General features: G+C 47.4%; 9 protein-coding genes, 1 long non-coding RNA gene, 1 other non-coding gene and 4 pseudogenes across 22 annotated transcripts; 5 read left to right on the plus strand and 10 right to left on the minus strand.

Moving 5' to 3' along the window:
• Positions 1–21,075: 21,075 nt before the first annotated feature.
• Positions 21,076–24,820, plus strand: LOC136474355 (uncharacterized). Of its 6 annotated transcripts, XM_066471952.1 has the most exons (14): positions 21,076–21,233; positions 21,678–21,730; positions 21,947–22,222; positions 22,324–22,398; positions 22,491–22,549; positions 22,631–22,653; positions 22,729–22,766; positions 22,913–23,009; positions 23,103–23,169; positions 23,328–23,426; positions 23,562–23,651; positions 23,818–23,972; positions 24,112–24,213; positions 24,385–24,820. In XM_066471952.1, the coding sequence occupies exons 3-14, from the start codon at positions 21,964–21,966 to the stop codon at positions 24,515–24,517; spliced, it is 1,197 nt and encodes a 398-aa protein (XP_066328049.1). In that variant the 5' UTR covers positions 21,076–21,233; positions 21,678–21,730; positions 21,947–21,963; the 3' UTR covers positions 24,518–24,820. The 6 variants fall into 6 exon arrangements, with proteins under 6 accessions (XP_066328049.1, XP_066328046.1, XP_066328045.1 ...); XM_066471949.1 differs by having other exon boundaries at positions 21,618–21,730; positions 22,631–22,766; XM_066471948.1 differs by having other exon boundaries at positions 21,629–21,730; positions 22,631–22,766.
• A 544-nt stretch (positions 24,821–25,364) lies between these two features.
• Positions 25,365–49,478, minus strand: LOC136474357 (alcohol dehydrogenase-like 6; annotated as a pseudogene).
• A 9,691-nt stretch (positions 49,479–59,169) lies between these two features.
• On the minus strand, positions 59,170–59,559 carry LOC136474358 (uncharacterized). Its single transcript, XR_010762906.1, has 3 exons — positions 59,533–59,559; positions 59,295–59,461; positions 59,170–59,205 (listed from the first exon to the last, which is right to left on the minus strand). It is a non-coding gene; the product is annotated as an uncharacterized lncRNA (long non-coding RNA).
• A 4,821-nt stretch (positions 59,560–64,380) lies between these two features.
• LOC136470378 (uncharacterized) lies at positions 64,381–65,260 on the plus strand. Its single transcript, XM_066468244.1, has 4 exons — positions 64,381–64,463; positions 64,558–64,625; positions 64,718–65,071; positions 65,157–65,260. Exons 1-4 carry the CDS (start codon positions 64,381–64,383, stop codon positions 65,258–65,260), a joined length of 609 nt encoding a protein of 202 aa, XP_066324341.1.
• Positions 65,261–66,319: 1,059 nt separating this feature from the next.
• On the minus strand, positions 66,320–72,431 carry LOC136477794 (uncharacterized; annotated as a pseudogene).
• An 828-nt stretch (positions 72,432–73,259) lies between these two features.
• Positions 73,260–78,792, plus strand: LOC136477795 (uncharacterized). Of its 4 annotated transcripts, none has more exons than XM_066476047.1 (6): positions 73,260–73,463; positions 76,113–76,780; positions 76,851–76,982; positions 77,294–77,397; positions 77,471–77,533; positions 77,651–78,792. In XM_066476047.1, exons 2-6 carry the CDS (start codon positions 76,114–76,116, stop codon positions 77,987–77,989), a joined length of 1,305 nt encoding a protein of 434 aa, XP_066332144.1. In that variant the 5' UTR covers positions 73,260–73,463; position 76,113; the 3' UTR covers positions 77,990–78,792. The 4 variants fall into 4 exon arrangements, with proteins under 4 accessions (XP_066332144.1, XP_066332145.1, XP_066332146.1 ...); XM_066476048.1 differs by having other exon boundaries at positions 73,261–73,463; positions 76,878–76,982; XM_066476049.1 differs by having other exon boundaries at positions 73,261–73,463; positions 77,688–77,994.
• Positions 78,793–79,131: 339 nt separating this feature from the next.
• On the plus strand, positions 79,132–81,621 carry LOC136477796 (uncharacterized). 2 transcript variants are annotated; one of them, XM_066476051.1, is made up of 6 exons: positions 79,132–79,319; positions 79,410–79,480; positions 80,432–80,480; positions 80,571–80,677; positions 80,879–80,958; positions 81,086–81,621. In XM_066476051.1, exons 1-6 carry the CDS (start codon positions 79,271–79,273, stop codon positions 81,375–81,377), a joined length of 648 nt encoding a protein of 215 aa, XP_066332148.1. In that variant the 5' UTR covers positions 79,132–79,270; the 3' UTR covers positions 81,378–81,621. The 2 variants fall into 2 exon arrangements, with proteins under 2 accessions (XP_066332148.1, XP_066332149.1); XM_066476052.1 differs by having other exon boundaries at positions 79,250–79,319; positions 80,395–80,480.
• Positions 81,622–83,517: 1,896 nt separating this feature from the next.
• On the minus strand, positions 83,518–85,073 carry LOC136474359 (uncharacterized). 2 transcript variants are annotated; one of them, XR_010762907.1, is made up of 3 exons: positions 84,904–85,073; positions 84,625–84,765; positions 83,518–84,300 (listed from the first exon to the last, which is right to left on the minus strand). XR_010762907.1 is itself a non-coding variant. In XM_066471953.1 (2 exons), exons 1-2 carry the CDS (start codon positions 84,783–84,785, stop codon positions 83,712–83,714), a joined length of 750 nt encoding a protein of 249 aa, XP_066328050.1. In that variant the 5' UTR covers positions 84,786–84,893; the 3' UTR covers positions 83,518–83,711. The 2 variants fall into 2 exon arrangements, 1 of the variants encoding a protein (XP_066328050.1); XM_066471953.1 differs by lacking the exon at positions 84,904–85,073 and having other exon boundaries at positions 84,625–84,893.
• An 845-nt stretch (positions 85,074–85,918) lies between these two features.
• Positions 85,919–85,992, minus strand: TRNAT-AGU (transfer RNA threonine (anticodon AGU)). The gene has a single exon. It is a non-coding gene; the product is annotated as a tRNA-Thr (tRNA).
• A 491-nt stretch (positions 85,993–86,483) lies between these two features.
• Positions 86,484–89,585, minus strand: LOC136474361 (uncharacterized protein At1g65710-like). The gene is made up of 2 exons (XM_066471954.1): positions 87,749–89,585; positions 86,484–87,661 (listed from the first exon to the last, which is right to left on the minus strand). The coding sequence occupies exons 1-2, from the start codon at positions 88,721–88,723 to the stop codon at positions 86,762–86,764; spliced, it is 1,875 nt and encodes a 624-aa protein (XP_066328051.1). The 5' UTR covers positions 88,724–89,585; the 3' UTR covers positions 86,484–86,761.
• Positions 89,586–91,287: 1,702 nt separating this feature from the next.
• On the minus strand, positions 91,288–96,250 carry LOC136474362 (uncharacterized). 2 transcript variants are annotated; one of them, XM_066471956.1, is made up of 4 exons: positions 94,299–96,250; positions 93,607–93,853; positions 92,765–92,942; positions 91,288–91,797 (listed from the first exon to the last, which is right to left on the minus strand). In XM_066471956.1, the coding sequence occupies exons 1-4, from the start codon at positions 94,573–94,575 to the stop codon at positions 91,399–91,401; spliced, it is 1,101 nt and encodes a 366-aa protein (XP_066328053.1). In that variant the 5' UTR covers positions 94,576–96,250; the 3' UTR covers positions 91,288–91,398. The 2 variants fall into 2 exon arrangements, with proteins under 2 accessions (XP_066328053.1, XP_066328052.1); XM_066471955.1 differs by having other exon boundaries at positions 93,607–93,862.
• Positions 96,251–96,900: 650 nt separating this feature from the next.
• LOC136474363 (ferredoxin-thioredoxin reductase, variable chain) lies at positions 96,901–97,810 on the minus strand. The gene has a single exon (XM_066471957.1). The coding sequence runs from the start codon at positions 97,637–97,639 to the stop codon at positions 97,172–97,174; it is 468 nt and encodes a 155-aa protein (XP_066328054.1). The 5' UTR covers positions 97,640–97,810; the 3' UTR covers positions 96,901–97,171.
• A 4,051-nt stretch (positions 97,811–101,861) lies between these two features.
• On the minus strand, positions 101,862–105,681 carry LOC136477799 (vacuolar-sorting protein BRO1-like; annotated as a pseudogene).
• A 167-nt stretch (positions 105,682–105,848) lies between these two features.
• Positions 105,849–108,160, minus strand: LOC136477797 (ethylene-responsive transcription factor ERF054-like). The gene has a single exon (XM_066476053.1). The coding sequence runs from the start codon at positions 107,883–107,885 to the stop codon at positions 106,479–106,481; it is 1,407 nt and encodes a 468-aa protein (XP_066332150.1). The 5' UTR covers positions 107,886–108,160; the 3' UTR covers positions 105,849–106,478.
• Positions 108,161–123,195: 15,035 nt separating this feature from the next.
• LOC136477800 (uncharacterized) lies at positions 123,196–128,634 on the plus strand (annotated as a pseudogene).
• The last annotated feature ends 12,335 nt before the right edge of the window (positions 128,635–140,969 follow it).

The following is a 140,969-nucleotide window of genomic DNA, read 5'->3' on the forward strand; positions in this document are numbered from 1 at the left end:
GGAAGTCATTGGGTTATTGATAGTGGTTGCACTCAACATATGACCGGTGATCCTCGTATGTTCACCTCACTAGATGAAGAGGTAGATGGACAAGAGAAAATAACATTTGGAGATAATTCAAAGGGCAAGGTTAAAGGATTGGGCAAAGTGGCAATATCAAATGATCATTCCATCTCCAATGTGCTCTATGTTGCTTCATTGAGCTTCAACTTGCTATCCGTTGGGCAATTGTGTGATCTTGGCTTTCAATGCTTATTCACCGAGAAGGAGGTAGTTGTATCCAAGGTAGATGACAATCAAGTGATATTCAATGGATTTAGATACAACAACTTATATCTTGTTGACTTCACCTCCGAAGATGCAAACTTGAAGACTTGTCTATTCACCAAAACAACACTTGGGTGGCTATGGCATAGAAGACTTGCTCATGTTGGGATGAGCTCACTCAAGAAGCTTATGAAGAATGATTTGGTGAGAGGGTTGAAGGATGTGAAGTTTGAAAAGGACAAGCTTTGTAGTGCATGTCAAGCCGGCAAGCAAGTTGCAAACACTCATCCAACCAAAGCTTTCATGTCAACCACAAGAGTGCTAGAACTCCTACACATGGATTTATTTGGACCAACAACATACAAGAGTTTGGGAGGAAATCTCTATTGTCTTGTAATTGTGGATGACTATTCAAGATATACATGGGTGTTCTTCCTTCATGACAAATCCGAAGTTGCATCTTGTTTCAAGAAGTTTGCCAAGAGAGCTCAAAATGAATTTGAAGTGAAGCTCAAGAAGATAAGAAGTGACAATGGCAAAGAGTTTGACAACACAAATATAGAAGCTTATTGTGATGAAGTTGGAATCAAACATGAAGTCTCCGCAACCTATACTCCTCAACAAAATGGTGTAGTTGAGAGGAAGAACTGGACTTTGATCACTCTTGCAAGGACAATGCTAGATGAGTACAACACCCCCGAAGCTCTATGGGCGGAAGCAATCAACACCTCATGTTATGCATCCAACCGCCTATTTCTTCAAAAGTTCCTTGTCAAGACTCCATATGAGTTGCTTAATGGGAAGAAGCCGGACGTCTCCTTCTTTAGGGTGTTTGGTTGCAAGTGCTACATCTACAAGAAGCGGCAACACCTAGGGAAGTTTCAAAGGCGTTGTGATATAGGTTTTCTTGTTGGTTACTCATTGAAGTCCAAAGCATATAGAGTATTTAATCATGCCACCGGCTTGGTTGAAGAAACATATGATGTGGAATTTGATGAATCGAACGGCTCCCAAGGAGCACATGAGAATCTTGATGATGTAGGTGATGAACCATTGAGGGAGGCTATGAAGAATATTCCGGTGGGAGACATTAAGCCAAAAGATGATGAAGATGATATACAAGTCATTAATCAACCCTCTTCATCAAATGTACCACAAGATGGTGAAAAAGTTGGGAGAGTAGAAAATGAAGATACTCATATCTCCCATGAGCAAATGGTGGTACAAGCACAAAATGTTGATGCTCCACAACCTCCTCCTCAAGTGGTCAATAGAAGAAATACACCTCTCCTACAAGATCATCCACAAGATCTCATCATAGGGAGTCCAACAAAGAGGGTGATGACTCGATCTCAAAAGCTTACTTCATTTATTGCTCATCACTCTTTTGTCTCTTGCTATGAGCCTACAAAGGTAGAAGATGCTCTTAAAGATCCGGATTGGATCAATGCCATGCATGAAGAGTTGAACAACTTCACTCACAATGAAGTTTGGAATCTTGAAGAGCGACCAAAAGATGCAAGAGTCATTGGAACAAAGTGGGTGTTCCGCAACAAGCAAGATGATCAAGGTGTTGTTGTGAGGAACAAGGCAAGACTAGTGGCAAAGGGGTTCTCTCAAGTTGAAGGTTTAGATTTTGGAGAAACCTTTGCACCGGTTGCAAGATTAGAAGCCATCCGTATCCTTCTTGCATATGCATCACATCATGAAATGAAACTATATCAAATGGATGTGAAAAGTGCATTCTTAAATGGCTTTATTAATGAACTAGTCTATGTTGATCAACCTCCCGGGTTTGAAGACCCTAGATATCCTAATCATGTTTATAGGTTGTCCAAGGCACTATATGGGCTTAAGCAAGCCCCAAGAGCTTGGTATGAGCGCCTTCGGGACTTCCTTATTGAGAAGGGCTTCACCATTGGGAAGGTCGACACCACACTATTCACCAAGAAACTTGATGGGCATATCTTCATTTGTCAAGTATATGTTGATGATATCATCTTTGGATCATCAAATGAAGACTCATGCAAAGAATTTGGTGAATTGATGTCTAAGGAGTTCGAGATGTCAATGATTGGTGAGCTTTCATTCTTTCTTGGTTTTCAAGTCAAGCAAATGAAAGAAGGCATATTCATCTCTCAAGAGAAATACACAAAAGATCTTCTCAAGAGATTCAAGATGGATGAATGTAAGCCAATCAAGACCCCAATGCCTACCAATGGACATCTCGACCTAGATGAGGGAGGTAACTCGGTTGATCAAACTCTCTACCGTTCTATGATTGGTAGCTTGTTATATTTAACCGCATCTAGGCCCGACATCATGTTTAGTGTATGTATGTGTGCTAGATTTCAAGCTAGTCCTAAGGAAACACATTTAATTGCCGTAAAAAGGATCCTTAGGTATCTTAAGCACACACCAAGCATTGGCCTTTGGTATCCCAAAGGAGCTTTATTTGAATTAATTGGCTATTCCGATTCGGACTACGCCGGATGCAAAGTTGATAGAAAGAGCACATCCGAAGGGTGCCATTTGCTTGGTAGATCACTTGTGTCTTGGTCCTCCAAGAAACAAAATAGTGTGGCTTTGTCCACCGCCGAAGCGGAATACATTGCCGCGGGTGCTTGTTGTGCATAAATATTATACATGAAACAAACTTTACTAGACTATGGAGTAGCTCTAGAGAAAGTACCTCTTTTGTGCGACAATGAAAGTGCGGTAAAACTTGCAAATAATCCGGTTCAACACTCTCGCACCAAGCATATAGATATCCGCCATCACTTTCTAAGAGATCATGTAGCCAAAAATAATATATCACTAGAGGGTGTAAGATCCGAAGATCAATTAGCGGATATCTTTACTAAACCGTTAAATGAAGCTACATTTTGTAGATTGCGGAATGAGCTCAATGTACTTGATTTTAGTAACTTCACTAAAAATTGAGCTTGTGTTGTCCCTTGCATTCATTGTAATATACAACATGTTTAATTTGTAGCAATGCATATAGGGCTTGTCTAACATGGTTAAGATAACCGCCGAAAAGCGTGTGAAGAAGCTTAACCTTGGATCAAACTTGACAAGCAACTAGATTTACTTACAAGCATTACATATGCATGAATGTTGCTTTGTCGTTTTGTTCTATTTGCCCTCTTGTTGCCTATTTTCTTAAAAAGAATTATAGCCTAAGGCAAAATACTTTGAAAAATATGAGGGTTTGAGAGAGGTCACTCACATCAGTCCCAATTGGTGTTTATTTGGATCTTATTCAAGTTGGGACTTGATTGGGAACAGGCAGTGCGAAGGAAGGATGAAGGATTGCTGGAAAAGGTGCACCGGACGCTGCACCGGACGCTGCTGTTCAGCGTCCGGTCAGTTCACAGGAGGTGAACTGCTGTTGAAGGAGTGACCGGACGCTGCGTCTGTGCGTCCGGTCAGAAAGGGCTCAGCGTCCGGTCGATCGGAGGATGACAAAGTTAAACTGACCGGACCCTGCCTGCGTCCGGTCATGGACCACCGGACGCGTCCGGTCGCGATTTCAGAGGATTCGGACCTCTCTGGAATCGACCAGACGCTGGGTGGTAGCGTCCGGTCGCTACCACCGGAGCGTCCGGTCAGTGGATCTCGCGCGTCAAGGACTCTTTTCCCTTTCCTTTTCTGTCGCGTTTTGGGGGTTATTTATCCGAACCTTCGTTCTTCTTCCTTGACCTAACCCGAGCCACCGTGAGCCCGCAGCCAAGCCGCCACCTCTTGCCTAGCCGCGCCGCCGCAGCCGCCAGCCCAAGCGCTGGGTCGCCGCCGTCCCTCGCGCCGACCCTCGCGCCGCGTGTCTCCGTGCCCCTGCCCCGCGCCACCGCCGGCTAGTCGCAGCCACACGTCGCCGTCTCGCAAGCCACCGCCTGCTCAGCTCCTCGCCGGCCTTCTCGCACCCAAGCTCGTTGTTCCATCGGTGCCAAGGCTGAAAATCCTCACCAAGTGATCTTGCCCTATCTTCCCATTGTTTGGTAAGGCAAATCTTGTGGTTCAATCTTGATCTCCAACTGTGACCTAGATCAAATTCTAATTACATTGATTCCCCATTGCATTCAGGGCGTTTGACCTAACCCTAACCGGTTCCGAGATCCCCCACGTGACGTCTTATCTATTCTCGGTTCGCTGATCGTCAGGTAGAAAGCCATTCGATTCAATTTCGCATCTACATTGCTTTCTCTGCTAGGTTTTCGCATCTATTAGACATATGGTATTTATTTGTATATCCATCTATTCTATCGTGCAGTGAGTCGGTTCCGTTGTGGTTCAATTGGCAGTTGGCAGTAAACTCGGAGCCAAGCTCGCGAGTAAGGATCGAGGCCAAGCCTCGAAAGCAGCAGTTTGACAGTCGATCTTCATCAGCGACAGTTCACCATCTTGTCAGTTCAGATGGCTCGCACCAAGAATGTTGGTGGTGGCCCAGGTGAAGATGATCGGAGGCCCCCGCCTCGTCAGCCAGCCGGATCCAAGGGAAAATCAACCAAGCAAGTAACATCCAAGAAGCGGAAGTACCCCGACGCAGAGATAGCCAGAGCAGCAGCTGTTGCAGAGGCCGCAGAGCGTGCCAAGAGAGGTGGCACCCACAGCGGAGTTGTCATTGCAGATCAGCCAGTTTCACCCGCAGTCAGAGCTGCGATTGAGGAGGTTGAGCGTCGTCATGGTAGTCCAGTAGGGACTGCCACGTTTGCAGGACGACGGGTTGCCATTGAGGAGGGTCCGTCAGCACAGCAGTAGCCTCCACCAGTAGAGCCTCAGCTAGCCCAGGAGACTCAGGAGAGTCAGGAGACCGAGCCGGCACCTCAGCTACGCCGCTCGAGTCATACCAGTGCTACAGTTCCACCGAGGCCAGCTACATGGCGCAGGGGTTCACGCCCTCCGCCCAGACCACAGGGTCCGCCTCCAGTGGTTCACCTCGACTTGAGGGCCGCTACAGCTAGGTAGGTTTAGCAGCTGCGGTTTGTTGAGTTTGAGGTTTGGTTCCCTCCGAGGAGGGATGAGAGAGCAGCTGAGGGGTTCTACACGCCACTGCAGGAGGATTTCTACAATGCATATCTAAACAGTGGGGCAGTGTTCAGATCACAGAGGGTCTGTCCGATAGAGTCCATTGTGGCAGCAGCCGGAGAGGGCATTCGGCAATACTTGTCATATTTGCCAGGACTGTCAGATCTGATTGGACAGACAGGGATATATGTACCTTCTTGGGTTCGTCACTTTTATGCCTCGCTCTACATTGATCCTCATCACAGATTCATTCACTTTGCCTTCAACGGCAAAGACTATAGAGTGATGAGTAGCAGGGCCAGAGAGATACTGAGACTACAGGAGTAGCCTGTAAGGATGCATGAGGTTTGCTATGGACATCAGGAGCCTCCCAGGCGTCCTCATGGAGGGTTGGTGCCCCCTACAGACTTAGTGCGCCATTGCTTCAAGGAGCCATTTGGTGAAGGGTCGAGCAGGAACCCCAGTGACTTGACTCCTACAGCGAGGATACTAGAGGCCATCATCAGGAGGACACTGCTTCCCAGGTTGGGATACAGGGAGGGCCTGACTCGCTTACAGCTCTGGCTTCTCAATGCCATCATGCAGATGATAGTGTTTGACATCTGGGACCTCCTTCTTTCAGAGATGGAGGATACTATTGCTGAGGGATTCAAGGGTCGCAGGCAGCTTCCCTATGCTCACTGGATCACGTTCCTCATCCGCAGAGTTGTGATTGATAAGCCCCCTGGCATGATGGATGAGTATACAGGTGCCACTACAGAGTTCCCAGCTTACAACCTGTCACAGATGATCAGACACGCCACTCCTCAGGCACCCAGTCAGCCTAGCCGTCGCCCCGATGTGCCAGAGTCTGCAGCTCAGCAGGACGAGATCATCAGAGGGATTGCAGCCACTGAGGAGGCGGAGCTAGAGGCACAGCAGGAGGTGAGTGAGTACAGTGACAGCTCCGACGACGACTACCAGCCTATACCTCAGATGCCTCCACGCAGACACGATGCAGAGGCAGGTAGCTCCAGTTCTGCTCCACTAGCTCCACAGACAGACCCCGCTCTCATTGCTATTCTTGAGCGGATGCAGTAGGATCAGACACGACAGGCACAGGAGATAGCTACAAACTTCGCTCAGTTTTAGGCTCGTCAGGACGAGTTTTAGCGGCAGCAGCAGCTCCTTCAGCACCAGCAGTTACTTATGCAGCAGCAGCTCATGGGATTCATGCAGCATGTAGTGACAGCCATTGGAATTCCACTGCCATAGACTTCGCCCCAGCTTGCACAGCCTCCTACCACTTCGATGACTCCAGCAGTACAGCCCATCGGGCTTCAGAGTCAGGGACAGCCTCCAGCTCAGTTTACTTCACCTCCTGTACAGGTGTCCCAGTGGTTAGCTTCACCTGGTGTAGCCCCGCAGTTCACTCCTTATCACACGGGTTTCTCACCAGAGCAGACTTCCTCGCTATTCGTGCCTGAGTCGTCAGTCTCCAGGAGTCTTGGAGCATCATTCAGCGAGTTGACCGGCATGCCTACTCTGCCTCACATGCATACTGTCGGTCCGTCTACAGCAGCTCCAGCTATCATGACTACTCAGAGGCTCCCCTCGTCTGTCGCCTCGTCAGATCCTACGACAGACATACTTGCAGCTTCACAGGCAGCACCAGCCCCAGCTCACACCCAGACTGCTTCAGCGACACTCCCTGTTTCAGAGGGTTAGTCAGTTCAGAGCTCAGGGTCAGATGATGATGGCGCCCAGTTCCACCTTGCTCCACGTACTTCAGCGCCTGACTCGTCCGCTGCAGCCCCGCCGACCGACCCTTAGGTTTTGGTGTTTGACGCCAAAGGGGGAGAGGGTTTGAGTATGTAGACTTAGGGGGAGCGAGTTTTAGGGGGAGCTAGTTATCTAGTATTAGCTTATTATATACATTTGGAGTTTTATTTGTGTGATACACTATTACTTATGCATTCGTGTGTTTTCTTTCATGCATACTATTATATATTCATGTGATAGTGCTATCTACATGAGTGTGATAGTTGACATATGTGATCTCTACTTTGCTTTATCTATATGTCATATCACTTGTGGAATGCTCATTTGCTTTTGCTTCCGCGTTTTTTACTTCGAAGCAAATGAGCTTTGTTATTTGTACTCATGCTTAATTCATATCCTTTGAGTACATTGTGTTGGCTTGGGTCATATAAGCTTGACTAACTCTTTTGTTCTTATTGACAAAAGCTTATATGAACCAAGCCCGTCAAAAACCTCACTCCATAACATACTCGAGGTGGTATTGTCATCAATCACCAAAAAGGGGGAGATTGAAAGCATCTAGGCCCCTAGTTGGATTTCGGTGATTAATGTCAATACAAAGATTACTATGACTAACATGTGTTTTGCAGAGGCAATTAAGTTAGGTCATGGTAATGGAGATCGATTGGGCAATCGAGGTTGTCATGCCCCTACGATGGAAATCATTTCGGTTTTCAAAGGATGGACGACAAGGTTAAGGATGACTAGTTCTAAGTGTCGATTGGAGTTGGAGAGACACTTAGAGTAGTTTAGGACTTTGTTTTTCCTTTGGCCGTACTATGAAGGGGGGTATGAACGGGTAGCTTGACCTTTGAGTCTAGTGAGTTAGGTGTGGTGCACACTTGTTAAAACTAGCTCTAGGTTGCTCCTATGAATGCCTAAGATCCTTTGGAGCAAACTTCATTCACATATGTTCGGAAGTTGGAAGTGAATGGAGGGTCAAATACTGACCGGACGCTGGCTCCGGTGCGACCGGACGCTGGCCGCAGGGTCCGGTCAGTTCATTTGACCGAGAAGTTCAAGTCTGGTGTGACCGGACGCTGGGAAGTCATGTGACCGGACGCTGAGGGCCAGCGTCCGGTCAACTCCAGTAAGGGTCCAGACTTGGAAAAGTGTGACCGGACGCGTCCGGTCAGTGTGACCGGACCCTGAGTATCCAGCGTCCGGTCGTTTACAGTAAGCATCCAAGAGCGACCAGACGCGTCCGGTCGATACTGACCGGACCCTGACAGCGTCCGATCATCACTTGAATACTGGTTCGCGGGTTGAACTGACCGGAGCGTTCGGTCATCACGACCGGAGCGTCCGGTCACCCCGCAGAAGCTCATAACGGTTAGTTTTTCAGGCTGGCTTATAAATAGAAGCTCCACTCGTGAGTGGAGCATCTTTTGCTCATTCCAACAGCTGAGAAACATGTTTGTGAGTGCCAAGAAGAGCAAGATCCTAGTGAGGTGTTTGTGATTTGAGAATCCAAGAGAGTAGCCTCACTAGCAAATCAAGAGTAGCAAAGTGTGCATCCATCTTCTCATTAGGCTTCGCGTGGTCAAGTGAGAGTTCGTGCTTGTTACTCTTGGTGATCGCCATCACCTAGACGGCTTGGTGGTGATTTGGAGTTTGGTGTTCACCCGGCGGAGCTTGTGGGTGACCCAACTCAAGTTGTGAGCGGCTTTGGGTGATTCGCCGCGACGGAGTGTCGAAGAATCAACCCGTAGAGAGCACTTGATCCTTGCGCGGATCAAGGGGGAGCTACACCCTTGCGTGGGTGCTCCAACGAGGACTAGTGGGGAGTGGCGACTCTCCGATACCTCAGCAAAACATCGCCGCGTTCCTTTCTCTCTCTACTTACTTTGATCACTTACTTTGAGTATTTACTTTGAGCAATTCAATACTTGTTTTACATCCATAGAATTGCTTGCTAGAGTAAGTTTGGAACAAGGTAGATAGGTTGTTGTGCATTGTTTTGATTTAAACACTTTTCTAGGCACAAGGAGTTAATTGGGCTATCCGTAGGATTTGATTATTGCAAGTGAATTTAGAATTAGCCCAATTCACCCCCCCTCTTGGGCATCTTGATCCTTTCATCTGTATTGATTATTTGTTTCTGGTCATGGTATATAGCTGATATGTGTCCATATCTTCTACAGAGAGAGTCATATAGATTATAGCTAACTCCCACTATTTTGGGGAGTGCAGCAGTACCACATCTGCCGTGCGGCAGTGCTGGGCTAGGCATGTGGCAATGCCGCACTTTGAATCTCAATTGAGATTCAGCCTAAATAGTTTTACTATGTGGCCCATTTATTCTTTCTCTTATCCTCAGGTACATAGTAACTTCTTTCCCTCTCTCTTCCCCCCAATGCCGATGCCCCGCGCCTCTCTCTCTCTCCCCTTGCGCCCGCATCATCGCCATCGCTTGGCCATGCGTTGTCGATCTCTAGTAGTGCAATGATAGCTGCCAGCACTCCCTCAATGTCGCCGATGGTTGCTACTGAAGTAGTTTCTTCCCTCTCCTCTTCAATCCTCATTTGAGAAGATGGAGCATGGAGATTATGACCAAAAGGGGGAAAGGAAGATGAATGAGCAAAGAGACAAGGATCCACCTTGCCGTGGTCGAGGGAAGTCAATAGCTGCAGGCAGTAGTGCAACTTCAAGGGGACTTGGTGATAGAGAGAGGCACGAGCAATACATTGAAGATGACGAGAGGCTAGAGATGATAGGTCATACCACTGATGTCATTCCTGACACCCCACATCATCTCTCTGAGTTTGATGGCAGATACATGAGAGATTTTGAGGGTGAGATCATCATGAGACCTCCAGATGACTCCCGCTAGCATGTAGTTGTCAACTATTCCAAGAGTTGAAAATTGGTGGAAGAGGCAAGGGAGATCATTCCCTATATAGTGCGCAAAGATTTTGGCATTGATTACAGATTCTGGAATGAGTTTTATTCAAACTTTTATGCCACTACCATTCTTGCATCCAAGAAAACCAAGATCATCAAGATATAGTATATTGATTGGGATAAGATGCAGGAGAAGGAGAAGCCTGAGTTTGATAAGGTAATTAAAATTTGTGACAGGTTCCAGCTTTCAGACATCATGGGTTTCTAGTATAACTAGAATGAGGAGGTCCTTGCATAGTTTCATGCCACATATTTCTATGATCAGACCTCTAATGAGATTCACTGGATGACTGATGGTCAGCACTACCGATTCGACTTTGTCACTTTCAGCCAGATTCTTGGCTTTGGGGAAGAGCACAGAGGTTACACTTACATTCATGATGAGCCTCAAGCTTAGATCTGTGACATCAGTTATATGTGGAGAGATAGAAGGATTGCAGATGGCAAGAGGAGTGGTCTACACAACTTCTATTACATCCTCAATGACCACATCAGGAACACCATCAACCTAAAGGATGGAGCAGCCTCAGATATTAATGGCTATGCGAGAAATACGTTGGCTAGATTTGCTCCAGGTGGGGATAGGTTCAATGTCCCTAGATTCATGTGGACTGAGTTGAGATTTGCAGTTGAGGATGGGAGGAGGGGTCTACCCTATGCCCCTTACCTCATGTTCATGATTGAGAGGGTCACTAGATTTTATTTTTCGAAGGATGTGATGCATACCGTCTACAAAGTTGAGAAGACCCAGCTAGCTGTAGCTACTCAGGGAGTGGGGAGCTCTTATGCTCATGTAGATATCCCTAAGTCTTTTTGCTCTAGGTCTCACAGAGGATGCAAGATGAAAAAGTTTAGCAAGTGGTTGAAGGCAATCTTCGGCAAGTGCACCTATGTAGCTGATAGAGCGTATGAGACACAGCTTGAGCAGCGTCAGCAGCGTGGACAGGACCTTCCACCACGTCCTCCTATTCCACCTCCTCCACCATATGACCTTCTAAGTCTCTCCAACACAAATTCATATGATGAGGATGATGAAGATGAGGAGGAGCAGCAGGGACGAGCAACAGATTGGGATGAGACCCTGGAAGGATACCGTCAGAGACAGGAGCCGAGGCGTTTCACTTGTTCCACTCGCTACACCACCACTACTCACTGTTAGGGCCTACACGTATTGACTCTAATGATGATGATTGTGTTGGTGGTGCCGGGACAGCTGCAGGAGGTGATGATATTGATTGGACGAACATCCAGGGAGATGACGAGTAGGTGTTGATCTTTCTTCTTTTCTTCTCTTTTTGGTGCTTTATGCCAAAGGGGAGAAAATTAGAGGGGTCAACAACTAGAGGGGTCAACAACTTTTTGCAGCTGCTATGCTTTATGTCCTATTTGATGAGTGTTAGTCTTCGCTAGGTGAAAAGTTTGAGAGTTGCTCAAAACTTTAAATTGTGAAATAATGCTACTATTTGACTCTTTGTGTATCAGATATGGACATGTATCGTTATGTGGATTAGAAGTCATCTTATTGTGCTAGGTTGCATATCTTTTTATCTAAACTAGCTGTGTGGAGGGGTCAACAACTTTTCGCAGCTGCTGCGCTTCATGTCCTATTTGATGAGTGTTAGTCTTCGCTAGGTGGAAAGTTTGAGAGTCGCTCAAAACTCTAAATTGTGAAATAATGCTACTATTTGACTCTTTGTGTATCGGATATGGACATGTATCATTATGTGGATTAGAAGTCATCTTATTATGCTAGGTTGCATATCTTTTTATCTGAACTAGTTGTGTGGTACTTGACTCTGTCTTGCTCGTACAGTCAGGTGCGGCACTGCCGCATAAACTATCATTTGCATCACATTTTATATACCTGACACAGTATGCAAAACCCCATAGGAGCATGGATGTAGGAGGAGCCCCATCACTTTCACTAAAATGCGAATCTTGGCTTCTTATGCCAATTTGAGAATTTAATTCTCTATTCACATACTTAGGGGGAGGCTCTACACCCATGGCTTGAAAATCTCAGTATTTATTTTATATCTTTTGTAAGATCTAATTGGGTTATCATCAATAACCAAAAAGGGAGAGATTGAAAGTGCAATCAAGGCCTAATTGGTGGTTTTTGTGATAATGACAACACAATTAGAGAACTAATGAGATTTATCGAGATGGCAAGCAAGGAATTTATATTCGAGGATGCTACACAAAATGGAGGAGCCTCCAATTACAAATATAGATGGCTTCAAACTCAAAAGAGGTTTAAGATTCTTTTATATCTTGAATTTGAGTATAGAAAAAGCCGTACTATAAAGGGGGACACAATGCTTAAGCTAATATGTGGTACCAAGTGCTCAAACAACCACAAGCATCCTCAAATTCACAGCCAAGACAGTCTACACTTCACTATTACCTTTGTTGTCTTGCGGGGTGTGAGCTCCGACTCACCCGACCCCTTGGGTGTGAGCTCCGACTCACCCAACCCCTTGGGTGCGAGCTCTGACTCGCACAACCCCTTAGGCGCGGACTCCGGTTCACCTGACCCTTTGGTCGTGGGCTCCATCTCGCCCGACCCTAAGGTCATGAGCTCCGGCTCGCCCGACCCTTTTGTCACGGGCTCCGGTTTGCCCGACCCTTTGGTCACGAGCTCCGTCTTGCCTGACCCTTTGGTCATGGTCTCTAGCTCGCCTGAGCCTTTGGTCATTGACTCTGGCTCACCCGAGCCTTTGGTCGTGGCTGAAAGCTCTAGTTTGGTTTTGGTGAATTGATAAAACCCTAAGTGCTAACCTAGTTTATCAAGTGATCATGACATAGGTAGCACATTCCAAGTGGTGAAGCAAATGAAGATCATGACATGATGATGGTGATGCCATGGTGATGATCAAGTGCTTGGACTTGAAAAGAAGAAAGAGAAAAACAAAAGGCTCAAGGCAAAGGTATAAATGGTAGGCGTTATTTTGTTTTAGTGATCAAGACACTTAGAGAGTGTGATCACATTTAGGTTTGATAGCCGTACTATTAAGAGGGGTGAAACTCGTATCGAAATGCGGTTATCAAAGTGCCACTAGATGCTCTAACTCATTGCATATGCATTTAGGATCTAGTGGAGTGCTAACACCCTTAAAAATATTTGTGAAAATATGCTAACACATGTGTACAAGGTGATACACTTGGTGGTTGGCACATTTGAGCAAGGGTTAGTAACTTCACCGGTGGAGTGTCCACCCGTAGAGTGCAGACAGTCCGACGGTGCCATCGGCGCCCTAGACAGAAAAGATGGGGGTCACTGTAAGTGGCCGAACGCCGGTCTCTGTAGGACCAGCGTGTTCGGTTAGTAGCAGCTGAAGAAGCACAGCATCGGTCATCCACTAGACGCTGGCGCTGAAATGACCAGACACTGGCTGGCTACGTCCGGTCACACTAACATGGTCATGCACAGAGAAGTCACCGAGTGACCAGATGCTGGGTGTGTCTGGTCGAGCATGATCGGACGCGTCCGGTCAAAGAAATTTGTTTCTAGAACCTTACTAGAAACAACCGGACGCTGGAGGCTCATCGTTCGGTCACTTATGCCGCAGTGTCCGGTTGACTGTTGACCATTGAGATCAGGCAAACAATATTCAAAGAGAGGGGACACGTGGCTTGTATCACGTGATCGAACGCTGAGGGCCAGCGTCCGATCGATCCGACCGGAGCGTCTGGTCACCCCGAGTTGTGCCTAGTTGAAAGGTCCTTGTTTGGTTTTGGTAATTGAGTGACAACCTAGGTGGACTAATTGTGTTTATGTGAGATACACAGGTGATTAGTCCACAGGTACATGTGTGTGAGCAACATATGCCATGAAGGTGAAAATGGCTTGGAGATGTTGCAAAGCTCACACATGTGATAATGAAGGAGCTTATTGCACATGAGACATGACATTGAGTCATGTGATCAAGGTGGAGAAGATCAAGACAAGACTTGGCTTGATGGACCGGTTGCAAGCGTGAAGGGCAAGTCGAAGGTTTTGGAGTGATGGACCGCGTGGCGGTAAAGCTTGAGCAAGACTTGGCGCCGATGGACGATGGCAATGGTGAAGAGCAAGTAGAGTCAAGATCGATGAACCAATATGATCATGTGATGATATGAAGTGGATCATATCATTGTTGATCATGTTGGTGCATGTGTTGCATCGACATTGAAGGAGATGGAATAGAATGCGCAAGGCAAAGGTATAACCTAGGGCATTTCATTTCACCGGTCATAGGTGTGTAGAGAAGTTTATGACCGGGTTTAGGATAGATGGCTGTACTATCAAGAGGAGCAAACTTGTTTGCATATCGGTCATCTAGTGCCACTCGAGTGATCTAACTTTGCATTGTCGCTAGGATCGAGTGGCGTGGTAAGTTGAGTGGCTAACATCCTTTGGGAAATGATTGTGAAATGCTAACACACATACACATGGTGGTGTACACTTGGTGGTGTTGGCACATTTACAAAGGAGGTGGTGTTTGCAGGGTTGAGATGGGTTTGGGTCCCTCTCGGCGGGATTCGGCGCTTTCAGGAAAATGGAATGCCTATTTTCTATTGAGCCGGATGCAAATTCTTGGTGGTTAGCTCATTGGAGCAAGGGTGAAGAAGTTAGAAGTGAAAACGAGTTGATCGCGAAGATGCTGGCGTCGGTCAACTGATCGGACGCTGGATCTGAATGCACCGAACGCTGGCAGGCTGCGTCCGGTCAGGCTGACGTACGATGACACAGAAGCTAGAGTGTGACTGGACGCTGGCTGCGTCCGATCAAGTGTGACCGGACGCATCCGGTCGAGGTCGGTACCTTACTAGAAACGACCGGACGCTGGGGGTTCAGCGTCTAGTCAGTTGAAAGCTGCTGCGTCCGGTCAAGTCAAGTGACCGTTGGAACCGGGACACGTGGTCGTCTGCGAGCGACCAGACGCTGAGGTCCAGCGTCCGGTCAACACGATCGGAGCGTCCGGTCGGCCCGACCGTTGCCCAGTGAAGGGGTAACGGCTAGTTTAGCCCTTGGGGCTATAAATAGAAGTGGCCTTTGGCCATGGCTGGTGCTGAGCACCTCAAGGGACTTAGTGTCCATGCTTGTGAGTGCTTGGGAGCCCTCCATCACACATATACTTGATAGTGATCATTCGATTGTGTGAGTGAGCGATTCTAGTGCGATTGCATCGTGAGGTTGCATCGAGTAGCACTAGGTGATTGAGTTGCAAGCCGGTGGTGCTTGTTACTCTTGGAGGTTGCCACCTCCTAGACGGCTTGGTGGTGGTCTCCGTCGAAGCGCGTAAGAAGCTTGTGCGGCGCTCCGGAGAAGTGCTTGTGAGGGGCATTGTGCTCGCCCCGCGGGAGCCGCGAAGAGCAACTCTAGTAAAGTGTGTCATTTAGCTACCCTCACTCAAGGGGTAGGTTCTTGCGGCGCCCGACGTGCGGGCTTAGCGGGTGATGCTAATTAGCCGCCGAACCACCAAGTGAGCGGTCAACACAACGGGGACTAGCGTGTTGGCAAACACATGAACCTCGGGAGAAAAATCATCGTGTCAACCTTGTTCTTCCCGTTGGTTTGCATCCCCATTACACAAGCTTGCAATTACTTTTATACATATTAAGCTTGTGTAGTTGCTCTTGTAATTAGACAGCTTGCGTAGCTTGCTAATTACCTTCTTGCTTGTGTAGCATAGAAGTAGCTCCCTTGCGTGGCTAATTTGGTTTTAGTAACCTTGTTAGTCACATTACTTAGTTTGTGTAGCTAAGTATTTGCGCTCTCTAATTAGGCATTGGTTGCCTTGTTATTGAGCATTGCTAGTGAGCTTAGTTAGCTTTGTGCTTTTGCTTACTAGCATGTGTAGGAGCTCCCTTGTCGCTTAAAGTACTAGTGGCATAGGTTTGTGTAACCTTGCTCCTAGAATTGTTTAGGAGAGCTCTAGCTAGCCCGGCACCTTTGTTGCATAATTGTTATCTTTGCAAGGTGCTAGTGAACATATATAGTGGGGTGTAGTCTTGGCTAGACCGTTAGTTTAAATTCCGCATTTGTATCGGTTAGCCGACGCGATTAAGTTTTAGAAAAGACTATTCACCCTCCCCCCCTCTAGTCGCCATCTCGACCTTTCACCAGTGAAGGGGTATAATGGCTCTATTTCATGGGAGCTTCTATTTAAGCCCCATAGCCGACTCAAGCTCAGTCTCTTGGCCATTTGCATTGACATAGCAACCTTGTGAGCTTATCCAAAGCCCTCCCACTCATCTTCATCATTGATTCATCATCTTTGTGAGATTGGGAGAGAATACAAGTGCATTGCTTGAGTGTTTGCATCTAGAGGCACTTGGTGTTCGTGTTTCGCTGCGGGATTCATTTATTACGCTTGGTGGTTGCTGCCACCTAGATGGCTTGGAGTAGTAAGGATCATCGAGCGGAGGTTGATGACTGTCTCCAGCTCTGATCGTGGTGATTGTGAGGGGTTCTTGACCTTTCCCCGGTGGAGAGCCAAAAGATACTCTAGTGGATTGCTCGTGGCTTATGTGATCCTTATCTTGTGTTGGTTGTGCGGCACTCTATTGAGGGTTTGGCGTGTGATGCCAATTAGTGCGTGAACCTCCATTGAGTGAATCGCCACAACGAAGAGTAGCTTGCCGGCAAGCAAGTGAACCTCGGTAAAAAATCATTGTGTTCATCATTTGATTCCGAGGTGATTGGTCTTCATTGTTATTCATTCTTGTGATTGATTGACTCCTTCCTCGACACGACGGTATAACCTTCTCACTCACTCTCTTTACATTATCACAAACTAGTTGTCAAGCTTTTTAGTGTACCTAGTTTTGAGAGCTTGTTAGTTTGGTTAGTGTGGCTCTTTAGTTAGCTTTTGAGAGCACACTAACTTAGTATAGTGTCATAGCTATTGTGTGGATAGTAACTATATAAACTAGAATTGTGGTAGGTGGCTTGCTATTTTAGTAGGCTAGCGCAACACTTGCTTTGCCTCATAATTGTCTAACCAGTTTGTTAAGTGTTGTTGTAGAAATTTTTAAATAGGCTATTCACCCCCCCTCTAGCCATTAGGACCTTTTAGCGGCCTCGTCTCGCCCGACCTCTTGGGTGCAGTGTCCGTTGAGGGCAGAGGGCTATATATATCTTTCCCCTTCCTTTCCAACGGTAACCAACTTGCTCTCTTCTTCCTCACTTCAGCACGCTCAAAACAGAGCAGGAGCTCTCTCTCTCTCTCTCACTCTATTGTTGACCTAAAGCCCCCAAGTAAATCCATTGATTTTCCTATCAATCCTTAAGGAAAAAGGGTCCACAACTTGATTAGAGAGCAACTCTATTGATTCCTAAATTTTAAAGAGCACTTGGTTTACATTTTAGCCAGCGGTTATGTTTGTTACTCTTGGAGCTTGGCACCTAGCCGGCTAGAGCATCACCCGGTGAGCTTGCCAACTTATGTGGCAGCCCTGGGAGGTTTGTAACTACCTCTTGCTGCAAGTAAAATCACCCCTCATCTCAAGAGTTCACTCTCTTGATTTGAGAACGAGGTAGGGTGCAAATCCCTAAGCCTTAGTGGTATACCTCAACAACATGGACATAGGTAAGCCTTGATGGCGAGCTAAACCACGGGATAAATCCTTGTGTCATCTTGTGCTTGTGTTGCTTCATTTGTGTTCTTGTTGTTGTTAAGGTGATTTCTAGAGTTTGAGGCCGATCTACTTGTGTGTGGTGTTCCCACCACTTTTAGCTGTCAATCTGTGATCTACTACCCTGCAGAAAGTTAAGAAATCTATCCAATCTAAATTTCATTGGGTAGATTTTGGACTGTGAACTAATCTCTCCTGCAGGTGCGGTAGTGCCGCACTCATAGAGCGGCAGTGCCACGGGTGAATTTGACTTTGGTTTGAGTTGAATTTCTATAGGCCTATTCACCCCCCTCTAGGCGTACTAGTGATCCTACATATCCTCTCATCGCCTCTAACCATAGCTTGTTGTCTCCATCCTCCAGAAGGCTATCCATCGCAACGCTGCAACCGTGCTCCACCATGCCGCCTGAACATTCTCCATGATGACCTTGGGCCTGCCAGCTAGCATCTCCACCACACCCGAGCGTGGCCGCCTGCCTTCCTCCATCTCAATCGCGCCTTCTGCCAGTTGTGGCCTTCTCCAACGAGTGGACCGCCTTCTCCACCGGAGCGATGATAGCTCACGCCAAATCCGCCATGGACTTCTCCACCGGAGCGGCCTTCTACATCGGACCTACCGTGACCTTCTCCACCGGAGCGGTGAGCTCTACGCTACTGGCGAGCTCTACACTGGTGAACTCCACACGCTGACGAGCTTCCATTCTCTCAAGCAACAAGGAGATGTTACGCTGAAAGCGCATGTTGTAAACATATATTTCAAGTGTTTCAGATATTTTAGGGGTATATTGCAAGTGTTTCATATGGATGTTGCAAAAGTAGATCAGGATGTTGCACATGTTGCAATGGCTATACACATATGTTGCAAGAGTTTATTAAAAAAATTATGTATTTCAGACATATATTGCAAGTGTTTTATCTGGATGTTGCAAAAATAGATCTGGATGTTGCATATACTTGCATTTTTTAGGCATATGTTTTGAACGTTTCAAGTGTTTCATACGTATGTTGCAAATATTTCATCTGGATGTTACATATGTTTACAATGGCTACACACGTGTTTTCAACTTTTTCTGGTGTTTTGCAACTTGCAAGTGTTTCAAACGCATGTTGCAAGTGTTTTAGCGGTTTTGGATGTATGTTACAAGTGTTTCATCTAGATGCTACAAAAGTAGATCTGGTGTTTCATATTTTGTAATGGGACCCCACCTGCCGCAGCCGCCTCAGCAGCTGGGGCGCCGCGCCGTGGGTCACTGTGCGGGCGCCTGAGGCATGCAGACACATCCGCGACGCGCATCCACAAGCAGGGCAGGTGACTAGGACCCACATGACATTCCTGCATGCAGGCGCGGGCGCACGACGGTCAGGCGAAGCAAAGCGAGCGTGATGGTAGGGTAGGAAGCAGCGTCGGGTCCATGCGGTGGGGCGCGTGAAAAAGACAGCGTGGGCTGCACTTCCTACGGGCGCGGCACTGTCTGACACTAGCGTCCAGGAACGGACGTCCATGCAGTAGCAAGTCCAAAATTATAAGGCCAAACTCATTGGGAGTTTCATAAAGTTTTATGAACATTAAATACACTGACATGGCACTATATTGATAAAGAGATGATACAAGTTTTATGGGAGTAGAGAGAGTTTTATGGGGATGAAACTCTTCTGCACTGGTTTTCAAAATATGAGTGTGTTGAAAACTGAGCCATAAAACCCTTAATGAGATTGGCCTAATGGAACTAGGGAGAGTAAGAGATTGCCCTATCAGATAACACCAACTTGACTAGCGAGACACCGATGCAATGTGTTGGAATATAAGTGAATTGCCCACCTCTCCCCATCAGCTTAAGCTTTTGGGTTAAGCTGGTCGGTGCATGCAACTTAATATGGTATCAAAGCCAGAGATCTCGAGTTTGAATCCTAGTTAGCGCAATTAAATAAAAATAATTGTTGCTCGCTCCTATTCTACGTCTGATGCCTGAGGGAGCCTCCACGTGAGGGATAGTGTTGGAATATAAGTGAATTGTCCACCTCTCCCCATCAACTTAAGCTTTTGAGTTCAATGGTCGGTGCATGCAACTTACCTCTCTCCATCAGCTTAAGCTTTTGGGTTATATTGATCGGTGCATACAACTTAATATGGTACCAGAGCCAGAGGTCTCGAGTTCGAATCCTGATTAACGTAATTAAATAAAATAATTATTGCTCGCTCCTATTTTACGTTTGAGGTGGAGAGGGGTGTTAGAATATAAGTGAATTGTCTACCTCTTCCCGGCTTATCATCAGTATGATTTCAAAATTTCATCCACGTGACGTGTAATCATGTCGCCGGTGTCACCCACGTGCCGTTGAATAGGTAATGTACGTACGTGTACTTCCTTAGCGATCGTTTTCCGGACGGATGATAACTAGTGGTATTGGTACGTCCGTTACATGTCTCAATTGTTCATTAGTTTATGCAAGGCAACGTTTTCTTCACACACGTATGCATAAAACGTTGGCCTAATAAGCACATTCATGTGTTTAATTTAAGCTCGAACACCATACAACATGCATGGATCCACTTCAAATGAGTATCGACTACTCACTAGCTTCCAAAATCCTGCCCCAAAGTCAGCAGCAGCCAACACCAGCTAGTAAAGTATTTTTTTGGTTATTTCTTGCCACGCGACAAAGTACACATGTCACTCTGCAAAACAAAACTAGTAGCACTAATACCAATGGGCAGTCAAGGTGAATGCACAGAAGCAGCTTCCTCAGTATCTTATTAGTTTCAGCCTACAGTGTTTTTTCTTACAGCAAATCAGAATTAATTGGACTTATCAGCCAGAAATCAACGACCTCCTCGGTGCACTCAGGCAAATCTGATACTGAATTTTGCCGACCGTATTGATTAGCGGACTAGCACTAGCGCCCAGTCACATGATTGATTCTGCCGTCGTGACTCGTGACTCGTGACTCGTGAGAGCGTTACGCGGTGCGGTAGATGTGCTGCTGCTGCTTTCGGTTTTCTTGGACCATCCGCCCATCAAACTCCCAACGGAGTCGGGTGGCGTCGGTATCAATGCCTCTTTCTGCCGGAAGCAGCATGGCAGGCATGCTTCTTTTCTTCTTCTTTTACCCCGTTTTCGAACCAACAAGCATGAGACAGTATAATCTGTTAATTTCGCGTCTTACTATTCCAACATTGAAGACCGAAAGGTGCACGATGTATATATATATGGTGTTTGAAAAACAATTACATGTACGACTTTCGGTTATTATTAACCAGTTTTTTTTTCTATATAAATATCTAGGATTCTAGTAGGGAGTATTTATTCAGTTCTAGTGTTCTACAGCGTCGTCGTGTGCCTCTGTTAGTCTTTGTCGTTCCTGGAAGTTCCATCGCGACACACGGACCTTTAAATAGACACGTCACGGCTAACAAGGCCCCACCAATCTCTCTCTCTCTCTCTCGCTCTCTCTCTCTCTCTCGCTCGCTCGCTCGAGACCTCCAGTCGTCCATTCCATCGAGTTCTACTTCCCCAGATCCGAATTCCCAGTTTCCCACCGTCAAATTTGTTATCTGTTTTCTAGAACGGCTCATCAGCATCAAATCAGATACATACCTTGGCAAAGACGAGGTAAGCTATTAATGTAATCTTTCTCTGAATTTTTATGTTCCTCGAGCAAGTATTCGTCGAAGCCTTCCATTGCTTCTAGATTGATTGAACTAGTAAACGAGACGCAAACATCAGCGAGTTATGCTTACTTACCAGATGATGATGCACCATTTTTTTCTAAGTAGTACAAGCACATGCTTTTTAAATTTCATGGTAACCTCAACTTGCCAAAGACTGATTTGTTTTTCCCCACGGAGGAACTGCCAAATTGGCCTTAAATTTGGTCAAGTTGCACCCTCCTTTTGATGTTCGTTGGTCTGTCATATATAGGATAAACATTCTTTCCTTATTCCGTCCCTCCGCTCCACCATTTGATTGCATATATGAATTTAAAAAGCGCGGCAGTTGGTTTACAGAGAACGAGCACAGCTCAAGGTTTGGCTTTTGATCTTGATATTTTGCTAGTGGCTCAACAAGACCCCAAAAGTTCACCATAAAGGACAAGCACTCGGCATAAAGTAAGATTCTTTGTTTTAGCCTTTGTGTTCTTCTTTTGCAGTGACTTGCTATACCTTGGGGAAACTGCACTTCTTGGTTATGACTTGCACACTGAATTTTGTTCAAAAAAAAAACTTGCACACTGAATTTGTGATTCGCTTCACGTGTTCGTTCGTTGCCATGAACTTCTTGCTAGATATCCAACTGCTGATGCTTCCAACATGGTTGTCTTACAGATATATAATCTGCATCCATGGGCTGTGGAGCGTCAAAATGGAGTGATCCCGGTGTCGTACGCCAGAGAGGACTGTCAAGTGTCGGCGAGGTGGTTGTCTTCCTCCCAGGTCTCCGGGTACCAAGAACCATAGACTTGTCTCAGCAACTAGGTGATGATGACCTGAACAAGAGCGCAGTGGAGAGGCTGACAGCTCTGAGGGCTAGGGTTGTGGCAATGGCGACGCAGGAATCGTCGGCGGCTCTGAAGCCAAGGCGAAGGGCTGCAGCGCGGCATGGTGAGTCGGGCCGTTGTTGCAGCATATGAATCCTGCCCTGATTGTTCATGCTGAAGGTGAATACCAGAATTCTTGCTTTGATTGTAGTATTTGATCTGCAGGAGGGTCTAGCACTGCTAATCTCCTCCAGTCTCTGGAAGAGTACTTGCCAGCTCTGCTAGGATTGGCGGAAGAAGGTGATTATAACGTACACCAAATATCCCTATCACTGTTTGTTTATGTTAAATTGCTTTCCTGATTTATCATGATTCGGGCATCAATGTTGCAGGCAGTGAGATGAGAAACAAAGTGCAGTTTGTATGGGCTAACCAAGAAGATGTGACTGAGGTTAGAATTGAGCTCCCTTCTATATGCACCTATGCAAGCTCTTCTGAATGTGTTTCAGAGTGCTGCATGACTGGACTGCAGGAGACATCCATGGCTGATCCTTGGTATGAGGTGCTGTCCGTGCTGCATTTGATGGCCATGGTGTGCTTCTTGCAGGCTAACACCCTGCTTCTTCCTAGGTCCTATGGTGATGGTCACGGACCGAGAGTGTCAGAAGGTTGGTGCAGTTCAGTATAAACATAGACCTGGTGGTCTCAGCTTAATATCTATGCTTATTTTGGATTAATAAGACTATTGTCAATCTTGATATATGTTGTGCCCTGTGACGACTGTTGACAACATAAAACACGTGGTCGGGCGCAGAGAGCAGGCAAGCCACTGTTGATCTTTTCTTGAAGGCAGCTGGGTATTTGGATTGTGCAGTTCATCATGTACTCATACATATACCACCTGAAAGAAGGTTTAATGCTTGAGGATCTAATAATGTGAATATCTGAGAGACGAAATTCGCAATACACCCACTGAATTATCCTGTTTGTTGTTTTAATTTCAGAAGAGAACTTCCAGTAGATTTAGCACAGGGAAATCTTAAAGCTCTTAGCTTGCAAGGTCTTGGTCAGGTACTGCATTATAACTCTTCTCGTCTATATACTATTTATGCAGATATTCTAACATAGCTAGAATGTTTGTCCTTAATACTTTATTTCCACAAATACTTTGATTGAAAGTAAACAATCAGGGTTCAATTGGAGCCACTAATTGTCTTAATATCCTCCAGGGGGTTGATATGCAGCTTGGACTAGCAATTGAGAACCCAAAGGCAACATTAGCAGTAAAACGACGCTTAGCTTGCGAGATGATCAAATGCTGGAAACAGGTGTCAGTTCTCAGTCCTATCATCAGACCTTAGCAATGCATAAATCTATTATTTCATACCACAATTTCCATTTCATTGTGCATTCAACTACGAAACAATCTTGTTCACTTATATATCTGAGCTATTGTTCAACAGGTTAAGGATAGCATCCCAGAGCTTCCTTTGTCAGCTGGATGGGGGAGAAAACATGCTCTATTTGTAAAATGGAAATACGTTGAAGCGAAGGTGTGCACACAATCTTACTCTGTTTCTTTAATCATTTTCGTTTCTAAATTGCATTTGCAATCATTGGTAAGCCACTTAAATTAATTTCCGGGCAGAGCACAAATATTTTCTCCAGTGTGTAAGTATCCTTGTCATTTTGTTTTTGTTTTTGTTTTCCCCTTGCCAGGCTGCAGCATACTATTTCCACGGATTGATTCTTGATGAGGGGGAGACTGAAAAATCACAAGAGACGGCCATGGCTGCTCTGCAATCATCAGAAGAGTTTATCAATGAGAGCAAAAGGGCTTCTAAGGCCTTCCACACAGCTCCACCAACATCAAGGTGATTTGGCACCTCAAAGTCTATTCATCCCCTATGTTTGACCATCTAAATTTACCTGCCTCTAAGTCTAATACTGTGCCCTCTACATCCGCCACATGTTTAACAAAGATATAAACTCGATCGTCTTTTTACTCTGCAGAAGTCCATCTGCTTTTGGAACCACCAAATATCTCTTGGACATGATACCAAAAGATGCAAAGAGCAAGTTCCAGAGCTACCAAGACCTGAACACACAAAAAGGGTAAGAATCAGAATCAAAGAAAGACGTGAAGAATGACACCATATATGCCAATTCTTCTTTTTTGTTGCAAAAATTCAGAGCATCGATAAGAATTAGATTCAAAGAAAGAGGTGAAGAAATAGCTGACACCATATATGCTAATTCTGTTTTTTTTTGGTTGCGTAAATTCAGAGCGTTGAACATAGGAGTCAGCAAGATCACTGCAACACCTCCTCCATTGCCAGATTTTCCATTTGCTCTAAACCCCGAAGATTATGAGCTTCCTCATTCGGATCCATTGCAGAAGGGAGCTAACCATGGATAAAGTTCATTGCCAACCTCAAGCCTCTTCTGGAAACTCAAGATCAGCTGATGAAGAATAAACATTAGTAAGCGTCGCATAAGACTAATATTAAAAAAAAGGTGATTTTGGAAAGAGGGAATGATCTTGTTACTGGTGACCAAGTAGCAAGACCCTGTTGTAACCTGAAGAGCATGTAAAGATAGAAGATCTTGCTAAAGATACCACTTTTTTGAGAAGATCTCTTAGGCTAAATTTTCGAATAACTGGTTGCACTTCTATATTGAGAACCTGATATATCCTTCATTCTGTGCTTAATCAAATAACAAGCTGGATTTCATTTGCACCTTCTGTACCCAGTGCAGAGAGCTCCCGCTCTGTGCGGGATTTGGGGAAGGATGTCAGTAGCGAGCCTTACCCTCGCCTGTGCAATGCGAGGAGACCGCGACTCGAACCCAGGACCTTCCGGTCACAGGCGATAAGACTCTACCGCTTGCACCAGACACGCCCTTCCATTTGCACCTTCTGTAATATTTAATTTTCAGCCAAAAAAAATGACTGGATAAAGATCCATAGCTTGTTCAGTCTGAAAATATGACAAAAACCAGTAAATTCCCTATACATGTACAAGACACAGAGACTTTAATGACAGTCACTATGGGGTCCTTCAATAATACGAAATGTGAGTGTTAAAAAAAGAATTTAATCCCTCATATCAGAGAATATTTTCACTTCAATTTTGTTATCATTCAGCCCTACACAATGTTACAGATTCAAGAATCCTTCTAATCTCAATTCATCAAATCAAGGTTAAACAGAAGAACAATATTGGCTTGATGCCTTATACATGGAACAGTAAGGCAACTCCTGAAGAAAAAGTAAGAAGATACAAACAATTCTGGACTTGGATAGCTGGATTTACAACAAGTTTACCAGGACACTTTTCATCAAAAAAAAGTTTACCAGGACACCAGAAAAGGGCAAAAAAAAAAAAAAAAGTTGAGCTCCGATGTGCTGATGAGTACTTGAGCGGTTGAGCCACAAAGGAGATCAAGGGGGAAAGAGTAGATATGTAACATATGGTAGAAATCATGTGCAGCTGTTTGACCCAGTTACTGTGGCATGTGAATCACACATCTCAAGCACTTGTTTTCTAGCATCAGCTCAAGCGCTTTGTTGATTTCACTGAATGGTATATCATGCGTGACTAGGCCATCAACTTGGATTTCCTGATAAGTGACAATAATACAAGATATAATAGTCAATGTGAGTTTATGCTTTCTAAGTCATTTTTCAGCTTAAAGCATTCAACCAATATGTCAAAGAGATCAGAACGTTTCGTTTTTGTTAGTGTCATAGTAATCAGTAGTTTTCTGACATTAATTTTAGTACACAGTCACCATCCAATATGTCAACATGCATATTTAAGATCATCTTGCCTCTCCACCTCACATAACACAAAAAGGGGGAAATATATTACTATCGCTGATCTGATTTTATTTTCAAATATTTGTTTCTGCAAAAAAAATCAGAAATACCTTGTCTGCATATTTATCCACCAATGAAGGTAGATCAGATTTAGGTCTCCATCCTCCAAACAAAGATCCCTTCAGTGTTCTTCCGGATAGAAGAAATGCATAATGAGCAGACACTTCTGGCTTTGTTTTTGGTACACCAAGAGTTACAGTTACTCCCCAGCCCTAGCAAGTGGGAAAATGCAAATGAATAGAAGGGAACGGGATATGTGAAATATGTCTGTATGAAAAGGAAAGGCAAGACAAGAAATTACATCAGAACAAGATTGAAGTGCAGTGGATACTACTCCAGTATCACCCACACATTCAAAAGAGTAATCCACCCATCCATCAGTAATCCTTTTGATTACCTGCAAGCATGAAAAAAATTCTACTTACATGCACTTAGTCCGAACGATAATGCACTGTCTTTTGTTTATTTCCCCGACTAAGTTGTCAGCTCATACTGTCGGGCATCGATATTAGGGATACCCAAAGCAAGAAAGTTAGCGCCCACGCTGACTTCCTTGGACATAGCAAGACGTATTAACATGTCTCGCCCGACCCCTTGGGTCCGGGCTCCGTCTCGTCCGACCCCAAGGACGCAATTTTCGTCTCGCCCAACCCCGAGGCTACGGGGGTCTCGCCCAAGACTGCAGGCTCCGTCTCGTCCGACCCCAAGGACGCAGTTTCCATCTCGCCCGACCCCGAGGCCGCGGGGGTCTCGCCCATGAAAGCTCTAGTTTGGTTTTGGTGACCTAATGAAACCCTAAGTGCTAACCTAGTTCATCTAAGTGATCATGGGATAGGAAGCATTATTCCAAGTGGTGAAGCAACGGTGAAGATCATAATGATGGTGATGCCATGATGATGATCAAGTGCTTGGACTTTGAAAAGGAGAAAGAGAAAAACAAAAAGCTCAAGGCAAAGGTGAAATTGATATGAGCTTTTCGGTTTAGTGATCGAGACACTTAGCGAGTGTGATCACATTTAGGATCGATAGCCGTACTATTAAGAGGGATGAAACTCGTATTGAAATGCGGTTATCAAAGTGCCACTAGTTATTCTAACTCATTGCATATGCATTTAGGATCTAGTGGAGTGCTAACACTCTTGAAAACATTTATGAAAATATGCTAACACATGTGCACAAGGTGATACACTTGGTGGTTGACACATTTGAATAAGGGTAAAGAAGATAGAGTTGAAAAGGAGTTGAATGTGCTGGTCACGGGGTGACCAGATGCATCCGACATGCGTACCGGACGTGTCCGGTACTGTCTCAGGCGGCAGTGTTCCTGACGTGACAGGACGCGTCCGATATCGATACCGGACATTCTAGCCAGGCGCGGGCAGAGTTGCCGAGGTGACCAGACTCTGGCTCAGTGAAGTGACCGGACGCTGACGAGTTACTGTTTAGCGTCAGGTCAAAGTGATATAGCCTAAAGCAGGATTGCCGAGAGCGACCGGACGCGTCCGATCGCCCGGTGTGAACCAGCAACTCTTGGGTTTTCAGCGAATAATTGATCGGACGCTGGGAGCGTCTGGTCCGGTGTGATCGGACGCATCCGGTCGACCTAGAGCGGCTCTGGGAGCTCTCTGGACTCGACCGGACGCTGCGTCTCCCGCGTCCGGTCGTTTTCTAACAGCGCGTCTGATCACGTAGTATTATTGTGCGCAGAGATAGCCGTTGGACGCGAATGGCTAAACAATTTGAAAGGGACATGTGGCGGTCAGGCTATGACTGGACGCATCCGGTCACCACACCGGGCGCGTCTGGTGCACACGACCTGCGCGTCCGGTTGTCCCGCAGTCAGCCCAATAATTAAGCCAACGGCTCTATTGTTTGGGGGTGTCAATAAATATCTTTTGGCCGGCTCAAGCTCACTCTCTGGGCCATTTACATTGACATAGTAACCTTGTGAGCTTAGCCAAAGACCTCCCACTCATCTCCATCATTGACTCATCATCTTTATGAGATTGGGAGAGAATCCAAGTGCATTGTTTGAGTGATTGCATCTAGAGGCACTTGGTGTTCGTGTTTTGCTGTGGGATTCGCTTGTTACTCTTGGTGGTTGCCACCACCTAGACGGCTTGGAGTAGCAAGGATCGTCGAGTAGAGATTGGTGATTATCTCCGGCTCTAATCGTGGTGATTATGAGGGGTTCTTGACCTTTTCCCGGCGGAGAGCCAAAAGGTACTCTAGTAAATTGCTCGTGGCTTGTGTGATCCTCATCTTTTGTTGGTTGTGCGGCACCCTATTGAGGGTTTGGCGTGTGATGCCAATTAACGCGTGAACCTCCAAGTCAGTGAATCGCCACAACGAGGACTAGCTTGCCGGTAAGCAAGTAAACCCCGATAAAACATCATTATGTTATCATTTGATTCTGAGGTGATTAGTCTTCATTGGTCTTCATTCTTGTGATTGATTATTTCATTCCTTGACTCGGTGGTATAACCATCTTGCTCTCTCTCTTTACATTACCGTAAACTAGTTGTCAAGCTCTTTAGTGCAACTAGTCGTGAGAGCTTGTTAGTTTGGTTAGTGTGGCTCTTTAGTTAGCCTTTGAAAGCACAATAACTTAGTGTAGTGACATAGCCATTGTGTGGATAGAGACTATAGAAACTAGAATTGTGGTAGGTGGCCTGCAATTTTAGTAGGCTAGCACAACACTTGCTTCGTTCCATAATTGTCTAACCGGTTTGCTAAGAGTTGTTGTAGAAATTTTTAATAGGCTATTCACCCCCCCTCTAGTCATTAGGATCTTTTAGCCTAAGGCCGCGGGCTCCATCTTGCCCAACCCCAAGGATGCAGTTTCCATCTCGCCCGACCCCGAGGCCACGGGGGTTAGGCCCGAGGTCGCGGGCTCCGTCTCGCCCGACCCTTGGGTGTGTGCTCCGCCTTGTCCGACCCCAAGGGTCGTGGGCTCCGTATCGCCTGACCCTGAAGGGTCACGGGCACTGTCTCGCCCGACGGGGACCCATATCGCCGCCAACCACTCTAGGTCCAGGCGCTTGGGCCTGGGTCAAAACTCTAACACCAGGGAAAAGATGGGCATGACTCGATGTAATCCGAGGCCAGGACGGGCCATACCTAAGGATTCACATCAAGAACAACATCGGACGTACCGGTGCTATTATGTCTAACCCTCGTACAAACGCTGATAGGCGCATCAGTTCACCACGACATCCATCGGGATGGGATGGAACGCCATGACCAGTAGATAACGCTTGCGCATGGCGCTAGTGACGGATAGGGCCACGATGTGGAGCCATCCCTGTTGACATTTATAGGATCGGTGGGACCCGCATAAAGGAGAAGAAGGACCCGGCGATCCTAGAAGCCTTTCTCTCTCTGGTTCTTCTCCATTTCCTCTGTTGTAATCCATGCTTTCCCTTGGCCTATAAAAGGGAAAGTAGGGCTCCCCATGAAGGGGATCGAGCCAGATCTGCACAAAAGCACGACATGAGCAAACGACTGAGCAGCGATCGAGCTCTCAGCACCCGTTCACTCCTTTCACCAGAGACTTGGGATCCTTTCCCTATCTCGCCTGTTTATAACCCATACTACAAATTTGAGTGCTAGTAACACGAGCAGCAGCGACGAACTGGATGTAGGGACTTTCTGCCCAAACTAATATAAACCTTGTGTCCTCTAAGCACACCATCCGAGCCAGACGCACAAATACAAATTTACTCATCGGTGGTCTGAAAACATCGATAGTTGGCGTGCTAGGTAGGGGCTTTTTGCACGTCTCGACGTCCACATTAGGCCTTGGATGGCTAGTGACGGCTTCAGCTGGGTCCCAGGTGCGCACATGCGCTTCAGAAACCTAGACTTCATCATCATGACAGAGGGAGAGTTGATGCAGGCTCCCATCACTGTCCAACCTCTCCACTCTGTCGACCTCGATGCGATCGCTGAGGCGCTCGAGGAGCTACGGCTGCATGCACCGGAGGCCCACGCCCCCAGGAGCGACCAGCTCCTCGGCTTCGATTACGGGAGGCTAGAGCACTAGCTCGGTGCCTTCCTAGGACCTCGACTGTCCAGGGAGGACCTGGGCCACCTCACCTTCTCCTTCACCAACATCATAACATAGCTAGCCAAGGGAGAGCCACTCTCTCTGGAATACCTCATCCGGAGCGCCCCGACAGCGTTCCCATCCAGTCTCCGCAACACCGCAGAGACCGTTGGCCATCTTGTGGCGCAACGCATGCCTCCATCCCCCACGAACGACGAGTTCGCGGGGATGACCAAATATGTCATGGAATTTTTCCATGACCTCCTCGTGGGAGAATCAGGGTCGCCCTCTGACTCTGACTCCAGCAGGGGGAGCCATCACCCTTCTCGTGAATGTTTCATGGTAGGTAGCCCCGAGGGATACGTCAAAAGCATCCATGAGGGAGAGGCTATCCCAATGAACAACCTCAACGATGAGGTCGAGGGGGATGCAGAGGCCCCACCTCGCCTGCGGGTAGAGCAGCTGAAGGCCTAGCACTAAGAGATCGAGGAAGCACGGCTCCAGCTCGAGGAGGAATGCACGGAGCTTGAGCAAGAGATTGAGCGCCACGGAGATGATGGGCGTGCGCGCACCGTGTCCTTCGACATGGACCGAAGGATCATCGAGGACGACAAAGCCCTCCCACACTTCACCTAGGCAAGCCAGAACATCGCTGTTGTGGTGGCCTTGCTCCGGGGGCTTCTGAGACCTATGACGTATGAGGATCGTCGGGCCCATCATGAGATTTGCACACTACTCGAGCATGCAGTGGTGCAGTAGGACAAGAGCTCACTATCCCGATGATGCGAGCTTGATGCCAGCCAGCACGCGCCATCAGACCGACCCGACAAGGACGTGTTGGTCCACTAGGTGCAGCAAGGCGGTAGGCCACGCACTGCGGTCCCAGTGCATGAACGTCTCGGCCTCCACCATGATGCACGTGGCACCCTCGACGCCCGCAGGCATACCCATGGAGATGAGAGGGAGGAGGCTAGCCGCAGCTACCACCCTCATCGTGGCGGATGCTACGACAGTGGCGAGGACCGAAGCCGGAGCCCCGACTTGCCGAGACCTCAGGCCTTTGGCCGACACATCCTCAACACCGTCTTCCCACTGCGTTACCGACCACCGACCAACATCCTGAAATACGTTGAGAAAACGAACCCCGGACTATGGCTCGAGGATTATCGGCTTGCTGGCCAAGCCGGTGGAGCGGATAATGACGATTTCATTATCCGCAACCTTTCATTGTTCCTGGCCAATTCGACGCGAACGTGGTTGGAACATATTCCGCCCAAACGAATCCAAAGTTGGGTGAACCTAAAAGAGATCTTCGTGGGAAAGTTTCAGGGCACTTATGCGTGTCCTGTGAACCCATGGGATCTCAAAAACTGCCGACAAAAAACTAGGGAAACTCTTCGTGGTTACATCCGACGCTTCTCCCGACAGTGCAACAAGCTGCCCAACGTCGTCGACGTCGACGTCATAGGAGCTTTCCTATCTGGGACCACCTACGAGTCTTTGGTTCACAAGCTGGTACATAAGGGCCCATGAACCACCAAGGAGCTCCTCGACATCGCCACCAGCCACGCCTTGGGAGAGGAGGCGATCGGGGTAATTTTCGACCGCCTTAAAGGCAAGGCTAAGCAGGACAAGGACGCCAGCGAAGGCGCCTCCAACCGTCCCAACAAGAAGAAGAACAAGCAGTGGCACGAGGGCTCACTCATGGCCGCCGCCGAATGTAAGGGGTGTTGAAAGCCCGCCAAGGGTACCCCAGTCCACTTCGAGAAGCTGCTCGAAGGGCCATGCCCAAACCATGCCTTTCCCACCAAGCACCTATACAAGGATTGCGTCCTCATGAAGCGGTTCTTGTCTAGAGTATCCAACAAGGGGGAGCATAGGAAGGAGCCCAAGTCGACCTTGGACAACGCCGAGGGGAAGGACAGCGGCTTTCCAACGCTGTATGGCTGCCTCATGATCTTCGTAGGGTTGGCGGCCTATGACTCCAAGTGCCGTCAGAAGCTTGCACGCAGTGAGGTCTATACGGCCGAGTCGGCCACGCCTACTTTCCTCCGATGGTCGGAGTCCACCATAACCTTTGATCGGACCGGCCACCCGAAAAGCATCCCACAGTCGGGAAGATATCCGCTCATGGTTGACCCAATCATCAGCACAAAGAGGCTCACCAAGGTGTTGATGGATGGAGGCAGCAGCCTCAACATCATGTATGCTGAGACGCTCGATGCCATGGGCATCGATCGAGTGCGCATTTGGCTGACCGGGGCGCCTTTCCATGGCATCGTGCTAGGAAAGCAGGTCATGTCACTTGGGCAGATCGATCTGCCCTTCACCTTCGGAGATCCGACCAATTATAGGATAGAGACCCTTACCTTTGAGGTGGTCAGGTTCCACGGAACCTACCACGCCATCGTGGGACGTCCATGCTACGCAAAGTTTATGGCCATCCCCAACTACACCTATCTGAAGTTGAAGATGCCAGGTCCGTGCGGGGTCATCATGGCTGGCACCTCCTTCTAGCGCACCTACGAGTGTGAGGTCGAGTACTGCGAACATGCCATGGCAATTGTTGCCTCCAAAGAGCTTGCGACCATCAGGGAGAAGATCATCGAAAAAGCACCCGACCCCAAGTGGTCAACCAAGTCTTTCGAGTCTATAGAGGGCACCAAGGAGGTCCTCATAGACCCCAGTGGCTCCAAAGTCAAAGTGGTACGCATTGGCGCCACACTTTCCTCTAGATAGGAAAGCGCGCTTGTCGACTTCCTCTACGCCAAAAGAGACATCTTTGCGTGGAGACCCTCAGAAATGCTAGGTATTCCGAGAGAAGTCGTCGAGCATGCCTTGAAGATTAGGCTAGGCTCCAAGCCGATGAAGCAGCACCTACGTCGCTTTGATGAGGAGAAACGTAGGGCCATCGGCGAGGAGATTGCAAAGCTTTTGGCGGTCAGGTTCATCAAAGAAGTATACCACCCCGAGTAGTTAGCCAATCCTATTCTTGTATGAAAAAAATGGGAAATGAAGAATGTGTGTTGACTACACGGGTCTCAACAAAGTGTGTCCAAAGGATCTGTTTCCTTTGTCATGCATAGACCAAGTAGTTGACTCGACCTTAGGGTGCGAAACCCTTTGCTTCCTTGATGCATACTCCGGGTACCATCAAATTGTGATGAAAGAGTCCGACCAGCTCATGACGTCTTTCATCACCTCATTTGGATCATTCTGCTACATCACAATGCCGTTTGGCCAGAAGAACGCGGGAGGTATGTACCAACGCTGTATGCCCAAGTGTTTCAGGGATCTCATCGGGTGGACCGTTGAGGCCTACGTGGATGACATTGTGGTCAAATCCAAACAGGCTGACTAGGTCGTAGTCGACCTAGAGCAGACCTTCATGAAACTCTGAGCAAACAGCATTCAGCTCAACCCCAAGAAGTGCGTTTCCAGAGTCCCAAGGAGTATGTTGTTAGGTTTTATCATCTCCAAGCGTGGCATCGAGGCCAACCTAGATAAGATCTCGGCCATCATGAGGATGGGCATGATTTAGAACATAAAGGGGTACAATGAGTTACAGGGTGCCTCGCCGCACTTAGCCGCTTTATCTCGTGCCTCGGCGAATGAGGTCACCCCCTCTATCGACTTCTGAAGAAGGCCGATCATTTCGAATGGACACCCGAGGTCCAGGAGGCGCTTGACAAGGTCAAGCAGCTCCTGACAAAGGCCCCGATCTTGGTCTCCCGACCAATGGGGAACCGCTTCTACTCTATATTGCGACCACCACGCAAGTGTTCAGTGATGCCCTAGTGGTAGAGTGAGAAGAAGAGGGACATGTCCTCAAAGTGCAGTGTCCTGTGTACTTCATTAGCGAGGTCTTGTCTGATTCCAAGACCCACTACCCCAAAATTCAGAAGCTCCTGTACGCCGTCCTCATCACCAAGAGGAAGTTGCGTCACTACTTCGAGTCACATCCAGTGATGGTCGTGACGTCCTTCCCTCTCGGCGAGGTCATCCAAAACAGGGATGCCACAGGAAGAATCACCAAGTGGACAATTGAGCTGATGGGTCAAGGCATTTCATATGCCCCCCGGACGACTATCAAGTCCCAAGTGCTGGCTGATTTCATTGCAGAATGAACCGAGATCCAAATGTCGTCAGTAGTCGTCGACCAAGAGTACTGGATGATGTACTTTGATGGATCGCTGATGAAGAAAGGCACCGGTGTGGGGCTGGTCTTTGTTTTGCCCCTTGGGGTACGCATGAGGTACATGGTTCACATCCATTTCCCCTCCTCCAATAATGTGGCCGAATATGAGGCACTCATCAATGGCCTACGCATCGCCATCAAGTTGGGTATCCGATGGCATGACGTCCAGGGTGACTCCTAGCTGGTCATCGACCAAGTCATGAAGGAATCAAACTACCACAATGCCAAGATGGCCGCATACTGCCAAGAAGTCTGCCAGCTGGAGGACAAGTTTGACGGTCTCGAGCTTAATCACATCTTGAGGCATCTCAACGAGACGAGCAATGCGCTAGCAAAAATGGTGTCCAGCCGAGAGCCAGTGTCGATGGGTGTCTTCACCAGTGATTAGTACAAGCCCTCGGTCCACTACGAGGAGCCAGAACAGACCGGTGATAGCCCCCCTGCCCTAGGCTCGGGGGCTGACCAGCCATCGACTCCATCCAACCCCAAAGTCATGGAGCTTGACGAGGATCTGGTGATAGAGCCTGACCCTCTGACCAACTGGAGGACGCCTTACCTCGACTACCTTTTCCATGAGGCACTGCCGATGGACAGAACAGAGGCTCAGTGGCTCGCGCGTCGCGCCAAGTCATTTGTCCTTATTGAGGGTGAGCTCTACAAGCAAAGCCACACCAGGATCCTACAGCGTTGCATCCCCATCGAACAAGGGAAGCAGTTGTTGAGTGATTAACACAATGGGGTCTATGGGCACCATACCACGCCTAGTACCCTGGTCGGAAATGCATTCTGACAAGGCTTCTACTAGCTGACCACAGTAGCTGACGCTGAATAGATTATGCGCACCTGTGAAGGGTGTCAATACTACGCTCGTTAGACCCACCTACCGGCCCAAGCGCTCTAGACCATCTCCATCACGTGGTCGTTCGTGGTCTAGGGGCTCGATCTGGTCGAACCTTTCAAGAGGGCACTCGGGGACTATACACACTTGCTTGTCACCATAGACAAGTTTACAAAGTGGATAGAGGCTCGACCGATCTCTGCGATCAAGTCCGAGCAAGCCATGCTGTTCTTTCTTGACATCGTCCATCGCTTTGGAGTCCCGAACTCCATTATCATGGATAATGGCACACAGTTCACCAGAGAGAAGTTCCTCTGATTCTACGATGAATACCACATCTGCGTCGATTGGGCCGCCGTGGCGCACTCCTGCATGAATGGGCAGGTTGAGCGCATGAACGGCATGGTCCTACAAGGCCTCAAGCCTAGGATCTTCAATCGGTTGAACAAGTTTGGTGGACGATGGGCCGCAGAACTTCCTACGGTGCTCTAGAGTCTAAGGACGACCCCTAGCCGAGCCACCGGCTACATGGCATTCTTCATGGTCTATGGTTCCGAGGCTATCCTCTCGACCGACCTCAACTATGGAGCGTCGAGGGTTAAGGCGTACAACAAATAGGGAGCCAAGGCATCCCTTGAGGATGCCATGGACCAACTAGATGAAGCGCGTGACGTCGCCCTCCTCCACTCGGCCAAGTACCAGCAAGCGTTGCATCGGTACCATAGCCGTCGAGTATGGGGTCGGGTCTTCAACATCGGGGACCTAGTGCTCCACCTCGTCTAGAGCAACAAGAACCGCCACAAGCTCTCTCTGCCATGGGAGGGATCATACGTCATCGCGGAGGTGCTCCTACCAGGCACCTACAAGCTCAAGACCATCGACAGCAAAGTCTTCGTCAATGCTTGGAACATCGAACAGCTAAGTCGCTTTTACTGTTAATTCACGCACGCTTTCTCTTATCAGTTTCGCTATCAATTCCTCAATCTTTAGTGACATCCGACCCTAGCAACGGTAGGGGGTCGGGCCTCACTCAGGGGCTGATAAGAGCATATCTATCTAGTAGATATTCTCTATGTCCAACACTTTCTTACGTTAAGACCTAGAAGCGAGGGTTGCGGAAACAAACGCTGAGTAAAACTAATCAGACTGCAAGAAATCTATGCCCCAGCGGCTACGGCATTTTTGCTCACCAGCGTGATCAGAGTTTTTCCGCACCCTGAGCTTTTTAGCATTAACTACAAAAAGAGTTGGTACACATTTAAGAGTATATCCACCTAGCGAGCATTCTTTGTGCCTGACCCTCTCACGTTAAGATCTAGAAGTAAGGGTTGCGGAAACGAACATTGAGTAAAACTGGTCAGACTGCAAGAAACCTACGCCCCAGCGGCTATGGCGTTTTTGCTCATCAGCGTGATCAGAGTTTGTTCACCCACACCCCGAGTTTTATAGCCTTAACAATGGAAAGGGTCAGAATGCATTAACATTTTTATACAAAAAGGGAAGGGCTAAAAATCTGTTTGGCCATAATGAAATTTAAGAGCTTGTCCATTTATTACAAGTTCGCCGCCTGGCTTATCTGCCTAACTAATTTCTTGGGTGGGATGATCTCATCCTCTATCTTTGTAGGTAAGTCCTGTGCCAGCGGGTCACCCAAGTCGATCGGATGGCTCAGCCCACTGCCAAGAGATGGGTAAGGAGCAGTAGGATGCCCCATGCGGGTTATGCCCACTCCGTCATGAACGACAGACCCGGATAACTCAGACATATCCGGTAAGAGCTCCCTGAATCTGTCACTCAAACCATCAAGGTAAGTCCTATGCCAGCGGGTCACCCAAGTCGATCGGATGGCTCGGGCTGCTGCCGATAGATGGGTCACCCTTAATTTACGCATGTTTTCTCTTATTAGTTTCACTATCGACTCCATGATCTTTAAGTGACGCCCGATCCCAGCAACGATATGGGGTCAGGACTCACTCGGAGGCTGGTAAGAGTATGTCTATTCGGTAGACATTTGCTATGCCTGACCCTTTATCACATTAAAAAACATAAAGGCAAGGTTTGCAGAAATAAACGCTGAGTAAAACTGGTCGGACCGCAAAAAACCTATGCCCCAGCGGCTATGGCGTTTTTGCTCACCAGCATCACCAGAGGTTTTTTGCCCGCACCCCAAGCTTTAGCCTCTACCTTCCTAGAAAGGGTTTGGAGGGGCCCACTGGCAGAATCTCCATCGAGAGGCCAACGGGTCACCCAAGTCGATCGGATGGCTCAGGCCGTTGCCAAGAGATGGGTAAGGAGCAGTATAATGCCCCATGCGGGTTATGCTGACTCTGTCATGAACGACGGGCCCAAATTCCACTCGAACATAGCCAGTCAGAGCTCCCCGAACTTTACTAACCCCCACTTTATTTTTCTAGTACATGAGCATTCATTCACCCATTCTTAGACATCCAAGCATCGCATATGCAATTATTGCATCACGACGCTTCGTGTCGTGACACGAACCAACAGTCGTCTCATTCAACATGAGCGATAATAGACCGAGGTTCGAAGGCTGGCCCACGAAGGGCTCGAGGCTGCCTCGCATTAATATGAGCGACAACCGACCGGGGTTCGAAGGCCAGCCCACGAAGGGCTCGAGGCTGCCTCACGTCAAACAAAGCCAGGGGAGAAAACATAGATGAGCCCCAGCGGCCTTCGCCCGACCTGATCAAAAGTGAACAAGGTTATCTCGACCTTCTTGTTCGATCCTAACCTCGAGCCATGCCCACAGAATCTTCATCAAGGAGAGGCTAGCCGACCACCTGAATCGGTCTCCGAAATGACTTAGGCATCTACCGGTAGGCGGGTTAAGGAGTAGTGGAATGCCACATGAGGGCTATGCCAACCCTGTTACGAATGACGGATCCGAATTCCACTCGGACATGCCCGTTAGCGAGCTCACCGAGTATGACACTCGAGCCATCGAGGCAAGCGACGTTAGCTCAACCCCTCCGGTTGCAGAAACCACAGACGGGGTGACGATCACAAAGATGAGCCGACCCTCGACCGAACCCCCGCTACGCGTGGGGGCTCGAGGAAAGTTAGACTCGTAGGGAGACCGAATGCACGGTCGTAGAATGATGGCTCAGATCCTAGGGAGGGGGTACGTACAAAAACTAAGAATAACGTTTCTAAAACAAGAGACGCTTTCTCCTACTAGTTTTCGCTATCGTCCACTCGATCTTTAGTGAAACCCAACCCCAGCAATGGTAAGGGGTCAGATCTCACTAAGGGGCTGATAAGGATATATATACCCTTTCTGAAATAGTCATCGTGCCCGACCCCTTTCTAACGTTAAAAACCTAGAGGCAAGGATTACGGAAACGAACGACTGAGTAAGGCTGGTCGGACTGCAAGAAACCTATGCCCCAATGGCTACGACACTCTTACCAGCGTGACCAGAGTTTCTTGCCCACACCTCGAGCTCTATGGCCTTAACAACAATAAGGGTCGAAACGCATTAACCCTTTTTTACACATAAAAAAGAGAAAGAATAGACTTGTTCAACCAAAACGAAAGAACAAACTTGTTCAAACGAAACAAACGGGATGAAACTTGTCCGCTTATTACAAAAACAACCGCCCGACCTATTTAATTAACTAGCCCTTCTGGAGAACTATGCTCTCTATCATGTCCATCAGGTCCTGCAAAAGGGGAGCCACCGCTGTTTCCATCTCCTCCAGCTTGTGGACTTCATAACCGGGTGTGTAGCCATGGCTCATCTCCTCCAGATCGATGTTGTCCCCATAATGAGAACGAGCAATCACGAATGACTGATTGACCCCAGCGCGAAGGGCATTCCCCTTAAGCTAGCGCACCTGAGCCGTGATCTCGACGGCATGAGCCACGACCGAGCCGGTCTCCTCCGACCGCACCACCTCAAGGTCATCGCAAACCACTCCGAGGGCGGTGCTCAGGATACCGAGCTCGTCACTCTCCGCCTGAAGATTTCTCCTCACCTCGGCGAGATCAATAGCTAGCTCGGCAGAAATGCTCTCGGCCTCCAGTTTTTGGGTCGTCTCCCTTTCGAGCTCGGCCTAGAGGGAGCCGACCTTCTGTTGCACGTCATCGTGCTCTCAGAAGGCCTGGTCATGCTCTCGAAAAGCCTGGTCGCGCTCCTCGTGAGCCGCACTGTGTTTTGAGCAGAGCCTCTACGCGGTTTGGATCAGCTCATCCCACTCCTTGCGCACCCGAGCGACCATCGCGGCATCCAGGCTTGCCCTTTTCTCCAAGCCCACGAGCTTCTTGGCTCCTAGCTTCAGATCTCTTTCGTTCTCAACCTTGCCCAGAAGCTCAAGGATCCGTTGGCTGGTTTCGGCGTCCTTCTGGAGCAACTCATCCTGCTCCTTCCTGACCCTAGCGGCTTCTTCGTCATCCTTCCGCGACCTCGCCGACAAGGCCTCGAACACCTTCTCGGACTCATCAGCATCCCGATGGGCATCGGCCACCCAAGATCGAAGATTGGCTGCCTCCTCGACAAGGGAAGTCAGCTTGACCACCCTCTACTGGGCGGCAACAAGCTAAGCTATCACCTCCCCATGTAGCCATGCCTCATCAACGAGGCATCCCAAGCTTCCTTCTGTTCACGAAGGAACCAAGATTTCCCCAGGCTGCGAGGTATAAGCGACTGTAGGGAGAGAATTTTTTTTAATTTTAACACTTTTTGAAAACTAATTTTAAATCTAACATTATCGGGTTTTTTTAAAATAACACTTTTGGATGCGCCTATTGCCCTAGCGCGGCCAAATGCCTGTGCCGCGCAATGCATGGTGGCGCGACAGCGGGCTGACGTGACGACGACCAAATCGCTGACTGCTGACGTGGCAGGGCCTGTCGTGCCACCGATCTTGGCACGGTAGTGCCACGCCCTGATCCATGGCGCAGCAGCGACGCGCCCTGGTCGCCTGGCCTTGGCCTACCCGTGTGGGGCTCGGCATGGGCGCCGCGGCTGTGTGTCGCGCGCGCACCCGCATGAACCACGCTGTCGTGCCTGGTTGGCCCTGCTACCCTATCGCCGTTTGACCTCTAGGACACACCGAATATTTCAATCCTTTCCTCGTCTCCCAAAAGTATTGATGTTGTAGCCTCCTACTCTACCCAATCAGACATCAATCATCCATGTCCTATCACTTTTCGAATAGAAAAATGAAAAACAAGTCTAGCGTTGGATGATGGTGGAGCTGTGTAGGAGCGTTGGAACGGTGGCCATGCACGGAAGTAGAGCAATGAATGCGTGCGTCATTCCAAATTTTCAGCAGATGTGATGGTTGCTTTGCAAGGGCCCCAAGCGTGCTTCTGCTCTCCAACGCCACTTCTGCTTATTTGCGCTTTACTACTCTACTACACATAAATCCTAGAGCTGTGTTGTAGAGTAGTAAATGAAATAGTGCTTCTGCTCATTTGCGCTTTACCTAAATCCTAGAGCTGCGTAGTAGAGTAGTAAATATAACGCCAGCAATGTATGTATGCACTTCTACTCATTTGCGCTGGAGCTGTGTAGTAGAGTAGTAAATGCTACTCGCTACTAGGAGTACTATTTCATTTGGAAACACGCGCAAATGGAGTACTACGTATATCGGACAACGACATACTCCTTCTAGACTAGTACTTCCAGGAACTTTCCTCATTTCGGCATGTTTGGAACGAAGGAATCCAAAATGCAGGAATAGGAAAAAATGCAGGAATAAGGTACGATGAAAAGTGAAAAACTACGGGATTTCAAAACACAAGAACAGAAAATTTAGGCTGTTTGAAACATAGGAATTTATAACATAGGAATGGTAACATATTAGGAAAATATGGCTACTAATTACTATATCTAGGGCCTGTTTAGAATAAAGGAATAAAAAACATAGAAATAGGAATAAGCTCGCATTGCATTTTGTCTTGGCTAATCACTCGTTCTCCAACTGTGTTAGCGGCAGCGTGCCTCAGACTTCCGTGAAACGGAGAAAACCAGCGTATGGAGTGGATGTTTCCATTCCTGTGAAATTGTGAAGAGGCTACAGGATTCCATAGGAAAGGAAGGGGTGCTTTCCTATGTTCCAAACAACAATATTCGTTTCCTTTCCTTTGTTTTGGTTTCCTTCAAATTTTCTAAGGAAATCCCGTGATCCAAACAGGCCCTTCGTGTGCTAGTGGGGAAATCCCGAAGATACGTTGCGGCGGCTGTAACTTCATGGCGACTTTCTTTGCCGCTAGGAGGTATATAGCCTGGCCTATAAAATGGAAGAGGGGACTACTGGAACTTCAAAAACGCACGCGAGGCAGGCACGTTAATATTTATAGAAAAAGAACATAAATATTCATGACACCGAATAAATAACAATCTAATAATACTTACTCCGTATTTGGTATCATATAAATATTGTAGTTTTTTTTTATAAATTTGCTTAAACTTGAAATGGTTTGACTTAGGACAAATATAAAACACCACTGATTTTGGGGTGGAGGGAGTAGTAAGTATCTGCTCCTTGCCAGAAATATAATGGGTCCGAGTTTATTCTAGGTTAAACTATAGTCTTATTTTAACTAAGTTTAAAGAAAAAAGTTTACACATCAAAGTTTATAATTCATATCTTTAATGAGGCATTTGTTAATGCTTTTCTAATGGAGTAGAAAAAGCATTAATCGTTTTGCTATTACATGTACTGTTGGCCCCTCCAACCTATAAGCTGCGACATGCGCCTCTGTGCCTTGTTTACTTGTTATAAGTTACCGTGGTTTAGCAATTCCCATACTATTTAATGCTCACAATGGTTGGGATCAGGATTCAGTGACTTTGCTTCATAAAGTCATGGTGTAACTTTCCTTCAATCTCCCACCTCCATTAAGATCCAACGTCGTCCAAGCTGGCAGCTAATCAGTTCAGACAACTCAGCTGGTTCGACAGGATTTAGGTAAAAGCTTGGGGAGCAAAAGCACTATTTCATTTACTACTCTACAACACAGCTCTAGGATTTATGTGTAGTAGAGTAGTAAAGCGCAAATGAGCAAAAGTGGCATTGGGGAGCAGAAGCACGCTTGGGGCCCCTACAAAGCAACTATCACATCTGCTGAAAATTTGGAATGACGTGCGCATTCATTGCTCTGCTTCCATGCCTGGCCACCGCTCCAGCGCTCCTACACAGCTCCACCATCATCCAACGCTAGACTTGTTTTTCATTTTTCTATTCGAAAAGTGATAGGACATGAATGATTGATGTCTGATTGGGTAGAGTAGGAGGCTACAACGTCAATACTTTTGGGAGACGAGGAAAGGATTGAAACATTCAGCGCGTCCCAGAGGTCAGACGGCGATAGGGTAGTAGGGCCCACCGGGCACGGCAGCGTGGTTCATGCGGGTGCGCGCGCGCGACACGCAGCCGCGGCGCCCGTGTTGAGCCCCGTGCGAGCAGGCCAGGGCCAGGTGACCAGGGCGCGTCGCTGCCACGCCACGGATTAGGGCGCGGCAGGCCGTGCCACGTCAGTAGTCAATGAATCCGATCGTCGCCACGTCATCCCACTGTCGCGCCACCATATATGGCGCGACACAGGCATTTGGCCGCGCCAGGGCAACAGACGCGGCTAAAAGTGTTAGTTTTAAAAAAAATCGACAGTGTTAGATTTAAAATTAGTTTTCAAAAAGTGTTAAAATTAAAAAAAAACTCCAGGGAGACGATGGTCATGATACAAAAAGTATATAGAGTAAGAAAAAGGTAAGAAGGAGGACCAAGCAATACCCGACTGGAGGGAACAACAACGTCACGCCATGCACCCGTGGCGTGGTCCATGGCCTTGAGCACGGACGCGATCCCTACGTCAAGGCTCTCCCGCTCCATGCTCTCTGCGGCGGCATCAAGGGTAAAAAGCGTCGACACCGAATCCTACGAATCCGTCCACTGGAGCATGGGCTCGCCCCAGGTGGACGAGCCGCTGCCCACCGACGTCAGGGTCAGGGATGACTCCACGCCGGCCCGAAACGCTGTCGACCCCTTCCGCCATGATGTCCCCGCCTGGATGCCCCCTCCGACGACGGAAGGGGTCAGCGGTGTGGACGCGAACCTCTCTCCCAGCACCACGACTCCCGGAGAAACCTCGGCCGCATCCCCCTCCGTCCAGCCCACGCTAGGCATCGTCGCTTGGGCCACCGATGGCACGGGTCGCGCTGGTGCCTCAGGCGACGCAGCGGTTGCGCCCGGCTGTGACACATCTTTCATGGCCTCCGCCACCTCCACCTGCGTCGGCGGGGTCACGACCAGCTACGTCGCGCCCGCTATGGTCGGCGCCACAAGCGCGGTCGGCAGCCCCGTCCGCCCCACCGTCGGCAGCGGTATCGTCGCCATCACCGGCTGCTCCGCGACCTCTGAACGCCCATGTCCTCCCATCCCGCCGAGGCCACAGGCGCCACCATGGGCGGCGCGTGATCGGCCGGCAACGTGGTCACACTAGCGCCGCTCCTGTCCAAAACAGGCGTGACACCAGCCGATGATCGCCGCCCCGATTGGAGGGCGATGCCCTTCTTCGACGCCAGCGCCAAAGGATTCCGCCGCCTACCAACGCTACAAGGGACAAAAAATATAAGTCACGATGAAATCCAACTAAAACAGGAAAAAACAAAGGAATTGATAACTCACCTCCGCGTCGTCGGGTGGTAAATGCATTTGGGGGACGAACCCCCCGACCCTTGCTCTGGCACGTCGGAATGAGGCCGTTTTGAGCCCGCCCCTGCTCTTGGGCAGAGGGGCTCGCCCCTGGCAGCTCCTGGGGCACATTGGCGGAACAGTCCGTTCTCCTTGGCTCTTGGGGCACGACGGCGGAGCCGCCCGCCTCCGCTGGCACCTCAGGCGCGACAGCAGAGCCGCCCGCCTCTGTTGACTCCTAGGGTAGGCCAACGGTATGTCCTGCCTCCATCGGTTCCTAGGGGGCGTCGTTGGAACGGCCCGCCTCCGCTGGCTCCCTAAATGTACCCTCCCCTCCATGGAACGAGAAGGGTCCCAACGCCTGCAAGGACGAATTGGTGCCTGCCAGCACATCCTCATTCTCTAGGTTGTCCCACTCGATATCGTTGGCTATCATTTCTTCTTCCTCCATCACCTCATCATCATCACCATCGTCATCATCATCGTTGCCAGTGTCCTCCCCTCGTTTCCACACCCGCAACCTCCGCTGCTTCTTCCTCTTTTTGTCCTCCTTTGCCTTCCTCAGCTACTTGCCCTCGGTGCGATTCATTGCCCTCACAGCCGAATCCCTCGGCAACGGTGCCGGGTGATCCATGAGGATGAGGTCCCTCGGCTGATCTCCCCCTTCTCAAAGTTAGTCTCATGGAGTCGGGAAATCAATTGAAGAGAAGGCAAGAGAAAGGGAAACTTATGAAGATAGCGTGGCCTGCCTCCGGCCACATCGAAGGATGCGTCGGCACTGGGTAGACAAAGTCGAGGGCGGCACCCGCGTCATCCAGCAAAGGCTCCATCGCCTACTTGATGCGTTGCGTGATCTCGGAGTTGGGTAGTGTTCCTTCGACGAGCGTCGTTTCGTCGAATGACGCCTCGGGCGCCATCGCGTATAGCGGGAGCGCGCGCGTCATCAATGGCGCCACCCTCCTTGCGTGGTAAGCCCCGATGATGCCCGACCCTTTTAGGTCATTCTTCTTCAGGATGTGGATGGCGGCAATGTGGTCTTGGATCTTCTTCTTGTCCTTCTCCGGGACACCCCACTTCCTCCACTGCTCTGGAGCCTCTTCGATCAGGCGACCGGTGAACTCCGACAAAGGGGCAGCGGCGTCATTCATGAGGTAAAACCACTGCGAGTGCCACCCCTTGTTGGACGTCGAGAGCCACATGGACGAGTACTCGCCGACCCGATTTTTCTAAAGTTGGATGTCGACGCACCCCATCGCATGTGCAGCTCCTACCCTGCCGCCCTTCTCCCTCTTCTTCTAGAGGTTGACGGTGAAGAAATACCTCCACAAGCCGAAGTGGGGGCTGATCCCTAGGAATCCTTCGCACAGCGTGATGAACATCGCCATATGCTAGATTCTGTTGAGATTGAGATGTTGCAGCTCAATCTTCTAGAAGTGTAGCAGCCCCCGAAGGAATTTGTGGGCGGGGGTCGCAAGCTCACGCTCGTGGAAGTGGACGAACGACACCACATAGCCGTAGGGCAGCGATGGCGAATCCTCATTGTCGGGCAGCAACCACTCCTCGACCGAGGACCGTGTGCGGAGAAGACCATGACGAACGAGGCCCTCTATGCGCTGGAAGGTGATGTCGAAATGGCACCACGGATCCATTGGAGGTGGGGGCGGATGGATGCGAGCTCAATGGCGGCGGAGATGTGGAGGCAGGAAACCTAAACATTGGCGGCGGCGGCGTGGCTACGGAGGTAAGGATGCAGGCGTGCGCATGAAACACGGAGGGCTAACCCTTTGGTTTTATAGGGGTGATGGGTGTGAGGAAACCAACCGCCCGCCTAGATCTCCGTGCCTGCCACGACCTGTCACCACGTCTCGTCACCGAGAGTGTGCATGCAACCTATGACCGTCCCCTTAGAAAACGTGCTAGACGTTTCGCCTCCCTGAACGGGCCACGACCCGTCACAGCTAAGAGGGATACGGAGCTGAAAACGCTCCTACCCGTTTAGGCTTAGGAGTTCGAAGGTTGGCCCATCGACAGGTTCGACAACCGCTCCGGGCACCTTTAGCATGAGGGGTGGAAAGGGATGGGCCTGCTAGCGACTAGTACCCGGGAGCAAGAGCGTCACGGGCATCCCGGCCCACGTTCGAGTCTCAGCCGGATACGATCCATGATTTTTCCTCGAAAAAAGGTAGAGAGCCCTCGGGATAGGTCGAACGGACCCGAGAACTATATGGATTGGCCACTAAGAATTTGGAGTCGATCACCAGCTGAACCAAGTCAGACCCCCGCGAATGGGATGTCGGGGACCCACTCGGACTAGCCCGTTAATAGGTCACTGAGCACCATAATTCGTCCATAGAGGAAAATCATGGCACGGCTTAGCCCCTCCGTTTTTATCGGAAAAAACGCTTGAGAGAAGACGATCACAAAGACGAGCCGACCCTCGATCGGACCCCTGCTATGGGCGAGGGCTTGAGGAAAGTTGGACTCACAAGGAGACCAAACGTGTCGTCGCAGAACAATAGACCCCCGTAGGGGTCAAAATCAGGAAAGACCTTTTCTGACCCACCAAATCTCACGACTATACCCCCGAGGGGTCCAATCACGACGAAAGGGAACCGCCGTCCTACCAGGACACACTGCGGGCTATAAAAAGAAGGCCAAGGCCCTCAGAGTCCTCTTGTCCGAAAAAGCCTCCAAAATACTCCTCTGAAGGCTCGGGGGCTACTGTCGGGTATCGATATTAGGGATACTTAAAGAAAGGGAGTTAGCACCCACGCTGACTTCCTTGGACAGAGCAAGACATATTAACATGTCTCGCTCGACCCCTTAGGTCCGAGCTCCGTCTCGCCCGACCCTAAGGACACAGTTTCTGTCTCGCCCGACCCCGAAGCTGCGGGGGTCTCGCCCAAGGCCGCGGGCTCCATCTCGCTCAACTCCAAGGACGCAGTTTCTGTCTCACCCGACCCCGACGCAGTAGGGGTCTCGCCTGACCGCGAGGCCACGGGCTCCGTCTCGTCCGACCCCAAGGACGTAGTTTTCGTCTCGCCCGACCTTGAGGCCGCGGGGGTCTCACCCAAGGCCACGGGCTCCGTCTCGCCCGACCCCGAGGTCGCAGGCTCCGTCTCGCCCGACCCTTGGGTGCGTGCTCCGTCTCGTCCGACCCCCAAGGGTCGTGGGCTCCGTCTCACCCAACAGGGACCCATATCGCCGCCAACCACTCTAGGTCCAGGCGTATGGGCCTGGGTTAAAACTCTGACACCAGGGAAGAGACGGGCACGACTCGATGTAACCTAAGGCCATGACGGACCATACCTGAAGATTTACATCAAGAACAGCGTCGGGCGTACCGGTGCTGTTCTGCCTAACCCTCGTACGAACGCTGATAGACGCGTCAGTTCACCACGAGATCCACCGGGACAATGGAACGCCATGAACAGCAGATGACGCCTGCGCATGGCGCCAGTGATAGACAGGGCCGCGACGAGACCCGCATGAAGGAGAAGAAGGACCCAACGATCCTGGAAGCCTTTCTCTCTGGTTCTTCTCCTTTTCCTCTGCCGTAACCCGCGCTTTCCCTGGACCTATAAAAGGGAAAGTAGGGCGCCCCATGAAGAGGATCGAGCCAGATCCGCACAAGAGCATGACACGAGCGCACGACTGAGCAGCGATCAAGCTCTCAGCACTCGTTCACTCCTTTCACCAGAGACTTGGGATCATTTCTCTCTCTCGCCTGTTTGTAACCCCTACTACAAACTTTCAGTGCTAGTAACACGAGCAACAGTGACGAACTGGACGTAGGAACTTTCTGTCTAAACCAGTATAAACCTCGTGTCCTCTAAGCACACCATCCGAGCCAGACGCGCAAATACAAATTTACTCGTTGGTGGTCCGAAAACACCGACAACATACATAGTGTGATTATAATTCAACGGTTTATTAGTTTAGCAGTCAAGCAGAATTGCATGATACCAAACGAGAGTGATGAGCAGGTGACCAATTATGTGCTGTAAAATACCTGTTGAACAGGTTCACTCAATTCATCTGGGTTAATAAAATCCGTTACACCAAATGATTTCCCTGTACCAGGAACAAAATAATTAACACGAAAGGGATCATAGCAGATTGTACAACTTGACAGTGTAGCAGGTAGCATGCCCTTTTCTTGCTTCTCAGAATTAGTATCAACTCCTATAATCTTTGACGCCCCCGAAGCTTAGCACCTTGAGCGACCTAACTCAGCAGACATAAGGTCTCGTAACTACAGTTCTTGCAGTGACAACAACAAGAAAGCCTTTGAGTCACAAACAAGTTGAGAGAGGCCAGAGTTGAAACCCAGCAGAAGTAATCTAAGGTTCAGACACGTGAATAACTGTTTTCCAAACACGCCTATCTAAGGCTAAGTCTTTGGGTATATTCCATCATTTCAAGTCTTGATGTGTAATAATTAACTTATAATGGAACCTTATGTAGATACTCACAGAAAGTCCTACGGTCCCAAGACCAAATATAGCTACACTCAGCCCTGATACATTAGCTACGTTTCAGACTGCACCGAGTCCTAAAGATGGAACCATGAACAAAGAGGTATGATCAGATACCATAAAAATGCACAACCATGCAAGGTAACTAAGGCACTGGTTCCTACACACAGACAAGCTGACACAGCTACTCTCAGATATCTGAAGCTCTGAACCTCAGGATTTACCTGCAGACACACCGCAGCTCAGCAGGCACACCCTGTCCATTGGCACGGTCAGGCCAACCTTCACCGCACATCCGGAATGGACAACCGTGTACTCGCTGAAGCTTGACACTGCACAGTAATGGTACGCAGGTTTCCCCTTGACAGAGAAGCGGGTCTTCTGATCACTGTGCATGCCTCTCCAAACCGAGCTTCTGGCACATGTTGCTCTTCCCCGAGACGCAATGCTTGCAGCTCTTGCATTCCCCAATGAAGACAGTGAGAACGTGGTCTCCGACTTGGAACTCGGTCACACCTTCACCGACACTCTCTACTACTCTACAGATCGAAGGTGTTCAGATCATCAGATGTTATTATTACAAGCAATTTGCAAAAGCTCAGCACTTAGCAGCATTAAGGGAGATAAGAGAGCGCACCCGGATGCCTCGTGGCCGAAGACTCTGGGGAACAGATCAGGTTGCGCCTGCATGTCGGAATTGGAACAGAAAACAGATAGGCAAATTCGTTCATAGAGATCGTTCGTCTCAGGCTCTCAGCTAAGGAAAAACTTTTCTGATTTGACAGGAACTCTCAAACAAAAATGGGGACAATAAACATCACTACGCTACGCAGGAGGCTACCCATAGCAAACGCAACAGAAGCTGCAGCCGTGGTGCCGTAGTGCATACCTTGGATTGCCAGGCAGTGACGTCGCTGCGGCAGACGGAGGTGGAGACGACCTTGACGCGGATCTCCATGGGCCCCGGCGGGGCGACCTCCACCTCCTCCATCACCAGCGGCTGGCCCGGCCCCCACGCCACCCAGTGCTCCGTCGTGCTATGCGGCCGTACAAGCGAGAAGCATACCGGGCGCCGCGAGTGAGGGCAGCCGGTAGGCCATCAAATAGGCCGTCCAAGCCTGTGGGTGCCCTTGCCGGTGACGGTGGCCTAGGTACAGCCTGTGAAAGCTCTTCCAGATCGATTTGATTCTTGATCTACGGTTCCAGCTCCATCACGGCTCCAACCTGCTTCCAGACGTCATTGAGCTGATTGGAGTACAGGTCGAGGGGAGCATCATCGCGGCTGACCTCCTCTTTCTCATCTTATTTAGTAGGATCAGTAGTGGGTTAGTAGCCTTCTATATGCTCCAATGGTCTAAAGCACTTTCATGTCTGTTGTTTCTGACGTGCAGGCAATCTTCAAGCCACCAAATGCGATGCGAGGTGGCGTGTAGGTGTGTTTTCCACATGTGCTGCAGCATGATCCATTCTTGTCACGTTTGCTATTGGATCATACTTCGATGGTGTAATTTTAATTTTAATTTTAATTTTTTCCACGGTGTACAAATTTATGTATAGGCTGACTGATTGTGAGGGTCTTGCGGTTAAATTTCTGTGGGACTTCTAATAGCTGTAAAATTTCATGCAGCCTCGATACTCTCTGACTGATTGTGAGGGTCTTGTGGTTAAATTTCTGTGGGATTTCTAATAGCTGTAAAATTTTATGCAGCCTCGATACTCTGGGATATTGGAGCGACATGGATTTGCAAGAAACAGGATATGGACGCTGGATGCTGAGCATCCATCACTGAATCATGATGATAACGGCAACAGAGTTTCTGTTGACCTTATTATACTAAAGCCATCTGAACATGACCTCAAAGTGCTTGCCACATTGGTATGCATTTCTGCGCTTATCTATGTTTGTCCTATGACCATGCCTACTTTTTGTTACAGTTAAGTGAGGGCTACATGCCAAATTTCTGCTAAGCATTGTGTCATTGAGGTGTGTCGTCTAATGACTGAAGCTGGGAATTACATAGGAATTGAATCAAAAGATACCTAGATCTATTTTTGTGCCCTTTGAGAACAGCCCTGGACATTTTCCCTGCAAACAAATACACTATAAACTGCAGTAGTCCAAGGGTGAGAGCTCAGAGAGGCAGATCATATGTCTACTAAATTGAAAAATAAAATGCCACTCTGTGTTATTATTACAATTTTGAAGCAAACATGCCAACTTGATGAGAAAAGCAGTGTTACTTTCTTCTTTTGTTTTAGAAGTGGATTGGATGGTTTTGATTGCACAACTGTATTATCCATTTGGGCTCTTATCTCTATCCATACATTCCTGCTGCAGAGAAAAATCTGTCCTCAAATGCTGTCCTCAAATGCCTATAAACAAATAATGTGTCACTGCACTCGTAATATAATGGATACATTTCTCCCAGTGATGTTCAAGTTTTTATGTCTTATAGGCATAATGCGATGGCTGATATGATTATGCAGTAATTTATAAAGGAATGCATTAGACAAGGGAATAGCTTCAGCCACAAAGACCCTACTTCCACACGTAAGTTCTTCCATCCTATGCCTCAGTGGGTTCTGCAATGTTAATATTGTGTCTCAGAATTAGTCAGGTATTTTTTTACATAACAAATGCATAGGGCACGCAGCTCCTGCAAGGGAAACGAAAAAATCAGTTAAATTGTGGTCTCATTCAGAGCCCTATAGGGGTCAGATCTTTTTTTTCCTCCCATCCTGACGCCCAGAAAATTCAGCTATGTTTTGTGGTTACTACAGTATGCACGAATTTTGGTATTAAAAAGTGTGATCTTCTTGCTAATCTGCTTTATAGGTGTTATAGTATCTGTTAAACAATAATCTCTTAAGAAATATTTAGAATGTTGTTAGTTCTAATACTATAAATTTATTAGGCATGACAGTATAATTTTTTAATGAAGCACTTTAGATGGGATATCATATTTCAGAGGAAAATGAGCTTTAGTGTTTATCGGGAAAAAAAATGCTATAGTAAAATTAAGGCTGTCCTGACCTGCACAGTGCAGATAAAAATTTTGAAAAAAAAAAACATTTCTCCTATAACTATGTATCATGCACAGTGCACTTGACATTGATCGTGCCATTCTCCTTGATGTGCATTGATCTACTTTCCTAATAGTGCTCGATTACATCTCCCATTTGATTGAATATTGTCTGTCATGTGATATAGGAATCATGGCAAAATAGAAAGTAAAAAATTATTGTGCTATCTATATACATATTGCATGTTTGCATGCACCAGCATACATGGCAACGAGCCTCTCCCGGCTCCCCTGCGCCTTGCTCCAAGGAAAGAGGATTAACACAGAAGAAAAGAGAATTAAGACAGAAGGAAAGAGAAAGACCGCTATCAATCCTCTCCTATAAATCATATGGCCTCGCCATAGCGCCCACCTTCGCCAGCTGAGCTCGCCCTTGCTCGCACCGGCCTCCGCCCTCGCGCCCTCCCTCGCGCACCGGCTGTGCTTCGCCATAGCGCGTCGCCATCGTCGTCGCCTGCCGCCATCACCTTCGCCGTCTTGCTGTGTCCTCGAGGAGGACTGCGGACTGCCACGAGGAGCTTCCAACATCTTCTGTCTTCCACAAACATCCACCATGTTAGTGAATCACATCCTACACTGATGCCTTTCCTTATTTGGTATTGCCTCCAGTGCTTGTGTGATCTAAAATCATGCCTCTTTAAGAGTCTTTGGATAGATACGTGCAGAGGCTATGTGATGCGTGTTGTCGTGGTAGTGGTTTGGGAATGGTTGGTCTAGTAATTCGTCATGAACCCTCTGTGTTTCTGCTTCAAGTTCTTTGACTATCTGTGCCTGAAATCGAATCGTTACCGCAGCCTTTTGCCATGATTTCGTGATGTTTATTGCCTGTGTTCCATCTTTCCATCGAGTTGTCATGATCCTTTTAGATTCAAATGGTTGAGTATTCCTGGTATGACTGTTGAATTGAATGATGATTAGCATTGGCTCGATCACTCCATGATCTGGTTCTGCAAGTCTACCGTAGCAACAGTTCCTTTGCTTAACTTTCTTTTACCATTGAGTAAAAGCTTCAGCAAACAACTCAAAAGCAGCCAAAGTTTTCGTCCACCCGGTTAAGCTCCGCGTGCCTGCGATACGTGAGCCTTCCGGCAAATCATCGCGTGGCCTGCGATCCACGCCTATCACGGTAATTCCCTGCACACCCCGTTCATTCCTAATAAACCGGCGCCCACACAACATGCCTGGCAAAAACAGAAACAATAATCATTCGCCGACGCCTTCCGCGATTAGCTTGTCCCTCGCCCACAGATCGTTGCGCACCCCACGCCACCTGCAACTAATTCTGGTGTACTCCGTAGAACACAAGGAAAGAAAAAAAAATCCCTTCCTTCCTTCCTCGCGGACGTACCACCGCACCCCGCCGCCACCAAAAGGCATCGATCAGGGCACACGTTCCTCAATCAACGCCCCTTTTCCATCTTTCCTGAGCCACCGAGTCCGATCTTGTGCATCTCATGATCTCGTGCAAGCCGCCTTCACCGCATTGCTGTGGCCGTCGACCTCAACGACAATCTCTTCTTCTACACTCTTGTCTACTGTGATCTCTTCTTTTGCACTCTTCTCTGCTGTGAACCAGGTGCCAGGGACAGGCGGAACCGAATTTTTACTATTTGGCTCTTTTTCGAAAGTTTCTCTCAAATAGACCCCTGGCGGAAATAATTCCAGAAATGGACCCTTGGCTCAGCGCCAGAATGAGTGGCGCCGAGCTCGGCGCCACGGTGACTGGCGCCGAGGTTCTGGGCACGGGAAAATGGCCTGCCAGGGGCTCGGCGCCAGAGTGATTGGCGCTGAGCTCGGCGCCAGTCTAAATGGCGCTGAGCTCGGCGCCATTTGTCTAAATGGCGCCGAGCCACCTGCATTTAACCCAGCCTGCACTTTTTCCCCGAGCATTCTTCCTCTTATTTCTCCTCGGGTTTTTTTCTCGCCACTTCATCCTACCTCACAAATCGATATATTGGACCTTGAAAACCTTGATTTGATCCGTAGATCTTCGAGAGCAAGGTTTACTCGCTCACCTCCTTGTTTTTCTCGCATCGATTCGATACATATTAGTCAGATTTTTGAACCTAAGAATCGTCATCACTTAGGGTTTCATTGTATCCCTCAATATATGTATTATACAACCGTAGGTTCATTTCAAGGCATGGAAAAAGCTAGCAAACCCAAGGTTTAGGGTATAATGTTAACTGCTTTGGTTCTTAGAACGAAATTGATTGTATTGTAGTTATGGTTCTCATTGATATTTTGTTGTGATGTTTTAGTTATGTTTGTTAAATTACATCCTATTTGTTAGATGCAAGAAATGTTTCGGGAGGAGTTTTGGCGAAAACGGGGTCGTCCTCGAGAATTATACCCCGACGCGTCTAGCAAAGATGCCCCCGTTTCTCCTGACCTTCATGTCCCAAACTGTGATTGTGGTTTTCCGGCCCATGTTTTTCAATCGAAACATCCGGACATAGCCGCGCGTTGCTTCTACACATGTAGTCGGTTTAATGTAAAAAATTGTTTGTACTATCCTTTTTCTTTATTTGTTTAAGTATGGTACTAATATTTTATTGGAATCTCATTGTGTAGGACCATGAGAGGTGCTTTTTCTTTCAGTGGATCAGACAAGTTTGATCCTAGGTACCTCTTTTTCGACGATTGGTTTAGAGTGAGACATCCACGTGAGCACTTCAAACGGTGGGTTCCACCCCCCTAACCCTCCGGCAATGACGGCTAAGGAGAAGCACCTAGCCGCAAGTTAGACGACTCGAGGAACCTCCTCTGTGCGATTGCGGAGATCGAGATGTGATAAACCCTGAGAATACGTTAGAGTTTGTGTGTCCAAACAAGCATGAAGTAAGTGCAAAGTGTATGTGTTAAAATCTTGAGCTATATGTGTTTATGTACTAATATCTCATTATTTAGGTGTATTCAATGGCGAAGTGTCGTTTCAAGGAGTGGTTGTATGGTCCTAAGAACTAATGGCCGGAAGAACCGTGGAGGGTTAAGGAAAAGAAGAAAGAACGGGTAATCTACAAAGCACCTCCTGTCACATGCGAATATGGTGTAAAATCCAACTATGGCCTAGTCCCTTCAGAGCTTGGAATAGGTCATTATTGCGGCCATATGATTGAGTATGATGAGGTTCGTAATTTTTCTGGTAAACATAAAATCGTATTTTGTTTGTTTTCCGAATACATATATGATATAATATTTGTTTGAACAGAGCACTAGGAAATGCAGTTGGGAATGTTATGATGGTCAAGCTAAGTTCTTAGATGAACTGAAGAAGAGGCAAGTAATTGCACGGAAGAGGGGATATGGACCTGACTACGTCAACCTATTCGTTAAACATCACAAGAAAAGATGCGTGAGTTTGCTAGACAGCGCGGGTATTTGTAACCCGATCGATGTTGGACTTAACAAATGGGGATTGGAGAGGCGGACGACGTTAGAGGAGGAGAGGGCAAGGAATGAGGCAAGGGAGGAGACAAGAGTACAGATGCAGGTCTTGAACGAGCATGTTGCTACATTATATGCCAGTGAGTGCTTGAAAACCTTTTTTCGTTGCCTAGTTTTAAATGTAATATTATCGAGTTGCTAACTGATTGCATTTTATACAACAAGGGATTGGTTGCAGCGGGAACATGCTGCAGAGGTGGCTCGTGCAAGGTATGAGGAGAAGAAGTTAGATGCCCATAGATCACGAGCTGGTCGCACCGTTCAATCACCGATTGTGTTGTGTGATGATGGAGACGAGGATGAGGACGACACTGGTAGACTAAGTGAGCTCATTGCTCTAGCAGAGGCAGGCATACAGGCGCAGGAGGCTGAGGACGACACTGGTAGACTGAGCGAGCTCATCTCTCTAGCAGAGGCAGGCATTCAGGCGCAGGAGGCTGACAACGACACTGGCAGACTGAGCGAGCTCATCGCTCTAGCAGAGGCGGGCTTACAGGCAGAGGAGGATGACGACGCGTTCTTCACTCAGGCCACAGCGGCCGCAGATGAAGCGGAGGGCTCTTGCTACAAGCGACAGGCAGGTCAGAGCAACGCAGTTGAGCCTAGCCACAGCAACGGGGTTGTAGTAGAGGACTGGTACTCGGATGATGAGTTGCTCACTCAGTACGTTTCAGATTAAGGATTTGGAAGTGCATTTGCCCCTTTGTCTACTGTCGGCACTTAGTTATACTATTAATATGTTGTGTAATATGACATAGTATCAAACTTTTCATTATTGTGGTTGTTTTCATTATCAATGGTCTTAATATTTCGCTTAATGATACGGACTTATTTCTATTTGAACACGTGCTGCAAAAAACAGTTAACGGCATACGACATTATAGAAATCAACACACGAAACACATTAAATGGCATGTGACTACAGGTACCGAACCTGGGTACATAGTTTTCTTTGACTAAACCTAACATGCCTTAGGTAATTAAACCATGCCTTCGGTAATTAAACTTAACATGCCTTAGGTAATTCAACCTGGGGTTCTCCACAAGAAAAGATAAAGTCATCCTAGTAGTGTGGCCACATAGCAAATTGTGTTGCACCTTCTCCATAGTAGCCTCCCGTTGTTGGTGGTGGTGGTGGCGGGGGTGATGGGGGAGACTCATTTTTCTTGTGGTTAGGGCAGGTGCAATATGGATATTGCAGAGTGCCTCCTGTGAATCAGCACCATTGTTGTTGGCGTCCTGTTCGTCGTCCTTGTAACCGCTGCTAACTTCCTTTTCTAGATCGAAGATACGGTCTTGTAGGTAGTAGATGTACTCCGCATGCGGATAAATAGGTTGAGGATCGACCCACCCTACTAAACCCATAGTTTTTTCTTGGCCAAGGAAGACTACAAAAAGTATGTCGTGTAAGTGATATACAAGACAAATATATTGAAGAAACAAATAGTAATAGCAATTACCCATGCTCGTGGGCCATATTGAAGAAACGACGACCTCCATCTATTCCCTCGGTGAACATCTACACTAGGCAGTCCTCACCATGCATGTATTTGGCCACTCTTCTTTCCTTTCATCGTATCCTGTCAGTGGTGCATCTTTGGTGAAATCACTTTTGCTCTCAACTGGGAACCTCTCATAAAGAGCTTCCTCAAAGAAATCGGGACCAAGAGGACCCTCCCACCCCCAGGTAGTTTTCTTCCCCTTTCCTCTCCCTCTGGACGACCCTCCAGACATTGGTACTGCAACGAAAGCAAATGCTGAGGAGTGTTCTTCTTCCTTATTATTTGTGTGAATGAGAGGGAGTGGGTGGTTATTTATAGGTTGAGAGGAGGAATGGAGGCCTGTCAATGTGCCATGTCAGCGATTCCATGTGCCTCTTCACCTCAGCCCTTGGATCAAACAGTCATAAGATGGATGGTGGAGATAGAGTTTAGTTGTGCTTCCTTGCATGTTGTCCTTGCATCTGAAAGGCTATATCAGTGATGTGATAATTCGATGTTGTCCGTGTATCTGAAAAGTCTATGTTTATTGTCTTAAAAGCATAGATTCGTTCAATGTGCTTGGTAATCCTAGATTCTTGTACACAGGCGTATGTACAAATATTTCTGGATTATAAACGTAATAATTTATAGTTAATCTGTGTACTATATTTGTGCCTTTGTACAAGTATAGTATGATTAAAGGTTCACGCAAAAAATTCGCAAGATACGTCCTTTTATTAGAAGCATCCACAGTTATAAATAGAGACATCAATAATATTCTAAATATTTAATCATCCAACAAGCCTAATGCAACCACAACGAATATCACAAACCAATATAATATGTCATGCAAAGTTCCAAATAGTTCACAATGTCCATACAGTCCCCGAATAGTTAAAGATCAGTACAATACAAAATTCACAATAGTTCATAGTACTACCTACTATGTCCCCTCACCACTGTCTCCTACTCTTGCCCCTACCCTTTGTGACCTAGAGCGCTGGCTGCCATGGAGTGTAAGGGTCACGCGGACGGCGTCGCCTAGTGCCTAGAGGCGGTGTAGGATGAGTCGATGGAGGCATTCATGGAGCTAAGAGGGTCCAAGCCTCATCGTGCCTCTTGTCCATGTCATCGTCGTCCTCCTCGTCCTCCCTCCTCGTCCCCTGTAGCTGCTGCTGACTAGAGGAACCCAAGGCTCCTCTTCCTGGGAAGGATCGTACACGTCATGCGTCGTGTTTGTCCTGCAACCACAACGACCAGCCGCACGGCGTAGACGACGTGACAGCCTCTGTTGTACAAAACTATGTTAACTGAAAGAATATAACGTATTAATGATTTGTTTGAAAGAATATTTTAATCTTACATCTAGGAAGCCAAGTATGTAGTCATCATTGACTCTAGGCCGAACGCGCTCGATCTCTTCAACTGAGCTTCTCAGTGTATTGCCCTGCAACAATGTTTTCAATAATAAGACTTCTGAACAGATATCATTTAGTTTTGTTTTCTTTTGTACAAGAATGTAACTTATTATAAGGGTTATACAGCTCGAAGGTTGCAATAACTACAATAGATAACTCCTAATGTCGGTCCAAGAACGCCTAATGTATTGTTATGTAACTAAACGTAACAAAATAAGTCGATTGGCTTACCACTCTGTCCAAGATCGGTCCTGCCTCCACCTGCCTTCCTGCACGAGTGGACCGGTCGTACGTCGTGTCCTCATCGTCGGAGGACTCGATGTCGGCGTAGTCAGTTCGGTCCACTGTAGCCTGAGCCTGCACCTTGTCGAACGCTGGTACCAAGCTTGGTACGCCGCCTGAACTCACGGTTCGTGTGCGGCTCGTTGTTGTCGTCCAGGTTGTCGTGCATCTCCTCCCATTCCTCAATGTAGGACTGGTGGTGCCTCTCCCAGTCAAAAATCTTCTTGTTCCTCTGACGATCCAACCTGCACGTATGTCATCGTTACATTAATCCACGTACGTGGCACCATATTATAAGAAATGGACCATCATCATGACATTTGAAATATCAAAACACTTACTTGTGTAAGTCAACGCCAGTCGAGAACGAGGCATAGGCCAAAGCTGTCTCACTCCAAATTGGCGTGCAACCCTATCTGGCAGGTGGTACTCGATAGCATAGAAGCAGATTAGAGGGCACCTCATCCTATAGAAGTAGTCGTCGGCCCCACATACGTGCTCAGCTGAAAAGGAAGTGCGTCCTCTCCACCATACTCTCCCACTCCACCTGCATCATGTTCAAATAAGATGTTAGATGGTATACTAATCCTTTTAATAGCAGCATGGAAAATAAAATTTACTTACACTAGACGCCGTCAGCGAATCTAGCTCGTTCGTGTACTGAATGTACGCCCGGTCTATCCTCGTGTGCGAAACCCTGACCTGGTCCCAAAGGTACGCCCACGTCGGCTGGCGACTTGGAGGCTGACCTTGGAACCACTCACGACGAGCCAGTACCTCTGGACGACCAACTGGAAAACGAGCCCACATCCACAGCTGTAACAGGTACACGCATCCACCAAGTGACGGGTTCGCCGTAGACCGACGACACCCCTCGCACAGCTGCCGGTATAGAAAACACAAGACTGCAGAGCCCCAGCTGTACTGACCCGCCTGGTCCCAGTTACTGAGGCAGTGGATCCACATCCAGGACGCATTGTCACCCGTCGCGTCGGAAAGAGAACGCAAGCAAAAAGGTGTAGGATCCACGCCCGGCAGTAGTACCCAACCGTCTCCTCATCTGCCTCCTCGGGGCACTGTGCGAACTCTGTACGTAGCCATGAGATGGGAACTCCAGAAGTGCGAGCCCCTTGCTCGCCAAGCTCACGCCCAAGGAAGGCCTCCACTCGTGCTCTCCATCCCTCTGACCTGCACTGCCCGGTGACTGGGTTCCCATGAATCCTTAGGCCTAGCATCTTCTGACAGTCATCTCCCCAAAGGTAGGTGGAAGCTGTGAGTCTCCGGCCGCCACCTATATTTAAGACCAAGCAAGATTACTTGTCAAAAAGTCAATCGCATGAACAAATGGCCATGAATGGAGGCAATGATTCACTTTAATACCTGTCTACCAACGCAGTTATCGCCGCTGAGTTGAACTTGGGCAACCCACGACGAACCTGAAAGGAGATGACATCCAGGCCAGCTCTTTGCAGGAAAGGAGTGTACCTATCGTCGTACCGAATGTCCAAGAACCCACTGTGGGTCCTAGAACGAAGGTGCGGAAGGTCCTGCATCGAATATAACATAGTCACATGTTACTTCACGAACACATGTACGAATAAAACTTATAGATTATTACCTGCCCCAGCGCAACGAGACGTCCTCGTGGGTCTCCTCGTACGTCGGGTCGAGCAGGTGGAATTGCTCCATCCTACAAAAAAGTGAATGAATTAGAATTGCAATGTACAATGAAACATGAACTTATAAATGTATAGTAATTGACACAAATACAAGCATAAATTGAGACATGCATAATTAAATATATGATACGACAAATATAAAATAATACTATAAACCAATAGTCCTACCTCACTAATCTGCCAATGGCAACTTCGTGAGTTGTGGCCAAGTCTACCGCACTTGCCGCACTCGTACTGCTCGGGATCAGTAACAAATGGAGTTCCTCTCCCACGCCTAGTTCTTCCGGGTATCTGATCCATAACCATCCTATGCCTCGTCCTCTGCCTTGATCCACGCTTGTTCCAACGGTAAGCTGGATCCGCAATGTACTTCGGCCCATCATAAGGAGGCCACTCTCCAGGGTCCCGGAAAGGCACGAAGCGAGGGCTCCATGTGTTCACAAGCGTGTTGACACTGAACTCGTGAGGTATCCTCCTCTCGATATTATAGTTGCGATGCCTAGCTGCTGCCACCAAATGCGAACATACAAAGTGGTATTGCCTTGGTTTACCACAAGTGCACTTGAAATCTTGGAGGACAACCACATGTATCCTCGACTCTCGGACCTCGCCGTCGGACGTTGTACCGCCCTATGCTCGACATGATAAGTCCCATGTGGCAGTGGTCAAAGCATGCAACCTCATGTGTGCCAGCCCTTTCTCTTGCCTTCTCTAGGTGTGCCTTTGGTTTCGGAGCCCATATCTCTCCATCACTCCTCAACTGCAATGCATGGGCGTGTCTATCGTTGAACCAGGCAACAAGGCTTATAGAAGGTGAATTGAACAATTGCATTCACGGGCATACCACAGTATCCCTAATAGCAACTTATTGAATGACTCTGCCATGTTGCTGCACTGAAACTCGTACCTCCAGCCACCGTCGTCATGAGCTCTCGTCCATTTCTCCAAATCCCTCATCAAACCTGTGAGCCATTGTCTACCTTCTGCATTTGATGCTGGTTCTGACCTGCTCCAACTTTTCCCTAAAGTACTTGTCCTCAAGCTGTCGAGCAGCCTCCTAGAACTAGATCAAAGTTTTTCTTGACACCGTCCTTCCGTAGTAGATTCTCGGCAAGGTGTCGAGTACACCAACTATGGTGCAAAGGTGCATACCCCTCTAACTGCTCTCGCACGACATTAAGTATGCCCTGATGCCTATCAGATATGACGCCAACCTCCTGCCAGGGCCAACCACGTGTATCCGGACTAGCCTCAAGAACCATCCCCAACTATTCATTGTTCTCCTTCTCAACCAAAGCAAATGCCAAAGGAACCAACTTGTTGTTCGCGTCATAGGATATGGCTATAAGAAGTGTGCCCTGGTATTTTGCCAATCAAGAACGTACCATCAATGGAGAAGACGGGACGACAGTGCCTAAAGGCTCGACACACTGAGGAAAGCACCAGAAGGCACAGAAAAATATCTGCCTCCCATCCTTCCATGCATTAGGTTTTGGGATGTACTCATAATGCATGCCTGGATTCACCCTTTGATTGCATTGAAAAGAACTGGCAGCTGCTCATACCCATCCTCCCAGTCCCCATATATCATCTTCCACGCTCGCTGCTTAGCCCTCCATGCTTTACCATAAGTTATCACTATATCCTCCATACAACGCCTCAACGGTCCTGATAATTGTTCTCACCTTCATGTTGGGTTCTCCCTGCAAAATTCCCATCAACCGCTTGGCAATGAGGGTAGATGTCAACTGCCGATGCCTCAGTGTCAGCTCATGGTCAGCACAATTGTGTGGCCCAACTACTTTTGTGATCTTCCATTTTCGGTCACCTTGTTGCTTCCTTGCACAAACCCTCCATGGGCAGCTGTTCCTTGTCACACACAACTGTGTAACGGCGCTCCACATATGAATGCAATACCCTGTAAGGCCTCTTTCGTATCACTGCAAAAGCCTGCAACCACCTCTTCAAAGCAGGGAGGTCATTGAACACCCTCCCCTCCTCAATTACCATGTTAGGACCAGGCCTCAGGAGCTTTCTAGGAGCTCATCATCACGTCCTTCTAGCAAACGCCAGATCAGAATGAGCAAGATCACTAAACTCATGAACTCTAGGATCACGGCGAGTCGGGGAAAGATACGTCTCATCATCTCAACATCACTCTCCGTCAGCTCTCCAACGGACGATCATCATCAGAATCAAGAGCCCTAGCCATCTCATATGGCTCCGAATCATTCATAATTTCAACATTATTGGAGCCACGAAATCCATCTGAAAAGTGCACTTGCTAGCAACATGGGGCACATCGATATTCTCAGGAATGTCTCCTGCAACAGTCATTACAGAAATGAGGAAAGAATGAAAGAAATAGATGTAAGGAAGCTGGATAAGCTCCAAAAACCATGCGGTTAAGACACTTACTCGGATGATTCTGTGTCAAAGGGATCTCATAAGGAGGATCTAGCCACGAAAACATGAGTATGACAACCATCTCTAAATAACGGCATTGGGGCAGAGTTGAGCATCAGGAACCGTAGGCGCAATCTGCACATGCAGGTAAGGTTCCGGAACGGGAGGGTCGATGTGTGCCGGATGATCCATTGCTGGGGTAAACCCATGAGGGATTGGATCAACTAACACCCGACGAACAACCACGTCCAAACATTGCAGCTGGCTCTTCATAGCCGATCTCACATAGTTGTCCCACTGATCCGCACAACCAATTGAGATCATTCGCCTGAAGATGTTCGGAGGACAACCTAGGTGCAGTACACCATCAACTGCAATGTCATCATCTCCAAAGCAATGCAGCTCCTCCCGAGCCCTTGCAACCATATCACTAAATGAAGGCCTATCATTGAATAGCACAGGCACGCTTTGCATGTCAAGAAACTCAACATATCCATAACGATCGCTTTCAACCGTGCCTCCATGATATATGGTCACTAGGTTGTCCATCTATTTAAAAACGTAACGAAACACATGTCCTTTAGTCCAAATTAGATACGATAGATAGTACAACTAAGTCATTACTTTCTAACTACAAACTAAGTAATCATGATAATAACTACGTATATATTTATAGTGTACTCACTAAATAGCAAGATCATATGTAGTTAACTACAAATATAACTACATATCTAAGTAGCTATCTAACTATATCTATTTACAATGTATCTATGTTTCTATCTATCTACATATATATCTCACTAAATCAACTAACTAAGTCATCACAGTATAACTAGTAAATAACACCAACTAAATAGGTACATTGCATATTCATATTTTTACCTTTCGGGTCGACGGACGATGGGCGTAGGTCAAGGCGAAGATCCGGGCCTGCGGTGGCGCGGCCAACGATAGAGGTGGCGCGCGGCGGTCGCGGGGTGGCCGGCGCTCCGCGCTGCGAGAGCCGGCTCGACGGCCGGGGAGGTGGTGAGGCGAGGGCGGCGGTGGACGTCGACAAGGTGGGGCGAGGCCGGCGGTGGAGGGGGCAAGGCGGGCGAGGCCGAGGCCGCCGGTGGAGACAAAGGCGAGGAGGCGGTGGAGGGCGTGGCGGCTTGGCGCTGCAGCCAACCAGCGGGCAACAGCGCGAGGGCACGGCGGCGCGGTGCGGGCTCGGGCGAGGGAGCGGAGGCAGCGGCGCGGCACGGCTCGACCGCCGGAGCAGCAGCGGCGCGGGCAGGCGGAGCTCAGCGGCGTGGGCGAGCGGGCGCGGCACGGCGCGGCGCGCGTGCAGGCGTGGCGCGGCTCGGCGCGGCGGGCCGCGGCGGGCGCGGGCAGGCGCGCGCTGGCTCGGCTCGGGCGCGGCGGGCGGCGCGCGGGCCGTTCGGCGCGCGGCTGCAGTGCGGCGGCGACGGGCGTGGGCGTTGCGCGCGGGCGGGTTGGGCGCGCGCGTGCGCGGCGGTGGAGCAGCGACGGCGCTGGCAAGGACGGCTAGGGCGAGATGGGGAAGAAGATGGCCGGGTAGATATTTAGGGGGGGCTCGGCGCCATTCAGACTGGCGCCGAGCTCGGCGCCAGTCACTCTGGCGCCGAGCCCCTGGCAGGCCATTTGCCCGTGCCCAGGACCTCGGCGCCGGTCACCGTGGCGCCGAGCTCGGCGCCGGTCACCGTGGCGCCGAGCTCGGCGCCACTCACTCTGACGCCGAGCTAAGAGTCCATTTCTGGAATTGTTTCCGTCAGGGGTCTATTTGAGAGAAACTTTTGAAAAAAAATGGCCAAATAGTAAAAAATTCGGACAGGCGGACTGGTGGTTGCCTGTACAAACCAGTGGGCAGCAGCAAGGGCCCATGGGCCGGCAGCCGCCTGCAGTAGCCAGCGGCTAGCACTCAGTGGATTTGCATAAGGTAGGCGGTGATAGGGATCAAGCTATCAGCAGGCGTCCATGGACCAGCTTGGGCCAGTCACACAGGAGGAGCCTCCACACTGTCGGGTACAGGCTTGGATGGTTGGACCTCAACTACTAGCTTGATCCTGGCGCCAGTGTCCGCCATCAACGCTAGGACGCCCACAAGAGAGGTGCTTGACCTGTTGCCTGCAGTATGTCACCATAGGAGCAACCTGTCAGTTCAAAGCTTGCAGTTGGGTGTGATTTGTGATGAATAAGATGCAGACCAATGCTTCCTGTCAGCTTAATGCTCACAACTGAGAAAATGAATCAAATTTGCGGTCATGCATGCTAACGAACAACTTTAAATCTTTAATTGCTTGCCGATCTCCATAAAATAATAGTATATTATGTTTAGACCGACTAATATTTTTCATTATTTTGGTTTCTCAGTTGCCGATATGGGTTCTGGCTGTCGGTTGCTCAAAAGAAAGAGGGTGTACGCTGACCCGCCTCTTGTAATCACTGATACACACATCTACAGGTAACTACGTTACATTTATCTTGTAATTGATCGAGGCAATCATTTTCTGTCAACATAGGTTTACTCGTGTGTTTTATCATTTCGATTGACACAGACAGGATTATAGATGGGTTGAATTCCATGAGGTGGGAATGGAACACATATCTTTCATATGGGATGTGAGTGCCATGGTTTTTTAGAAAGACAACGTACGACATCACTATGGTGATACATATTTGTGTGTAATTTTGAAGGATGAGCAGGTGCATTTTGAGCTCATCTTTTTGGATCATGTCTAATTTTTTTTCTACAGACCATTGTTATCTATCTGTTGGATCTAATATTCTTACAGGGAACCAAAATGGAAGCGGTTGCGTACGACGACCAAACCATGAGGTTCGACCGTTTGCTTCGTGTAGGAGAATGTTATGACTTCATGAGAGTTGGCTTCGCGCCTACTCATGTTGGTCCTTTGGGATACATCTTCCGTTTATGTGCCGACTACTTTGTGGTTCTATCTCCACAAAGTATGGCTAATGCACCACCGAAAGAGCTATGGATTTGTCAGTGTCCTCGTACCTTTATGGAATTCGAGAATGTATACGCTCAAGCTGAGTACTTTTTTGCAGGTATACCTCGTACGTCTATATTTAAAAATACATAGTTAACTGTTTATACTCCTATTCCATCAATAACTATCGTTTGTGTTTGTAGATGTCATTGGTATAGTTGTGCATGTGTCTAATATTCGAGGAAGGAATAACGTGCGGATGCAGCCGTACAGATATGTGGTGCTAATGAATTTTTTTATTGTTTGATGCTAATCAATTTTGTAACTCGTAGATACCACTGCATCATAATAACTGTCAAGTATACACACATATGCCGTCACTTATCGGAATGGCGACGAGCGGCATCAGAGTTGCACATTTTAGTTGGTCTCCATGTACAAATGAATAGAAAGAGAGGTATTGTATTACTGATGTCCTCATATGTATTAACTAAATAAAGTATCAATTATTACATTTTTTTGCTCGTGCATGATGGGTAGAGTGACCACTACTGACGATTTTCAAAGTGAGGTTCTTTTGGGATAATTCATTGATTTAATTTATTGACTACAAGCCTGACCCAAAAAAAATTTATTTGTTTATAGGCCTACGCAATCGTCTGCTTGTTGATGAAGCCAGACATTGTCGAGTTCAAGAATTTGCTAAGGACACCGTGTCGCGTCTCATAGATTTAGAGAACTAAATAATATTGAAATTATTTACACGCTTGTGACACGCACTTTGAATAGATGATGGACATTAATTTAGTTTAATATATAAGTCATTTTGTGCATTTTCATTGGTCTAACATGTTCAAAATATGTGGATTGAGTAATGTTTATCTAACATATTTGATTGCTTCATTTAGTTTGTAATATCGGAGACTTCTTGCAGATATAAAACATTATTTTAGCTATATCATGGAAAGGTCTATATAGTAGAGTTTGTAAGCCTACAGTGTCATGCTCTTAGTGACTGTTAATTTTACAAACTTCGTTTTTTGGATTAAATGTCAGTTTAATGTCTTACAGTATTATTATCTTATCGTACGATCTGTGTGTTTTTAGTACAAAAATTTAGTTGTCCCGTAACAACGCACGGACACACTACCTATTATACTATAAAAAAGAAAATGCTGCATCGTTTTTCCATAAACTTGCCCAGACTTGGTTTAACTTAGAACAAAACCAAAACACCTCAAATTTTGGAACTTACGTTTTGAAAATAAAGTGCTGAACTGGACAATACGACACACTTTTAGCTGCTTCTCCAGAGTGCTATGGGGATGCATCAATTCTGCTAGAGCAAATAACTTCAGAGAATCCATATGAAACCACCTTTACATTCCAAGTATTAGTTCAAACATCTGATAAATTCTTCAAGAGCACATCAGAGCTCTAGAAACTTCGAAGAAATGTATTGCAAGAAAAATGAATAATTCTTTTGCAGTCATCATTATACACTGGTTACCAGGGCTAGTTTTCTCAGTGGAACTCGGTAGCATTTTGATTACTACAAGCAGAGTCAAGGTTAAAATCTATACAAGTTAGCTGATCAGGTTCAAACCGGGGAATGGTGAAATCTGTGGGTTATTTTTTTCTCTTCGAGAGCCCAAAGCCCATGGTCATCTCTTTTTCTTTCTTTAGGTCTGATCATCTGCACAGGTGCAGCTGGAATGCGAGCCCACCACTCTCTAATTCGCCTGCGGAATTTTTCAGTGTTCTGTTTCCTTAGGGGCATCTCCCTTGTGTACATCTCTAGGAATAACATCTGTAGCAGATGCCTGGAAGGTACGAAGACAAGAAATGCAGCTGCGACAAGTACAGCTGCAGCAACTTCAGTGGCCTGCATAAGCAGAAAATGGTATTAGCATTTGCCAAACTGGAAATCACTTGTACAGCTCAAGTCTACCCTGCTTTATAATTCTGCGCAATAAATGATACATAATGTTGCAAAGGCGTAAATACATGTTGGGGTACAGAATCAGAACCAAGATCTGAGAACTTCTAAAGAAACATTCATCACCATGCCTTAGCTTGTAAAGTAAAATTTCAATTAGGAATATCAAAAGATTTTTTATAGATATTAGCCTGTGCCTCAATGGACTAACAGCCTGGTTATTATCAAGATATTGAAAGCCTGAGATGTCAAACAGCAAAGATCAAAAGAGAAACCTTAGGAACACAGGCAAACAAGACAGATCTGAACTTCAGAAGAGTAATATTTGCAGCTTGTAGAAAATCTTCTAACTTGGATATAGCCTCTTGCAATGTCAAAATCTGCTCAACAGCATTTTTACTTGGAGGAGGTTTCACTTCAAGCACTTCCAACAATTTTCCGTCTCCAATATACTTATGCCAAAGCATGATAATAGCAAAAGTTAAGATAACAAAGGGCATGATGTAACTGACGAGACCCCTGTGAAACAAAAAAGGGGAAAGCTGAATTAATGTGTATAAGCATACTTGATAAGATCTGACAACAACAATGAAATCACCTTTGAATAACATACAACATGAAAGCTAAGAATAGAAGTGATTTCAAAGGATCTTCCCATTGGCTGAGAGAGTAAACAATCTTGCCTACTTGAACGAAAGGGAAGAGTAACTCCTGCAATATATAAGGCAATCCATCAGAATACAAATCACCTTGCTACTGAAGTATCATTTGAGAAATAGGCTTGGGTAATATGAAAAGCCAAGGAACTCTAAAGAACTAATATGAAGCATGATTGCGTAAAAGTATTGCCTGCATCCAAATCAAAATGTTTTATAATTGAATCCATGGCAACAAAGAAGCTTACTTCCCATTACATGTGCCAGAAAAGGAAGATATAAACAAACCTGCATGAGGGCAAGATTTGCATCAACGCCTTCCACCTTTACTTGATTGACTGTAGCACGTGCTGACTCTATTCTCTCAGAGTAACAAATTGACTCTTCCAGGGCAGCCTCCAGAGATTTTGTTACACCAAAGCAAACAGCACAAAAGCTCATTTCCTTTTCAGTTTCATCTTTTGTCTTCAGCAGAAGAAAACCCATTCTAGAGAGAGCATACAAAGAAAATGGTACAGAATGGTTCTCCGACATTTTATCGACTGCAGAATCAATTGCCAAATGTCTCAATGAAGAATCCAAGAGTTGGAAATAGTTATTATACAGTGCTTCTAAGACCATGTCTCCTTTTGGAAGCTTTTCTGCTAAGCTAAAAGTAAGTGTTGTCTTAAAGTGGGAAGGAGCAATATGAAAAGCTTCTTTGACAGCAGAGTAAGGCTGGATAACGAGCCGGCTCGGCTCGTTTGGGCTCGGCTCGTTCTGGCTCGTTAAGATAACGAGCTAGCTCGGCTCGGCTCGTTATCCTAACGAGCCAGAAAGCCAGCTCGGCTCGACTCGTTAAAAGCTCGAGCTGGCTCGTTAAGATCGCGAGCTAGGTATAAAAAATACACAAAATATAATATTTGCATTTATCTAAAGTTTGAGAATAATAATAATACAAAAGAAATGCATCTAGACCGATTATCATTCAATTTATAGGGTCTAAACCAGTTACCAGTCAATTGTAAAGTGCAAGACATGAAGTAATACAAAAACTAATACAAGTTTTGATACTTTTTTCCTGAAAGCTTGGCTCGTTTAGCTCGCGAGCGGCTCACGAGCTGGCTCGAGTTGGCTCGTTATAGCTAACGAGCTAAAATCTTAGCTCGGCTCGGCTCGGCTCGTTGTGATAACGAGCCGAGTCGAGCCAGCCACGAGCCGAGCGAGCTAACGAGCTTCGAGTTTTTCGTCCAGTCTTACAGCAGAGTATCTCAAAATGCCCAGGATAGCTTTTGAGAGTGCTTCTGCTCTCTGAACATCTCCAAGATTGAACTTCCTAATAAATCTGTTCACCTGCAATACTTCACGGGTGATTGCTAACCAATAGTCTCTTCGTGAAGGACCTCCTAATTCAGGGAAATCGAAATAAATTGGTTCTGTCCTGTAAAATAAGGTGATGTTAGTTTTGAAGGCGATTCATTGAATGACAACTACAGAGTTCAAGAAAGCAGGTCTTGGAGAATGCTTCGCCCTTGCAATACTTACAAAGTGTTTGATTTGTACATCACAGCTTTATCAAAGAGGCGGACACCCAGCGGTCCAGTCAAATCACGCTTAATCACTTGATTTGAATCTGTTGATAGGTCGTACTTTACAATCTTATCCAAAGTTCAGCTAGGCACTGGGCGGAATCTAGGCACTGACCCTCAGCCTAGCGCCTAGGCGGGATTAATCGCGCCTAGGCGTTCCTAGGCGTTTTCCTAGGCGGTTTCCAATACATACTTAAATTTATTAATACATACTTAAGTACTTAAAAGAAAAGAAAAAATAGAAGACCAATGGTCATGGAACAGGGAGAAAAGAGAAGAAAGGCCCATAAAAACAGCCCAACCCACCTTATCCACCGTTAAAAACGGCCCAGCGCACCTTCTCCACGCCTCCTCCCACACCGCCGCTGCCCGCGCCTGCGCACCTCGAGCGCCTGCCGCCACGCGCGAGCGCCTGCCGCCCGCGCACGCGCCCGCCGCCGCCCACGCAAGCCCGCGCGAGCGCCCGCCGCCGCTCGCAGCTCCTCCTCCCCCACCGACGACCTCCGCCAGGCGCTCCTCCACCACCACCGCCGCCCGCGCAAGCCCGCGCGAGCGCCCGCCGCCGCTCGCAGCTCCTCCTCCCCCACCGACAACCTCCGCCAGGCGCTCCTCCACCACCACCGCCGCCGCCGACGAGCCGCCGCCGCCTAGGGGTCCGCCTACCCCCATAGGCGAGGCGGACACCCTCCGACTAGAGCCTAGTCGCGCCTAGGCGAGCGCCTAGCGGAACTATGATCTTATCACCATATCCCACTCTGATACTCTGAAAATAAAGAGCATGTGTTGTGAGGACCAATCTTCCTGCCAAAAAAATGAACATATTAATTGGTTTCCAAAGTGAAGCATGTCTGCCAGTTGAGAACTTGTATGGAATAAAACAATTCACCTGGCCATGCAGATATTCCAATATGTTGCAGTACCGGATGAATAGGCTTGTCTCCATCAATAGCTAGTATGCATTCTCCAGCATCAAGATGAAAACTTGAGGCAAGTGATGATTGCATGATACCTTTCACAGACCTCAATTCCCTGTAAATAACAATGATGATGCTCTTAGTACCTCACATTGGATCAATCATAACATCATGAACTACTAAAGATCCACAACCCCCTATTTCTCCTAATTTCTTCTATAACATAAATATCCTGAATTCTAGATCCAAATGCAACCATCAAAACCTACTCACAGCGCTGGAACAAAGAAATGTACTTCTTACACAACTTCAGTTGCAGAGGGATAACTTGGTATGTTTAGCTTACCTGGAATCATCATTTCAATAGTGAGGTTTCAATTATTTATGCACGAACGCAATATATGCTTTAACAAAAGACAGGTAAGATAGATCTCGAAATTCTGGACAATTTAAGAAATTTTATGTATTCATTACCTGTCTAAACTCTTGAGATACTTGCCATAAACAAGAAAGTGCAATCGGCCTCAAGATGAACTCGTAAGTGCGGCAAACAGATTGTGGACAGTAACCAGGTCAGCTATTATTGGGCATGAAGGTGCTATTCGTGCAAAAGCACTTAACCCGACTGTCTTCTTGTCATCAACCTAAGTATGAAAACCAGTAGATTATCATGTATATTGCCACAGAATAAATATGGTTGTCAGTAGAGAACTAACTTGAACAGTCAATCTTGTGGAATTTGCATAAAAAATTGACCCCTCATCCTCATCTTCAATCTCAAGGGAATCACGAACAATAGAACCCTGACCACCACAACAGAAAGAGAGAAAAACATAACTTAACAGTTAACACTGAAGGCTAAGGAAAATGAAGACATGGTCACGATCTTTTTCCTTTCAAAGATATCCATATGATGAATAAGGTGCCAACAAAAAGAATGCAGCCTTGAAAAATTCTCACATTTTCTACTGACGCATCCTGAGCGCCTGGGGTTTCCCATGCAAGCATCATATCAAACATCAAGCGGCGAAGATTCTTATCAGCCAAATAGTCTGGACGTGTAGTAACTTCATGAAGAGCTTTGTGGCAGCAATACTCTAAAAGGTCTCTTGCATATGTATTGGCCTCCTCATTACAATTGTGTGAAAAATCAGTCTCAAAGCTTTGCTGTAAGTTCTCAATTGAAAGAGCAAGAATCCTGAAATTGATGAAGTTAGGAAACAAAGCACTTTCACTTCATAACAGATCATCTTGGCAGGAACCAAGAAAAATCACGTCAACAACAAAGCTATGGTTAAATATGAACTTGAGAGGCTATAGGATCATGAGCCGATTTTAATATGAGTGCTAACTATGGCATCCTTCTTAGCATAGAATTGGTTCATTATATTATAAAAAATGAATTCAGCTTTAGTTGATCTAATTGTGCCCACTTTATGTAGCTTGCTCCCTCCATTCACAACATTGCCCAAACTTAATGAGAAACTCCACGCTGAAATTCAGTGTGAACTCTGGCAAGTTTAAGTGTGAAGTGCACATGTCCGGCAATAGGTAATTTCAGTCCTATTGGATTTCTGAAAGGAATAATTATTGACGAGTGGAATATATGTTGTTTTCTCCATTTCTTTCACTCATTGATAGGAAGAATAAGCCTTGCCACAGGACAAATATACCAATTAAATGCTCAGGCTAGCAAAATGTTGAGATTGCACAATCTTTTTCCCAGCAATCGCCCAATGGGGTTCTTTGTACTGTAATTCTAGACTTCTAGTACCAATCGAGTTTGGGGACGGCAGCAATCTGCTGCACTGCATTTGGGTGTAGTTCTAGTGCGATCCTCTGGAGCCGTGGTAAACACACCAATCACGATCACAAAAATCATTCATGCGTAGTCCCTGAATAATCAGTGGATAGCTCAGATTGAACTTCTATAGCCAACCCCTAGCGGAGTAGATTCGCGTCAGGCGAAGACGCTACCTTGAGCAGCGGGAGACGACGGAGTTGGCGACGGAGGAGAGCTGCGGGATGCTTCCGTCGCCGCCGCCCTCGCCGTCGATGACCGCGGTGGCAGAGGGGGAGGCGAGGAAGGCGGCGGCCGCCGCCGCCCGCCGCTGGGCGAGGCTAGGAAGGTGCGGATGGGCTTCTCCCGCACCCACGCCTCCACGATCCCCATGCCGGCCGCCCTCTTGTCTCCCCCGCTTCGGCTGCTTGGACTGGAAGCGTCGCGTTCGCGCCTTCGTTTACTCTGTCAGACTGGCAAGACGCGACTCGACTCGGGAGTTTCCGGCTCCGCCGCGCCGTAACGGCACAGTGCCCTTTGCGTGCTTGCTTCTTCGAGTAGGGTTGTCGACGAACGAGACAGGGGACTGGGAGCCTGTTCGCCGCCCTCGACCCTCCGAGATCTCCCACCGTCCAGTGCCTCCAGCTCTGGCCGACGAGAAATAGTGCCTATTGGATAGAGGGCTAATAAGTGCACTCCTTACTCAAAAACCATAATTTGTATGTTCATTAATTAAGATGTCATCAAATCAAATAAATAAAAAGATGACATGACACACTACAGTTAAAGAAGTGAGAAGAGAATCGTTTTTTAGCAAGAAACCATGTCTCCACAAGAAATAAGGACATGTTTAGTTCCATATGCAATAAGTCTGCATCGCATCTGGCCAGCCAGACGTTGTTGTTTGGTTGCTCTGATTTATAGCACCAGAAAGGGATTGAGCAGAGCCATCCTCCACCTAGCCGATGTAGGGAGTCGAGGCTGGGTGGAGGATGGCCAGAGTTTGAAGAAGAAGTTGACTCGTGGAGCCCACATATCAGCGATCGGAGGGGGAGAGAAGCAGTAGGGATATGTATTTGTAGTCTATACAAGAATTCAATGGTCTTTATCATCTACGCATGGATCCAATGTCATCAATCAAATACATACAAAATAACACGGTTCAAGTTGAATAAGGATTATAATACTAAATTTCTAAATAGATAAATAGTAATGAGATATCTCACGAGCTCAAAAAAAAAACCAAAACAAGGAGAAGAAAAAAAAAGACCCCCAACGCTCGAGGCCTGGAGTACGCCATGCACGTTGGCACGTGCAAGATCGGACGGCCGAAAAAAAAAATAAAAGAAGAGACGTGCCTATTAGCAGTCTATTCGTTTCGTCGATGATGAATTATTTACGGTTGGTTAGTTTAACTGATTTGATATAAAAAAAATATTATTCCAGGCGAACACGGTGCAGATCGTTTCTTTTGGTTGAGGATCCCCCTTCCGTCCGCTGCATTCCTCCGCGCGTGTTCTGTATCTCTCTCGCCCCCCTCTCGCTCTCCGACGACTGGTGGGCCGCCGCCGTCGCCACCGGCCCACCGTCGCCGCCCTAAGCCAGGTGCTGAGGCTTTCGTTGGTCTCTTCGCCGGCGACGAGCACCCACCAGGTACTCCCACCCCTTCTCTTCCCTTCATGCTGTGCGAAGCTGAGCACCGAAACCCTAACCTAATGCTATCTAGCTATTTGACGAGCCTCCTAACTTCGAAGCTTTTGCAAAAATTATTGGGTCCCATGTGCCCCTGTTCGTGGTGATCATTGTTAGCTGACTTCCTTATTGCGGTTGCTTCATTAATGGCTTGTTTGGACGCATAGGTATAATTGTTAGCTAGCTAATTTGTAGACCTAACTCATCCGAACAGGGCTAATTTTTGAGCCAAGCCTCCAACTAGTTGTTAGCCAATCCCCTGGGCTAATTTTTAGTCTCAGCTAATAACTAGCCCTAGCTGATCCAAACAGGCCCTAATTGTCAAAGTTTGCCCTCAAGGATTTAAATACCACATAGAAAAATACATGTTTTGCAATGCAGATTGAGGAATTATGCATCGGTCATCATTTATCCAAAACTCAAATAGCATGCTTAATCAATGCATTTTAACCCATTAGAAAACCTTGAATTGTTTACAAACCACCTTAAGCTTGTACACGATGCTGTAAGTTGTAACCATAGTCACAGGGAACAGAGTTGAAGCTGCATCGTTCTTGACCATGGAATGTGGGGACATTCTCTTTTGCGCCTTGTAAAAACCTTTCGCAATTAGCTTACCACATTCCTTGACCCGGTTGACCTGGGACTGGGAACTTTGTGACTATGGTCATGACATAATAGTGACTTTAGCAACAGAAAAAATGCAGGAACAGATATCCCAAATGACATAGATATGCGGGGAGGGAGGTCTTCATGACCAGTGCTGACAGGGTGACGTCAATTGCTAGGCTTAGAGAATTAGGGACTTGTGATTTTGTACTGATTTCTGCGCTGAAATTTCGTTTTGGGTATTTTGCAGAAACCATATAGTTGTCTGCCTGCACCTCTGCAAACTTTTTATTTAATTTGTTGGCTCTCAAAAATATAAATATCATATATCACCTTGCATAATGTTCTACAAATTATCACTGCTAGAAACTATACGCCACAAATTTGTGCTAGATCCTGACATTGCCTTAGAGTAAGTGTTTTTTTAAATATTAATCAGCATGCTGTTTTTCCCCTTTCTTTGTTTGCTTCACCAAAGTCCTTTCCAGGTAACAAATTGTCAGCCCCTTAAACAAATCAGTTACAAACCTATCACTCTGTTAGCTCCCTATTGATTGACCAAGAAAATACAGCAGACCACGCCAATGGGAATGTGGGATGCTATATTTGATTTCCTCAAGGGCCCTTAATGGTCATTTGTGTGTTTCATTCCTTGACAGTATTATGTGTTCATGGTTTATTTCTTCCATAGGACTCAGGTTAAATGTAATGCAATTTATGTCCGTTTCATTCACTAACCTACACTTGTTCATAGCTTGTGCATGAACAGAGGGACTATAGTATGAACTTATGTTTCTTTATCTTTTCCTCCTTGGACCTAAGTGACAACTTCTAACATTAGGCTTCCTTGAAACCATTGGTAACTACATATCACTTATTGGCAAAACTATTATGTTCTGAGCCTCTGAGGATTGGTTAAATGATTTTACTACTAAAGCCCCTGATTGGTTCCAAGGAATTAAGAATTGGAAACTAATTTCACAGTCAATTTGTTTGGGTGCCATGAAGGATAGGAATGATTCCACTTGTATACTAATCCAACATAATGTGATTCTTCTCTTCACCCGTTAAATGTCTAGATCTGTAGTTTTCGTTTTGACTCCTTCAGCTACATGCTCCTCTCCATCTCTCCAAGGGAGAGAAGCAGTGAATCAATCTGCGAGGAAAATGATTAGAACATCTATAGATCCTTGCTGATTATTAATGTGAATCCTTCAATGGCTTCCGCCTGAACTCTCTTGCCTAGACATGCAGCGTGAGGTTAACCTCCACAAACACAAGGATCTGCTCCATGAGCACAATGGCACAACTGGTGCCATGGTTGCTCCCCTGCTGGCTGCTGCTGCTACTCTCCTGCTTGTTTAGATGTTATCACTTAGGGGGAAATTTCACTTCCAAATAGCACCCTGCAAAAAACAGAATTTAAATAGGCTGGATTCAGATTCAGTTTAGAAACAGAATTTGAAACACTTCCTAGAAATTGGTTTCAATGGTGCTGTATGATTTTTAGGCTATTTCTATTTTTTAGGGACCGTGGTGTGTGCGGGGGGGGGGGGGGGTTAAAAATTGTCATTTTCTTTGATCAGTGCCATTTCATTAAAAAAAATGTTTGTTTTTTTCCCACCATTTCAACCAAAAGTCATGTAACCAAAGCTTCTCTTATTATTATTTAAGATCCTATGGTCCATTAGACATGACGTGACATCCATATATTATGCATTCGGATCCAAATTTAGTAAAATGAACGATTTCATCAACTTTCAGATTCGTGTAGTCATGTACTTTTTGTGAATACTATGTGCTACTGTTTCTCTTTGGTTCTTCCAATATAGCTTCAATTCATTTGTGCAGAACTTTTCATGTAACAATCAGTGATGCATTCTGGTCATGTTGCAGTAAAGGATGATGTTTGGTGTTAATACTGACTTATGTGCTTCAAAGTCCTAGTATATATTAAACTATTGAATTGCTGTTCAATTGATAGACACTCTCGAAGTGTAGGATGAATTCTAAGCGTAGGAGGAGTCATAGCCCAGTTGAATACAAGGAAGGTCGTGACAAAGATTATGAGACTTCTGAAAGGAAGGATAACTCAAGATATCTAGATGACATATGTGATGCTAGAAGAGGTCATGAATCGGGTAGGCACTCTGATAAGCATTCCTATGGAACATCACGTGAATCCAAGAGGCATGATGACTATAGGAGGTGCCATGATAAGTACGGTGATGATTATGGTAGAAGCCATCCAAGAGCCTCTCGGTCAGACCGGGAATCAAGGGTTGATACTTATTATGATCGCTCAAAACATGATAGCACATCTGGTAGATCACGTGGTGACCAGCGAGATGTTGGCAGATACGGAGAAAAATCTGTCAATCGAGATCAGAGGAGTATAAATGAAGGAAAGCAGGAGTCCCCTCGTGGCTTTCAAAAGAATGATGGTGGAGAATACAATAAATATACAGATGCAAGAAAGCAAGAGTACAGAGGTTATGGAGATGATAGAGATCATCACAGGGTTGTTCGTAAGAACAAGGAAACCATCAAAGAGGACGAGGTCCTGAAGAGGAGGAATGGAAAGGAAATTGAGAAAGAAGCTTTGGTGGAAACTAGGGAGAAGAAAAGTTTATTCAGCTCTACTGGGCCAAATGTTGATAATCCAGGGGGTTAGTTGATTTTTTTATTCATGTACTCTCTTTGTCTTTTTTGTGCATACTTTTCTATATTCAGTCTCAGGCAGCGTAAATTTATGGAATTCCACAGGTGCCAAACCATCCACAGCCACAAATGAAGCCTTGGATAACTCTGCAGGAACCGTAGATGGTGTGAATGCAGCTAAAGTTGCAGCTATGAAAGCTGCTGAATTAGGTACGCATTTCACTTTTTGTGTCCATTCCTGTCATATCTCCAAGGCCTATATTCTCCTTAGCTAATTTGTTTTTTTCTCTGGTGCTTGTCTTTACATTGGCGCGTTCACCTATCAGCAATGCTGCATGGTTTAAAGAAAAGGGAAATTGTATTTGATGATTTTGATGTTCTGAACATTGCCCTGAGCCACTGATAATTGATAACACAAGAAACATATGGCATCCAGTGAGATGGCCATAGTAGTAAACATATTTCCTGACAATTTGAGCTGTGGCTTGCATCATTGACCATCCCTTCGTGTTTTATGGCAGTGAATAGGAACATTGCAGCATTTGGTCCTGGAACTGGGCGCCTATCCACTGATCAGAAGAAAAAGCTTCTTTGGGGTAACAAAAAGAGTAATCCTTCGGAGGAGGTAGGTTTCAGTGAATAATATGACCTTTTTTTTCGTTTTCATTTCATTCAGTTTGTTATCCCTGATGCTACAGACAAGTAAACGTTGGGAGTTGTTTTCTGATCGGGAGCGCCAAGATAAATTTAACAAACTCATGGTAATTCCCTCGCTTCGAAGCTCAGTTTTGAATATTTTAGTCCTTGCAAATTTATTCATATTCCATTTCAGTAAGACATATACCTCATTACTCTGCAATGCACTAACACGGTTTTAGAGTCTGAGGATGCCTTGGTGGCCATGGTATGTTGCAGGGTGTGAAGAGCAGTGCCCCAGTTCAGGAAAACATGGTGGAGAACAAGGCCGGGAGCTCGGCAGAAGCCAAGAAACTGGAGGAGCTCGACACCAACCTAGAGAAGCATTACATAGCAGGCCTCCGCAGGAGAGATGGCAGGACAGTCGGCCTTGGCCTCTAGACACACTGCTTGCAGATGCTGCGGCATTGAAAATTTCAGCGCTTGCTCTGTACAATCTACGGTATCTTGTTTTTGTTTATTCCTGCACTTATAAATTTTCCTGGCTGGTTTACGTTAACTGTGTTGCCGGGTTATCTTGAAGCTCTAGAACATCTATGTCTGATTGACACTCCTGTACTGTTTTGGCATAACCCGTCATTCTGTAGTAGTAGTTCGCACGCCGAAAGATGTTTGGTTTGAGGCTTAACTATGATTACCAAGAAAATTGGTTACGACCAACGCAACGGCAGGATCAAAATTTTGGTCATTAATGCTTCATCTACTTATTACAAAACCTACAGAATTCCTAGTTAGGTAAAAGAAAACTACTTTATCCCTGGTATTCTAATACGGACGTCGATAAAATTGTGAACCTGCAATGAAAAGTTGTGCTAGAAAACCCAAGTTAGGTAAAGGAAAATACTAATGTGCCTTCATATGCCATGGACGTGGATAGAATATCTGTCTTGGTTTGTAATATTTTGTAGCTATGGCATGCGTTGCACTACTTCAAATTTTAGTGCACAAAAAGCTTAGGCTTTTGATGAAGAAAACAATGAGGTAAGAACTCTCATTTTAACTTTTGGGTATTCACTCTGTTTTTTTTTACATGTCGTATTAGGTTTGTTCTAAGTTAAATATATTTATTTCAATTAAAAGGAATCTTAAATCCTGTGTTTAATGCTAGGAATAATGTTAATCCGAAGAGAAATTAAGACTACAGAAAACCGATTGTAAAGTTGCATATACGAATGAATGAGTGCCGCACACTCGCGGCTGAAGCATCAGTCCACATCAATTTGTTTGCGTAGATCCTAGTCTATATTTATGTTTGTTATTGATATCATGTTTTATCTCGTGCAATTTGGGATGAAAATCAATCGAAAATTGCCTATGCTTTTCAATAACTGACGGATTGTTCGGTTTTGAACTTTCAAGACCAGATAAACATATTCCTCCTTGATAATCGATTGGACAGGCAGATTCCTTCTTCTTCTTCTTCTTCTTTTATGTAAGGCAGATTCCTTCTTTTGTGGTTTTGCCACACTGACAATATAAATGTTACAGTAACTTACGATTGCGAGTCGAGATACACGTTGTCACATGAACCGATGGTCTTATCCGTTTTTTTTTCCTTAATCAAAATCACATCTTGGGCTATCAATCTGGATCCAAATTGGGCCTCGACCCCAGGGCCCAGCCCTCAAGAGTCCTCCACCGCTCTTCGAGAACCATAGCAAGACCCACGCGAATTCAGATTCCGCTTCTCCAGTCCATCCTCAGACAGGTCCGAAGGCCCCCGCGCGGTTTGTCTCGAAGCTTCCGCTCGGAGCCACGAGCCGGGGTTAGGGTTTCGCGTCCTCCCGTCGTCAGCCCCAGCCATGTCCGGGCGTGAGGTCCGCGAGTACACCAATCTCAGCGACCCCAAAGGTGTGCGCCTCCTTCCGCTGATTCGTCGATTTACCCGCCCCTGTTTCTTTCTAGTTCCTGAATGGGGTGTTTGGCTCCGTGCATGTGCAGACAGGAAGTTTGGGAAAGGGAAGGACAAGATCGACGATGAGGACATCACCTTCCAGCGCATGGTTGCAAAGGTTAGACCGAATCGTCATGCAACCTCTGCTCCGGCTTACTGTTTTGTTGTACTGCTTACCTGTATGCTCGTTTTAGTTTTTTTTTCCTGGGTTAAATGTAGGCATGTTAAGCATTAGAGTCATTTCGAAATTTTAATTAGCTGTCTAGCTACCTACTTCTGTTAAAAATGTTTGCACTGGTGTTTCTTCCTGGGGAGGGGAATATGGCAGTGGTACTCGCAACATAGTTATCCTATGCATTTAGAGGTAATTACTATTTAGTAGTGTTGTTGTCTGTTGATAACTAAGTTATGTGCAAGTCTCACAGTAAACAGTTTGGATTGTTGAATGAATCGACTTGCCAAGTTGGAGCTGATTCATGTATTGTTTTCCTTTTTACAAGGACCAGTGGAGAAGTTAGATAAGGCAGGGGCACGAGGACAGTAACTTCGAGTTGTTTTTACTGAGCCAAACTTTCAGAATTTTAACGAGGCTGTTAGGAACCAATTTGAATTGTGACAAAAAAAAATTGGAGCTTGCCAGTGTAGTTAGTTTGTTGACGTTATGCAGTTGAGAAAAGGCCTAGGCCTTCTTCTTTTGGATCTAAGAGACAATGTTGTCTCTCAGCGAACCATCCATGCATTTGAGCAATTTGTGATTTCTAAGCGCTTTGTAGATGTTTCTGTTTTAGACCTGCATCCTAGAAATACATCTGGGTTGGCTTTGTTGTGAAAAGATAAAGTTAAAGGTCGCCTTAGATTTAGGCTGCAGTCCAGCAGCATTCTTCAGACTAATGCTAGTTTGTTGGTAAAATAACGTTTTTCGTTTGTTTTGGTCACACGAGGATGTCTTTCTTTTTCTTGAACACTTGATTAAATGACTAAGCATTTCCAATAGGTGTTAGTGTACAATGTTCTTATAACATGCCCTGACAGGGATTTTGGCTCTCTACTCGGTGGTTGATACCAACAGATGCAAGAGGTTGCTGGTGAGAGGGGAGGCTACCTTCATGGGCGAGGAGGTATTCAAATGCTTCTTTTACAGGAAGACTCTTGTAAAGTTGTAGGTTCCTTGTTAACCTTGTTGTCTATGCTACTTTTGTGTTCTTCAGCATTGGACAGCGATGATTTGCTTTACTTGAAAGAGCAAATGGAAGCCGAGGAAGATGCCGAGCGTCTTCTTCGTCGTACTGAGAAGCGGGCATTTGCTGCGTTTAAGATATCCCTTATTAAACATAAATAATGTTGCTTTTCCTGTTAGACAGTTAAGGATACAATCTGATCAATAAGGTTCAGTTAGCTTTTCTACATCAGCATGAAAATTTTCACACCCTTACAATTCAGTTTCCTTCCGTTGGAATAGTGCAATAGAAACATGTGGTCTAAGCTATCTCTTTGCTATCTTTAACTCTGACATTACAAAGCAGCAATTTTAGCTGATTCTACACCTGCTGTCCCTGTGGCTCTTCGTGTTGAACCTAAACCTAAAAGTGATATAAGGTAAGCTGCCTCCAAGACAGCCCTCTACATCCTCCAACAGTACCTTGTACCTTTTTCCTTATATATATATCCCAAAATGAGCAATACCTTTTCCTTCTTATGATCTGGGTGCTTGCGTTATGGACAGGCAACAAGATCTTTTGAAGAACATTGTTGGGATCAAACCAAAGCGACCGAAAGTTAGCAGCCCTTCACAGCCAACAGATAGCAATAAGCCTAAGCATGGGGAAGAAGATTCTATCAGCGAGTTGTCTTCATCGCAGAATCAGTCGGGACTACTTGTGGGCGAGAAGGCATCATCTCATGGGACTGTGAATCCTGACCACTCAGCACCAAGGCTTGAAAAACCAAGAGAGGAGCAACAGAACACAGCTGGAAGTTTGCTTGGTTTAGCCTATGAGAGTTCGGACGAAGAATAGTTGATCATGTGGGCCCAATGGGAACTGGACTATTTACTGTCAGATGTCTGCATTCCAAACGGCAAAATGTAGATTGTATATTAGTTTTTTTAATGTACTATTATTCGTCGTACTGAGAAGCGGGCATTTGCTGCTTTTAAGATATCCCTTATTAAACATAAATAATGTTGCTTTTCCTGTTATACAGTTAAGGATACAATCTGATCAATATGGTTCAGTTAGCTTTTCTACATCAGCATGAAAATTTTCACACCCTTACAATTCAGTTTCCTTCCGTTGGAATATTGCTATAGAAACATGTGGTCTAAGCTATCTCTTTGCTATCTTTAACTCTGACATTACAAAGCAGCAATTTTAGCTGATTCTACACCTGCTGCCCCTGTGGCTCTTCGTGTTGAACCCATAGTTTTTAAGGCGGTAAGGCGAGGTGCGGCGCTCCACCCCCTTCCAGACGCCTAGGCGGGTTAGGCGCATGGTGAGGCGACGCCATACACAAATAACAGAAAGGAGCAGAGCACGAGTACAAGAAGCAGAGCAGAGAAAGAAGGGGGAGGAAAAGCAGAGCCGCAGTGGAAAGAGGGATGGAGGATTGGAGGAAGAACAGAGGAAGGAGAGGCCAAGAGGGGAGAGCATACCCGCAGAGTGGAGCCGGTGATGGAGGAGGCGGCGGAGAAGTCCTGGAGACGGCCGCAGATGGGGCGGGAGTCGCGGCAGGATTCACGGCCACGGATGGGGCGGGAGTCTCGGTCGTGGACGGGGCGGAAGTCGCAGACGCGGATGGGACGTGGGTCGCGGACTCAGGGTCGCAGGCGTCGTCGGCCCGCCGCTCGATTTCAGGTGAGCCGACGCGCTCTTCTCTCTCCCTCTCGCCTCCCTTTCCCTCCCTCGACTGGCGCGAGTCAGATGGATGCGTTTTTGGCGGGAGGTATGCGCGCGCTGCTCCCTCTTTCCCGCGCGCTCGCGCCTCTGTTTCCTGCGCGCACGCAACGCTCCGCTCTTTCCCCCGCGCGCGCAATCCCAGGCTTCCCGGCCGCGCACGCGGTTTTCCTCCTGCGCTCTCGCGCGCGCGGCGTCCGCCTAGAGCAAGTCGACGCCATGGCGGCGACTTGGGGTGCAAGGCGACGCCATACGCGAGGATGCCGTGGCGAGCCCGACGCCATGGTTCAAAAAACGCCCGGACGACAATAAAAACTATGGTTGAACCTAAACCTAAAAGTGATATAAGGTAAGCTGCCTCCAAGACAGCCCTCTACATCCTCCAACAGTACCTTGTACCTTTTTCCTTATATATATATCCCAAAATGAGCAATACCTTTTCCTTCTTACGATCTGGGTGCTTGCGTTATGGACAGGCAACAAGATCTTTTGAAGAACATTGTTGGGATCAAACCAAAGCGACCGAAAGTTAGCAGCCCTTCACAGCCAACAGATAGCAATAAGCCTAAGCATGGGGAAGAAGATTCTGTCAGCGAGTTGTCTTCATCGCAGAATCAGTCGGGACTACTCGTGGGCGAGAAGGGATCATCTCATGGGACTGTGAATCCTGACCACACAGCGCCAAGGCTTGAAAAACCAAGAGAGGAGCAACAGAACACAGCTGGAAGTTTGCTTGGTTTAGCCTATGAGGGTTCGGACGAAGAATAGTTGATCATGTGGGCCCCATGGGAACTGGACTATTTACTGTCAGATGTCTGCATTCCAAACGGCAAAATGTAGATTGTATATTAGTTTTTTTAATGTACTATTATTAGGTTGGGTTTTGCACCAGGATCGAATGGAAAGCTGTGTTAATGTTGCTAAGCTGCTACTCCCCTATCTGTTAAGCGTTTTTTACATTCCGTTGCCGCAGAAGGTTGACGCCAAATTTTCACTGCAATGCATCTGTGCTTTGTTTTATCAGAAAAGTTGCTCACACTTCCCATGTCACTTTTATCCGGGAAACAATCCAAAATATAAGTTAAATAGCACAACGATCTAGGGGGGTAAAGTCAGCAGCTGAGGCATAAAATTTGCGCCCAACGTTCAATGTGTGCACAACAATTGACAAACACAATAAGTTACCACCAACACTTGGATACCATGTGAACTTGGGGCACAACACGGGCAGTTAATACTCCTATCTAGCTTAATCAAAGCATCATAGCAGGAACTTGACCATTAGTTGTGACATAAAAAGAACTTTACAAGTTGATCCAGTATCGCAAACACTTAACAAAGGGACAAGTTATCAATTCTGTAGCCTTCTGAATGTAGTGCAGTCTTAGGAATTGATGAAGCCATGAAGACGAAGGGGGCTCCAAGCGTGTTAGGTCATGGCCAAAAACAAAGACAGATTTACATATTTTTCCAGAAGTTTCTGATGCCATAAGCAAAAGATTTCAGGCTGCCCAAAAGACCTGTGTTCGCGGACTCCTCAAGCTTTGGGTTGTCTTCTCTGCATAACACCTTACCTTCATCCTTAGGAATGCTCAGAAACTTGAACTGTTCCTTGAAGTTGAGCCACTTCAGCATCATCCTTGGGCGTGGAATGCTCAGAAACTTATCTTTCAGCCACTCTGGGTTCATCCTTTTGCATGTGGTGAGCCACTTCAGCATCATCCTTGGGCGTGGAATGCTCAGAAACCTGTCTTTCAGCCACTCTGGCTTCCTCCTTTTGCATGAGGTGAGCCACTTCAGCATCATCCTTGGGCGTGGAATGCTCAGAAACCTGTCTTTCAGCCAGGCTTCATCCTTTTGCATGAGGTGCTCAGTGACTTCAACTGTGACTTGACGTGGAGCTGTCTTAGGATTATCCAGTGGTAATTTTGCATGATTATACACCATTTCTTGAAGTACCGGACGCACTGTGTAAAAACTGCCTCCAATTTGATCACAGATATTCGTTATTATAGTAGGAAACTTGCCTTCATTTGAAGCTCTATAACTGCACTAAACAGAAACACATGATTTAACAGTCACGACAATAACTAACTAACCAGAAAAAAAAAGGTTTTTATAACTCCTAGACATAATTGCCACTCTTTATCAGAATCCTACAAATCTGAATGAGTTGTGCCACATTTCCATTGTTAATTTCTAAATCTCAAATGTCAATCCTTAATGCATAACTAGCATAAGTGTCTATTACTCGGCTGGGAAAAAGCCAAACAGAAATGCTAATGAGCTGAAAGCTACACACAATTTGCTACTTATGACCCAAAAAGATAAACTCTACAACCAGAAAATCGAGTGAGAAGAAGTCACCTACTTCTCAACGAATTCCACTATCAAAGCCCTCCTCTCCTGCATTGAAATCCTCTTCCGCCCCTTGGGCGGTGGCTCCTGCGCAGGCAGCGGCGCCGCATGCGCCTTCCCCCGGGAGGTCCGGTAGCACGACCGTGTGGTGGCGCTAGAGACACCCGCGATCATTGGGAAGAGGGAACAGATCAGGCAAACAAGATCACATCACCGCCGGGGCCAAAACCCAGAGCTTGGATCGGACACGGGAGGCGCGGGCGAAATAGGCTTGATGACTAGCTTTACTCACCTTTCCTGAAGGCCGCGGAGGAGAAGAGGCGCGCGGACGCCTGCATCGCGGAGCGCAATGGCAGATCGCGGAGGGAAGGCGGGCGCCCTAGGGTTTCATGCCCTGTCTGACTGGACGAGGAGAGCAAGGTTTTAGCTTTGACTGAGAAGACGAAGAAGGGGGACGGGACGGACGGGCGGCGGCGGCGGCTGGGCGTTGACTGCACTAAACCAAGAATAATAAGGGCTGTGCATTCCAAAAAAAAAAAGGTATGTCAGCTTCTTGACTTTTTTTTAGAAATATGTCAGCTTCTTGACAAAAAAGGAATTTATTTACATATATATGCTCGACCCATTGAGTTCAACCAGTCGACTTCGCCAGGGGTAGTCCTTTTCATGTGCCTTTGAATCTTTGATGAAACACAAAAAGATTGATAGTTGTTTCCAAATTCCATCTAAAAAGATTTGTTGTCATTTATTGTTCAAAAAGAAGTTATGCCCGTCTGGATTGAAGGAGATTTTGAAAATATGATAAAAAAAATCTCATAATCCTAAGTACTCATCAAACATGATAGATTTTAGAGCAGATTCTAAAATTTAACACATCAGAGATATTTGATTTGGAAATCCCTATGCAATCCAATACAATATTCATCCTAGAAATCACCAAAGTTGATTTCAAGGCACATAAATCACCAAACCTCCCAAATATGATTCTATATTATAGGTATGACAAAATATATGAAAAATTAAAAATATAAACATGATGAATTTTAGAGTAGATTCTAAAAAGCTAACACATATAAGATATATTTGATTTAAAAAATCCCTATGCAATCTAATACAAGATCCATCCTGAAAATCACCAAACCTACCAAAAACAAGAAAATTGCTCCATTTTGTTATGTGCATTGCTGGATTTTGTTATGTGTATGGCAATAAAAAATGAAATAACAAGAAAATTGCTCCATTTTGTTATGTGCATTGTTGGATTTTGTTATGTGTATGGCAATAAAAAACGAAATTTGAAAAAAAAATGCTTTCGTTGAGATTTGAACTCAAGACCTCCCGCTTACTAAACGGGTGCTCTAACCAACTGAGCTATGAAAGCTATTGTGTTTGAGTAAATCTTGTAACTTGTTTTATTAGTTAAACATGCTTTTTTTCAACAGATGCAGAATCTGATGATCATTATCAGGTACTCACTCGATCCCAAAAAATGCAATTCCTAAAAAGTAAACAAAATCAAGTTGGGTCAAATTCAACAAACTTAGTAAACATCACTACATTAATTATAAAATATATTTTTGTAGTAAATCTATTTGGAAATATTAATATTGATATTATTTTCTATAAAACTTGTCCTAAACTTCAAATTACAGGACGAATGTATTTGACTGAACATGTTGGAGTATGACTAAACCTCACCTTCCTTCTCATCACAGGAGACACAAATTATGAAACGTTATACCAATACTTGACAAAGGGCGCCTTATAGAACTCTCAATCAGGAGAAATAGCTCGAGTGACTATCGAACTGGAGAGAATTGTTGGTTTGCATTAGCATACTAACATATTGATCAGGGACTGTGCGTTCGGAAACATGATTTTTAATGCCAATACCAGGGGTCTCTGTCTTCTCTCCCTGTTCTGTAAAGTAGCAACTGAACAAAAGAAAATGACAACCCTGTGAAGGTCTCTGATCAAACCAACATGCATGAAATGGTGCGCAAAATGTCACACCATGAATCACATCTGAAAAATGTGTGGCTACCAAAGAAACACAGACACATATGTGGAGCAGCAATCCATCTTGCCGCCACCACCTAGATAGATAGAACAAATACACTCAGACCATGCCTCTGCTTACAGCTACGACTCTACGAGTTCGCCGAGACGACTCTAACACCAGACCGGCCGCTCGCCACGCTGCCGCTGCCACGATGAGCGCTGCGTCCACGGTACTGGCCGTTACCATATCCAGAGCCGGCGCGCGACCGGCCACTGGGCTCGGGCTGGGACTGCCTCTGCTTGCTCTGTCGGGGCCTGTTCATCGGGCTGCAGCGGCCGCCGTGACTGCCGGACTGCTCGACAACCTCATCGCCGATGCTCCACGTCCGGTCCGAGGACTCGACCGAGGTGGGCTCCCAGGAGGGCGTCCACGGGTGGCCGGAGACGCTGTTGCTCCCGGCTGACTCCTGAGACTCGGTTTCCGCGCGGACGTCCCGCACCGGCGGCAGGTGCTTGCGCGCGGCGGCGGCGCTCGGCTCGACGAAGTCATCGCTGCCGGCCGGCGCGTTGACGGAGCCTTTGTCGTCGGCGGAGTGGCCAGGCTCGTATTCGTAGGTGCGGTTCTCGGACGACGAGGAGTTGAGGTCGGCCACGGCCTCGACGATGGAGCAGGCCTTGGCGACGCACGCCGGGAGCGAGAAGGACGGTGTCGCAGGCGTGGCCGCGGAGGTGGACTGCTGGTGGTAGTTGTGGATGTCCTCGAGCAGCTGGGTGGTGTACGAGCCGGGGTTTTGGTCAAAGTCGCGCGACGCCCGCCGCGATCGGCAGCCTGGCTGCGCGCCGGGCCTTTGGGTCTGGCTCTCGGCCACGACGCTCACCGTGCGCGTCGCGGTCGTCTTCGACGAGTGCGCTCTCGTCTCTGACGCCGCAACCGCAACGGCGGCGTCCTCTGCGATCTCCGGCTTGCAGCTGCTTGGCACCGCCGTCGGCTCCTTTCCACGCCCGGTAGCCTTCTTGGGCGTCGCGGCGACGGCAGTCTCAGTGGATTTCTGAAGTCACAGTAAAAGTTTGAGCGAGTGGTACGGTAGAATTGCACTAATAACTGGAGTAAAATTCATGTTTTGTCTGATCTTTACCTTCTGCGGCCTGGCACTGTGGTTGCTGTTATTACGGAGAGAGTTCTCGTCGAGCTCGGCCATGGGGTTGCGCCTGTACGGAGACTGCTCGTTCTTCCTGGACGAGCTCCGGCTCAGCACCGGCGTCGGCCCCGCCGCCGGCCCGCCTCCAGCATTCTCATTCCCCGCCGCCATCCTCGCGGGAGAGCTCGTTCTCAGCGACGCGCACCTCTTCGCCGACGCGGCCGCGGGCGACGACGCGCGTCCCTTCTCCCTCGCGGGCACGGACACCATCTTCCCGGGCTGCGGCTGCCTCGCGCGGTCTCCGCCGCCGCAGCCCGCCGTCGCCACAGAGGTCGCAGCGTCGTCCGCGCGTCGCCCGGGGGACCGGCTGGCCCTCCGGCTCCCACTCCCGGCACCGCTCCTCTCCCGGCTACCCGACCGCTTCCGCTGCGGCGAGCCCCGGTGCGGCGACGGCCTGGACACGCCCTGCCTCTCCCAGTCGCACTCCTCGTCCGCGCCACCACCGGCCCTGCAGGCTTCCTGGTCGAAGTCGTAGCTGCGCTTGGACCCCGAGCGCCTCCTACGGTGTCCGCCGCCGCCGCCTCCCGCCTCACCGGACGACGACGCCGCCCTCCCGGCCCCGGACGAGCTCCTGCTGAGCCGGCCGCACTGGATCAGGATCGCGTCCACCTCCTCCTTGGTGCAGCTGGAGGTGCGCACGGGCGCCGAGGGCACCAGCACCACAGGCAGCTGCTTCGGCTGCGCCGGCGGCTCTTGCGACCCCGACGACCGCTTCTTCTTCGGATCCTTGGGCGACGACCCCGGCCTCACGACGAACACCGCGGCCTTGTTCGCCGTCGCCGCGGCCTCCCCCGCCGCCGCCCTCTTGGGCTGCTGCTGCGGCGCCGGCTTCTTGGCCTTGTCGTCGGAGACCACCACGGCGATCTTCCCGGGCTTGGCCGGTGGCTTCTTCTTGCTTAAGCAGAGGCCCATGGTGGCTTCTGGTGGCAGGAGCTCCGGCCAGCGACTCTGCGAGCGAGCGAGCTGGAGGAGGTGGGACTGGAGTGAAGTGAGGGAGGGAAAGAGTGCGTTGGACTGTGACGTGGTGGTATTTAAGCGCGCGTGGGGAGGAGCGATTAGCGAGATAACTAATTATGTGTTAGTGTGATGAGCAAAGGCAAAGCTGCTGGTGATGCGAGACGGGGGGCATTCAAATCCTCTCTCGCGGATGGCCTTGAGGCTCGTGCGCGCACGCACGCACGTGGGGAGGGGAGCGCGGGAGCGGCGTTGGCTGGTCACGGTGCTGTGAACCGACGGGTGGGACTGGAGGGTGCCTCGGTCGATGGTCTACAAGGAATACGTCCACACTCCACAGGGGCTGGACCGGCGGCTCGGTGGGGACGCTATCCGTTACAAACATCGCGGGGCCTGGGTCTTGATTATTACCTCATCATCTCGTCTTCAAAAATGTTCAGGGGTTGCACCAGCATCAGAGACGCGTGTGCACTGCTACTGATGCTAGGTGATAACTTCATCTGGTACTGTGCTTTGCTAATCGTCCTCGAGACGGGTAATGCACGGGAAAGCAGCAATCGCAAGCGAGGAAGCTTTGCGAGATCGACGGAGGCCAATTCTGCAGCCCCCACGGCTGGTCAACCCTGGTTACGCGCATACCAGCAGAACAGTTTGTTTCCATGGACAGTTGAGCCGTTTCATGCGTGCTGCCTCGTGCGGGGCCCCTGCGTCAGGAATTAGGCTGGTGCAACGGCACCACGATTCAAACGCAGAGCACGTTTGGTTTTGAATCCGGGATCCGGGCAGCTCGACCTGGCGGTGGCTGGTGCAGTGCTGCGTGCGCAAGCCTCACCTCACAACGGCCAACGGCCGACGACAGAGGGCCGACCGTTGCCCATCTCTTCCCGAGCCGACCGTTGGAGCGGGAAGCAGAGCAGGGCGTCATCCTCGCATCGGATTCGCGCGCGCTCTCGGCTCTCCCGTCGTGTGGATTGGCAGCATCCATCCGCCTACGTTGATCCGGACGGGGGATCGGATCGGCCTGACCTTCACGTGATCAGCACGTCGCATCAGCAAATCAGGCACGGGCGCGGGACTGATTCTTCTGACGGCTCCTTAAACTCGTGTCCGCCCATCGACCAACCTTTGGCCTGCAAAACAACCGGATCCAATGCCGCTAATTCACTCCTGGGCCTGCTCACCCGGCTGGTGGCATCATAACCTCTACACGGGCCCGGGCGAGCGAGATGGAGAGCTGCGCGTTATTAACGGTCCCTGATTTGCAGCACATGCCTGAACTCCGCGGCGCGCTGGCTGTAAAACCGCGACCTATGATGGATTTCAGCTTTCAGATACATGGATGGTCATCTTTCTGACAAGAAGTTTGCCAAATATCCAATTTGACTTCAAGTTCCTGGTGCGATATCCAAATATCGAATTGGACTTCAATTTCCCAGCGACTCCAATTTCCCGAAAGTTGGAGCAGCCTTGGAGGGCATGCTGCAGGAGGGCTTTGCTTCATCAAGGGTGAAACTGAAAACGCGAAGCGGAAAGGAGGCATGCTGTTTTCTTTACAGACCAACCAGGGAGGAAAAGGGCTGGCTGGCTTGTGCTTCTCATGACCCCTGTGCACACCGCACTGCTTTCGATGTCTTTCAACGTAGTGTCGGAGTTCATCGCAACCTTTTGCCACACGAATAGAGAGATTTAATTAACGCAAAAAGGAAAAGGATAACGGAGTGATTAACCAGGACGCATTGACATGGAAATCACTAGTGCAGCCCTACCCTACGCAGCAACAAGCCTATCAGCCTATCTCAGCACTCAGCAGTCAGCACTACGGATCTTGAAGAATGCGTTTCTACTCTCCTCCATCGGTCCTTACACATTTCACTTATCCAGAAGTTAAATTATTTTAAGTTTGCATGAGTTTATAAAAAATAGTATCAGCATTTTTATCTCTAAACAATTCTTGAGCATATATATCACTATTTAATCTAGCTAATGATACTTATTACACAACATAAATATTGATATATTTTATATATTTAGTCACCGGCCACCCGGTATCGCCGGAGCAGCTCGCTTTAGAAGGCCACCTCAACCGTCGAGTCGTCGACAAAGGCGATGGCTAGCCCATGTGCTCACCTTGTCGACCGGCCTCGTCAATCCCTCGCGACTTCCGCGCCACCGGTCTAGAGGGCCAGCAAGGGGGTGGGCGAGGATGGGCGACGGCCAGCGGCCATGGCGTGCGCGCGAGGAGAAGGCTGGCACGAGAAGACTGGCGGAATTATTGTTTTTCTAATCTAATGATTATAGAAGCGGGTCTTCTTTGCCTTTAGGTCGGACCTCTCTTTTTTCACGATAAAGACTTTTTGCTTAGGGTCACGATAAAGACCGGCTCTGTTGTTTGAGGCCGACCTGAACGAGATTATGACCCCTGCTTTTGCAACACTCCGGATGCGAGCAACGCCGTAGCCCGTAGGTGCTAACTTCAGTAATACCCTAGCAGGCCTGCTTTGAATGCAGTAACCAACTAGCAATTACAAGAAAATGAAACACAGCTTTCACGTATATAATATAATATAATATATTCTGACATCATACTATCAGTGAGAATGAAGCTCTGCAATGGTGTTATCCTGATCTCCTATTTAATTGCTGTTTTCACCCTGTCCAAAATACCTTCCTGAAATTGTCATCAGTATATTCAGCATTACAACCTCATCGTCCATCTCAGTCTTGGTGGCAAGGATGGTGGCGCACTTGCGCAGCAAGGACCTCAGTGAGGCACACGTCTCCGCTTCCAAGGGGGTGTGAATGGCAACACAGAGTGCAAAGAGCCACAGGCAGTTATTCCTTGAAAGTGTATCCAAGCTTTGAATCATATCAATGTAGTTCCTAAGTGTCGCAGCTCTTGAAACTGCATCCATGTTGCGAATCATTGTCAGGGACGGTTCAGTCTGTGGCTCCGATCTGTTGCCAGGTTTTGTTGAGACTTTTGTCGCACTAGATGCAGATAGTTCATCAGAATTGTCAAGCTCAGAGAGCACCTGAGGAAATTAATAATCTCATATAATTAGTAGATGCTGTGAAGAAGGTAAATATGCAGAAGATGGTAGCTAAAGTCAAGCATTCAAATTGAAAAACCAGTAAGTTCAAGTCATTGCATATAAGAAGAAAGAATCTTTTTGGTGTCATACTGGATTGGGGATTTCTATAAATATGATACTATACCAGGTGACAATAATTTATTAAATGGCAGTCTCAAGAAAAAGAAAAAAAAAAGGCACTGCAAACCAGGGAGTACTCAAGTTCCAAGAGTAACTAGTATGGTCATACTAGTCCTTGCATCATAGAAATCCTACTGACGGTACAATTGTTGGCTTGATGACGGTACCATTTATTTACTATGCAGACAATACAGATTAAGGCCCTGTTTGTTTTAGCATGCAGATTGTGGATTGCATCTAGGAGCAAACATTCACCATTGTATCATACAAAAAGCAAGCAAACTGTAAAAACAAACATTAGAATAAAACATACTGCTAGTGTGATAAGGCATTATATCAGTACCATAGCTGTCAGATTTTCAGGATGCACTTTTTTTAACACTTCCCTTCCTAAGAACAAAGGATACCCATTGCCCCATCATGAAAATAAAGTAATTTATGTGACAACAGAACAAACCATACAGTAATAACATACATAATTATTCCAACATAGGTTATAGATAAGAAAAGAAGTGTTCGTTGCCAAATGAAATAACATATTGAATCATAAGACATGTTTGCAATTGCTCTAGACTTGTGCCACTAAAATTTAAGGGTCAAGTGTCCAACAAAATAGTAAAATATGTCAACAAGTTCTTTTATAAAAAAATGGTATGCCAACAAATTAAGAAGCAATATTACAATCATTAGGGTGTTGTCTTTACGAAGGTAATTATGAGAAATAGAAAACAAAACTGAAATGTGGTTATAAATGTTTGCATCTTTTAAACTACACAAGATAGCTTACCATCCTGGTTTCCACGAACTGGGTGATAAATGTGTCCTCCCATTGTTTTGATGCACGCAAATCAGGTAAGCACTTTGGTATGTCCGGAATATCTGGCATATAAGGAGTTTGCTCATTTCTAGCTGCACTTGAATATATCTTGGCTACCTTCACTCTAGGAATTTGGTTAGCTTCCCACCTGTAAACCAATGTTTTCATGCCATACTCAAAGTAATGTTTTCGGGTAAGCCAATTGATGATCACGAGAAGTATATCTAAAAAAATAATAGAAAACTGAGGTCCCCACCTTATATATTGTTGGGTTCAGCTTTAGCTTAATAGCTTCACAAAATGAACTGCCGATATTTCTATCTGGTAGGTAGGTTTGGGAGATCCTATTTAGCAAATATAACTAGTCATAGTTTGACATCCTATTTTCTAACCATTAGTTCATTTGGTAAACTTCACCAAAACAAGCTAGTATGGAGAAATCCTAGTAATCAAATATCACTTTACTATAATTCACATTTGTTCATATGTTGAAGTCACAGTGAGTAAACCTAATTGCAAGAGATATTGATCTTACTAAGATAATGGATATTCATCTATTCAACACTGAACCATATATAATAAAAGGCCTTAATGGCCACAAAAACTAAATAATACATACTAGCAAGACTAGGGTGTTGCATCATGCAATAGAGCCTTGTAACAGTAGTAATTGTTCAGGTTAAATTAAATATCGACTAAAGAATACAATGAATCGTGCACAGATGGGCAACCCAGTAATACGAATCTTTGTTTGGCATCACAATATCATGTTCGGGTCCTATAAATCTGAGGAAACCAGAAGCAAAGAATACCTGACACGCCGAAGGTACTCAAAGCCATCAAGTGGCTCACCAGACTCGAAATCTGGATCTCCATCCACAGCAAATGCAGGCTTCAGAATTCCCTCATAGTCATCGTCACTATCATCTTCATATTCCACATCTTCACCTTGATGAAACGGCTCTTCAACCACTCCGCATGCCCCAGCATGGTCATGAGCAGACTCAGAGCGGTGTTCGTCACAAACCGCCAGATCCCCATTTCTGTGGGCACCAATCTCTGCAGCACCTACACAGGTATCATATAACAAATGAGGACATCGCAAGAAAATTACTAGCAGCATATTTAACAAGCAAAATGATTTAATTTTGCACACAAGTTCTTAAGAGCATCTCCAAGAGTCTTTCTTAAACTCACTCTCTAAATCATCATTTGGAGACTCATTTGAATAAAAACCGCTCGCTATATTTCAGCCTCCAACAAGTTTCCTATATCTTGTTCCCACTCTAGAGCCAGCCCCGCTATGCATCTTTGTCTTACAAGAAATCCGAAATACAGGATTGACAATATTTGAAAATCTAATTAAAGAATCTGTTCAAGGGTATTTTTCACCAAAATCTCTATTCCTACCAATTATCAATTAAGAGGCTCTTAGAGCAACATCAATTATCAATTAAGAGGCTCTTGGAGTTGCTCTAAGGGGCAAGGACGAGAAGAGACGTACCCAAGAACCGTGCCGCCGCCGCCTCTTCGGGCCACTTCCTCACGCCCATAGCCTTCATCCCCCTATTACCCCTCCTGCTCCTGACGTCCTCCTCGGCGGCGAGCAGCCCGTCGTACTCACCGGAGAACCCGGAGGCCGCGAGGGCAGCGCGGACGTCGGCCCACAGCCGCGCGTGAGCCTCCTTCGACGGGGCGTCCCTGAGCGCCTCGAGCTCTGCCCTCTCGTACGTCGTCCTCCTTCCTGCAGATCTACGTTGAGCTGCGGCGGAGGCCGCCATGGCGAGGGGGGAAGCTCTGGCTGGAACTGGTAGGTTCAATTGGCGGCTCCCGGCTGGGGGAAAGTGACCACGACGTGGGTTCACGGGTGAGCGGAATGCACGCCGCCCCGTGGCAGTGCCCGCTCCGTTGGCTGCGTGCCTGCGCCAACAGCCGACGCCTTGCCCTTGTTGCTCGACGCCTTGAAGCTGCTGCTCGACGACCGGCGCTCCGTGCCTCTGCGCGTGACGGCGTGCATAGGAGAACGGGAAGGTGTGATGAACCTAACCCCGCCAACGGGGAGATAGGGCTCGGATAGCCGGCGGCGGCGGCGGCGGCGGAGAAGCAGCGGAGAGAGAGAGGTACAAGAGCCGGTTGTCTTACATAGTCGCCAAAAACCCTGGTAGGCTGGAAAGTGGAAACGGCCCGAGGTCCGAGTTGTACATACAAGGCTTAAAAGCCTGAGGGCTGAGGCCCATGGCCTGTCTTCATGTTCCTTTTTTTTTTAATCTCGGAAACAAATTTCCATTCAGGATATCACTACACTCATACAGTCTACACATACAAATAGGGATGACAACGGGCCTCAGTCTCCGATGGGGATTTCATCTACTACTAGGGCTCCCCTCAAAAAAAAAAAATCTACTACTAGGGCATCATCAACAATAAAATTAACTTGCTAACTCATATCGATAGATATCATTAACAATAGGGGCAGAGCCAGAAACTAGATATAGAGGGGGCCCGACATATATAGTGTATAGAAACTTCTAATAATAGGGACCAATCATATATATGTACATATTTATCATGAAATTTTTATTAACCATGCGGACATCAAATCTTTATATTAAAAATTCCGTCAATTTTATAATATACAAAATCTAAAAGTATGTGAAGGACATCAACAGCTACAAAGGGGTTAATAATTAAGTCATATATGTCCTGCACTCCTGCTCCTGCCTCATGGCTTTCGCCTAGTAGTGAGCGTGTGGCACCGCGTGCTATTATGATGAGAACAGCACCGTCGAGATGCGACTACATACAACAGCCGAGTAGAGTGGTATTTGGCATGCCGCTTTCTGTACTACATCAAACATGGGTAGTAATCACGATTAAGACCTTGTTTGGAACGCATAACTATTCTATTTCTATGTTTTTTTCATGTAAAATTTCTATTTTGTTCATATAAAATTCATATGTTCCAATAATACATAAAATTGAAAATAATGTTATAGTTTGATTCTCCAACTCTTCAGGGCCATACCTAATTTTGCTCTATTCTACTTTATATGCATTGCAAATAGTCGTAGCCGAATGCTCGAAAAAACAGGCGTAGCCAAATATGTATATTGAATAATAGCTTAAGACATATTAGCACTAATTAATGAAACAAATTGCATCTGAAGTTGGGAGGGGCCACGGCCCTTGTCGACCCCTGTCTGGCTCCGCCGGTAGAGTCAACTTGCTAGCTCGTATAGATATCATCAACAATAAAGTCAACTTGCTAGCTCATATAAATTTAAAAAATAATGAAAGTAGAGTAATCTAATATGTTAGTGTGGAATAATATGCAAACGTGTATGGCAAGATCGAAATGGAAGGGTTTCTAAAACCAGCAATCCACGGAGGAAACACTTCGTGTAAAAATCAATGAAGAGGCTGTAGCGTTGTACTTGGGTCTATGGCAAGATCGAACAAAATGGCCATTCCAGCACTGTGCTGGTAACGTGTTTGTACACCTTGTTTTTATTTGATCCATTGTAAACAACTGCTGCTTCTCCTGCTTAGACGGTCTCTAACAATAAATCTATATGAACACCTAAACCCAAAATAGATAGCAAGACATCCAAAATTAGCCTCCAACAGAATATCTATACAGAAGATCTATTTTTGGTTGCCTGAGAGACACAACCTAGATATGAGCATTCTCTTTCTTAAAAACCTATTTACAAAAAAAAATCTCCTTTAAATTTTGTTGTTGAAGAAAATCTCAAATATATATTGAACGTACGTTACCTTAAAAGAAAAACAAATGAGTCTCGTATTTTAGCCGCTCTCGAGGATGACAGCGTTAGGAGGACGTTACGCACCGCCGCGCGCGGACGGAAAGCGCGTGAATAGTAAGCGCAACGGAGAATAGTGACAAAACAGTGGACTAAACAGTGGTAGTGCAACGACTCAAACAGTATATGAACAGTGAACATTGTGTGACCTATAAATTGAACTGAGTATAAAATAACCAGATTTTATAGTCAAAGGAAACAATTCCTATTTGCAATGCATTTTGTACCGATCAGACAAACGAATTCCTTGGAAGAATCAGCAAAATAACTAAGCACAGAGCATAGCCAACAAACAGCGGCAAAATTATCACTATTATAACTATCGATGATCACCAACATCCGAACAATTCCCCACAGCTGTGAAAAATAGATGCTGAACCGAACGAGGAAGAAGAGCCTGAGCAGCACAACAGGCAGCGAATAAGCAAGCATTTGCCATGCATGCCTCACGAGCTCCTACACCGGAACAATATAGACAAGCGACCGCCGCGGCCATGATTATTCTATAAGAACGGCGCTCGCCGCTTACTCGAACGCACTCCGACGCCGTCACTCACTCCTCATCGACGAACTCGAACTCGTCCTCGCGGAGGTGGGTGAAGAACCGGACGGGCTTGGGCTGGCCCTCGACGGCGAGCTGGAACTCGACCTTGAAGGGGAGGTTGGCCGTGACGCGCTTGCCCTTCCACACGCAGACGTACTGCTTGACGACGCCCTCCATGCCCTGGATGTCCAGGTCGGGCGCCTTGAGGACGTGGTAGACGCGGAGCGGCGCCGTGACGCGCACCCGCCGGCCGATCTTGGGCGCGGCCGCGGCCTCCTCGGCCGCCACGTCGTCCGACTCCGAGGTTACCTCGCTGGTGAGCGCGACCTGGAGGAGCAGCCGCGCGCGGCGCGGGGGCGGGCCGGGGAGCCGGGGGAAGGCGGCGGACGCGGGCGACGGGGAAGGGAGGCGGCGGTGCAGGAGCACCGAGGAGGTGGAGGTGGAGGGCGGCGCCACGGACGCGGTGGCGGTCGCCATTGGGGTATGCGCGCGGCGGGTGGGCGGGCGTGTGGGTGGAGGATGGAGGGGACTCCTGTGTTGGGTCGAACAGGTGGTGGGCGCGGGAGAGGCGAGGAAAGGATAGAGGCGCGGGGCAAACAAAAGGCGGAGGGGAGCGGACGGCCGCTGCGACTGCGAGTTGCGTATGCCTTTGGTTTGCCTCCGACCCTCTCCGTTCGTTTGGGCCTCGGGAAATGCTGAGAATCTGGCGAGTTTGCACAGCATCTAGCACGGAAATCAACTGGATAAGGCGGGAGCGCACGCCTGGCTGTGGTTGCTCTGCTCGCCGTGCCCGGGGCGCCGGGACAGGCGAGAGAGGCGAGGACGGCGACGATTTGGCATGGGCGCGTGGCACGGCACCTCCACGGTTTGCACTTCGCCGACTCGCCACGCGGCGCCGGCTCTATTTGGCCACTTGCCGCCGGGACACTACGCGCACACGTATCTTCAAATCGAACCATGAGCTGAGCTGTGCAAACATGGAACCGTGGTATGTCAGAGCAAAAGCGACTCTTAGGCCCCGTTTGGGACAGATTCAGGTGGCTCCGGCTCCTACCTGCAAGAATACTGTACTACACTGTTGATCAGAGCCAAAATTCTCTCTCTTCCCTCTCCCTTTCACAGGCCAAGTAGGAGCAGGAGAAGCTAAATTTTTTAGCTCCAACAGCTCCATCTGTGTCAGTGAGAGAGTGAAAGGGCAGAGAGAAAAATAGATCCTATCAACAGTACCTACACAGTGCTTATGTAAGAGGATCCGGAGCACCCAGAATCCCTGCCAAAGACACCCTTACTATCGCCTCGCACCGTGGGCAATAAAAAAACGAAGCACAGCTCCCAAATCACTTGCACATGCAGTTGAAGCAAGAAAAGTGCATATGGAGTAATACTTTTTAATTGTTTTATGGACCCTATTAACCGATGCTTGCACTAGGAAGACCGAACCATCTGCAAAATCGATTTTCAATTGACCTGTGTCAGTCTCACGCCTTGTTTAGTTCACTGCCGATTCTGTATTTGTACAGTGATGTTGCACTGTAGCTACAATGTAGCGTTTCGTTTTTATTTGTGCATTATTGTCCAAACAGTGACTAATTAGGCTTAAAAGATTCGTCTCGCAAAGTACAATCAAACTGTGCAATTAGTTTTTGATTTCGTCTACATTTAGTACTCCATAAATGTACCGCAAATTTGATGTGACGGGGAATCTTCTTTTTGCATAGTGCCAAAGTTAGAATTCGGGGGAACTAAACAGGCCCTCAGTTCGATGTTAAGGCTGGAGCTGCCTTAGCCCTCGTTTAGCCCGAAATCGGCGGCGGCAAATTCACTATAGCGCACTATAGCATTTCGTTTGTGTTTGGTAGTAATTGTCCAATCGTTGACTAACTAGGCTCAAAATATTTGTCTCGTAAAGTACAACCAAACTGTGCAATTAGTTTTTGATTTCGTCAATATTCAGTACTCGTACCGCAAGTTTAATGTGACGGAGAATCTTTTTTTTGCACAGTACCAAAGTTTAGATTTTTGATAACTAAGCACCCCTTAGGGCTTGCCCAACGCTCCAGGTTATGTTAGTTTCATAGTCCACATCAGCATTTGGTGGCGAGATCAACAGCCATGGTAGCTCCGCAGGTACAAAGAAGCCTGCAGAGAATATCTGACACAAATCAGAAGCAATCGCTCCCACCCGCGTTGCACGATTGAAGCCACTAGTTGATTCTTTTGTGCAGTAAAAGTAAATGCAGCTTTTTAGAAGAGAGGACAAAGTGACAGCGCTCGTAAGAATGAAAAGCATTAGCCTGCGTTGAAAACTTTGGTTGCTTAAATATGTGTTTTCTACGTGTAGCATAACTTTTAGCTGAGACCACTACTCTTGTTAGCCTTCGTAGGGGCTGCCCTTAGTTGGGAAATACTCTCTGCGTTATAAACTATAAGACATTTTATTATTTTTAGTTACATGTTTTTTACTATGTATCTAGACATGACTTACTTGGAGAGAAGGTACGGAGTTGGAAATTTGCGCGCTGGTTCATTGGCGTCTGTACATAGGGGTATTCCAGTTATGTGTGTGTGAGTTTGTAGGAGTGAATCTACGTCCATGTATAAGTCTCTGGGTATGATTCATTTTTTTTTGAATTTATGGTGATGTGGCAAATAAATAACGAAAAGAGAGAGATTAAGGGCCTGTTTGGCATGGCTCCACTCCTAAACTCCAGCAACCCCATAAAAAAAATCCAGCCAAACACCCCAACTCCGAAACTCTATGGAGCTACCGACTCTATGGAGCTGTAGTACAAATGGAGGTGGAGTTTTGGAGCACCTCTTTTGCAGCTCCAAAACCACTCAATATGAACCTCCTCGTGGAGTTGATGGGAAATTACCCACCACTACCACTGATTACACAAAAAAACGGTTCGATTCTATTTCTCCCGAGCCTCCCACGCAGTGACTCCCTCCCTCCCACGCCGTCGTCTTCCTCCCCCGCCGTCATGGGTGGCCGCCGAGCTCCTCTGCGACCGAGCCCTCCCCCTCGCCTCGCCTTACAAAAGCACGCATGAGCTCCGCAGTAGCACGCCGCCGCCGCCTCTGCCCTCCCCGAGCCCTCTACCTCTCTCCAGCGCTCCAATCACCACCACGGGCGCCATGCCCGAGCGAACGACCGAGCTCTCGATCTCCTCACCAGAGCTCTCCCCCACCCCGATTTTCTTCTCTGTGGGTTCTCAGAGACACCATGAGGTCTACTACTTCGAGCAGCTCCCGGAGGTGTCCTCCCGCACGAGATCCACCGCCAGGCGGCCGTGGCGGCGGCGCTGGTGATCGTCACTGAGGCCTGCGCCGTCGAGAAGGTGCGCGCCTTCGCCGCCGAGCGCGGCGTGCCCGTGGTCGCCGTCGACGGCGAGTTCGAGGGCTGCCTCCGGCTTCGGGACCTCATGGACGCCGCCGAGCCACTGACAGAGAAGAAACGGAGAGGAAAAGAGTAGAGGAAAAAAAGAAAATAGATTAGTCACTGACAATGGGGACCCACATAAGCAAGGCAAGAATGGCAATCTACCCTCAAACTCCTCTTTTTTGGAGTTGGGGACACCCTCCCAGCCAAACACCTCCATCAGATAGTTCCAACTCCACCCAGAGCTGGCTCCACCTGGAGTTCTAGAGTGGAACAGCTCCACCCAGAGTTGAAGCCATGCAAAACGGGGCCTAATATGGATAAAACCGCACATCATTCTTTCCAACACATTTATCCTGTTATACACGTGTTATCAACAAAACAGCAAAATGAAATAATGTCTTTTACGAATACAAAACCTCCACGATGAATTATATTTGTGAAAGGAGAAGATACATAACACCCCTCCATGATGAACTTATGTTTGTCATTGCAGAAGATACATAACGCCGTGCAGGCGATGAATTGGCACTTTGCATCTGAATAGAGTTGTTTGGTTTGTTTCAACAACTTGCCAATTCACAAGTTATACACGCCACAATTTACTAGGCATGTATTTGGTTTATATCATAATTCACAACTATGGCGTGCCAAACTTTCTTAGTCATGTGTTCCACATGTCATAATCATTTTGATGCCAAACTTTCTTAGCCATATGTCCCACATCTCATGAATAGAGTTGTTTGGTTTGTTTCAACAACTTGCCAATTCACAAGTTATACACGCCACAATTTACTAGGCATGTATTTGGTTTATATCATAATTCACAACTATGGCGTGCCAAATTTTCTTAGTCATATGTTCCACATGTCATAATCATTTTGATGCCAAACTTTCTTAGCCATATGTCCCACATCTCATAGTCATTTCGATGGCAAACTTTGCAACAAGCGTGGTGCCCGATTTATTGGCTACATTTCATCTAATCTTAGTTGCAGCAAAGTTAGGCATCAACCAAACATGCCAATGACGATTACATTGCTATAACGAAACCGTAACGAGAAAAAGGCTATTTATACACAAAGAACAGAGTTCGCATAGCTCATTTTGCTTTAAACCCCAACAGGATAGGTTTGTAGGACTGATGACGACTTCAAGTTGAACACCACCAAAAATAGAAACTACCTAGCAGCAAAATTTCCCTATCCAAGGGCAGCATAACAAATCACAAACGCGTCAACGCAAATATTAGTTGCATCTCCGCAAATATCATCAGCCGAATTGTGCACCTATTTAGACTCCGGCAGAACAACAAAATAAGAATGATAATGAACATTATCAACCCTACAAATTCTGCTATAGAGAGAAATCTTTACATGCAAATGCAACTATGCACGTACCATTCCATAACTTTACCATATCAAAAGCATCCATTTATGGAGATTGAGTGCTGTTTTCAGTCTTTGGATCTAAGATCTCACTCAAGGATGCAGAACGGACGAGTGAAGCTGCTGGTAGAGAGGCCAATGATTCAGCAGCCGGAATGCGAAAAAGATATACGCGATAATTCTCCTCTTTCGCTGTCTCCGTGCTCTTGTTCATATCTCGTTCTAGTCTGAAAGCATAGTCATACAGGGGTCCAGGAGCTCCTCTTGCAGTTCGCTTTGCATCCACAAGTGCCTTAATTCCGACCTGCAATCGAGATATCTCCTCACCAATTTCTGTCTTCCCATGGAGTTCAATACTGTACCTATAGCAAGCTTCTGCATTGAACAGAGCAGCCTTCAATTGGATATGGGATACCCATGATCTTTCAAAGTGGTTCTGCAGCGGAGGAGCAACTAGTGCAGCATAAGCTTCTTCATAGTACAGGGCAGCCTGCATATAGCCAGACACATAAGAGTTTAGCCTTTTCCTGAGGTGAATGGTTTTTTCACACAAGAAACGGTACAGAATTTTTTAATGCTGAGCAACGTACAAACACATCTATTTATTTTGTCGCTCTAATAAAATGATAAACAGTGTCATGCATGCTTACTAGTACCATCACAGAAGGCACAAAAAAATAGCAGTAGCACCATCAACTAGAGATTAGTTAACAATTTGGGAAACTAGGATCATCCATTTATCTACTTTTAGTTTCTATTCTCCTTTAAATTTCAATCAGAACCGTCCATATAGTTTGAGCTAACCTTTGGTCGATAAAACAAAATTGAATTACTTTAGTCTCTATAAAGTTCCTATACCTTTCTGAATTTCTTTCCCCTGACCAAACTAAGCCTTAAAGTTCAAGATGTTGTCTACGATGTGCATCCCATAACATAGTAATTGGAAAGAGTAATGGGCATTGTCTAAATATCTCAATCAACTTGTTAGCTTTAAGAGGAGGTATAATCCCCAAACTTCTAGAACCGATGGTTTGGATGTACACTCAAACCACCTAAGTTTGAATTCTCTTCAACTTTATCTATTCAAAATGTAATTCCTCCTTCACATGTTTCATAACCCTCAACCTGGGATTTACAAAGATTCATTTTTTTATGTTTGGTGTGTTCACCAATCCACTAAGATATCTAGTTGTACAAAATCAAAATCTGTCAAGGATAACAAGGCATCAACCTGTCACCATATGTAAACTAATGACTAAAATCTCACTTAGCTAGCCAACTTTTCCGATTCGCTTTGTTTTATTTGTTGCGGTGATTAATGAAGTAAATATGCATCCAAGCAACATAAAAATGAGCAACATCGAACTTTAGAATCAACTGGAACCAATACTGCAGGAAGAATGACAGAATCATTTAAGTATTTAACAGATCAAATGACATTCATTTTCATTATAGAACAGTGTCATGATCCTATAGAATTATACTCCCTCTAGGCATAATGAGATGATGTTTCAAACAGTAAAAAGTACTCCCTTCAGCTTTCTAAAGGATGTCGTTTTAGACATGGCCTGAGTCAAACATTGGGAACATAAATCATAATAAGTAACTTTTAAGTGTTGAGTTTATAAAAGCATTTTTCAAGACAAATCTATTCATATGGGTTCGAAGCAGCCTCTCCGTAGATTTTGCGGGGGGAAGGCTTGCCTCGGTTTTTCCCTTCCCCAGACCCCACTCATATGGGAGCCTCCGGCACTGGGTCTGCCCTATACAAATGTCATTTTTTAATAAATATTTTTATAAATAGAAGTCAAAGTTATGCTTTGGAGACCGTGTCATTGTCCAAAACGACTTCCTTTAGGAAACTGGAAGGAGTAACTAACTACTCCGCCATTCCAAATTATAGTTCACTTTAGCTTTATCCTAAGTCCAATTTCTCAAACTTTGTCCTAAGTTCAAAGAAAAATATGTTAACAAACTTGGTCAAAAGTATATAATTCGGAAAGGAGGGAGTATGTATAAGTCAAATTTGCTGTCCGGAACATCATCTAATTATGACTGGATGTAGTATTGATTGATTCATCTATTTGGATATGTTACCATGATCTACTTGTAAGTGAATTTACATCTTTTTAATAGGGATTCACGATCATAGCTGGAAGTAGATCTCAGAGCTACCAGAGATGGAACTGATTCACAATGGGGACAATCTAATTTGGACAATGCAATTGACGTAAAGCTCCAAACTAATGCCAATTTCAAAAGCATCAACATTTGCGCCCTCTAATCTCTATCACCCTCCCATGGTTCACTCAAAAGGGAACATGTGCATTTCGAATTCAGATTTCTTGACCAACCTGGCAAATCTACTAGGGAGCACCGGAGCACTACCATCTTCAGTTCCTCGTTGGATCAACACGAACAAATAGGCCACTCCTACCATTTTTTCAGTGTTTGCTTTTAACATACATTTTCTCATCTTAAAATACCCAAAACAATTTTCATCAAACTTCGATAGGCGAGTAGTCATAAACTCGGCCCGTTCGGCTGGCAGAATTTTGGTTGAAACTGACTGAAAACGCTGTTCTGGCTGAATTGTTACGAGAGAAAAACGTTGTTCCAGCTGAAAAAAAAAAAGAAGCCGAACAAGCCGAATATGGGTAAGCCAAACGGAGCCGTTTGCAAAGAATTTGATCTCTGAAGTTGTGCAAAACGCACTGCAATTAAACCCCCCAACAGAGACATAACGAGAGGAATGTATAGGAACAGGGCGTGTAGTCAGTAAAATCTCACCTGCCTAGCCACTTTGGAGCACACCGGCGGTGATTTCCCCGCGGCGAGAGCGCGCTCGAAACAGCACTCCTGCGCCTGCGCGAGCATGAGCCGCTCCAGCATCGCCGAGACCTGAGAACTCATATCCACCGTCGTCGCCTCTTCCTCCTCCATCATCTCCCCCACCGCGCGGAACGCCCCGGCGGCGCGCTGGAACTCCCCGCACGCCGCCCTCACCCCTTCCTCCGTGGCGCGGCTCACGGCCGCCGCGATCCTCGAGGCGGCCGCGCCGACGTTGAACACGAGGGCGGCCTTCTCGAAGCGGAGGGAGGCGGCCGCGTGCTTCAGGTGGGGGCGGAAGGCGTCGTTCCAGGTGAAGGACAACGTCTCGTCGAAGGCGCAGGGGTCGTCGCGCGCGGAGAAGAGGAGCCGGTGGTAGCGAAGGAGGAGGGCGCGGCGGGAGGCGGGTGGCTGGGCCTGCGGGTTCGGGACGGCGACCGCGGCGCGGGCGTCGCGGATGTCGGAGAAGGACGCGGCGCCGAAGAAGTGGTGGTCGCGGAAGAGCTCGGCGGCGGCGGTCTTCTTCTCCGGGACGGAGAGCATCGGCGACGGCGGCCGCGACATGATTGGCCGACGCAACGAACGCGTCGGACTCGTCGAGGTGGACTTCTTCAGTTGAGATTCTCCCGTCAGTGCATACAAACCGGGCTGAATTGAGCTTTACGACCTATATACCGGTGAAGGCCCAAATACGAGTACTGCATCTCCGGCACAATATTTGGGCTTTGTTCTTGGGCCAGAGAGAAGAAAAGTATCCGGTGTCTGGGCTCAGATTTGGGCGACATACTGAGCCTTTCTCTTCGTTATCTGGCTACACTACAACAAGAATCCAATGTCTAGACGATTTCCTGTTAGCAACTTTTGTAAAAACTTACAAAGTGCTCTTAGCTGCTCATGTGATTGATCAGTTAAACTTGAGGACATAGTATGCATTCGAGGATAAGAAGGAAATGTACATCACCAATTCTTAAGCAACTAGGAATCCATTCATTAAACATGAAACTGACACTAGATAAAGGTAGTTTTGCCAATGACATACGGAGTATATATATATATATATATATATATATATATATATTCCAAATCCAAGGCACACAAACACACGCACACATTGACTCTCATATTTGTACCATAGCACTAGTACAATGCAGTACGTGACATAAAGGCATAAACCTCAGCTAAGAGCAGAGGAGAGCATAAAACCCGTCTCCTCTCCCAAAGCCTGTAGGGATCCCTAATAAAGACAGGCACTACTTCATGCCGCTATGCAACTACAAATCATGCAGCAAGGAAACATGCTAGAAATGAAATACCTAAAGATAATGTTGGAATCATGAAATCGTCATGGAAATATCAGCAAGGATGGCGGTTGACATATAGGCCATCCTTGTCCCCAGCCTAAAAATCCAGCCGGGATTCCTTATGGTGTTTCATCAGGAGAAAAAAGCGGTCAGAGGGAAAGGTCCAGATAAAATGGTGGTCCTTCAGATGCTCCTGCTGTGTGAAATGGCGATCGTACGGCGAGATACCACAAGCTGACTCTTAAAATCCGTTTTTTTCAGCTCGTTTTTCCAGTCGGAACAATGCTTTTCTCTCGTATCAAATCAGGCGGCAGTATTTCAGCTTATTTTTCAGCGAAGAGAACGGCCCAACACCTGCAACCTATGCGCATCCCGCGTCCTGGATACTTCCTGCGCGTGAAGATCGTGTGCGATGCTCAGTCCTTCCACATGTAGGTTGGACTGCGGGGAGGAGGAGGAGGAGGAGGAGGAGGAGAAAGGGAGGCAGCGGAGGCCACGGCGGTGCCTGCTGCCGGTGCCGCCGGGGCTGCCGGCGCGCTGGACACGTAGTCCATTCTGGTCGCCTCACTGGCGAAGCGAGACTGGAGGAAGAGGCCGTCGGCGTTGTCCATGTCGTAGTCCCACACGGAGCTGCCCGGGCCCCAGGCGCTGAACCACGCCTCGTCGGCGGGACCCCACACGCCGCCCGACGCCACCGACGGCTGAAACATGACCGCGTTGCCGTCACCGCCTTGGCGATCGGCCGACTGGAGCTGAGGATCTGGCTCGGGTTCGGAGCTCTTTCCCTGCTCTGTTTCCGGGAGCAGAGGCTTCGCTTCGCTGTTGCACGGCTGTTGTTCACCGTCATGCTGCTGAGCTTGCTTCGTGTGATTGTCGTCGGGCGTCGGCGGAGCGGACGAGGAAGAGGAGGAGCACGACGCCGCCGCGCTGGCGCTGGTGCGGCCGCTCCCGCCGACGCGGCCCTTGCCGAGGAACAGGTCGGGGAAGTTGAGCTTGGCGTTCTCGCCGCGGAGCTTGAAGGCCTCGCGGTCGTACGCCATGGCGGCGTCCTCGGCGGTGTCGAAGGTGCCGAGCCACAGGCGCCTGCGGTTCCGCGGGAGGCGGATCTCCGCCACCCACTTCCCCCAGTGGCGCTGCCGCACGCCGCGGTAGAGCTTGGTGGGCGGGCCCGGCGCGCGCAGCAGCTGCTGGTACAGCGCCGGCTGCACGGCCCCGCCGCGGAACCCGCGGGGGCTCAGGTTCAGCGCCTCGCTCCAGTAGCGCAGCAGCATTTGCTGCTGCACCTCCGGCGCCAGGAGCTGCGGCGGGAACAGAGGAGCCGCCGCCGCCCCGAACTGTTGGTGCGGCTGCTCGCTGCTTCCGAACGAAATCATCTGCTGGTGCTGCAAAGGCTGCTGATGCTGCTGCGGCGGCAGAGGCTGCTGGAACACGCTGGGGTACTGCAGCAGCGGCAGGAGCCTCGGCGACCCAGCCGTGGACGCTGGCACCACCGCTGCCGTCGATGCCGCCGGAGCCTGATCGTACGCGAACGGAAATATGTGTCGCGTCGATCGCAGCGACGTTGCCGGCGGCGACAAGGGGCTGGAAACAGAGGATGAGTCAGGGGAAGGCGGAGCCGACGAGAGCGAGGACAGGGAGCGGTTGAGGCGGCGGTCCGGGCTGCGGATCTTCTTCAGGGGCCGGAGCAATGCGGCCGCCGGCGCGTCTTCTAAAACTGGCGCCAGCTGCCTGCCCGCGGCGGAGCCCGAGGTCACGCCCTTCCCCTTCCAGCCCCTCCCGCGGCCTCCACCGCCGCCGTCCCCGCCCCTGCCCACCGGCTCCATCCCTGCCTGCCTGCCTCCAACGCGCCGAGCTGCAATCTATGAAGCGTGTGTGTGTGGAGTGCCGTGTCCCGGCCGCCCGCTGCGAACTGCACCGACCAAGGAGCTTGAAGCCGCGCGTGGAAAGGAAAGACCAGGAGCGAGGCTTTGCCAAGGAAGCGGGCGACCGGTCGTGCGTGCGCGAGCCAATGGGGCGCGCGGTTCTGATTCGGAGGGGGCGTCCCGTGGCGAGGCTCGCGCTTTATAAAGGTCGCGTGGTCGCCAGGATCGCGCCAAAAAGGCGGGCCGATTTTTTGCTGCTCGCCGGGGCGTTCCACGGAGGAGGAGGAAGAGGAAAAGGAGGATGCCCGTTGTGTGGCGGGGACGGGGTCGTGGTCGGTGGGTCGGGCCCCACGCGCATTGACCCCTTCCCGCCCGCGCGGCTCGCGCCACGCCGGACGCCGCGATCCGTGCGCGCGCGATACGCCCGCCGCACGCATCCCGAGGCGTGCGCTGGGCAAGCGCGGACGTTGCTTTTGGTTCGGCTCGCTGTAGATCGCGAGCGAGCGAGCGGCTACTCGGTTGGACTTGGACGGCACTGAATCAGTGGTCGAGAAAGAAACCCATGGAACGACCACTGTCCAATGCGCTCGTGCGTCCTGCGAAAGTCGCATGCGGTTTTGTTCTTGTTCTCGATTGGCGCGGACTTTCGCGGATTCGCAATAATTTGACGGTGTGTCCGATTCAATCAGGTACTGGGAATATAGTACCTGTGTTTATACCAACGAGAAGGAAGCAGATGTGTAGTTCGTAAACCACATCGCGAGGGATTGTTGCATTTGTTTAATTTGGAGGGTCAGTGTCGCATGCTTTGGGTTATCTAGGAGCTGCATATGCCGAAAGGGGAGTGGATCAGCTTATCACCTGAGTTGTTTACGAAAAAGTCCTGTCTCTAATTAGAAATTCAGAAGGCCGGACTTGCTTGTAAGTTTCTCCGGGCCAATAGTTTAGGACCTTGTCCTACGTATACATTGATGAAGTACATATGGAAGCAGGAACCACACAGACGTGTAGTTTTGTGTGGTGTTGGCGTGTGCATACGTTACATGTCTCCTTTTGTTTTGGTTTCTCTTGGAAAAACTAGCTGTGCTTACATAGGTTAACTTAGTGCTGAAGGGATAACTATGAGCTGCACGGATAGTTACGGTTAGATGACCATTTCTTCGTCACCTTGCAGATCGAGCCCAATATGAGGCCAAGATGAATTCCTTGAGCCGTCGAAACAACTCGCATAGAATAATTTTGTTGGACCGCATGTGTTAGCTCCAATTAGCTTTTGCTTTGGTTCGGTTCGGAAGGATCTCTATCGCTTCCGTGAAAGTGCCTGAACTGTTGTTTATTCATTCCGCAACTTGTATAATCCTAGGCCATGTTTGTTTGAACTTATCAGCCGTACTATTTCAGCAAAATAACAATGTTTTTCTTTTATAATAAATTAACATCAACATCAGCCGTTTTTTCAAACAGCCGAACATGGCCCTAGGTTACCTGTGCCGTCCCCAGCTGGACGGCTACCTTTCCCTTGAAACATCAATTCATTCATATGCTGATATATGAATCTGAACGACGGCACTGTTAGAAATTCTCCTGCTCGTCGAAAACACAAATGGGGAGCATCATCGTGCACGCATCGTCATCGCGTACCTAGATTACTGTCGGGTTACCTAAAACGATGATCTATTTGCATCCATTTTTGTGATTTTCCGAGTGACCATGACAGGCTACATGACCTTGATAGCTACTGCTGGCTGCATTTTAGCAGGCCATATGCTGGATATGCATACGCAGCCAGGGACGCAACAACGAAAAACAAGAATCCCAGCAGATCTTCAACACCATTCAACCTTAATTACGCATGAGTACAGCGTACATTCGCGAAATCTCCATATTCCTTTTGCATCAGAAAGGACTCCAGAAAAATAATGTCTCATAAACCGCACAAAAATTAATAGTAGCAGTCCTATACGGACCAGGTATTTTCATGTGCACGCAGATCAACATTCTCCTTGGCGATTGGAGAAGAAAAAATGTAGAGGCGCCTTCCATTGAAAAGGTGCACTGTTTTTTTGTGACCAGTATATTCCAAAATATTTAGAATTTTTCAGTTAATAAAAGACTATTTTAACAGTTAAAGAGAGCACAACAGTCGTACTGGTATACAGGTGCACCGTTAAACATGTTTCCCGAAAATGCGACACAGACAGGAGGCCACTGCTCTTTTTGGCGCCCTAAATGCGCGCGGCACGCTTGGTGACAAATATCCCGAGGGCCGAGGCCTCGTCTCGGAGCGACCTCACTTTCGGCACGCATGATCCGGAAACGGCACGGCGCGCCATGCATTATTTTAACCCAAAAGTCAACGACAGCAGGCCCGCCACCGCCGCCCGGCGACCACCACGTGACGATGGAGCCGCCGCCCAGCCCCACCCACCACCGCACCCTCCAAACTCATCGCGACGACGCGGACGGACGCGCGCTCGCGGCGAGGCCCGGCCCCGCGTGTCATCCGGATGGCTCTCACTCTCAGCCCGCGGGACGGCGACGGCGATGCTCGAGAGGGTGGGGCCGTGGGCTGACTTCCGCGCTCCCGCGTCGGAGGTGCGTGGTCGATGCCGCGGCGCGGCGGAGAGCGGAGACTTTTCCCCGACGTCAAGCTGCTCCCCGCCCACGGGCGCGCGTCGCGTGGACACGTGCACACGGCTGCACGCACCCTGTACGCGCTAATCATGTCGATACTGCCGTGCCAATTGGCATGCAAGTGTACGTGGTTTCAAAGGCTGTCAGGCTGTTCGGCAGACCATAAACGATCGTAGATTATTTACTGCTGATTGATTTAATATGAAAAAAAATATTATTTTAATTTATAATTCACGATTGTATACGAGCAAGCGTGTGGGAGCGGTGTCTACCTAGCACCATCCGTGAAAAAGCCATCAACTGCTTAGTCCATCAAGCGCTTGATGGATCGGGAACCGCACCTAGCGCGGGCGGTAGAGGCCGGTAGCTGACTTCCTACCGACCGTGTTCGAGTCTCACTTGGCACCGGAGGTTTTCCACGGGGTTTTTTCCCCACTTTCTCGTTGACCTCAGGCACGAATAAAAAAAAGTGCTTGATGGATCGCTAGTTCGCTATTCGGCAGCTAGCTAGTGCGCGGACTATCCGGATTCGAGAAAGTTCCATGCCGATGGCCGAAAGAGCCCCTCAAATAATCTCATCGTGAACATTCCCATTTATTCCCCTGGCTATCGGCATAAAAGCCTGACGGCCCAGCGAAAGCTTCCCACGGCCCGCTTGACTGCAAGGCCTTGTCCAACAATGGTTACAATGGTGAAAGCTTCCCACGGCCCAGTATATGAATTAAGTGTTTCTCAAAAAAGAAATGAATTAAGTATACGTTTCACTTAGACCTATAATAATTCTTTCAACTGCAATGTTTATAGCAAGGAATTTAAATTTTATGGAGAAACTGCAATGTTTATTTCGAGCGCCTTTCCCTCCATCTACGACCGCCCTGTTAGCGACAATTTCTTTTCCATTCTAGATAGTTGTGTCTAGTGCATGATCCAATATGCCTCCCTCAAAAATACTTGTAAAAATGAATGAATTGTTAAATCACGGATAGCTAGCGCTAAGTTTTATTAGCAACATTATCTAATAATCACACAAACAATTAAATATGCATACCATAAGTAATTATTTTCGCACTCATTAACAAAGCAACTAAAAACAAATTAGGACCTATTTGGCATTTTTTTTTGCCTCCAACTCCATCTACACCAGCATCTATCGCAGCATTGTACATAAAAAGTTAGTTTACCCTCTCCATGTAAAATGATGTGAAGTCTAGACAAGCCATGATTTATGGTTCTTCTGTCTTCGATTCCTCTGGTACTGTAGTGCGGAATGAGCTCCGAAAAGAGCCTAACCAAATGGGGCCTTAGGGCCTAGGTGGAAACCACTTTTGAACTTCCAGGACCCTTCTTTTTTTGCCACCTGTCCACAAGACCACAAAGTTCACTTAGGAGCAGGGGCATGATCGAGCGCCATGCCCCGTGGGCATCCAACATACTTGATGACTAGTGCCCTGTTCGCTTATGCTTGTTTGGCTGATAAGCCATGACTGAAAGTACTGTTGACTGATTTGATGTGAGAGAAAAACATTGTTCGTTGGCTTAAAAAATACGGCTTATAAGCCAAACAAGCCCAAACGAACGGGGCGTACATCATCAGCGAACCCGCTAGCAAACATCCCAGACGTCCACAGAAGTATATACCCTTTTAGACCATGTTCGTTTTGTCTTAAAACCAAGGGCATTGAAAAGGATTGAAGGGGGTTAAATCTCCTCCCAGTTAAAATCCTCCTCAATCTCTTCAATCCCCATAGTTTGGGGATGAAACGGCCAAGGCCTTATATGGATTCACGAGCGTGCAAGATCATCAAACAACAAGCTCCACGGTTGACGGTTCGATTGCTGCTGCTGCTGCTGCTGCTCTCTCTCTCTCTCTCTCTCTCTCTCTCTACAAATGCGCGCGCGCGACAATGATACATCACCGCCGCCGCCGTGCATGTACGCATCCGAATATCCGATCCCCTACCGCTATCACTTATCACTATCACCATTCGTCCGTCCCTCTTTGGCGCCCTGCATGTGCCGTCGAACACCCGCCGGCCCCTCCAACTTGTCAACCACACGCAGCACGCACCGCAACGGCCTTACGGTATTTCGATCCTTTTATTAGGTGCCACAGCGTATACAGATAACAGATTCGATCCTCCACGCTTACAAGATATCGCCTCGATCGCCACTTGCATCGCAGGGCCCAGATGAAAAGATTAATGAATCCCACGTACACGTACGTGTTCAATTTGGACGGCCGAACGTGTGTTACCTTCAACGGTGACATGCATGCAAGCAGGAAGCAGCAGCCGCACTGTTGTAGCGTGTGTGTTTGTATTTTCTTCTTCTTTCAGTAATATAATAGGCCAAATGTGAATAGAGGGACGGGCAACTCAAATAGGACACGAACGAACAGCCGCGCCGATCCCAAACGTACGTGAATATAAAAAGCTGACATCAATCGCCCAGAATCTCTGATGAGGATATTTGGCCTAATGGCTTGGTCCGAAACTTACGGCCTGAAGCTTCCCCTGTTCGCCTGAGCTACTTTCCAACTATAAAATATTATTTTTCTCTCACAATATTTTTACATAAGCTAAATTTCAGCGTAGGTGAACTAGGTCTTCGCCATTGGATGCGCTGTACGACGCCATGACACCGGCCACCAACCAGCTGGCTTGCGCGCACCTCTGTGTCCACGGATCGGAGGCGTCCGGCGCACCGGCAGGGCCAGATCTGGGACGTAACTAGCGCGGCATTGCGCGCGCGAGGCTTTTTGTGCCATGGCGATGCGCGCGTCTCACGGTCCCCCCGCTCCGTGCCCTTGCTCGGTCCACCGGCGGCATGGGCTCGGCCCGGGGCCAAGCACGCAATGCCACGCCGCGGGCGCACGCACGTACAGCTGCCTCGTTTCGTTCGGTCGCGTACTCGCGCGCATGCATCCCACCACCACTGGCGTCACCGTACCCCTGCGCCCTGCCCTTGCAAGCCGAACAGCTGTGCCCGTGCCGATCGCCCGATCTAGATGCACAATTATGATACGGCCGGGCCGCATGGGTTCCGCCCGGACGGCCGGCGGCGGCGCACCAGGGTCACGGGCTGCTGGACGATGGGTGGTTGATGTTTCCACGACGGCTTGCAGCAGAGACATTCGACCGGTACCGCGAGCAAAGTCAACTGTTCATAAATCACTACTGGTAGCTACCGCCGTCCGTCCGGTCATTCTTTAACGTGCCTACTCGATCGCCGATCGGCAAAGCCACTGTTTGTAAAAGGAGATGTAGATATAGTCATATAGGGCGGCAGCGGCAGAGGAGCGGGGTCCGGAGTCCGTCCGGACCAGAGCCTAGACATAACAATGGGTGGCGCATGCATGTGACGGCCTCCTGACACCTGCAACGGAAAGATCCATCTGTCCCTCCCCTTGTCGTCCTTTTTCCCCGACGCGACGCCCCCCCGGCAGATGCATCCGATGTTTCCCACTGTTTCCCCGCGCCGTGCGTGTGCCCTTTTCCACCAGGTGCCTGCCTGATCCACCGCCTCCGCTCTTTTCTTTGGCTGCCATTTGCATGTGCCTGCCGGCTGCCGCCGCCCCAGATCTACTCGCCTCGCGCAAGCCATACCGGTATATACGCATGCATCGCGGTTAAACAAAAACTACCCGCTACCGCGGCGGCATCCATCCATGATTCCGTGCACCCAGCCGGAGATCGATGTGCGTGGTGGATCCTGCCACTATATAAAGTATATATATTCCTGCAAGTGGCGCATATGCAGAGAGAGAGAGAGAGAGAGCTCGTTGGCAGCCAGCAGCGTCGTGATCTCGCTTGCTGCTGGGGTCAACTGGGGCCACAGTTTTCTTACATTCGGTTATAAAATCTCGTACATATGGCTAGTTCTGGTAAGGTTTTTAGGGGAAAAGAAAAAGAAAAAGGAGTGGCGAAGGCCGGCATTGATGTAACAGTGCCTTATTTTCACCGTCATGTTCACTTGGCTTATAAGTCGTACTTTTTCAGCCAACGAATATTATTTTTCTCTCACAACAAATCATAGTCTCAGTCATGGCTTATCAGCCAAACGAACATGGCACACATCTACGGACGGATGGTACTGTACAGCGCCAGAGCTTGACGAGATGCAGGAGAAAAGGAAAGAGCAGATCGATTGGCGAGGGCAGCAACCAGCTCGAAGTGACACACAGTAACGTCGCAATGGAGCCTAGCTCGTCCGGCTGAATTTTTTCAAGATTGGAATGAGAGCGGGGTGGGGTTTTGTGTGTGGTCGGGGTCATATCCTCCCCTAGTCCCATCCCACTGCATCAAGCATCATCACCACTAGTCATCACCTCGTTTGCAGATAACACGTTCCTCTATCAGATGTTTACTTTGAGGAACTAAACTCATTCCAGATGAGACGATGCACTGTGAGTTAATTTCTCAAATTTAATGATTTTGTTTCTCATACTATTACTATCTGTTGTATTAGCTTATGAAGAATGTGATGGTAATGAATCAACTACTTCAATCCTCCCAGGTCATTCTATGTACTCCCTCCGCCCAACAAAGAATGCAATTCTAGCACAGTATCATATTTTAGAATCTTAAGTATGACTAATTATATATTAAAAAGGTATTAATATTTATGATATCAAATAAAAATTTCATTAGATTAATTGTCAAATGTATTTTCATAATAAGTTAATTTTGAGTCATAAATGAGAATAGTATTCACAAATGTGGACTATTTTTTCCAGCACGCAACTCGTAGTTGCATTCTTTTCTGGGTAGAGGGAGTGCCAAACAAAAATGAAAGAAGATAGCCTTCTTCATTCCTCAAATTAAACTAACCAAATATACAATACTAATGATCAATCCTCCCGGATCAAGGAACCAACTTTCTCCCGGTCGCGCTTTCTCCCACGTGACCAGTTATACGCCTAGGCCTAGGTCGGACTGAAGAACAGTTTCAGAAAACAAATGCATGCGGCCTGGCGGGAAAAAAAACGCGTTGTTCCTGCTGAGTGCACTGACCATGGACATCACACTGCAGGCCTTTTGGTGTTCTTTTGTTCACTGCGGAGCCACCTGCAGCCACACCAGCACAGAATCAGCGGGTACAGTTTTTTTTTTACCCGTCACATCGTTACCGGTTGGCGGTTACCATCACCCGTACTGATTTGTCCGGCTGATCCTGACGGCACGCGACGGAGCGAGGAGCCGTTTCTGCACGCTGCATGTTCCACACGGGCCCGGTTTAGTTCCCTCCCAGAATGATAAATTTTTTAAGATTCCCCGTCACATTAAATCTTTGGACGCATGCATGAAGTATTAAATATAAATAAAAAATAAAACTAATTACACAGTTTAGACGAAATTCACGAGATGAATCTTTTAAACCTAATTAGACTATGATTGGACATCAATTGCCAAATAACAACGAAAACGCTACAGTAGCATTTTGCCAAATTTTTCGGCAACCAAACTGGCCCCAAATGAGCAGCAACATGAATAGGCCTTACTAATCAGCTGAAAACAGCAAAGGCACGTACGGCTCATACGCGTGCTCCAGTCGGCCTCACTCCCCTCACTGTAGGTATGTAGCTCGTGATAGCTCCACCATCGTCCATTAAACAGAAGCCGTAGTACGTACGTACGTCGGCCGATCGATCGAGCTGGAGGGGAGTAGTAGTACGTGTACGTACCTACGTCCCCTCGGCAACAAAGCTCACATGAGGTCAATAGCTGAGAGCGAACGAGCGGTCGCTGATTGGCTCGATCGACGGCCGAGCCAGCAGCGGCAACCCCCGTCCCCGGCCCGATCGAGATCCCTGGGCTGGCTGGTAGATGAGTCATGCATGTTCTCTCTTTACTGGTCCACCGGCCTAATGCAAATTCTACGTGTTGTGTGCATGTGTGTGTGCCAGAGACCTATGAAATATCACTACTACAGAACTGACATCTAGTCCCGGTTGGAATGGTTTATAATGCCTCACCGCTGCGCCCTGTGAGATTCGAACCCAAGACCTCATGCACTGCCTCGCGCGGAGCTTACCACCCCACCTACACAACACATCTAACAATAGATGGGATGCTTTCCTTTTGAACTAACCCATCGGAGGATCTTTAGTCCCGGTTGGTGTTACCAACCGTGACTAAAGAGTCCTTTAGTCCGGGTTGGTGTTACCAACCGGGACTAAAGGTTGGAGGACTTTTAGTCCCGGTTGGTGGCTCCAACCGGGAGTAAGACTAAAGGAACCTTTAGTCCCGGGGGCAAAAAATGTCGAGACTAATACTAAATTGGGACATCGTTCTAAGGTCTGTTCTCTAGTAGTGTATGCAAAGCCTGGCCTCTTTCTTACTACGTGATCACTGGTTTTAAAGGACGTGGCATGTGACTCCATAGCCTGGGGACCGGCCGGGGGGGTTACCCCCTGCAAGTGCGTACGAGCACCGGTACGGTGTGGCCGGTGGCGCCGGGAGAAACACTCATACAACGTACGGGGTACGGGCGGTTCAAACGCAAGCGTTTGTAGCTGCTAGCTGGCATGCTTCACTGCTTTGGAACACACTAGGTACCGAGACGAGGCGTGCACGCACGTCGCAGTGTTATGTGTAGCTTGCTAATGACCGGATCGAGCGCGCCATGGTGGTTAGAAGTTAGAACAACTCAGATCGGAATCGGAGGTCTCACTTATCTGCGTCGTCATCGAACCATGATGGCCGTACGCCGTGGTCCTCCGCCGTGCGTGTATATATATGCTTTGCATTGTTTGCAAGTTGCAACCTGCCCGCGCCGCGCCGGGTTCGCAGGCTGATGACGCTACTGCTTCAGTCCTGGAGCCCTGATGGGCAGGGGCCGATCCATCCGACCACCGCATGCACACAGCCACGCACACACACCATCTGCGGCGACCAATGTCGTGCATGCATGTGCCCTCCTGGCCACCTCCTCATAATTTGAAAATTTGGAAACGAACAGCGTGCCCTCTCTCCTGTGTTTGTCCTCGAACTCCTGTTGATGCGCGTACATGCATATTGGCTAGTAGCTAGCACACGCCACATTTTGTGACTCCACTACGACAGACAATAATAATGCATGTATGTCGAGTGCGCACGACATGATCAAGATTTGGAGCTACTCACAGCGTGGGTACAATATAGATGAAAATCAGCTCTGGATATATGTAGTGTATTCCAGAGTGCTTGTAACGTGATGATGTACTCAGCTATTATCTAATATAGTTCTTCTTTCGTCTCAAAAAAGACATGATCATCCTGTTGATATATTATATTGTAATCTATTTGTTACCCCACTGATTCCAAATATAAATCCATTACTTTGTGGAACGATGATATCTACAAAAATGTACTATCTTTCATTAAAAAGACAAAAAAACAAAAAATGTACTATCTTCCTTTTTAAGCTAGCGCGGAGAGGATCCCCTCTGGATCAAATTTCATTAAGCTCGTAGTCGTGCGGCCAAATTGGTGGATAGACAAAAAGGGTGGAATGGAATGCAAGATTGCAGGTTAGCGCGCCATCGGGGGGTGCCTATACCAAGTTTTTTTTACGCAAAATATTCTTCCCAAATTACAAAATCATCACAAATAAAAGAAATGATGTGACGCATAAATGAGCACTCGTTGCATAAGACTTCACTGTTTCTCGCGTCGTAGAGTCGCCAAAGGATTGCAAGCATATGATTGATGGATAAAGGACATTGTCTAACTAGGCTCCATGGGGTGATACGCCTGCATCTGCCGTCAAGCCAACTGACTGTAATCCGAGCAAGGTCTCGAGGGAGGAGATTACACTGCATTTGAAGAAAATGTGGCGTTTATTCTCCCTCGCAAAACTACACCTACGACAGACACAATGTTGTAAATGGTGGGCTAAGACATTTAGCGATCTCCCTCCTCAAATAACTAATAACAAGCTAAATCGGGCTATAGTGGCTAAATTGCACATAGAAACAAATAGCTTTACCCTATGCAAATAACTATATCTAGAGATAGCGACAACTATAGCTGGAGATTTAGAACCTTGCAAACGTCGTCCTCGAGGACATGCTTGGAGCAAAGGTTTGCCCATGTGCTCAGTCTATCTTTTAAGTAGAGCCATGAGAAGACTTTGGCCTTATTAAGAACCGCAGTACCCCAAATTCGATAGCCATTTTATGGTTGACTTCCACATGATGGTGAGCTAAAGTGGTGTACGCGTCCCTTGCCCTGAATCATTTGCTGGTGATCTTCGGTGGAAGAACATCAGGCCTAGCGTCGAGGTGGACATCCTGTAATGAAACATGAACGGCGCCCGTTAGTCGGGGATGCAGCTATAGGCTGCAACCAAAAGGATGTGGTGGCACCATTGTGAACGTCCACACATGAGTAATGGACATGTAAGTGTCAAGTTCAACGTCACTCGCCAATAATCTTTTAGAGATAGGAATGAATGAGAAACATCCTGTTTAGTTAGAAGAATAATATAGGAACGGTTAGTTCGTTCAAACTCAACGCAACGAGAGTGGAAAGCTCTGAAAAGAGAAAAAGAGTGCGGGGGTGACAATGCCGCCCCGGCCAAGCATGCTTATAAAATGAAGACCCAAAGCGCGCTTATAAAGGGATGTCCCAAGCCAAAATGTACTATCTTAAATACAAAGAATTATATACTATAAAATTACGGTTTCATGATGAATTTAGTATAGAAAAAGTAACGTTGTCCTTATATGTTACCAATCTATATGATTCTTAATAGTCAATATTAGAAAAAAATGGCTTGCAATAAATTAAAACAAATAAATAGTCATTGTCACAAAGTTTTTGAATCCTTGTGTATATGTTTAAAACAACCTAATGTTTTGCTAGAGCGTTTGCAATCCAATTAATCCTCAAGAAAAACAATTAGATAACGCTAAACCCTAGTTCCAGGTGGCCCAGGGTATAGTAAGCCTAGGCTCACTATTGGGATTTTTTAAAAATAAGGTTGTATCAAAGTGGTGCGATGCGCATACATATGCACAGGGATAGATTCAGTTTCCCTGGCAGATTCAGACAACGCTCGTTTTCGTCCTAATACTGCGTCAATTAGCACTAATCTAGTAGTATTCAACATTATCCTACATGCATGTGTGCAATTTGATGCTTTTTTTTTTCTGGTCTGAGATTCACATGCACCGGGAACAAAAGCTGATACGGCGCACTGTGCCCTGCCGGATCTTTTCACTGGCCGCCATGCTCCATTCTTTCGTCCCGCCGTGCTGTGCTGCCTGTGCACTTTCTTTTTTACTCGATACAATATGCATTGCACGTCTCATATGAGATGCGGTCTGCAGCAGCAGTTCTCATGCATGGTACCGTCAGCTCAGGACATTTCACCCCCCCCCTACTATCGCCTATCGGTCGGTTGCCACTCACGTACGGGGTACGGCCTATGTATGGGTACGGGATCCGCCACGGCTCGCGGTCTCTTGGGCTGGCGGCTGGCAGATCTCACGTCATCGCGCGCGCGCACGGTGTACTACATCGAGCGAGCCCCCGTCCAAAGGCTACCGGCTCCGGCGAGGCAGGCATCTTCGCGTCTTGGGAGATCGCCCAGCCCAGTTGCCCACGCGAGCTCCGACAGGGGCGCGTAATGGCCGGGGACCCCGTGGCCCGTGGCCGGTGGTCCATATGCCATGCATCCGGACCCTCCGATCCATCCGCCGATCAATCGCCTAGCCACTATTGGGATCGATCGATGATCCCCGGCCGGGCTTTCTACGGCCAAAACTTTAGGCGTCGTCCCGTCCCCCGTGACATTGCCCGGCTGATGCTCTGCTTACAGCAAAAAACGTTCGCCGATCGACACCGCACCCGCGCAGTTCGCGGTGAGGGGGTGAACACGCTGCGCAGCGGTGGTCCGTCCATCCAGTGTGGGCGCAGGCACGCACGACGTCAGTGGTGACCGGGGGTGCTGACGCCGCGGCGCGTGTGTTGCCCGCGTGTCTGCGCGTTGTTTCGTCGCGCGGGGCCGCATGCATATGGGTGCCCTTGGGTCTGGAGCCGGCGTCGGCGTCGGCGTCGGCGCCGTTGCGGAGCGGAGGGGAGTCGGACATGCTACTGATGTGATGATGGATGGATGGATGGGTTCCCCCGATCGATCCAAGGGGTTTCCCCCCCCTGCTGTGGTCCTGTACGCGCGTCTGTCGTGCATGTGGCCTGTGGGCGTACGTATGGTGCGGTGTTTCTCTTTACGTGCCCCGGTGGAGCACGGATAGCATCTCCCTCTGTTTGCTTGCCGCTTCCTTTCCTGTTGATCTAGATCTCAGGGTTTTTCCGGCGTTGGCAATAACGAAGTCATGCATGGTGGTCCTCGGTGGTGGCTTATGCAGAATTCACTCTGTATAAACGGATTGCTCCGCGAGTCTTTTGCTTTCTGTGTGTATTAGAATGTGCTCCGTCACGTCAGGGGCGCTTGAAATATAATCTTATCATAGGAACATTTTAGCGGCGGTGCCACGTCGTTAACATTATGGCTCTCGTTTGTGCACTCATTTCTTTTCACAAGCCCAACATCGCATACCTCTCGTGTTGCCACTCGTCGAGTTGTCGTCCATCTGGTTTGCCGTACTACTAATAAGGTGATTAATGACAGGGACATTCCTGAGGTGATTGGTTTAATCGAGTAAAAAACCACTGATAAACGTAGAATCGTGCGTCCACCTTCTACTAATAGCCGGAATATGTTCACTCACCTTATACCCTCGCTTCTACCTTTACAACGCTACTAACTCAACTAATCCACTGATTTAAACGAGCAGCTGTTTTTTTAGGAAAAAACAGTTAAGTTAGGCGCCAACCTTTTTTCGGTCAATGTTTTGATGCTGAATTATATATTACTCCTTACATTATACATTTTAACTTTTTTTCTAGATATATTGTTTTTCTATTTATCTAGACATATTGTATATCTAAGTGTGTAGCAAAAAAAAAAAAATTCCAAAACGTCTTAGGGTTTGGAATGGAGGGAGTCATACTATTGTATTTTCTTATCTATAAAAGCCTGCTTCCCCAAAATATCCATGCTGAGCCTAGCTCGATATCTTTATGTGTCCTGCCACAGTCATTTGGGATCCCTCTGGAACACAAATTTTCAAAACATAGGAACAAAAAATGTAGAATTGAAGTTGCACGGAAGTTGTAATAATCCTACAAAATTCGAAATCTAGAAAAGTTTTTGTTGTGACCTTTATATACAACATAGAGTACAAAAGAGACGTAAAAAAAAGTCTCTATGAGATCCAACCAAATGGTAGTTTTTCTTCAAAATTCCGATGGTTTTATCCATCCCGTAAATATCCAAAATAATTTTGGTTTAATATTATGTTCCAAAAGGGACATTGTAGAAATTTCTCAATAGGATTAAGCTTTTCTAAAAAAAAATCCTATACTTTCCATTGTCGCAAAGGGAGCCTCACTGTCGACACTAAGACTATCTCCAATAACGTGGACCCAAATACCAGACCTATACCATGATTTGGGTCCCCTACAGTCAAAAGGTCACGCACCCAAAGAGTCTCTTCTCCAACAGCCAACTGAAAAAGAAAGGAGCGCCCGAGCCTGAGCAGCAGCGACGGGCCTCTCCACGACAAGCCCCCGGCCTGAGCAGCAGCAGCCGCCGCCTCCGGCGGCGTCGGGGCTCCCAGCTCCGACCCCGACAGCGCGTCCTCCGCCGCATTCCCGCTGCCTCCGTCCCTCGCGGCGGCACCGGGGTCGCGGTCGCCCGTGCCGACCTCGTCCTCTGAGCCCGAATCGTCTGCGGCGTCGGAGAGGCGGTCGAAGCCCTGGGAGTCGAGGATGGCGAGCACCTCCGCGGCCGCCCGCTCCGCCTTGCGCCGCTGCGCCGTCACCGTCCAGAGCTGCTCCTCCAGCTCCACCACCTGCAGAGCAGCAGTGACGGGCTCGGAGAAGAGGCGTGCTCGGAGGAAGTCAATGGTCATGGCCGTCGTCGCGTCCGCCGCCATCCCCATTGCCGAATCCGAACCTGCGTGTGGAGTGTAGCGGTCTCCGAAGCCAAGCAGCGCCGGAGATTTGGGTTGAGGAGAGAGAAGACGGAGGGAGGACGCAGATTTGGCTGTCCTCTCTCCTTCTACGCAAAATAGCTGCTCGGAATGAGTACTTTGTTGGACGGCGTTCTTTGCGTGGGCGTGATGCATTTTGGGTATGGGTTGCTATATGGGTAAGCTTTTGGAGACCGTCTAAAACGGGAGAAAAACGGGACATATCGGACGCCCGGGCGGGGCCGTCGTCACCCAACCTCTACAGATCGCCCAAACTGTCGACACTAAAACGGGAGAAAAACGGGACATATCGGATGCCCGCGGCACACCAATTGAAACGCCGCGCCGTGGCACCCCCGAAAGGCCCAGACGGCATGACCGCATCAGCCGTCACGCGGAAATGGAAATTACTCCGGTGCTACCCACTGACACCGTGGTCCCACGTACACCCGATTTCACCGCTTCCGCTTTACCATCTCCAGTTTAGGACAGCGAGCAGTAATAACAGCGCCGGCAAAGCCCGCCTCCCCGGGCGGACAAGAAGCAAGCAATTACCGCGACAACAGACGACGGCGACGCGAGCAGCCGAGCACCAACCACCCTTAAGTAAGACGCAGGGGGCGGCGCTGCGCTGGGCGGGCGGTGAGATCAGAGGAAGCAACGGGGTCGCTCGCGGGCGCTGGGGCGTGGGCGACTGGGCGTGGCGGATCTCATCTAACGCCCCCACTTGCTGCTACGACCTCTGACCTCCCTCCCTCCCTCCGTCTCATCATCATCTTTGTCCCTCTCGCGCAATTCGCCGAACACGCCGCGCGCGCCTCGCCTCCCCGAGACGGCCGCCTCCACGGCCAATGCTGGCGGCGCGATGAGCGTGGAGGAGGAGGTGGAGCGCGGGGAGGAGGAGGAGGAGGAGGAGGAGGAGGAGGAGGACCTGTTCTACGAGTCGCTCGACCGCATCCTCTCCTCCTCGGGCTCCTCCACCTCCGCCTCGGACGACGACGGCGCCGACCGCCCGCGCCGCCGCCGCGGCTGCGATGCGCCGGCCGCGGCCACAGCCGCGGCAGCGGCGCTCGACCTGTGGACCTACCAGCCGGCGCCCGTCCAGGAGCGGCGCCGGCGGCTGCTCCAGCTGATGGGGCTCGCCGGGGATCCTTCCCTCGCCGGGATTGAGACGGGCCGGTCCGCCTCCGAAGACGCCGCGGGCCCGCCCCCGGCCTCCCCCGTCTCGCGGTCCAGATCAGGCGGGGCCGCCCTGGGCTCCGCCGGGAAGCCGCCACTCGGGGGCGGCCGTCTGCGGTCCTCGTCCGACGGCTCCGATGCTGCCGACGAGGACCCCAGGTGCTTGATCAGGAACCTTGACGACGGCAGAGAGTACGTGGTGAGGGAAGAATTCGGTCTCCGTGAGGTCGGCACGGGGCGCCACCTTACCGTTGAGGAGCTGGCCCGCTCACCTATTGTTCAGGAGCTTATGCGCCGACAAGCTTTCAGTACTCCCAACTCCAACTGCACCTCAAATTCCCAAAGTGGCGCCTCCACGCCGATCGAGAGATCGAGCTCAGGTTCCAGCAACGGTGGGGCGCGCTACAAGCGGCGTAGCGGCTGGCTCCGCAGCATCCGCTGCGCAGCTGGCTCCTTGGTCACCCACTCCCGTGACCGCCGCAGCAGCGACGAGAAGGACACGTCTTCAGACAAAGGCGGCCACCACTCCAGCTCCGCGACGGATGACAGCCAGGACAGTGTTCCACGCCATGGCCCTGCCCGAGTCAAGGTGCGGCAGTACGGGAAGTCACATAAGGAGCTCAGTGGCCTGTTTATGACACAGCAGATACAGGCACACAAGTGGTTCCATCTGGAGCATCAAATTTAGTCCTGATGGCCGTTACCTTGCGAGTGCCGGGGAGGATTGCATAATTCATGTTTGGGAAGTGTTGGAGTTCGAGAGGGCAGGGAAGGAGAGGGAGGTGAAGGAGAACGGGGTGTGCAATCCGCTTGTTGCTATGGTGTGCAATGAGTCATCAGGGACGATGGTGGCATCAGCTGCTCCAAGTGGGAGCCATTGGGAGAAGAAGCTGCGATCAAAGGTACTGCACAGTGGGGGATCAGTGAGCTCAGACAGGTTGATGGTGCCTGAGTATGTGTTTGCACTGTCCGAGAAGCCTGTGATAACCTTTGCAGGGCATTCAGAGGATGTGCTTGATCTCAGCTGGTCCAAATCTCAGGTAATGTACACACATTTCTAATTTATCTTCAATTCTAATGTGTAAATATTAATTTTCAGTGTAAGTGCAAAGTTCAGGCTACAATAGAATGTGGAATACCTGAAAGTAGGATATCAGTCACGGAAATTAGATCCGAACATAACTCATTAAGAACACAAAAGCTGTGTAATAACAATCGTCATATTAGAAACATCGTGATCACACACCAGCTCAACTTATTTATTGTTTGGTTTGGGCGTACATAACTTGGCATCCAGATCTGGCATATTGCAACTGGTGCACTGTCTGGAAAGGAAAACTTGACCAGCTGCCATTTATGCATTTTCGTTTTTGCGATAGATAAATTGACTTTATTGCTCCCAAGTGTACCCAAGCTTTTACCATGTGCATAAGACCCAGGTGCTCTCTACATGTAACTAAGACATGGTCTCTACACGCTTATACATTGCCATTTTACTATGGTTTTAATTTCCGTCTCAGTGCATCTAGAAAGTTCAGCACGTAAAAACTAAGCAGGAATTACACTGCAGGCTCCTAAACTTGCCTGGTCGTCTCAACTAACTCCTCAAACTTTTAGAGCCCCTTGAACTTGCATGGGTCTCACCAAAACCCCTGAACAGAAGCAAAGTTTAGGGGGTTAAATCAGACAACTGTGCAAGTTTAGGGGCTAGGTGTGACAACTGTGCCAGTTGAAGGAGATGAGAAAGTAATTTGCAAGTTTGTCTGGCTAGGCTAGCCGGCTAGGTGACTACCGCTACCGCACAAGTTCAGAGACCTACAACACAGTTCTTTCTTAACTTATTGGCATTTGGAGAACCTATTGTCTATGATCTGGATGATATTGTTGTGTGCTTTCAAAATGTAGATATTTGAGTCCTACATTTGAATGTCAGCTAACCAGTTTCATGATACTGAACTGGAATTGAAAGTTTTTCTTTTTTTTCCCTGTGTTTTTTACCCATAAGGTTCCGATTTTGTTAATCGATATTCATTCTTTCTCTGCATCAGATCAAAGAAGGTATTAAGCTTGTCAAGAGAGTTGTAATTTACTTCCTCTGTTCCAAAATGTACACTGTTTTAGCTTTGACCTAAACCAAAATTCTCTAATTTTGACCAAGTTCATAGAAAAATGAGCCAACATCTACAGCATCATATTAGTTTCATTAAATCCAACATCAAATATGTCTTGACAATGCTTTTATTTGGCATTGTAGATGTTAATATATTTGTCTATAAACTTGGCCAAAGTTAGAGAAGTTAAATAGAATAAGTTAACTTTGATGTAGTGTAGGTTTGCCTCTGTCAGACCTTTTTCTTGAATAGTTTATGGATAGCAAATACTTTGACAAAATCATGAATTAGGTATTCTATATCATCTAAGATGAAATGAGATTTGTCTTGTTTTAAATGGATAAATCTTGGTTTTAAAAGTGCAAATTAACTATTCCATTGGTATTTATTTAGGAATCAGTGCTCATAACTAGTCAAGCTACTCTGTCCTCAAATACACTGAAAGCATATGCGGACAGCCAGACACCATGCACAGCATTTTTTTTTTTTTTGCTAGGCACTTGTCTTGCTCGTCTCTTGGGATACTTGCTGCTGTTAGTAAAGACATATCCATTTCTACAGCATGTTGAATTTGAAGTATAATTATTATGAATTCATTGTAGTTTCCTGCTAGTTCAGCATCCCTTATATCCATCTTTTAGTTCCTGCAGTATTTGCTTTCATCATCAATGGATAAAACAGTACGGTTGTGGCACATGTCAAGCACTTATTGTTTGAAAACCTTCTCACACACTGACTATGGTACGAACATCACTTCAGAATCACCCCACCCCGTCCCTCTCACTGTCTAAGCACTGCAACAGCATTGTCCGTCTAATATAATTTCTTTTTGATCCAGTGACTTGCATCCAGTTCAATCCTGTTGATGATAGATACTTCATTAGTGGTTCCCTGGATGAAAAGGTTCGTATCTGGAGTATTCCAAAGCGTGAAATTGTTGATTGGGTCGATCTTCATGAAATGGTTACTGCTGCCTGCTATACTCCAGATGGAAAGGTTTGAATTTGATCTATTTCATAGTTTCTTAATTTTGGTCAAGTGGAGCTGCTAGTTGTTCATCCTAATACCTTAAGATGTTGTCTCAGGGCGCGCTGGTTGGGTCCCACAAGGGCAGTTGCCATCTGTATGATACATCTGGTACATCGGCTTGCATTTTAGTTCTGTTCTCAACTCTCATTCAAAGACCTTATCTTCCTGTTCGGTGTCTTGCAAGCCTAACCTTATATTTTTCATTTCTCCTGGCTAGATGACATGCTTTGCTACAAAACACAGATCGACCTGCAAAACAAGAGAAGAAAATCTAGCCAGAAGAAAATAACAGGATTTCAGGTGCTTATTTTGACTAAACATTGTGTTGTCATGTGAATCATTCTGCACCAGAGTTAAGATATTTTTGGTTTGTTAAACTGAATAATAGCTCCTTAAACAGTTTGTCCCAGGGGATTCTTCAGTGGTCATAATCACATCTGCAGATTCACGAATCAGAGTTCTTGATGGTTTTGAGCTAGTTCATAGGTTTAAAGGTAAAAATTTATTATCAACTATTTTTCACTTAAGTTTACAATTTACACTGGTTCAGAACTTCAGAACATGGTGCAATCATTGTTGACTACTTGACTGTGAATACTGAAGATCAATTGTATCTGCCTTGTTCTTCCTTCAAGCGCAGTGCTGGAACATGTCAGCTTGCGCTTTTCTGCTATCATTGGCTCTATTGTTCACTTAACATGTTCAAATAGCTCGTCCCTGTTGATAGATCTAACGGCCACATTGTTTGTTTTCCTGTGCATATCACTCTCTGTCTGTTATTAAGAAAAGGAATCATTGCTTAATTTTCGTCTTCTATTCTGCTGCTTGGTCCAGTTACATAGTTCTTATGTCTTGCCATATTTCAGGATTCCGAAACACCAGCAGCCAAATCTCAGCTTGTTTAACTGGAAATGGGCGGTATATTATCTCAGCAAGTGAGGATTCCCATGTATATGTCTGGAGGAACAATGATGGTTTGAAACCAAGTAGAAAGAAGGGCATTGTTTCTGTTACAAATACCCATGAACACTTCCACTGCGAGAGTGTGACAGTTGCTGTTACCTGGCCTTTTACCAGCACCACAATGACTTCTTTAATGAACCCCAGGAAACAAGAAGAGCTTGATCGTGGGTCTGAGAATGACTATTCACCGCAAGGTCTGCAAACCAAACTTGCTAAGGAACAGGAGATGCCAGATGTTGAGTACCGGAGCACAAATATCACAAGTAACAACTTGAATCATAATGGTGACCGGACATCTCCGACTTGTCCTGAAGAACTTATCACACCATCAAATCAGAATCTCAGGGCTACTACCTGCCATGCCAACGAGGGAGATCAAGCTCTGAATCAGTCGGCCTGGGGCCTAGTAATTGTCACAGCAGGCCGTGGAGGTCAAATCAGAACATTTCAAAACTTTGGTTTTCCTGTAAGAGTATAGCATGAATCTGAATACGTAAGATAGTCACTGCCATTCAGGAGTGTAGTTTGTGTATAGATAGGAGATAGTGAGTGAGTTTCACACTATTCGGGGATTGGGTTTGACTGTTCCTTGGTGCACCTGCTAGAGACCAGAATCTTCATCTAACATACACTGTCAGTACTGCGAAGCTTGGTATGCCAAATTTATTTACCCGAAAGGCCTAAATTGTACATGAAAGAGAAAGCCCTACAGGGCTACAGAGAGCAACACTATCAGCTGACTGGAGATAAGTCATCTCTGTCAGCTTCAACCCCACCTTTCGCTTTTAGCCTAATTGTCATTTTCACTTTGTGGGTGTCATGGTATTGGTACCGTGAGTATTTTTTTTACCTGTTCAAACAATGCTGGCAAATGCAGTGTTTCCGCGCCAGATAAGTCAATAACGAGCCTTTGGCTTACTCTTTTTTTTTTCGAATGAGCCTTTGGCTTACTTCATCTTTTCTGATTGTCAATAATAAGCCTTTCGCTCACGTCTTAAATTATGGGTAGGTTGGCATGTAAGTTCACTTGTTGGGTTTCATTTTTTGAAGAAAAATGAAATATGATAAAAAATGCTGTAAATTCAGAATATGGTGCTCCGAAGTAAGCAAACTCAAAATATGTGCTATGCTTGACTAGTTCGGTGCAAGTTACTTGTACTTGTACTCCGAGAAAATAGAGGCTAACGCTAACAAAAGGAAGGGTATAGTTCATATCAGGGGTGTTGGCCTAATGGATAATTTTGCCAGCCCCGTGTTAGCTCAAACCGTTTCCAACCAGCCTAGTTCGCATTAGGGCATGTTTGATATGCATTAGGATCGAGTGGTGATGTAAGTTTGAGTGAAAACCTTTTTAAAATATTTTGTGAAATGCTAACTTGGACTTAAAAGGTGGTGGTCATAGTATGGGTGTTACCATACCACGTGGCTCAGGCACGACCATGGAAGTAATAAAAAAGATTTGAGCTTCTTCACAAAATATGAGACGTTAAAAATGAAAGTGCTTGCAAGGCATACCCAAAAAGGGTATATGATTTTTGAATGTTTTCAATAAAACCTTTTTGCAGGAGTACTTTTCACAAAGTTTTCACTAATATAATATTAGTAGATAATATTCAAACTCCATTTGAAAAGGTCTAAAAAAGAGCTCGACGGAGTGTTTTTACACTTACCGGAGCTCTTCGATGACCACCGTCATTCTGATCACCGAAGCTTCGGAACAGTGTTCCAGCTAGGCTATTGTCGAGCACGTACACGTTATCTTTCGGTGCCACATGAGCATCGGAGCTTTGAGACAGTGCCTATTAGGCGGCGACAATTTCAAATGAGAGCACCGGAACTCTCCAGTGCAGCACCACAGTTGTGCACCGAAAAGTAACTTCAGAGAGGGTTTTTTATACACCGTTGGGCAAAGCTCTCTCGAGATGTCATTGGAGTTTAATGGCTAGTTCTAAGCTGCTGGTTATTGCTTGTAAAGCTCTGGTGTTGTTCTTCGGTTAGGCATCGGAGCTCTCCAGTGAGGCCAAAAAATATAGTAAATGTACAACGTCTAATTTTGCATGTGGGGCTATAAATAGAGGACTTGGCTGGGCTTGGCCAGACTATTTGGAACCCTTGACTAATATACACATATATTTGAGCTCAAGTTAACCCTCCACTCTCAGTTTCTAGCTTGTGATCGCATCTTTGGAGAGTTTGTAGTGATCTTAGTGTATTTGCTTTTAGAGATTGCTTGAGTAGCACTAGAGATCATGTTGGTTGTAGATTTGCTCGTTACTCTCTTGTGGTTGTCATCACCTAGATGACTTCAAGCAGTCAAAGCACTCAATTGAAGATTATGGGCTACTCCAAAGGTGATTTTGTGTGGGGTTGTTGGGTTTATCCCTGCTTGGAGGAGGCAAAGAACCACTCTAGTGGAAAAGAGGTTTGGAGAGCGCCTTGTGAACAAGCCATCTCAAGATCAAGTGCTCACGTCAAAGTCAACCTTGCGGGTTGTATACTTGCTAGAGGAGCAGTGATCCTTGGGCTTGTCTCAACGTGGATTTAAGTAACTAGCAAGTTAATGAACCACATATATATATCATCGTGTCATCCTTTGTGTGGTATCTCACTTGATCACTCTACTCTTGTAGTTTACTTTGTGTTCTTTCAATTCCTAGAGTAGAGAATTTAGTACTCGTCACCCTAGGAAGCAAACCGAGCTATAGTCTTTTCAACTCTAGTGACAAAGCATAGTTTACATCTTTTAGACTAGAATTCTGTAGGTATTGATCACCCTAGAATTACAAAACACTAAATATAGTAAAATTATTAGGGCCTCCTTTGGTTCTAACATTTTTGTCTGTGTTTGTGAGCTTATAGAATTTTAACTAGACTATTCACCTCTCTCTAGCCAACCAAAAATCTTTTCAGTGTTCCACAATAACATGCTCAATTAGGACGCAAAACTTCGACCATGTATTATGTGACCTTGGAGCAAGCGGCATTGTCATGCCCAAGGTAGTATTTGATAAATTCAATTATACAACCTTGTCTCATACACCCATGTGCTTACGGCCTCGGCCAAATGGCACACTACTTGGTGAAAATAGTGGAGAACATTCTTGTGAGAATCAAGAATTGCTTCGTCTCTGCCGAGTTCGTAGTGCTCGATGTGGTGGTCGACATGAAAATGTCTCTCATTCTTGGGAGACCATTTTTTAGTATTGCAAATGCACACATCGATGTGCGTGGTGGAGAATTCAACTCACCGCTGGTGAACACTTAGAGAAATTCACATTCAACCCATGAGTTGAGCAATGCTCACATGTATAGATCACGTATTCTGGAGATGATTCTTGGAAACACATTATGTCTGACAAATTTCAGTGTCCAGTTTCAATGCCATTGTACCCAACCTATGACAAGAGCTAGTAGTGTAAGTCATACAAGAGGACGACCAACTGCACTCATTAGGAGGAAATTCGGTTATGTGTTTAATGGGACAACATTAGCATAGATCCTGTCACTCGCAACGAGCAGCCAAGAAAGGCTTATTGAAAAAAGATTGTTGATTCCTTTCATGCCCATAGGAACTTTGAGTCCTATAGGAGTGTTAACTCTCTTGAGCAGTATGAGGTTTTACGCAATGGTTGAAGCTACTGAGGGTTAAGTACCATTTAAAAGGAGTGTATGAGGTTTTATGCAATGTTTGAAGCTATTGAGGGTTAACATCCAAGCGGTATATCATACAAGGAGAATATAAGTTCATTTGTGTATTATGTATTGTCCTAAATTTAGAATTAGATGTGTACTAAATACAAATTAACTTTGGAACTCACTTCTATCTATCTTTGATGCAATTGATGAAAGTGCAAGTTTCATGGGCAGCCGACACAAAATGGTATTTAGTACTAGCTGTAAGGAAAATGGACCCTAGGCCCATTTACTTTGGATTTTGGTGTTTGATGACCAACATAATCAAATTGGACTAATGAATTTGCAAGTGATTGTTTTGTAGTTCAGTAGGGTGCAAGACGTGACTTGGACAAAGGCGACGTGATGATCCGATGATCAACACCTTGAGAAAGACATGTGAAGATGCATAGAAGACATATAAGGTCAAGCAAAGTCTAAGCACGAAGATTGGAACCAAGCCGAACGCAAGATCGCAAAGAAACGAGCTCGGTAGAGGTGATCGAACGTGGCTTTATGAGTGGCAGGACGCACCGGTGCTCGGCAACACCAGGCGTCGCCAGTAGTGACCGGACGCTGAGCGAAGCAGTGACCGGATGCACCTGTGACACTATTCATCATCACGGCAATGTTTTCAGCGTGACCGGACACAGCACACTGGATGACCGGACACACGAAGTGTAGCGTCCGATCATTTCTAGAGAGGTTCTAGAGCGGCGTCAGTGTGAGTGGATGTGTCCGATCGATGATGACCGGACTCAGCCCAGAGTCCTATCAACGAGCGCGCTCCAACGGTCAGGACGACCGGACGTGTCCGGTCAGGACATGATCAGTGTCTGGTCAGTAGCAGAAAAGCGGGTTTCATCTCCAACGACTACTTTCTCAGTGGGGCTTGTAAATAGACCCCCAACCAGCCATTTGAGTAGAGTGGAGTTGAGGAAACATACCAAGGGTGTTGATGCACTATTTTAGTGATCTCCACTTGCATAGTGCTTAGTGATTCATTAGGTGATTAGTGTAGGTGCTTTGTGAAGTGCTTAGGTTGATTAGACCACCGCTTATGCGCTTGCTCTAGGTTTAGGCCTAGTGTTTAGTGAGGTTTGCATACCTCTTACCACTCGGTGCTTGCACGCACTATTGTTGTACATCGAAGGGGCTTGTAGTCTTGCGAGATCACACCAACCGCGTTTATGGTGTGGCCGCCACCGTATACCGGAGGGAACAAGGCCCACGGCATTTCGGCTGGAAGCTTGATTGTGAAGACGGCAGGGAGCATTTTGGAGAGGCTTGCCGGAAGGCACGTTAGAGACCCACTTGCGTGTGGGAAAGGCCCAAGGTTATCCATGGAGATACCCGACCGGAAGCTTGGCCCTTGCGAGGGATTCCTTACGAGGGGCTCCAACGAGGACAAGGGGAAGCTTGTGCGCTTCTCGATACCTCAATAAAAATACCAAAGTTGTCAACGGCAGTTTACATATCTCTACCTTACTCTTTAGCTTTTGCATTTACATTATTTGCATAACTCCTTTTGCGGTAGAGATAACAACACACTAGCAAAACCGTAGTTGCACATTTAGATAGTTTATCTTTTGCATATGTTTTGCTAAGGTTAGAAAAAGAGGCCATAGTTTAGAGTTAGAATTTTAAGTTGCCTAATTCACCCCCCTCTTAGGTGTCACAGCCCCATTTCAATTGGTATCTGAGCCAGTTGGCTCAATTTGGACTGGACATTTGGCTTCACCATCGTTGAGCTGACGCTATTTAGAGTGGTTGGGATGGATACCTCTAGGCCTCTGCACTTTGATGGCACTAACTTCCCCTACTATAAAGCTAGAATGGCTTGTCACCTTGAGGTGGTAGATTTGGGTGTTTGGAGAGTCACTCGTGACCGGATGAAACCTAGTAAGAATCCTGATAAACTCATAAAGAGTGAAGAAAAGAAATTCATTTCAATGCTAGAGCTAAAAATTGTTTGTTTGAATCTTTTAGCATGTATGTGTTTAACCAAGTATTCACTTTAAATTTGGCACATGAAATTTGGTTAAAACTCCAAGAGCTCCATTGAAAGCATCTAGGCCCCTAGTTGGGTTTCGGTGATTAATGACAATACGTAATTACTATGACTAACATGTGTTTTGTAGAGATAATTAAGTTAGGTCATGGTAATGGAGATAGATTGGGCAATCATGGTGGTCATAGCCCCTACGATGGAAATTGTTTCAATTTTCAAAGGATGGATGAACAAGGTTAAGGATGGACTAGTTCTAAGTGTCAGTTTAGTGTTGAAAAGACACTTAGAGTAGTTTAGGACTTTGTTTTTCCTTTGGCCGTACTATTAAGGGGGGTATGGACGGGTAGCTTGACCTAGGTGAGTCTAGTGGGTTAGGTGTGGTGCACACTTGCTAAATCTTGCACTAAGTAGCTCCTAAAAAGCCCTTAGATCCATTGGAGCAAACTTCATTCACGTATGATCGAGAGTTGAAAGTGAATGGAGGGTCAAATACTGACTGGATGCTGGTTCCGGTGTGACCGGATGCTGGCACAGAGTCCGGTCAGTTCATTTGACCAAGGTGATTTTGTCTGGTGTGACCGGACATTGAGAGGTGAGCGACCGGACGCTGGGTGCCAGCGTCCGGTCGACTCCAGTAAGGTTCTAGAGAGGGAAAATTATGACCGGACGCGTCCGGTCTATGCTGATTGGACACTGTCCAACGTCCGGTCACAACTTAAACACTAGATTTTGGGGAGAACTAACCAGAGTGTCCGGTCAACATGACCAGAGCGTTCGGTCACCCCACAGAGGCACATAACGGTTTGTTTTTCAGCCGTGTGTATAAATACTTCCTCCATTCATGTGTGAGGTACTTTTGCTCATTCCAACAGCTGAGAAATACCTTTGAGAGTGCCAAGAAGAGTAAGGTCCTAGTGAGGTGATTGAGATTTGAGAATCCCAAAGAGAGCCCTCATTAGTGAAAGCAAGAGTAGCAAAGTGTGCATCAACCCTTCTCATTAGGCTTGTTGTGGTCAAGTGAGAGTTCGTGCTTGTTACTCTTGGTGATCGCCATCATCTAGACAGCTTGGTGGTTATTGGGAGCTTGGTGATCATCCGGCAGAGCTTGTGGATGACCCAACTCAAGTTGTGAGCGGTTGTGGGTGATTCACCGTGATAGAGTGTTAAAGAATCAACCCGTAGAGAGCACTTGATCCTTACGCGGATCAAGGGGGAGCTACACCATTGCACGGGTGCTCTAACAAGGACTAGTGGGGAGTGGCGACTCTCTGATACCTCAACAAAACATCTCCGTGTTCCTCCTTCTCTCTTTACTTTGAGCATTTACTTTGAGCAATTCCATTCTTGTCATTTACATTCATAGAATTGACATGCTAGAGTAGGATCGGAACATAGGTTGGTAAACTTTTGTGTGATAGATCAATAGAAACACTTTCTAGGCATAAGGGGTTAATTGGCCTAACCGTATGGTTTAATTATTGCAAAGAAATTTAGAATTAGCCCAATTTACCCCTCCTCTTGGGCATCTTGATCCTTTCAATTGGTATCGAAGCCTCATACTCATGTTTTTTAGACTTAACCATCTAGAGAAAGATGTCTCATGGGAATGATCCTCCTCCTATCTTTGAGGGGGATGATTTTCCATATTGGAAAATCCGCATGGAGGTGTATTTAGAAGCTCTAGATGTTGGAATACTTAGAGCCGCCTCACAAGGCTTTCCAAAACCTTAAGGATGCTACACACCTACAAGGCGATGAGGTGAATTACGAAAAATGGAATGCAAAGGCTCGAAACACCATCTTTGAGGCATTTGCAAAGATGTGTTTAACCGGGTGAGGAACCACAAGGATGTCTATGCACTATGGTCGGATGTTTATGCGCTCCATGAGGGAACTAAGAGTGAGCGTGAGGAACTGCTATCATCTTGTCATAAAAAAGCTTAACTCTTTTGAGATGCTTCCTAAAGAATGTGCTAATGAGATAGTACTCACTGTTTGAATATTCTTGTAGAGGAAGTCAATAGGCTTAGACTCACTCAAATGCAACCATTCGATAGTTATAAGAAAAATCTTGAGTGTCCTCCCCATTGATAAATATGGGCATATTGTGACCGTGCTTCATCAAGGATGATCTTTCCACCACTACACCAACACAAATCTTGGGAAAAGATCAATGCTCATGAGATGTACATGCACATCACACCACTAAGATGGCTCATCCTCTACTAAGAAGAAAGAAAAAGACTTAGCATTCAAAGCTAGCCAAGAGAAGGGCAAAGCAAGGCTTGAGTATGAGAACTCAAGTGATGATGAAATTGATGATGCAAGTCTTGCTCTCATGGTGAGAAGAACCGCCAAGATGCTAAAGAAGCTCAACAAGAGTGGCATCAAGTTTGATGGCAAGAAGAAGAAGTTCTTCACTAGCTCTAGAAGGAAGCCAATCTCTGAGATGGATTGCTATAATTGTGGAGAACTTGGTCATCTAGCACACCAATGCACCAAGCCCTAAGAAAGACAAGTTCAAGAACAAGTACAAGGGCAAGAAAGATGACTCAAGCAATGAAGAAGAAGATGAGAAGACGAAAAACAAGCCATACAAGAAGAGAGAAGGCAAGAAGAAGGACTTCCCACAAGAAGAAGAAAAAGTGGAAAGGCATACATCGTCGGTGATTGGCTCATGGACATTGATTCATCTAGTGGCTCATCCGAATGATGATAGTGACAATGAGAAGGTGGCCGCCATTGTTATTGACTCTTCATCATCTTCACCGCCACCACCGCCATCATCCTCTACACACCTATGCCTTATGGCCAAGGGTGATCGCAAGGTATCAAATGATGATAGTAGTGGTGATGAACATGCTAGCAATGATGATAGCGATAGTGATGATGATGAATATGAATCACCTTCTTATGATGATCTTGTTAAATTGCTAAATCAATACACTAAGATCATTAGAATGAGTAGAGCTAAGAATGAAAAACTAGAAGCTAAGAATGATTCTCTTTTAACTAAATGTGATATAGCCAAAAAGACTAGTGTTGAGCTTAGAGAAGCAAATGATGCTATATCATCCAAACTCAAGGAGCTCAAATCTTCTATGAAAGAGCTTAAAGATAAACATAATAAACTTGAGAGGATACATAATGAGCTCATCACTAGCCACAACATGCTAAAAGAAGAATATACTACTCTTAAGATTAATCATGATAATCTTGTCATTGCTCAAGAATATTTATCCAATGAGCCACATGATGCTACTAACAATGTTATTAAGATTGATATAGCTACATCATATGATAATTTGATCATTGAGAGCATTGAGCAAAATTCTAGAAGCAAGGGCAAGCAAGTGGTTGAGACCAATAGTTATGATGGATATATCAAGCTCAAGAATGACAATGAAAAGCTTAAGAAAGATCTTGAAGAGCTCAAAACCACCAACACCATAGTGCTAGAAACTCTTGATTATGATGGTGATTTGATTCTTGAGAATAAGAAGTTAAAAGAAGAGAACAAGAAGCTCAAGGAAGAGAAAAATAATGATGCACTCAAGGAAGAGAATAAGAAGCTCAAATTGGAGAAAGAGCATCTCAAGATTGGATTGAGCAAGTTCACAAGAGGCAAGCGTCTTCAAAGTGAGCTACTAATGAACACCATCATAAAGATGGATAGAAGTGGCATTGGGTACTTGGCAAACCAAGAGAAGAAGGCTCAAGCTCAACAACAACACAAGTCAAAGCCAAAGCCAAAGAGATATTTTGAGTGTGGACAAGAAGGCCACTTTACCCATGAGTGCCAAACTCCACCACCACAACCCTTGCCCAAGCATGCTAGACCTTTTGCTTTCAATGCTCATTACATGCTTAGAAAAAATTCTAGTGGGAAGATGAAAGTCATGTTCTTAGGACCTCCCAATAAGAATAGGCCTAAGAAAATTTGGGTAGCAAAGTCACTTGTTGAGAAGGTGAAGGGCCCTTAACAAGTTTGGATTTCTAAAGCTTGATCTCTTATGTGTAGGTAAACTACAAGATCGGTGGAAGTCATTGGGTTATTGATAGTGGTTACACACAACATATGACCGGTGATCCTCATATGTTCACCTCACTAGATGAAGAAGTAGATGGACAAGAAAGAATCATATTTGGAGATAATTCAAAGGGCAAGGTTAAAGAATTGGGTAAAGTGGTAATATCAAATGATCATTCTATCTTAAATGTGCTATATGTTGCTTCATTAAGCTTTAACTTGCTATCCGTTGGACAATTGTGTGATCTTGGCTTCCAATGCTTGTTTATCGATAAGGAAGTTGTTGTATCTAAGAAGGATGATGATCAAGTGATATTCAAAGGATTTAGATACAACAACCTATATCTAGTGGACTTCACCTCTGAAGATGCTAACTTGAATACATGCCTATTCACCAAAACAACACTTGGGTGGCTATGGCATATAAGACTTGCTCATGTAGGGATGAGCTCACTCATGAAGCTTGTCGGTATTTTGGGTCTGGCGGATCCTCAACTGACTAGTGAAAGTGTACTGCGTATCCCTAATCCCAGATGGTGATGCAAAGAGACACAAGATTTATACTGGTTCAAGCAATAGGTGCCCTATGTCCAATCTGAGAGAGCGATCTTGTATTCCTTGCACCAAGGTGCTTGTAGTAGGGGCTTATAAGCTGAGCGAGAGAGGGAGCTAGTCCCAGGTCTCTGCATGGAGTGGTGTGGGTTGCTTGAGATATTGATCTCTTATGGTGAGGAAGTGAGTGTGAGTTATAGAGCGTTGTGCATTGCTTGCTGGGTGTGTCCGTGTGTGTCCGTGTGTGCCTGATCTAGAAGTGGCTTCGGTCACTCCCTTTTATAGTCGAAGGGAGGCATGGGGGCGGTACATGGATTTGCTACGTGGTGTTTGTGAGTTGAGGTGGCATGTCCGAGCCCTGTAGCTCATCACTATGGTGGTATGGTCGGTGGAGCGGCTTTGTCCTCAGTGCGCTGGAGCGACACGCCGGTCATGCCTAATCCTGTGTGATGTGGGAGCTCCTACGGCCTGGCGCAGGGTATGGTGCGTACTGCAGACGACATGTCGATCGCTGTATGTTGACAATGTAGAGAGCTGAGGCCTAGCCGATGCAGAGGATGAACCATCATGGGGGGCTCAGCGGGCACGAGTCCTGAGGCTACAGGGACCCCAAATTGGGTAGCCAAGGCTTCGGAGGGAGCAGTTGGTCTTGTACGCTGATTCTGAGGCTATAGGGACCCGCACATGACTCTCCCTGCCACGCTGTCCTCAGAGCAAGGGTTAGGTAGCACAGTGCAGTACGGGTGTCAGTCGTGGGCACAGCGCCGAGCACAGTGGCCGGTAACCCCTGCCCTGTCCTGTCCCGGACGGCCTGGCTTTGATGAGACTCACGTCTCGTTGGCCACTCTACTATATCGAGCCATCGTTCAGCTGATGTCGTGGGAGTGGTTGAATGAGTTAGTTGGATGTGATGTTCTGTCAGAGAAATCGATCAAGGCGGAGGCGACGAGGTTGTTGTCGAGCCGGCCTCGAGCGAGGTGGAGAATCGGCACCTCGTCCGAGGCCTTACGGGTGGGGCCTCGGGCGAGTCAGAGAATTGGTACCTCGTCCAAGGCCTTACGTGTGGGGCCTCGAGCAAGGCGGAGAATCAGTACCTCGTCCGAGGCCTTACAGGTGGGGCCTCGAGCGAGGCGAAGAATCGGTACCTCGTCCGAGGCCTTACGTGTGGGGCCTCGAGCGAGGCGGAGAATCGGTACCTCGTCTAAGGCCTTACGTGCGGGGCCTCGAGCGAGGCGGAGAATCGATACCTCGTTCGAGGCCTTGTGGTTTCATTTTGGGCCAAGCCCGCTTTGGGTGAGCCCGGATTTTGTTTGAGGTGGGCCGGGCGGTCCAGCCGAGCCTCGGATGAGGTGGGGGTTTTGTCGGTGGTTGTCTCTTAGCTTTGATTTTTATGAGGTCTAAGCGATTTTTTCAGTTCTTGCTTAGGGGACCCCCTTTTTATGGTACCCGACAATAGCCCCTGAGCCTCAGGGAGAGTGTGAGTGCTCTTCCTGAGGTTTTGACGAGACTTGGCTCGCAGCGGCTCCTAGCGAGATGATATTTCGTACTCGAGGCCTCGATGGGTGCGTGCGAGCACACCCACCGGGTGTAGCCCCCGAGGCCCTAGAGGAGTGGATTTATTCCTCCAGGGGCTTTTCTCATGTTTGAGTGAGGGGTCTTATTGCGTTTGTCCTGAGGCCATGTACGGGCTCGCTCATAGTCATCCCTGACTCTGTTTGTCCTAAGGTAGCTGTCGAGACCCTTGGGGGCCCAGCCTTCGAACCCCTAGACCGTAATGGGCTCGGTGCCTTTTATCGCGTTTGCCGAGCCCCCAAGTGTGAGTTTGGGTTGTTAGGCCTCGGCTTGTTTGCAGGAAGAGCCCTCGAGCCTCTACGCAGAGCAAGAGGGCAATCATGAGTTTCCCTGTCTTTTTTGTGCAGCCCTCGCTGAAAGGTCCTTGTTTGGTTTTGGTAATTGAGTGAAAATCTAGGTGGACTAATTGTGTTTATGTGAGATAACAGGTGATTAGTCCACAGGTACATGTATGTGAGCAACATATGCCATGAAGGTGAAAATGGCTTGGAGATGTTGCAAAGCTCACACATGTGATGATGAAGGAGCTTAAATGAACATGAGACATGACATTGAGTCATGTGATCAAGGTGGAGAAGATCAAGACAAGACTTGGCTTGATGGACCGGTTGCAAGCGTGAAGGGCAAGTCGAAGGCTTTGGAGTGATGGACCGTGTGGCGGTGAAGCTTGAGCAAGACTTGGCGCCGATGGATGATGGCAACGGTGAAGAGCAAGTGAAGTCAAGATCGATGAACCAATATGATCATGTGATGATATGAAGTGGATCATATCATTGTTGATCATGTTGGTGCATGTGTTGGATCGACGTTGAAGGAGATGGAATGGAATGCGCAAGGCAAAGGTATAACCTAGGGCATTTCATTCTACCGGTCATAGGTGTGTAGAGAAGTTTATGACCGGGTTTAGGATAGATGGCCGTACTATTAAGAGGGGCAAACTTGTTTGCATATCGGTCATCTAGTGCCACTCGAGTGATCTAACTTTGCATTGTCGCTAGGATCGAGTGGCGTGGCAAGTTGAGTGGCTAACATCCTTTAGGAAATGATTGTGAAAATGCTAACACACATACACATGGTGGTGTACACTTGGTGGTGTTGGCACATTTACAAAGGAGGTGGTGTTTGTAGGGGTGAGATGGGTTTGGGTCCCTCTCTCCCTCCCGCCAAGCTTGTGAGGCGGGATTCGGCGCTTTCGGGAAAATGGAATGCCTATTTTCTATTGCGCCGGATGCAAATTCTTGGTGGTTAGCACATTGGTGCAAGGGTAAAGAAG

This window comes from Miscanthus floridulus, chromosome 8, assembly GCF_019320115.1.
Source record: "Miscanthus floridulus cultivar M001 chromosome 8, ASM1932011v1, whole genome shotgun sequence".
Classification (NCBI taxonomy): domain Eukaryota; kingdom Viridiplantae; phylum Streptophyta; class Magnoliopsida; order Poales; family Poaceae; genus Miscanthus; species Miscanthus floridulus.

Coding starts and splice junctions, on each gene's coding strand:
- LOC136474355 (XM_066471949.1), top strand. CDS start 21,964: ATGGGCTGTGGAGCGTCAAAATGGAGTGATCCCGGTGTCGTACGCCAG. Junction 23,427..23,561: donor TGATCAAATGCTGGAAACAG/GTGTCAGTTCTC, acceptor ATTGTTCAACAG/GTTAAGGATAGCATCCCAGA. Junction 24,214..24,384: donor GACCTGAACACACAAAAAGG/GTAAGAATCAGA, acceptor GCGTAAATTCAG/AGCGTTGAACATAGGAGTCA.
- LOC136470378 (XM_066468244.1), top strand. CDS start 64,381: ATGGGTTCTGGCTGTCGGTTGCTCAAAAGAAAGAGGGTGTACGCTGAC. Junction 64,626..64,717: donor ATCTTTCATATGGGATGTGA/GTGCCATGGTTT, acceptor GTGCATTTTGAG/CTCATCTTTTTGGATCATGT. Junction 65,072..65,156: donor AGCTGAGTACTTTTTTGCAG/GTATACCTCGTA, acceptor TTGTGTTTGTAG/ATGTCATTGGTATAGTTGTG.
- LOC136477795 (XM_066476047.1), top strand. CDS start 76,114: ATGAATTCTAAGCGTAGGAGGAGTCATAGCCCAGTTGAATACAAGGAA. Junction 76,781..76,850: donor AAATGTTGATAATCCAGGGG/GTTAGTTGATTT, acceptor ATTCAGTCTCAG/GCAGCGTAAATTTATGGAAT. Junction 77,398..77,470: donor AGAGTAATCCTTCGGAGGAG/GTAGGTTTCAGT, acceptor CTGATGCTACAG/ACAAGTAAACGTTGGGAGTT.
- LOC136477796 (XM_066476051.1), top strand. CDS start 79,271: ATGTCCGGGCGTGAGGTCCGCGAGTACACCAATCTCAGCGACCCCAAA. Junction 80,481..80,570: donor CTACCTTCATGGGCGAGGAG/GTATTCAAATGC, acceptor TGTGTTCTTCAG/CATTGGACAGCGATGATTTG. Junction 80,678..80,878: donor GGGCATTTGCTGCGTTTAAG/ATATCCCTTATT, acceptor CTCTGACATTAC/AAAGCAGCAATTTTAGCTGA.
- LOC136474359 (XM_066471953.1), bottom strand. CDS start 84,785: ATGATCGCGGGTGTCTCTAGCGCCACCACACGGTCGTGCTACCGGACC. Junction 84,301..84,624: donor ATAGTGGAATTCGTTGAGAA/GTAGGTGACTTC, acceptor TGTTTAGTGCAG/TTATAGAGCTTCAAATGAAG.
- LOC136474361 (XM_066471954.1), bottom strand. CDS start 88,723: ATGGGCCTCTGCTTAAGCAAGAAGAAGCCACCGGCCAAGCCCGGGAAG. Junction 87,662..87,748: donor ACAGTGCCAGGCCGCAGAAG/GTAAAGATCAGA, acceptor CTGTGACTTCAG/AAATCCACTGAGACTGCCGT.
- LOC136474362 (XM_066471955.1), bottom strand. CDS start 94,575: ATGGCGGCCTCCGCCGCAGCTCAACGTAGATCTGCAGGAAGGAGGACG. Junction 93,863..94,298: donor GGCGGCGGCACGGTTCTTGG/GTACGTCTCTTC, acceptor ATACCTGTGTAG/GTGCTGCAGAGATTGGTGCC. Junction 92,943..93,606: donor GAGTACCTTCGGCGTGTCAG/GTATTCTTTGCT, acceptor ATTGGTTTACAG/GTGGGAAGCTAACCAAATTC.
- LOC136474363 (XM_066471957.1), bottom strand. CDS start 97,639: ATGGCGACCGCCACCGCGTCCGTGGCGCCGCCCTCCACCTCCACCTCC.
- LOC136477797 (XM_066476053.1), bottom strand. CDS start 107,885: ATGGAGCCGGTGGGCAGGGGCGGGGACGGCGGCGGTGGAGGCCGCGGG.